We start from the raw sequence: 135949 nt of genomic DNA, 5'->3' as shown, positions 1-135949 counted from the left end.
TCACCAACTGGTGAAACCAAGGCAGGAAGCTGGGAATGATCAAAACTTGCTGGCAGAGCTGTTGTGCATCGGGAACAGAGAGACCCAGGTGTCATGTGGTTGGTACCTCAAGGTTGAACCCATCACCTCATGACCGAGCCACGCTAGCAGAGCCCCACTGCCGCAGGCAGGACGGGGCAGGAGGACACCCTGCTTGCCACTCTGCCTGCAGGGCAGTGCTGGCACGGCGGCTGGGTGCTGCCTGGGGCTGTGCACAGGGTCGACGGTAGCGTGCCCTAGAGGGAGCAGACCCCGGCAGGAGCAAGGGCTCGGCAGGGCAGGACGGGATGAGAACTACCCCGGCTCAGCATTTCTAGCAGAGTTGGTCACTGCCTGCGGTGCCCCCCACTCCTTGTGCGCTGCCGGGGAACAATGAGGAGCAGTGAGGGGGACAGGGAGGGAGGGAGCGAAGGGGGCCAGAAATGAAGCCGGAGGAGCCCATCCCGGGCTGCACAGGGAGCGCAGTGGAAAGGCGGGCGGCGGACATGGGGCGCGGGAGGCGATACTGCCGCCCTTCCGACTCCGGGGCACCGAGGAGCGCGGCGGGGGCGGGGGGAGGCACGGGAAAGTGCACCCCTGGCGCCCCGTGTTCAGCCCCGCTCCGGCGGCGTCTCGCCTGCCGGATCCCGCCGGGACAGCCGGGGCCGGGACCGGGACGACCGTGGCTCGGCGCTGGCCGCCGTGGGTCGCGGCGGGCCGCGGCAGGGAGGCGGTTAACGGCCAGGGAGCCGCCGAGGCAGGAGGAGTCCGCAGGCGGGCGAGCAGGAGGGGGCCGCCGGGCGAGCTGCCCGCAGGCTGCCCGCCCCCGCCGAGCCGCGCCGCGCTCTGCCCCGGGGCGCACGGGCCGGCGGGGCACGGCGGGGCCAGGCGGAGAGCGCGGCGACAGCGGCGACGGCGGGGGACAGGCTTCGTGCCCCGCCCGCCACGGCACGGCTCGGCATCGCACGGCGCGGCGCGGCGCGGCACGGCACGAACGACTCGGTATCGCTCGGCGCGGCACGGCTCGGTTCCGCTCGGCACGGCTCGGCTCCGGCAGCTCCCGAGCCATTCAAACAAGTGGCTCCGGCAGCACTTCGGGGCCGGAGCTGGGGAGCGGGCGCAGCGTGGCTCCCTGCCCCGGAGGCGCCGGGCCCTTCACACTGCCTCTTTTCTCTGACGCTTGCTCTTTATTTGACGATGAAATAATGTTGACATGTCTTGAATTATTAAGTATTCCCTGGATTTTATTAGCACATGATGCCTAAATGCTGCCTGTATCTGCTGGGGTCTTAACCAGAGAGGAGCGAAGGAGAGAGGCAGAGAGACAGAGCGAGGGAGAGGAGAGAGAGGGGTTTTTGACAGCTGTATTTGTGCTGATAAGCGAAGGCACAAGGAGACGATCGACTAGTGAGACAAGAGGGAAGCGGCGGCTCGGAGCTGCTGAGAGGGGCTGCGCTTCCCTCCCGAGACGGCTCGGCCCTCCCGGTGCCGTGCTGGGGCTTGGGGGGGACCCGAACCCCCTCCCAGCGCCTGGCCGGGCTCTCGGCCGGTGCCTGTGCCAGGGGGCAGCTCGCTGGCTGGGCACACCAGCTGCGCGGGGCAGATGCCGATTGAGATCGTGTGTAAAATCAAATTTGCTGAAGAGGATGAGAAGCAGAAGGAGAAAGAAGAAGGGGACAAGGAGAGCCTGATCGAGGAGCCTGCCCGGCCCCGCTCCCGGGATCTGGCCACCTTCGCCAGCACCAGCACGCTGCACGGCTTGGGACACATCTGCCGGTCGGGACGGCTGGGCGTGCGCCAGACCCTCTGGGCATTTGCCTTCCTGGCCTCGCTCGCCTTCTTCCTCTACCAGGCGGCCAAGTCAGCGCTGCTCTACCTGGAGCACCCCCACGTCATGGCCCTGGACGAGGAGGCCATCCGCGAGATGGTCTTCCCCGCCATCACCATCTGCAACATCAACCGCTACCGCCACTCGGCACTCACCGACGCCGACATCTTCCACCTGGCCAACATGACCGGGCTGCCCCCCAAGGACCGGGATGGTCACAAGGCCACGGACCTGCTCTACCCTGACCCCGACATGGCTGACATTGTCAACCGCACCGGCCACCAGCTCGACGACATGCTCAAGAGCTGCAACTTCAGCGGCGAGAACTGCTCATCCCGCGATTTCACTGTGGTGAGTGCACACCTGGCTCAGCTTCCCTAGGGGCCCCTACCGGCACGGGGGGCACCCACCTGTCCGCGTCGCACCGGAGCAGGGCTCCCTGGCTCACTCCGGCTGCTGAAGTTTGCATCTCTGTTTGAGTTTCCCTCCAAGTTTCACACGGAGAGAGGGAGAGGATCCTCCGTGGGAGCTCTCAGCAGGGCTCTGCGCCACAGGACTGGGATGTCGTCAGGTCTGTGCCTGAGGGGCTCACGGGCAGGAGCCGCGGTGGGTGAGCAGCAGGGTTCAGTGGTCCCCAGGGTGGGTGTGCAGCGGCCGGGGGAGAGCTGTGGCATGGAGTCCTGCTCCAGCCTGCTCTTCCGCCGGATCAAAGTGCCCTGACGCAGGGTGCTTTACTCAGGGAGAGGGGCTGGAGCAGGGGGGCAGGCAGAGACCTCTTTGCACATAGGGGAACCTTCCTGCCTTTGCGGGATTAGCACCGGGATGTGTGTAAATGTGGACACCGCCAGCATTGCACACGCACGTGTGCACATGCCGAGCACAAATGCCGAGCCGCTCCTCTCTGGAGGCACGGCTACAGCCGGCGAGCGGGGGGCTGCCCGCGGCTGCCCGCTCACTGTCCGGGACTGGCAGCAGGGCCTCTTCCAAGCCCAGCCTGCCCAGGCAGAGAGCCCCTGGCCGACCGCCGCCAGTGTACAGCTCTCACTAATATTGAGCCTGGAAATCACAAATCCCCGCTGTGGTTTGGGAAAATAAATGTGCTGAACGGGCGGAATACCTGATGGGACCCTTTTCAGACCTTAATGACTCTGGAAATGAGCCGCCTCTCTCCTACGGCTGCCAGGGGCTACTGCTCAGCTGGCTCCCGCGTTCTCAGGAGCTGTGCTGCCAGCCGGACCCCGCTCCGTGCCGGGGAGTGGTGTGTGATGCCATGGGCTGTGCAGGATCCTGGGGAAGAGGGGAGGCTCCGTGGGGCTGGAAATGGCTGATGCAGCATGTTCCGTTTCACTTCATGCCCATCGGTAAAACGCCTGCTCAATGTGCAGAGTGATGCTGTCCCTGGGAAGACACTTGGGGAGGGGGGGCTGCCGCGTGCGGGGTGGTGGTGGTGGCATGGGGCACTGCAGTGGAGTGGGAAGGAGCGGGTGACAGCGGGCGGGCAGCCCCACTCCTCCTGGGGATTTGCTGGGCTCTGTGCCTGCTCTACGCCAGCTGCTTGAGTTTGCCGGGGAGCAGTGTGGTTCAGCAGGGTTTGGAGCAGGAAGCTCTGGAGCTGGACAGTCCTGCACGTGGCTTGGCCATGCTGACTTCAGCCCTGGGATGTTCCTGTAGGATCCTGCACAGCTTTGGTTTGTGGGGGAGGCAGCGAGCCCAGCCTTGTTCTGGGCAGTGGCACAGCGTGGCAGTGGGATTTGGTGTGTGCTGAGCTGCACTGTGATGTTGGCAGGGCAGAGCTCAGGTGTGTGGGGTGGTACAGGCTTCCCACAGCATGGACAGAGCATGTGACATGCACTGTGCTGCTTGGCAGTGAAGGGTGACTACCAGGACAGTCACTGGGACCCAGTTTCTCAGCATGTGGCTGCGCAGGACTAGCTGGCCTGCCTACTTCATCTGCCTGGGAGCATGCCCTGGGAATGCCCGGGTAGTCAGTCGGACTCTGGTGTCCCCAGCATCCTGCACTGGAGCAGGTTTCAGGCATGAGAATGGCTAGTGCCAGCTGATCCGTGAGCTCATGGCCAAATAAGGGGAGTACAGGGCTCCCAAAGCCTCCACCCACTCTGTCCACAGCTCAACATTTCTGGCCTTTGAGGCATCAGGGGCTGTCACCTCTCACTTGCCTGGAGCAAAGGGGCAAACCTGGGGCAGGAGAGGCTGCAGAGATTGGTGTGGGGAGGGGATAGGTGGAGATGTGATACAACTCTCAGCCATACAACATGTCCCAAAGCCTTGCCAGGCAGCAGTGGGACCTGTCAAAGCATCACACCATTTGCAGCTGGAGCCTTCTACTCCTGTTCTCTGAGCCAAATAGGTCTCTTGTACCTCCTGGGAATGACTGAAACACAGCACAGGCTTCTTGGCAGGCGGGTTGAGTCCCAGCTGTGCTGTGTGGGCTTGGGCACTCCTGTGCCTCATAGCTATGGCCCCAGTGAAGGGGGACCCAGGCTGCTCACGTGGCAGGGAGTTCCAAGCTTGCCTGGTCCCATTTCTGGGTCCCCATATGAGCCTTCATGTTCAGAAAGCTTTTGTACCTGCTCTGCTGTGGGCGAGTGTGTGAGTCACAGCATGTCCTAGCAGTGACAGAGGGCTCCCAGACTGCAGCACATCCCAGTAGGGCAAATGGCTTGGGCTCCCAGGGCACCGAGCCCACAGCAGAGGCTGTCCCTCAGTGACACTGGAGAAGGGAAGGAGCTTCCCCTGCAGCCATGCTTGCAGGAGTGCTGGAGTCTTTCCTTCCCTCTAAGTATGAGGTGGACTTTGTCCAGAGGCTGGAAGTTTTTCAGCACGACAGTGGCCAAGCTGTGGGGCTGCCGCTGACTCTCCGTCCAGGAGCAGGAGCAGCGCCAGGGCTGGAGCATGTCCCCTCGCACTGCTGCTTGCAGCCTGTGCTCACACGATAAATAACTCGTGCGGATCCTTTAAGTAAGAGCCGTGAGTGCTAAATGATCTTCCCCAATTCAACGTCACAAATCCACATTCTTTATGGGACAGCAAATTAAGAAACTATCGGGAAAAAAAAAATCCCCAGCGTAAGCATCTTCCATGTAATAAAGCCCGGCTGGGCTGTAAATCTCCCCAGCGGCAGGGACAACCCTGCGCCGCAGCGAGGCTCCCTGCAGCCCCACTGACAAATGTGCCCCCGGTGCTGGCTGCTGGAGAGCCGTGCTGGAGCCCGGGCAGAGCCCTCCTGACCCCATGAGCTGGGCTGTGCCCTGCAGCCCCTCGCTCTGCTGTGCTCGGGGGCACTGCCCACCGCACAGTGTCCCATGGGTGCCTCGGTGAGGGTGCCGGGCACGGAGTGCTCCCGGCTGGGCCAGTGCAGCTGCAGAGCTGAGGGGGCCGTGCAGAATCAATGCTGCTCTTTACACGCCGTTAAGATGGGAAGTGTCCCCACGGGGATGGGGCTGAGCTGCCACGGGTGGTTTGGCTCACCCTAACCTCCCTGCCTGGCACCCCGGTACAGCCACAGCCAGGGCCAGTGCTGGCCGTGTCAGGTGGCACTGAGGGAAGAGGGAGCCTTCCCGACACTGCTTTGGAGATGGGGGTGCAGACAGATGGGGTGTGCAGGAGTTTGGGGGCTGTGGGAAGAAGGGCCTGGAGGGGCCCCCTCAGCTGGCAGCAGCATCCCGCCTGTTTGCCGGCAGTGGCTGCAGCGGGAGCTCCGCTCGTGGCCGGGCAGGAGCCCAGTGCCTTTCTCAAAACCTCATTCCTTGTCAAAAGCCTTTTGTTTGTGATGTGTGGCTGCCGAAGCCAGTTGTGCCGGGGCTGGAAGCTGGGGGGGAGCAGGGAGGTTGCTGAGAGCTGGCAGTGCCTCTCGGAGCTGGCACCAGCCCCAGCTCTCCATGCTAGGCCTCCTGCCTGCCTGGGATGTGGGAAGTGAGAGGGGTCCCCAGCACCCCATGCAGACCCCTGAGGGGAAAGCCCTATGCTGAGATGGGCAACATCCTCAGCTGTGTTCCACATGCACGCAAGAGATCCTGGCTCAGGGGATGGGCAGGGGCAGCAGGCTGTTGCCTCCTCCCAGCAAGGCTCTCACGCGGTTCCTGACATGGGGACTCTCTGACCTTTCCACCAGAATCGTACTTAATAAATGTCACATTTTCAGCCTATTTTTACTGGGTAAAAGAGATGGACTGATTGTTTTTCACCTGTTCTGCCCTGCCTGGTGCCTGCTCAGCCCCTGGCATTAAAGTACTCTATTTTTCCTGTACTCCTGTGCAGGGCTGGGGTCCCCCCAGCTGCTCAGTGGGCTCTCCAGTTACTGTGGAACCTGCCCTGGCTGGGATGCAGAGCACTCTTGGGCCATACGGGTCCCAGCACAGCATCATGTCCTTTGGAAGGTGGCATGGCTGTGACTGTGGTGGGTGTCCTGCCATGCCTGGCAGGGAATGACTGGGCTGGGCTAGTGGTGTCAGTGCCCAGGAGAGGTTGGAGCATCCCTCACTGGTCCCATGCCTGTGAGCTGCCCAGCTGAGCCCATCTGTGCCCATCTGGGTCGCAGCACTCCACTCACTGCATCCACATCCTGCAGTCCCAGCCCAGCGCCTGAGCCAGCTACTCAGGGGCTCACAGCCCATCTGGAACCCTCCATCCTCACAGTCTGGCCCCTGTGCTTGTGCATTTCCAGGCCTGTGTCCCGGGTAGAGCAGGCGTGTCGCAGGCTGGCCGTGCTCCTGCCCAGAGCAGCAGCAGCAGCGTCCCTGGTGCTGTCACACATGAGCCGCCTGGGCACGGCTCGAGGCGCTGTTTGTGCCAGAAACGGGGGACTTTAATGCAATTCGTTGCCATTTAATTTTACACAATTCCTGCTGCTTAATCCGCTGAGAAATGCTAATTTATACAATTCACGTCTAAAAATAAATGTCAGTCCAGCAGCTCCCAGCAGTGGGTAGCTGCTCCCACCAGCCCCCACCAAAGCCTTCTACAGGGACCCCAGTCTGGAGCCCACCTTGCTCCCTGCCAGCCATGCTGCTACTCCTTGTCCCAGGTGCTCAGGCATTGGCAGCATTGTCTGGATTTGGGGATAATGGGATTTTGGGACACTGTGGTGGGAGAACAAGGGATTGGCTGCATGTAAGGGTGTCACTGCAAAGTCCCTCATGACGGTGGGGCAGGGTGACAAGGGGACAAGCAGGTGTCTTGACAATCTGACTCAGATTTTTGGGGAGAAATTATTAGTGTGGGGGTGTATTTGGGACCACTGCTTCCTCATTATTCCCCCAATAAATCTGAGTGCAACCCCATGTGCAACTGCACCCTGGGCTGTGGCTGGGGGTGCATGGAGCAAGAGGGATGCCTGGTGCAAAGGTTTGGCATGTAGCCATCTGGACTGTACATGAGGGGTCCAGCCATAGGTCAGGGCAGGTATTGGCTGGCAGATATTAATTGGTCACAAAGTGCCATTATTGAATGTGGGATGGGAGGGAAACATGGGCCCCTCCTGCCTTGAGAATGGGGATGCATCATTAGGTCTCTGAGGGGGCTGGATCAAAGGGGACAAGAGGGATCCATGGGTGGGAAGAACCTATACTGGGCTCCCAGACCCCTGTCTCTTGTCCTTTAGCATCTCCATATCCTGCTGCCCTCCACCCCAATGCCACTGCCCTAATCATCTCACACCCATTGCCTCCCCTTCCCCACCCGCTTGCTGAGCTGACCTTCATCTGAGTGGGGTGCCACTGATACAAGCAGCAGCAGCGTGGAGAGGGTGCCAGGGTAGTGGGGTGGGCATCGAGGGCCATGGTGGTGGGTGCCAGCTCCCTGCAGGAGGAGGGTGAGGTGGGGGAGCAGGGGGGTGCGGAGGCGGCACAGCGGGGGAGCAGAGATGCTGGAGGAGCCGACGGCTTTCCCACCGTCTCCCTGATTGAGATCGGATCACCGTGAGCATAAAAAAGCTCTCTTCATAATTATATTTAATGAATTGACTTTAAAAGCTCTTATGCTCTTATCTGGGTAATTTAATATCACACACTTAATAAGCCTGTCTCCGATACGGGGGGAGCCAGCGGCCAGGACGCCCGCGCCTGGTGTGTCTCCCCAGGGATGTGGGACGTGCCATGAGGCTGAGCCCATGTGCCAGGCTGAGTGGAGGGGGATGCTGCTGTCCCTGGGGCCAGGGCACCCGTGGGGTGACTGTGGGGCAGTGCCCCTCCAGCACTGCTGGCTGCAGAGGGGGCTGGGCAGCTCGGGTGGATGTGAGAGGGATGGGTACAAGAGACACAGAGGGGATTGGCTCCAGGAGCTGGTGCTTGCTGGTGCCTGGGGCCATGGGGCAATGAGAGCACAGGGCAGTGGGGCTGACAGGGTGCAGGTGACAGATGGGGCAGGGGGTTTCCTGGGGTGCCACATGGCTGGCTGGGCACGGGGCAGGGTGGCTGGGTGTAGGTGCTGTGTGCCAGCAGCATGGTTGGATGCCATGTGGCCCCATAGCTGAAGGGCATTGCTGCGGCCATGTCCTTTATGCCAGCTGTGGTGGGGGCCCCATGGACAGCACTGGGGACAGCTATTTGTCAGAGTGCAGCACAGGTTCCAGTGCCATGAAGCTGTTAGATCCCTGTCTCCTTCAGGCTCCAGCACCCTGGAGTAGTCAGCTGGGATGTCATGGAGGTAAATGAAGGTTTGTCACGGTGGCCTTTGCAGCTCTGTCCCTTCCCCCCGCACCTCCCCAGCTCCTGGAGTCCCAGAAGGGGTGTGGGCTGCCTCCTGCAGGCCGGTATTGCTGTAGCCCCAGAAGGAGTCTCTGCGCCCCCACTCCCCCATGATCCGTCACTGCTTGCAGGCGGGCGCCTGCGGCGAGCTGGAGGGAAGGCTCTGCCATATGGAGCCAGGGGCCCTGGGGACTGCAGGAGCCTGCGGCTGGGACCTGTGGCCATGGGGGCAGCGCCCAGAATCCTCCACTCCAGACACTCACTGGGCAGTGGCGTGGAAAGCCACTGGCCAGGCCTGTGTTCCACTGTGAGCTGGTCTGTCCCCCCAGCCTGGCACCCTGTCCCCAGTCACCCTGCACCCTGATTCCCAAGTGATGGAGGACAGAGCAGCACCTCCCAGCATCCATGACTGTGCTGCCCCAGGACAGGTGGCAGGGACAGGGTCACAAGGGCAGGGTGAGTGATGGTGGCCCTTGGCCGGCCATCCCCAAGCTCTGGAGTGCCTGGCAGTGCCGGCTGCCATCCTGGCACTTGGTGCCAAGGCTGGGAGTGCTGGAGGAAGGCACGTGCCAAGGTTGTGGGGCAGGGGAACAAGGACACAGCTGCCACCTGGCCCTGCAGAGACACTGGGGAACAACCCCAGGCAGAGCGGGGATCCCTGCTCCCCACTGGGGCATGGGGCAGCCGTGCCGGGTCTCCCTCCATGGGGGAGTGTCTGGAGAAGGAGGTTTACGGAGCTGCACTAAGTGACGCAAATGGTTTGAAGCCCATAAAGAGAGACGGTTTTATGTAAGACGACTATATAAAGCTCTGCTGTTCTGCCATTGATGAGATATAGGCCTTTATTTATAGAAGGCAATGTTTGCGGTGTGAGTGCTGAAAGCCAGCCAGGGACCCGCAGATAGGGCGTAGAGTCATTTGACATGCAGCTGCCGTCGACACTGTTCACACATTAAAGAAAAAAATTAACAAGTTTGCAGCCAGTCAGGTGGAAAAAACAATAATTGTCGAAAAACGTATTTCCCCCTTTTTCCAATAACAAATAACTGGAACGCTGTTGGGAGGCTTCAGCTTGCTTTCCCTCTGGGAAAGGATGGGCTGAGGCTCCAGCCAGGCTAGTGGATGGAGTGGGCAGGGGGAGGTAGACAGGGTGGGATGAGAGCCCAGACAGGGGATGCTGCCACAGGGTGGATGTCCTTGCCTAGGCATTTTTATGTCTACGACTGGAATAACGGAGCCTGCAGGCAGGGAGGAAGGCACCAACAGCTCAACATGGCCATGTGTGTGCTGGGGGATGAGGAGGGGGAACAAACACCAGGAGCTGAAGGTGCTCACTACGTGAGGGGCTGTGGACCAAACCTCGCTGGATTTTCCTGCCTGGCCCAGCATTGTCTTTCTCCACCTGCACACACAGGGATGCTCTGAGGTTATTTCTTATCCAGATGTGGCTGGGTTTTTACTGGAGAGCATGCAGCCAGTCCCCGTGGCCAGAGCGCCCTGCCAAATTCTGTTTCATGCACGAAAGGAGGGAAAACTTCTCATGATTAATTGTGCAATAGGGGAAAACATGCATCTCTAACCTGTTCCTTGCTGGTCCCTGGCCTTTTCTCCCAGGCACTGCCCCGACATGCAGCCAAGGGAGGGTGCGAGGGCAAGAGGGTGCTGACACCTCTACCATGTCCTGCCCTGTCCTGACTCTGCCAGACCATGAAGGGTCCCAGCAGCAAGCAGTCAGGCTCAAGGTCAAGCAGTTTCCCTGCAGCTCCCTGCATATTCTGTGGATAGCTGTCCCCCGCTCATACTGCAAAGCCTTTCCTCATGCTCCAGTGTGCTGTGCCAGGCACAGGCAGGGCTCTGCCCACTCCATCACCCACCATGCCACAGCAGCAGGCAGGAGGTGAGGGTAGCAAATGGCACAAGCTGCTGGGCTTGGGTGAGGGGGCCTGGACCTGCACCCGGATGCACGGGGACTCAGGGCTTCTGCATGAGCCTGCTCTGTCCCCAGATGTCACTGGCTGCATGCCTGCTTCTCCCCTGCCACCCTCATGAAGCCCCTCTGCAAATGCCCTCCAGATGACTTGGCCCATCTCTGGGCTCTCAGACAGAAGCCTGAGCACACTCTGCACATGAGCTCAGCTGGGCTCAACAGGTTTTCTTCCCACAGAACAAAAGGTTTTCACCTGATGGCACCCTGGGGAAGGTGAATGCAGGAAGAGCTGGGGGGCAGGAAAGCCAGTGGCTGGAAGGATCTGTGGGCATTGTGTCCCAGTGGCACGGGGGTTGAGGATCCCTCTTGGTTGGAGAGCTGAGCCAGGCTGTCCCCTGCCCAACGGTGGCTGGGCAGCAAGGGAGAGGAGGCACAGCCTTGTCAGAGTAGAGCCTCTTATTAATCACTAACTGCCGGCCCTCCAGCCAGCAGCTCATTAGCAGTTTAATTCCCGGTGCCCGGCATGCAGGAGGGTTGTGCAGCTCTGATTGAGCTGGATGCACTCATCTGGGCAGCTGCAATCAGGTGGTGGCCCCCCCACTCTGGTCACAGTCACAATCAGTGGCCACATCCCCTGTGTCGGGTGGGCTGCATGGCAGGTGCCGCAGGTACTGCAGGTGATGCAGATGCTGTGGGTCTCTGCTCAGGCAGGGGTAAACACATGGGTGGCAGTGGCTACAGGGAGCTTGTGAGCAGGGCCAGGGGCTAGAGATGTGCCCATGTCTCCCCCTGCTCCATCGATATCAGGCTGCAGTGCCTGCAGTGTCAGTCCCTGCAGTGTCATGGGGCTGGGAGCAGCTGTCAGTGGTGTCAGCAGCCTGGAGAGGCATTGTGCTTGGCTGCACGAGGATATGTCACCAGCCTGTCATCTCTGGGGTCAATGACACCCTGCACATCCCTGTACTGCCCCGTCCCTCTACCACCTGCATGTGCACCCACAGGGCAGCAAGGTGAGGGCTGTGGTCCCTGGTGTTCCTGCCACCATCCCAGGTCCTTTTCTCCCCTGGCTCTTCTTCCTCTCAGACCCCTTAATTAATGAGAGGAAGGAATTCACCTGGGCCATGGGAGCAGGACAGGAGCAGGAGGCACTGAGTGTTCCAGGCCAGGAAAGAGGCACTGTCTGTGAATGCTGCCTTTCTCTCATGGACCTTAAACTCCATCTGGCCACGCAGAGGTGGGCACCACCGTGCCTCCCAGCTGCCTGGGGGTATTTGCAGCTCAGTCTTATCCCTTTGCCCTCCAAAACTTGCTGCGTCCTTCACTCCCAAGCTGCCATCTCCACAATTTTTTCACAGCGCAAGGAGTGAGGGAGAGACCACAGCAGAGAGAAGCATCTCCATCTATCTTCAATGCTCCAGTGGCTGGAGCAGGGCAGTGAAGGGGCCTGCAGATGTCCCCACGGCGGTGGGTGCACCTGGGGGTAAATCAGGGACCACGCTGGGGCTGTGACTCCTGCAGAGGGAGTAGGGCCAGCCCAGCATCTGGTGCTGCTGCCCCTGGGAAAGGCTTGGAGCAGCCTGCCTTCCCAAGCAGCATAGGACTGAGGGCACTATGCAAATCCAGCTGAGATTGATGCAAGTATTAATTATGTCCCATCAGCTCTGCTCTTGCCCAGCAAGACAGGGCACCAGGTCGTGCCGCAATTTGTGCAGGAGAGATGGATTTGCACTGGCAGTGTGTCCCCTGTGCCTGTCCCCCTGTCCACAGGCTGCTCCCACCATGCTGCTGTGACTGTGGTGTGCCCTGCCAGGTCAGCCTGGCTCTCCCAGACCCATGGCACTGCCTGGCTCAGGAGTGAAATCATCAGTGAGCAGGGAGGTGAACAGTCTGAGGCAGGAGCAATGCAAGCACTGTCAAGCAGTCTGGCATACCCAGTTCTGAGGTCCTGCTAATCAGAGACTGTCTGCAATTACATGTGCTAATTATGTGCAGGGGTTCACAGTAATTCCTACCCTGCTAGCATGACACTGGTCACACTAGGTGCATTGCTTCTTCATGAGGACAGGAGGAAATAACCATCACTGTTCAGCATCCAGGAAATGGCGTAACACCAGGCTTCCTGCCCATCCCATCCCCATTCCACCCCAACCCACTCCACCCCATCCTCATCCCCATCCCGTTTCACCCCATCTCAGTCTATTCTGTACTGGACATGGTACAGTATGTACAGTGCCATACATGGAGCCCTGTCTGTGTGGCCATGACAGCTGTTCTGTCCCTGAGCACCTGGCTGATCTCATCCCAGTGGAGCTGCTTTTCAGAGGGAGTTTTTCAAGCTCTGACCCCCCTGTGCTGCTGCTGCTGCTCTGACATCCTGTTTCCTTATCGCCTGACATGACCTTAATTAACTCCCTGTGCTGATAATGCTCTGGGCTTGTCCTCCAGGAGCTGTATCTCAGCATTGTGTCCTGCCTCATCCTCTTATGGACCACTGCAGAGACTGCACAGGCAGCCTGGAGCAAGGGGGAGAAAGGGACGTGTGGTGCAGGCAGAGCAGGGCAGTACTGGGGTCACTGGGATGAGATGGAGTGGATGGCACAGTGCCGGAGCCAGGGGATTGGTGCTGCATTGAGGACTTCAGGGAGATGCTGACCTGGTGGCTGTCATGGTACAGAGATGGGGGTTCTGGCAGGAGAGGGGCTGTGCTGATGCCCAGGGCAGGGTGACAGAGGCAGTGGTGTCCATGGCAGCAGCATTCATCCCAGGCTCCAGAGGTGCTGTGCACCAGCATGGAGGGATCCGGGCTCTCCTTGCACTGCTGCAGGGGAGCTTGGGGAGCTGAGCTGGCAGGACCCCCCACCACTGGGAGCTGCCTGACTACCTGACTGCCCCTCCACTGCCAGCCCTAGTGGATTGAAATGCCGGCACTGATGACTTGTAACCACTTTATCTCCCGTGCTTGGCAAATATTGGCAAAGAGGAGATGTTTCAATAGTGAGGTTTGTCGATAGGAATCTGTGTGTGATCCCACCAGCTCCGTGCCTTGCAGCAGCCCAGCTGCCTCTGAGGCAGCTGCTCACCAGGATTGAGCCTGGCATAGGCACAGTCTGGGGCCCATGGGGACGCTTCCAGCACCTTTTCCCCACAGACTGGTTCCCAGCAGGGTGCTGTTCTGAGCTTACCTGTGTTGCAGGTCATGTATCATCCCCCAGCACAGGGGCAGGGCTCTGGAGCAGGTCCCTGCTCAGGGCTCCTGTCACCTGCAGGTAGCTTTCACCTGGCAGCAGCTGGGCCAATGCCACGAGCCCTGCAAAAAGCAAAAGCTGCAAAATGCTCTCAGACAATTCCCTCCCAGCTTGCAGCCACGCAAACCTCATCTTCACTCCTATTCCCCACACCTCCTAGTCCCCAAAACTTTAGTCCTGCCTGTCTCAGGTGCTCAGTTCTTATTCCCAGACTCATAGCCCAGGAAGCAGTTAGGATGAAGGACCACCTGTTCCTGGGATGAATGGACAGGGTGCCTTTTGACCCCTCTGTTCGTGCTGCCTTCAGACACAATGGGAATTGTATTTTCCTGGAGCTGGCTATGCAACGGACACCTCAGGCATTATGGAAGGTGAGTACAGATACACCTGCTCACAGCATGTGATGTATGGAATGCTGGAAGCAGCATATAGTCCTGGGAATGAGACACTGGATCCAAGCAGGGGAAAGAGAAAATGGTCTGAAGAGAGGAAGTGGGAGCTGCCAGTGCTGCTTCCCTTTGTATGGGAGGCAAAGGTGTATGAGGAGGGGAGAAGGAGGTCCTCAGTTGCAGGGGCAGGTTGCCTTAGCCCATTCCTGCCAGAACAGGTCCCTGCTCCCATAGCAAACACTGGGAGCTGGGAGGAGCTGAAGAAGACAGCTGAGGAGCTCTTGTAGATGCCAGGGACCAGCACATGGGCAATGTGGCCCAAACACACAGGAGAAGCAGATGCCTTGGGAGTCCTGAGACACCCAGCCCATCACCTGCATGGAGAGCAGATAATGGGGATACAGGGATGGGGTTGTCCCTGCCTGCCAGTGCCCATACCTCTTCCCCTTCCTGGCAGCCCCAAGGAGGGAGCCCCTGTCAGTGCCAGGGTGCAGGGGCTCTCTTGATCAGCCCCTCTGCCCGGGAGCACCCAGGCTGGGGAAAGCCAACCCCTATCATGTTTGTTCCATTGATTTAGCGCCGCAGAGAGGGTTTAATCAGCCTTTAGCCTGCACGCTCCAGCATTAAGAACAAATCCATTAGCCACGAGATAACCACAAAGGGTTGTGCTGAGGCTGGATGAGGTCCCAGCGCCTTCAAGATGCAAATTGGCAATCAAAGATCAAAGCCATGCAGCTCCCTAATCTCTGCTAAAAGGGCTCAGCTATTAAGGAGCCCTTTCCCACTGAGCTGTGATCACCCCACTTCACTAGGAGTCCCTATGTGCTGTCGGGTTACACCGTCATCCCGAGTGGCCTCCTGGCCCCCAGGTCCCCTGAGCCAGCCCTGGGGAGGAGGGTGCATCCAGGGCTCAGGCTGTTTGCTTGCATGTTATTTCCTTCAGTTCTGACGTATTGGACTCAAATTCGTGTTGTCAGAGAGAGCGGAGCCCGCAGCAGTGTCGGGGGTCAGCAGCTGGAGGGGAGGAGAAAGGGAAGAGGTGTGAGTTTGGATGGGCCAGGGTGGTTGGAGAGCTGTGTGGGGCTCATGCAGTGCCTTTGGAGATGGAGAGGATGCTGGCAGGTGGCTACCCTTCCTACTGCTCAGGGATTTAGCCTGGTTCAGCCCCTGACTGGTTGCACCAGGTGGCTCAGGGCAATCCCTGCTGGCCCCAGGGAAATCAGTGGTGGGAGCATGGTGTGGGGGCAGGCAGCAGGGAGCAAGTGAGGGATCATGGCATAGCAGAGTGTTTTGGAGCCAAGTTTCCCTTTTGAGGGTATTCCTGCTCATCCCATGCCACCCTGGAGCACGGGGGTGCACAAAGCCCTGGTTCCCATAGCTGCCCTGCCAGCTTCTGCATGGTACTGAGCTCAGGCTGCCGGATGCAGTCTGCCCCCCTCTCCTCACCCAGGCCATATTGTCTGTGGTGGCTCCACACACGGCTGCCCCAGCAGCCCCACGAGTCCCAGTCACCCCACACTGCAGGAGCACCGCGAAGCTGCCAAACTGTGACAGGAGCTGCAGTGCCAGCACTGTCAGCAAATCCGCTGCAGCACAGATGTGTGCTCTGCTCAGCATAGTCCAGCTCAGGGACCAGTGTCCCCCTGCATCCTGTTGAAATGGTCAGAGAATGTGTGAGGCACCCTGCAACAGGTGGGCAGGGAGCCCATCAGCCCCAGCAGTGGGGAGCAGAGGGTCATGTCTGTCTGTCCTTTTGTGTGGGGATCCTCTCTACTGGCAGAGGATCTGCTCATTGAGGTTCTGCTCATGCCCCTCACAACACCCCCACTGCAGGCAGCACAGCCTTGTAAGAGCAGCAGGCAGTGAGGTGCTGGCACCTCAGCCAGGGTGACAATAAATCTTATCAGTGCGAACCCATCCGTGGGCAGGAGGATAACCCCCGTGACAACCTAGCAAGAGCAGAGGTTCATCTTCACGGTGTCGGTGCTGTGGATTTACAGATAAATGTCACGGCTGGAAGGAGCCCCCCAGCCCCTCCCCTCCCGCCTAACCCTGCCCTGAGGCTTTGGGAGCTGCCAGGTCCAGGCCGGTGTGTCCCAGGGACAATGGCCATGGCGTGCCTGTTGGGAAGAGTGAGCCTGATCTAGGACTCAGCAGGGGGACACCTGGATAGGTGAGGATGGAGGGAAGGGTACATGCGAGACAAAGTGGCATTGCCCTGCCTGCTGTCCTGACCCTATTGTGTTCTACACGCTCTGTCCCTTGGAGCCCTGCATCCTTCATAGACCCATGTGGGGGCTGGGGCATCGTGCAAGCTGGACCACCAGAGCTTAGTGATTGGGAAACGTGTGAATGAGTGTGTGGCACTAGCAGTGTGTCCCCGAGGCCGTGTGACAGCGCCTGGCGTGAGCCAGCATGCTTCGTGGGTGCAGGCTGTGTGCCCATCCCCGCGTGTCCCCCCCGCTCCGGCCGGGCAGCGAGGAGTGCGGTGTGCCAGGAGCGGGGGCTGCTGAGCGGGGCGGCAGGCGGCATCCCTGCCCCGGGCCCCGCTCCTCGGCTCAGCTCCCCCATCTCCCGGCAGCCGTGGGAGCAGTAATGAGATGGAGCAGCAGAAGGACGGCGAGATAAGGCTGCCTGCGCTGCCCCAGCAGATTAAACGCTGGGATTAAGCAGGCGGTGCCAGCTCTGCTGCCTTTTTATCTCGCTGCTTCTCCCCTCTTATTCTCCCGCAGTCGATAGAGAACGGTCTCCGAGCTGTCAGCAAAGGAAATTGCTTGTTAACCCTTTGGGGACGGGCGGCAGAGCTCCCTGTACGGCTGCTTTCAAAGAGAAGCGGTCCCCGGGGGATGCGCTGCCCGCGGAGCCAAGGAGGGATGCGGAGACACGTCTCCGCAGGGCCCCGCATGCAAAGGAGAGCAAGACAGAGCCGGGGGTGTCCAGGATCTGCAGCCAAAAGCACCAGCGCCCAACCGGCACCATGCAGAGGCGCTGATGTACTGGGGTTCCTGCGGGGTGACAGCAGTCGAAGAACGGAGGCTGCCTAAGCTCCACAAAGGAGCCTCAGGGATATTGCATACCAGGCTTTCGGGTATCCTTGGTGTTCCCTGCTTCCTCCAGCCTGCAAGATGTGCGGGCTCAGTGCTACATCTCTGTGAAACCACAGGGCTGGGGATCCTTCTCCGGTCCTGAGGACAAGTGGCACGGGCCAGCTGTGTCTGCTCAGTGCCGCGCGTGGTGCTGGATCTCCTCCAACTGCCAAGGGGAGCCTGCTACCCAAACCCATCATTATTGCTCTCTGTGTATGTGAGTGTTTTGTTGGGTTTGCAGCAGCGAGGCTGAGCGGCAGCCCATCCCAGTGCTTATCCGTAGCGTGCTGTGCTGTGTGCCCAGGAGCAGCGTGCCCGGCGCGGGGGTGTCTGAGGGTGGGAAGCCGGCTGGAGAGCGCCGGAGGGTGCACAGAGTGACAGCAGGATTGCTGCTCATCACAGTCCAAACCCAAGCTGGGGAGTGTGTTAGCAGCTCGACAAAGTCTCTCTGGCATTTTTGTGGGAGCAGCTTTGGTGCAGTCTTTCCCGTGGGGAGCCTGAGCACCTCCCGAAGCAGGAGGCAGAAACATGGGGCAGAATCCTCCTGCAGCTCCAGCACCACATTCGTACGAAGGGAGAGACCAGGGTAGGTAGGCAGCATGCTTAGCAACTCAGAGGGATTTTCCGGCTGCCAACAGGATGGAGAGGACTTCCCTAGCCCCTGCCCCTCGTCTCTGTGCTTCTGCCTGCCCTCCCCCTTGCATCCCTGCCCTGCACTGCAGCATGCATTTGCCACTGGTGCTTCATCTTCTGCAATTCCCTAGGTGTTGGCTCCTTCACCTGCCTAGGTGTCACTTCTGGTAGATGTTTGAAAACGAAAACAAACTATATGAAAGCACAAGGTGCTGGGAGATCTGCAGGGAGCAGGTTAGCCCTGGCTGGGGCAGCAGTCCCAACCGGCTTGGGATGCTGTCCGATGGCTGCTGTGGAATGAGGGGCAGAGCTGTGTGCAAGCTCTGGGCAGCCAGGGCTGAGGAGCTGGAGCTGATTCTGTGCTGGGCAGCCGGGCTGCGCAGGCAGGCAGAGGCTGAATCGGGAAAGGAAACCAGAAGTGATTGGCACGCGAAGGCTGGCACGCTGGAGGCTGCGAGGGGATAGGATTGCTGTTTATAAATACATCAAGGGAGTAAACACAAGGGAGGAAAGAGAGCTATTTAAGCTAAGGGACAATGCTGGCAGAAGAACAAATGATAAAAACTGGCCATGAATAAATTTAGGTTGGAAATGAGTGAGATTCTGGGACAAATTTCCCCCAGGAGCAGCAGGAGTAGAAAACACTACTATGTGATGGCACTTCCTCTGCTATCACAGGCTGTCATGTGTGTGCAGTGTGCTGCCATGCCTGTGCAGTGAAGTCGAGAGGTGAGGAGCTGGAGACTCCAGCTACTCCCCTCTCTGTCACAGCCACCCAAGCTCCATGTGGCATGGGACGCACAGCTCTGTCCAGCTTCTGTCTTGGCCGGTGCAGGACTCCTGGGGCAATAGTTTGCAGGGAAAGGTCCTTCCCTGGCACATGAGTTCGGGTATGCTGTCACAGATGCTGATCCTGAAAGCTGGATGGTGCCAATGTCCCCATGCTTTAACAGTCACTGGCAGCACTGGGACAAATATGCTGGGAGGGTGTCCTTGCCTATGTGCACAGTGCCTCCCTCTGCCTTGCATTGCATCCCTATGCTCCTGACCCACCAGCAGCAGGAAGCCCTGGTCTAGATCCTGCCTGTTCCTGGGGACATGGGTCACACACTGTCCCTGATGCAGCAGCCTGGTTGTGACCTGCTTGCCCTGCCCAGTGCTGGGGCTCAAGTGTCTCCCACTGCTGGCCAGCGGCACACCCTGCAGCACAGCTGAGCAATTGGTATTCCAGCAGCGAGCCTGCTTGGCATGAAAGGGGCTCTGCCAGCCCCACACGCCCACATCTCCATTGCTGGCTCAGGCCTAGACAAGGGAACTCAGCTGGCAAGGGCTGTCCTGTAGCATAGAGAGAGGCACAGCTGCAGTGGCAGGATGGGTCTTGGCCTTTCTGGGATATGCCTGCAGCAGCCCCTAGTCCCCTTGCCCCACATTGTTTTCCTTCTTCCTTTGGAGGCAGATCAGGGAGCCGCAGGAGATATTCCAGAGCTTAGCCCTTCACAGGATGGGGGAAACAACAGCCTAAATCTTCACTTGTGTGTGTTCTGCCCTGCTCTGTTTGGGCTGAGGATGCAGAATCTGGTGCCCCATGGAGGCAGTCCCAGACCCCATATGCAGGGGTGTATCCTGCAGGAAGCATCGCAGGAGCTCCATGTGGGGCAGGAGGGGCTGCCTGTGTGGGAGATGGTTGTGCTACTGCCAGAGCTGGGGTCAAGCCAAATTGGCACCGTTCCCCAAATCCTCCTGGGAGCGGGGAAAGGAAATGGTGCGACCATGCATGAGAAGGGACGTTTGCAGTGGCAAAAACATCCCACTGGCTCAGAAAATTGCTGCAGAATCGGGCTTGAAATGAGTTGAAATTGCTGAATCCAAGCGGATCTCATATCCCGGGCAGTTGTAATGCTGGCGTCAGCGCTGCAGCTTCCCTCCCGGGGCAGCCAGGCGGGGCTGGCTGTGCTGTGCAGGGGGAGCAGGCTGTTGGGGACGGGGGGGCTGCCCTGGGGGGCCTCTGGCATGGTGAGGGGCTCCAGCAGAGCTGGAAGCTGGGGCTGGGATTCCAAAGTGGGGGCAGGAGCACAGCAGGAGACAGGATGTGTGGATGCGCCATTGCCCCAACTCTACCATTGTAATCCAGATTTGACCCCAGCTCCTGTGCCCTGTCTCCTGTCCAGGAACATCCTTATGCTCCAGCTGCCCACATTCACTCAGGAAGCAGCATTTCCATTTTTGGAAGCTGCTTTCCTTTACGCCACAGCCTTGACCATGCTAATTTCCTCTCTGGTCTCGGGTACCTGGAGATGACCTTACCCCTGGGCTGGCATCCCCAGCAAACCCATGTGGGCAGCTCTCTGGTGCCCTCTCACTCCTGTCCCCATCCCCATTATGCCCCAGTGATGACTGTTCTCAGGGGTGCTTCTATGCTGAGGTGATCGCTCCTGTGTGGTGTGCCCATGCCCAGGGCCTGCCCGTCAGCTGCACGTCCCAGTGGGAGTGTGGGAGCAGGGCTCGATGTCCCAGCAGGTATGTAGGAACACAGCTGGCTGTCCCAGTGGGGATGTGGGAGCAGGGCTGGTGGCCCAGGCATGCAGCAGCAGGACCACTAGCACCACACGTTGCAGCTCATTCCCCTCACATGAAAACATTTGGCTGGAAGCTTAGTGCGGCCTCTTGTCTCCTCAGAGCAATCAGGATTTGTCACTGCCTGCAATGTTTAACGTTGTCTTCCAGAGGCTAAATACCGTGGGGAGCTGTGTAAGCCGCGGAAATACCTGTGTGAGCTGGGATCAGCCCGAGGCTGGCACAATGGGCTGGCAGCAGTGGGGATGGGGACTGGGAATGCATGATGTCCGTCCTCGTGCTCCCAGTGCACACAGGTGGGCTGGCGTGAGCCAGGGTAAGGATTCTGGGGATCAGCATCTTGCTCCCAAAAGGCTCCCCACAGCAGGGGGGTTGGGAGACAACTCTCGGGAGAATGGAGGACACTTGGGGGGCCCCAGAGCTGTAAGGAGCGGGGAAGAAGATGCCAGGGTCCCCAGCAATATCTGACTGGGATCTGCCTGCTGAGGCGCAGGCAGCTATTTCTGTCAAGGTCAGCGTGTCTCCATGGGAGAGAGAGGAAAATGAGGAATCATGTAAAGAAATTACCTCTCTAATGGGGTCTCCCTGGATGTGAGCATGGTGTGGGGATGCCGGCAGGCACTGGCTGAGCAAGGAGACCGGCATGGCAATACTGCCTCTGGCCCTAAGACTGCAACACTCATGGGTGGGGGCCCAGCAGGCAGAGCAGGGTGCCCAAGGGCCCATGCCCCAGTTGCTATCCTTGGCTGGACATGTGTGCTACAGTCCTGCAAGGTATTTTCCTGGGTCAGCTGTGGGGAGAAAGTCATGTTCCTGCTGCAGGCAGGCTCTCCTCTGCTCTTCTTCCTCCTTCTCCTCCTCGTGTGCTCCCTGTTATCTAATTGGATTTGTCATGCTGGAAAGGCAAAGCCCTTCAGGACTGTGCTGTGCTCTCACCAGTGTGATTTCACAGCTGGCCTCGGCACCCCAGTGGTCGACAAGTGAGTAACTCAGCTGGACGCCATGGGCACCCCTGCTTCCCATGTTCCCCCACAGCCGTGCCCACCTGCCTGGAACACGGCCACCACCACAGCTGGACCTTCTTCTCCAACCCTGCCCAACACACTGTCCCTAAGCCCTGTCCCCGTGTGCTCCAGCCTCTGCATCCCATCCCCATCCCTCACCCGCTCTGGGGTGATTGCCATGCCGCCCGGAGATGTCTGAACTGACACGAGATGGAAGCGTTCACAGAAATGACATTTTCTCCAGCCTGGGGAGCTTATCCTCCGTTTAAAGAAAACTAATATAGAAGCTGCCCTGGTGTGCCGGGGCTGATGGTATCAGGCTGGCAGCCGCCGGCGCTCGCAGCCGCGATAAATCTCAGAAAGGAGCCGAGCCGGCTGCAGCCGCCCCACAGAGAGGGGCTGGGCCGTGTCCTGGCCATGCTGCGGGGACACGGCGGGAGGGCACAGCTCAGGGCGGCTATGGCGGGGTGACCCACAGCGTCCCGAGGATGCGGGGAGCAGAGAGCCCGCGGCGGGGACGGCGCCAGCGCTGCACTCGGCGGCGGGGCTGCGGCAGGAGCCGGGGAGCTCAGCGGCGGCCCGGGCGGGCTGAGGGGCTGCCCTGGGGCCGGGCCGGGCGGGCTGAGGGGCCGGGCCGGGCCGGGCCGGGCCCGGGGGCGGCGGGGGCTCAGGAAGGCAGCGCGGGGCCCTGCTGCCCCCTGCCGGGCAGCGCCCGCCACGCACCCAGCGCCGCGGGCAGCGCCTGCCGGGGACGGGCAGCGCGGCCTGGCCGCCCTCCGGTGCTGCCGCTGCTTCCGCTCGCCCCCCTCGGTGCCTGCCCTGTTTCTGACCTGCCTGAAGTCCTCCTGCGCCTGTAACCAAGGTGCCAGATGGGATCCTGGCCCTCAGCGTGGCTCTAGGTGTTGCTCAGGCATCAAGGCCTGCGGCTGGGATGCTGCTGGAGAGTCACTGCTGAGGTGATCGGGAGCTCCCTTTGTTCCAGTCCCTCCGGCCACCACTGGCCCTTTCCTGTCCTGATGCAATGGAGTTCAAGGATTCTGCTCTTTACGGGGCTCAGTAGTCCTGACTTGTCCTGGCGCTGTGGAGGATGAGGGACACTCCCCTCACCATGCCAGCCCACGCTGGGTGGGTGCTGAAGGTGGGTGCTTGGAAGCAGCAGCAGCGGGAGATGAGAGGCTGAGCAGAGTGCGGTGCTGAGCTTTGAAGGCACCTGACAGGCTGTCGGGGCGCTGCCAGCCACGCTGACAGCCAGGTACAGACACCCCCCCACCGCTGCTGCTCTCTGATCACAGCCTCGCCGTCACTTCAAAGCGCCCGCTAGGCGCAGGTGGGTTCTCATGCAGCCTCCCACCCCATGGTTCCACTCCGCCTGACCCACAGCCTTGCTTCTCCCACCCCACCTGGCCCAGATGCTCAGAGGTCCCCAGCTCCAGAGTCAGGGATACCAAGGTACAAAGCAGACAAGGTCCCAAGCAGCCCTGGCAATAGGTGATGGCCCCCCTGTGCTATCACTGTCCCGCCTCTGTGGGGCACAGTCCCTAGCTGCAGAGCAGACTCGGTGACCCTGGTAGTCCAGGCAGTGTTTTGTGGTGACTGCAGTGAAATGCATGGCAAGGGACAAGGAGGAAGAGCTGGGGTGCAACATTCCTAGGAACAGGGCTCACACAGTGTGCCTGAGACAGGTCATCACTATCCAGACACATATATCCACCATGCCAGGACACTGGGAGCTGCCAGTTCAGCTTGCCTGGAGTAAGACAACACACGCCCCTGTCCCAAACCAGCTCGAGAAGGAATTTTCCATTCCCGAATGCAGGTTGGGGAAAGGCGTGTTTGTAGCAACCCCCTCCTCTCCCTCCCCTCACCCATCACCAGAGCAGCTCAGGAAGGCGCCTGCCTTATTCGTCTCCAGGAAGGTGCAGAGCAAAAGCCTGCCAGGAGGGAGAGATCCCCGGAGGGGATCAGGGACTCTGGGCAGCCCCAGGGGCAGCCTGCAGCCCACTTTCCAGAGGAGCCACCCTGAATGCAGCCATGCCACTGCCCCTTGCCTGCTGCCAGGACGGGGAAGTTCTGACACCAGCCCAGGACAGCAGCGCACCGCAGCTCGTTGTTGGCATCCTGCGAGCCACCCGGATCCCCGGGCTGCACTACATGTGTACTCGGCCACAGTCCCGCCTGCGCCGGCTGCTCTGGAGCCTGGCCTTCCTGGCCTCCGCCGGGCTGCTGGCCACCGGCGCCGCCGACCGCCTGCAGCACCTGCTCTCGCGGCCCGTGCACACCCGCGCTCGCCTCGCCTGGGCACCGCAGCTCCGCTTCCCGGCCGTCACCCTCTGCAACCCCAACCGGGCACGCTTCCTGCACCTCACCAAACCCGACCTCTACTCGGTGGGGGAGTGGCTGGGGCTAGCCCGGGAGAACCACTCACTGGTGCCCGAGATGCTGGCCGTGCTGGGGGAGGACCGGCGTGCCTGGCTGACACGTCTGGCCAACTACTCGCGCTTCTTGCCGCCCCGCCGCTCCGAGCGCACCATGCAGAGCTTCTTTCACCGCCTGGGCCACCAGATTGAGGACATGCTGGTGGAGTGTCGCTTTCAGGGAGAGCGCTGTGGCCCCCAGCACTTCGCTCCCGTGAGTTCCCTCCTGGAAGGCGCAGGACAGCTAGGCTGCCCCACGGGTACTGGGAATGATGCTTCACCCCCAACCCAGCAAGAATGAGGGGTGGCAGAGTGGGGAATCAGGCTGAGATTAGCCTTTCCAAAGGTCATGCAAGACTGTATCTTCCGTCCATCACCTTCATGGAATTGGAAAGGAGTTTCTGGACCTCATCCTGCTTGCTGAATACTCAACCAGATCCCTGCCTGCTCCCTTACTGCTGCTCTCTCCATCCCCAGGTCTACACACGCTATGGTAAGTGCTACACCTTCAACGGGGATCGGAGAAATCCACGTGTGACCCGCCAAGGTGGCATGGGCAACGGGCTGGAGATCATGCTGGACATCCAGCAGGAAGAGTACCTGCCCATCTGGAGAGAGACCAGTAAGTGGGGCTATGGCTCAGACAGGGCACAAGTGAGGGGTGCTAGGACGCAGGGTTGCTGGGCAAGCAGAGCGCTCTGTGAGGGGACTATAGATAAAGCAGGGCATCTGAGGGGTGCAGGGGCTGGGTTGGTGCAGGCATGCAGCACCTCTGTCCTTCTCCCACAGATGAGACATCATTTGAAGCTGGTATCCGAGTCCAGATCCACAGCCAGGACGAGCCACCCTATATCCATCAGCTGGGCTTTGGTGTCTCACCTGGCTTCCAGACCTTTGTGTCCTGCCAGGAGCAGCGGGTAAGGCAGGATGCCCCACAGCCCCAGGGAGGTGCCTGCAGGCACTCAACCCAGCACAGCCCTGCAGCAATGCCCTTCTCTCCCCAACAGCTCACCTACCTGCCACAGCCATGGGGGAACTGCCGGGCCAGCATGCAGGGGGAGCAGCTGCTGCCCGGCTATGACACCTACAGCATCGCTGCCTGCCGCCTCCAGTGTGAGAAGGAGGCTGTGGTGCAGAGCTGCCACTGCCGCATGGTCCATATGCCAGGTGAGGGGTGTGCATGATGGTGTGAGGGACACCCCACTGCCCAAACAGTCCTTCTGGGGTTGCCTCAACTCCCAGCAATCTGCACACAAAGATCACCTCTGCCCCAACACTCTGCACACAAGGATTCCCCTGGCCCCATCCCTTTCTACCCAGGAACCACCCCAAACTCTCCACATGCTAGGTCAGCCTCAGCCCCTGTCCTACCCTCCTTACACCACAGATCAGCCCCTTCCCTGTTTGCCTTGTACTTGGGCCACATATGCCTCAACCAGCCTGCAGCCAAGGGTCACTCATCCCCATTCCCTCTGCACCCTGCCCCACTTCCTCCAAGGGAATGAGTCAAGACTGGGGGGCAGAATCTGGCCAGACTCCCTGCTTCCCAACCTTCTGCTTCTCCACAGGCAATGAGTCCATCTGCTCCCCTAATGTGTACATCGAGTGTGCTGACCACACACTGGGTAGGTGTGGCAGTGGGTGGGCATCTAGGGACTGGCTGAGTGCCAGGGGGCTGGAGATTGTGGCTGTGCCAATGGGTGTCTGCCCCCAGATGCTGCAGTGGAGGACAGCCAGGAGCGCTGCAGCTGCCCCACACCGTGCAACCTGACACGCTACGGCAAGGAGATCTCCATGGTCCGCATCCCCAACAAGGGCTCAGCGCGCTACCTCGCCCGCAAGTACAACAAGAATGAGACCTACATTCGGTGAGTTGCCAGAACTGGGGTATTCCAGGGGGTGGGCAGAGGGCTGGGGACCTGGGGAACTTCCACTCCACTCCTGACAGCGTGCTGAGAGAGGGTCCTGGCATACTTGGTCTTTGTGCAAGGGTGTTTTCATTAGAGCTTCTTTGCAACTTGTCCAATCTTCCCAGACCTTTTGTCAGCGCCTGCCCACCCCACTGTCTCTCCTGGCCTGGGACATGCCTTATCCATGTCCTCACTGCACCAGCCTGAGTAATTCGCGAGGTCCATGGGAGCACCTGGGAGCTGGAGGGCTGGGGGACACAGAAGGCTTGTGGGAAGTGATGCATGACGATCGATGACCAGCCCTCTCTGCTAAGCACAGTGGTGTCCCCACAGGGAGAACTTCCTGGTGCTGGACATCTTCTTTGAGGCGCTCAACTACGAAGCCATTGAGCAGAAGAAAGCCTATGACCTTGCTGGGCTTCTCGGTGACTCCCCTTCCCTTCCTGTGGGGCCCTAAGGCGTGGAGCTCTGGGTCCCAACCCTGGGAAGACGAGGTTCTGGTGGGGGAGGGATGACACAGAGCAGCAGCCAGTCACAGGCTGAAGGGTGGAATGCTGCTGACTGTCCTCTATCTCGCATGTCCCCCATTCTCTCTGTCCTGCTGTCCCTGCCCCCATGACTGCTCTGTCCCCCACCATCTGGCAGTCCTGGCATTGCCCACTGCCCTGCTGGCCCACCAGGCTTCCAGTGGGCTGCACAGCATCTCCTGGTGACCATCTTCCCCTCCTCCTCAGGTGACATTGGGGGGCAGATGGGCCTGTTCATCGGTGCCAGCATCCTCACCATCTTGGAGATCCTGGACTACATCTATGAGGTGTGCTTAGACTTCAGGGATGTGTCTTGGCAGTGGGTGCAGAGACAGACTTTCTGAGGAGGGAGTAAAATGTTTGGCCACCCCAGAGGGCTATAACAGCACCCAAAAGAAAGGCAGTAGGAGGAGAATGGGTCCCCCAGCATTCCTCAGTGACCTGAGGACAGGGAGGGTGGTGGGCCAAGGTCTTGTCCCACTGTTCCTGGGTGAGAAGGGGAATAGGCAGCAGTTCTTTGTAGACTGGGTGTCCACACACCGGGTGCTACCTGTGTGCAGGCCTGGGTCTGACCCCCCATCTGCTCCCAGGTAATCCGAGATAAGATGAGCCGGGTCCTGCGCCGCTCCAAGCCACCTCTGAAGAAGCCCTCGGGCAGCATTGCCACCCTGGGATTGGAGGAGATGAAGGACCAGGTATCCCTGCAGGGCTGGGCTGCCTGGAGGCTGCAGGGACAGGGCCTGGCCATGTGCCTGCCCTGACTCCAGGAGGAAGGGACACCATCCCAAAATCGAGGGTCTATGTGGCTCTGCATTTGGTGCCTTCAGGCTGCAGAGTCCGGGCAGTCCCGGGGAAGCAGGGAGCTGGGTGTGCCCCAGGGAGCTCCTGTGGACAGGCTGTGATGGGTGGGAGAACTAGGGAGGGGGCAGGGTGCATGGAGTCTGTGCCCACCCCATTGCCTGCCATCCCCACAGAGCCCCTGTGAGACGCTGGGTCGACACGTGGAGGGCGCCTACAACGCGGGCATCCTGCCCAACCACCACCACCGCCACCACTACCCTCACCAGGGAGTCTTCGAGGACTTCGCCTGCTAGGCAAGACTGGGACTGGGGGGCAGCCCCCTGCCACCCCCTCCCCAGCGTTCTCATGGAGAGGGACCGCGGCACTGGGTGCGGTGGGCACAGGCACCTGCCTCCCCCACCCCACTGCCAGGACCATTCGCCCCCAGTGATGCCACTGGAGCTGCCTCAGCACCGGCACTGGAGCAGCCCCCCGGCCCCTTTGCCTGTCCCCTCTGCTTGCCCCTAGCACGTGGGCTCAGCCCAGTTTCAAGCACACAGCGTGGAGGGAGATGGGCATGCCAGGGGGGTTTGGGTGAGCAGCAGGTGTGGGCCAGAGAGGCCCTGGTGCTGCAGAGCTTGAAGGGGGTAAGCCGAGGTTCCTGTGAGCCCCTCCAAGCCCTCCCCTCCTGACCCCTCTTGGGTGGTGGTCTCTGTCCTGCATGGTTTTCCCCAGGAAAGAGACATACCTGGAACAGCTTCCCTCTGCCTGGGAACCACCTCCCTCCCTGCTGCAGGGCAGGGCAGGGTTGCAGGACACCCCTCTGAGCAGCATGGCCCCGTGGCCAGCCCAGAGACATCCCAGCTGCAGCCACACCTGCATGGCACCACCCTGACCCCTGGCACCACCACCACCACTGTGACACGCCCCTAAACATCTGCCCATCCTCATGCAGTCTCTCAGGGCTGCACCCCTCCATCACTGTTCCCAGCCAGACCCCTGCACTGTGACTCCCCCTGCCACTCCACTGTTGGCCCCAATAACCCCCAATCATTTCAGCACTGCAAACCTACTGCCTCCTCTGTCTCCTGCCCCAATCTGTTGTGAACCCACCCTTTCCTTGCCCAGGTATTGCCCAGAGTGGCTCATCCCTTGGTGTAGCTGCCCAGCACAGCCCAGGCAGCATGGCAGGTCCTGCCCTCACTGCCCTGCCTCCACTGCTCTTTTGCACCGTGCACGTAGCCCTTGCCATGCTCCCAGCCCCAGGTGCTGAGCACCCGCTGTGCCTCCCCAGACTGTATGTGGTTAGGAGGGTGCTCTGTGCCCAGCACCGCCCAGACAGCCACAGTCCAACCTGCTGGCCAAAGCCTTGGCCAAAACTGGCACCCACAGACCTCCTGCCTGCCCTGACATGGCGGGACCACAGCAGGACACGTGGCAGGACCCGCAGCACTCCCCCTGTCCTGTTGTACATTGCCTCCACCCCCTCCACTGTAGCAGCAGACACCAGCGCAGGGCAAACTGCCCCAAAATATCTCAGGAGGGGGGGCGAGCTGGCAAAGCTCCCCTCTACACACACACTTGGCAGAGGGGGACCCCAGGGCAGGAATTTGGGACTTGTAGGGAAGTTTGGGGTTGAGCCAGGCAGCCTCTGGCCCTGCTGGTTTGGTCCCCATCCCTGGTGCCCACAGGTGGAACATGGCCATGCTGTGCTGTGCCCAAAGCCATAGATGCAGGAGGAGCCATCATCCTTGCAGCCCTCAAGGCCCCACGCAGGGCACAGGGCAGGGACCAGGGCACCAGCAGCCCTGGCTCTGGGTATGCATGGTCCAACAGCTCCCCCAAAGTATGCACCCATGTGTAAGCACGTCCCCCGTGGGTACAAGCTGTGTGATGTTCCATGTCCCCTGTGTGGGATCCACAGCGAGCCTCCCAGCAGGCCAGCCACACTGGTGCTCCCCAGGGAGCCCTCCAGGGCACCCCGTGCTGACTCCCCATGGGGTTCCCATACACCAACCTGCAAGCAGGAGGGTTCCCAGAGGGGTGCCACGAACGTGCCACGGCCATGCCAGCCAGCCTTACACCAAGGTCTCCTGCGGCAAGTGGGGGATCTCCTGTGGCAGGACGTGTCCCCTTCTGGCCAGCCAGAGCAGCAGGCCCTGAGCAGGGTGGGCATGGGCACCACAGTGGGAAGACCAGCACGACCCGCCCTCGTGCTGGTGAATGTGAGAGATGTGCATCACTGTTTTATAAATGTACAAATGCTCCCTTAATAAAGAGGCACAAGTAGGTCCAGAGATGCCTGCAAGGGGTGATGGGGCAAAGAGATGGGTGAGACACCACCCTAGAGGAGGGGTGGTGGTGGGACCCAGGAACACTTTACAGCCCTGCACTCATGTATGAGGGGTGCAGTGTGAAACTGAAACAGGGGAGACAGAGGATGGGTGGAGGGGAAGGGGAGCTCTGCTGGGGCTTTCCCTGACAGAGGTGCTTGTCCAGTTCCTGCCTTCTCCAGAACTTTCACCATCTGTCCCAGCTACCCTGCAGCACAAAGGGGACACAGTAGGAAACAGAAGCTTGGTCAAGCCAGCACCAGACACCACCGGTTTCCCTCTAAACCAGTGAGGGCTGAAAAAGCCTGAGTTAACTGGGTGCAGCTGGGACACAGGACCACATCCCACAGCTCACACCATGACCTGTGAGAAGAGCACTGAGCTTGGGTGCTAAAGGGAAAAGTGGGGAAATAGCTACATGCTGCACATCTTGTTATCATCAAGTAAGAGGATTGGATCCCTTTGGGATGAGACTGTCGCTACTACCAGTCTCTGACCCATCTGCCCCTCCAGGGTGCCCCATCATTCCACACACACCAAGAGAGTAACTGAGCCTCCTGCTCTACAGTGGGGACATGTCACAGGAACCAAGCAAGGAGAACAAGATTGTCTGGTGAGCCAATGAGGTCCTTCCTCAGGATGTCCTCCAATTCCTCCAGCTCCTCCAGCACCATGCACAGGAGTGAAGCATGGCAGAAGGAAAGGTTGAGCTTCATGCATGACCCATCCCAGCTTCTATGCCAACAAAACAACCTCAGGATCATTCCCAGGAGCCCTGTAGTGATGACCTAATGAAGATTTGACACATATTTTTCTCTGTTGCTCTCAGCACTTCTCTTCTTTAATTTGACAACTTCCAGGTGCTATCTGAAGTGACAGCTTCTGTAGGGTCTCCCACTTCTCCAAACAGGACAGGCAGATGATGTGAACCCAAGCACCACCCCTCACCTGTGACATGCCTCATGTCCCAGCACAGATGGCACTGGGCTGAGGAGGGCCAGTGGGATAACCCAGGTTTAGTAGCCCAGGGTCAACCACAAACACCACTGCTGTGGCTCCTGGGTGTCCCCTCTCACGCTGTGCCTGTTCAAGGGCCACCAGGCGCTTGGTCCTCCCCAGAGATGGAGATGCTGCCACCTGGGGCTCACCCAGCATAGTGCTGCTTGAAACACCTGTAATGAACCACAGAAAATAGCTGGAGCTTAATTACAAGGGGATCCACTTCCCTAAAACAGGCCCTTAATTTTAATGAGCACAGTGCTCTGGACAAATGCCAAGTACCTGATCACAGCAGGGCTGGCTGTGCTGGTGACAGCTTCTGTCACGGTAGAGGTGACAATCCCAGAAGACACAGCAGGAGTGGCAGTAGGGAGTAGGCATCAGGACAAAGCAGGCAGCAAGAATCTTTTCTGTCTTATGGGACAGGCATCTCCCCATGGCACTTTCCAACATGGAAACTGTTCATGGCACTTTACCACCATGAACAGTTATTACAGCTATTCTCATAGAAAAGCTGTATTTCAAAGAAAAAAAAACCCATCCATCTCGGGAGCAGAGGGTTTGGAAATAAGCCCCAAAATGCAATGGGACATGGCCACACTGCTGTCACCTCCTCCCCAAGCATCTCCTGCCCAGAGATGCTGATGGTGACAGGCAATACCTGGAGAAAGGAGTGACTCTCAACATGTCTATATAACATGCAAATGCCAAGCTCACTGATTTTCTCTTTGATCATTTGCCTGTGACCCCTTTGCTGGAAAAATGGACTGGTGGTGCCAATCAGTCAGGCTAAGCAAGGGACACACAGCACTCAGCCTCTGACAGTGGGCAAGGAGGCTGGAAAAACTAAGGAGGCAATTAAAAGTCCAAGCAAGCTGCCTGCCTCTTCCCCCAGACAGAGCTTCAGGGTCTTGTATTCTGCCAGTGCTGAGGTGGTGTGGTGGCATGGGCCCAGAGGGGACATCCCTGGGCATAGCCAGATACGCTGACACCCCATGGAAGGATACCCCTGCAGGCAGGCACACACTGACAGCAGCTCTGCCTGCACCTACAGCTTTCCGTCTTCACTGAAATGCTCTGATTTCCCTGAGCTTGGCCAGAAAAAAACCCTAACCAAAGCCCCTCACACCCTCCAGAGGAGATAAGCAGCATGCTGGACACCCAAGGCATTGGATGCAGGCACAGCTTGGCAGGTCCCTGTCTGCTCCCCCTCAAGCAGACCAGCTTCCTCTGCCTTCACTTAGATACAGGAGGAAATGTTTGCTGGAGTTAATGTTCTGGTCTGTGGTCAGTAGAGCTGCTCCTGCAGGACAGGCACCACTGGCCCCTTCCCAAGGAAAGCACAGGGAAGAAAGGGCATTGCATTTCCCCTTGCCCTCCAGCCCTCTCCTGGCACAGCTGCAATTCCCATATCCTCCCAAAGGTCAGCCATCAAACTGATTAATATTGCTGGGGCTGAAGTAGCTTTGCCACAGAGTTTAGCACAGCCTGAAGTGACCCAAAGAGGGCTAGAAAAGTAGGTTTTGCCTTCCCTGCTCACAGGCTGGCTGATGTGTTTGCATACACAGGAAAACAAACCACAGTGGGGGAGAGAACAGCAGTAGTTTGGGTTTTCCCCACTTTGTGTCTATTTTCTGGCCACAGTTCAGAAATGAGAGAGAAGGCAGGAGGGAGGGCAGGTTCCAACCCAGGCCCAGTGTATTCAGACATTCCCTCTTGTGCTTCAGAGTGTTCTGAACCACCCCTTCACTGTCTCTTCTGAAAAACTTTCCAAGAGGAAATTGCTCCGTCTCTCTTGATTGCCGGTGAGCCAGTAACACTTAAAAAATTTCCTCAAGGGAAGCAGAAGTCTACAACCCAAGAGACAAGTTTTCTCCTGCCTCATTTGTAAAATTGACCTTTCACTGCCCTGCTTCCCCAACTGGACAAGTGCAAAAATCCACACATTGTATGAAAGTACTGGTCAAGCCTGAAGAGGGATCATAGAATGTCTGTTTTCTCAGCTACCCACATCAGCACCCAGGGCTGCTCCTCCCACCCTGCTAATCCTAGTAGGGCCCACAGAGTGCACCTGTGCCCATGTCCCTATCGTCACAGGTCTCTGCCACATCCCAGTGAGCACAGACAATGCTCACTTCACAGCCAGTGCTAACCTTGCTCATGTCAACCCCCTTCCCAAAGTTTTGCACATCCTTCTTTGAGGTTTCATCAGGTTTTGATGCTGCAAATAGCCTGGCAAACATTAAAACAGCTTCAAACCCTGCCAGCTCCCTTTAAAAGGGAGCAGTAACGATGCTGGGAGTGCCACAAGCACTGTCACTTGCTCATGCATATGTCAGAGCAGGGAGCCTCTGCTGGTATTGAGAGCGCAGAGCATTAAGTATGCAAATATCTTTAACTCAGTCTGGGCAAACAGCAGTGAGGCAAGAGCAACTTTATCTAGACAGTCTCATGATAATTAAATGACAATTCTGAGTTTCTTTTCACAGCCAACTTGATTTGAAGCCGCTTTATTACCATTTGGATACTCTTCTAATGCCTAATCACATCTTACTACTTGGTCTGCTTTTCAGAGGATAAATGTATCTGGAACACACCTGCATCTGCCTTGTTCCCTTTGCCCCAGATTTCCACTTGAAGGGAATTAAGGATGTGCTCAGGGAAGATCAAAAATAGAAATACTCAGAATGAGCTAAGTTACTGTCTGAAATATAATGAAATTATATTTAAACATATACACTCCTACACCATGGATACAGAGACTGGAGCAGGAAGAGATAAATGAGGTATCCTTGGAAAAGGCATACCACACAGCCCAGGGGCTCTCCATGAGTTTTGCTGAGCACTAGAAGCCTTGATAAGTAATAGCAAGTAGGTTCAGTTAATTTTCTTGGGGGTGTCTCTTTGATACATGTGTTTCATGAAGCAGTAAAACATGATGAGTAAAGGGCTGGTGGGAAAGGCACATGGAGTCATGAAAAAATGCCTGCAGCAGGCAGCATGGGCAAGGGACACAGTCCCCACACCTCATAATAAATACAGGAGCTGGAGATGATGAAACAGTCCAGGACAGGACAACAGTGCTCTACTAAACTAAGAACTGGAAAACACAAGTGCTGAGAAGCCCTGAGATGTAAGTAAGCCCGAAAAAGAGTGAGAGCCATGCAGAGAGCAGATTCAGCACCAGTGATCCAAAACAGTGCTCAGATCAGTTTCTGGGAGTTTCCTTCAGAGCTGATCCCAGATCCTGGAAGGCAGAGTTCACCTCACTTGAGAAGCCAACCTCTGCTCTGACATGGGCCAAGAGTCCCCAGTTATTCACATACATACCACAAAGGCTGTTACAGAGACAGCAGAGGAGGGAGGACACACAGCTGCACCAGCCCTTTATGGGTGCTTTTCCACCCATAGACAGGGCTGAGGACTGGCCAGTTGGACCACAAGTTTACAGCAACAGGAAAGACAGGGCAGTCAGCATGTTGCACTGGACTGGTGGCATCCTGCCACACCACCAGTGATGGCAGCAGGTAAAGCAGGACAGCCCCAGAGACCATGAACATCAGAGGAAGTTCAGGACTCCTGCAGGGGTTCAAGAAGGTATTTCCAAGTGCTTGGCACAACACCTGCCAGCCTGTCCATAAGGCAGTGGTCTCCCACAGCCTCATTAGGAAGAAGCAGACATCTCTCTGCTCATGTAAAGGATGCTGCAGGTGCTTGGGGAAGGAAGCATCTCTGTAAGAAATCTGTCCAGCCAGCTGCAGACAGAACTTACAGAAGCAGCCAGCACCTACCACCACAAAGACCCCCAGCAGAACAACCAGTTGTCTCATAAGAAAATCAGCCAGACCCACCAGTATATCTCTCAATTTTATTAGTGTAAATGCACCCCATCCCTCCTCCTTTCCCCCCTATTAAATACAAACCAGGAGCAGAGAGCGGCTCCTCAGTCGCTTTCTCCTTAGGAGATGCACAGCCAAACCCTCTGCTATGCCCATCAGTGTCAGGCACAGTGTCCCTCGGCCCTGAGGGCAGCCCCACGGTGGGGAGGGATCCCACCTCTGTCAGGAGGCTCTCGTCTGAGGCTGTGACCTCCGACGTCCTATCAATACTGCGAAGGCCGAAGCGGCCTGGGTCATGGTTCCCATGGGGAGCAGCTCACGGTACGTGAAATCAGCAGGATCCCCTCTGGCACCCCCGACACCCACCGGCCCCAGGGGCCCAACTTCCTCACACCACAACCAGCCAGGAGCACTCCAGCTCATTGCCAAGTGGCAAAACCCCCAAACCAACATCCTTATTGCTCTTTTGGGATGGGATGTGCCCCATTCCACTGCCCAAGCTTGTGGCAGGCACAGGGACGTGTTCCTCCCTGTACAACCAGGCCAATGCTCCAAAGGAGCATGGAGCACAGTCCCAGGACACTGGGGGAACTACGAGGGATTACTCCAAGCCCTGTAGCAGTCACGGCCCTGCAGAAGGAGAACTTTGGGCTCTACATTCCCCCAGTTAAGGGGGGACAGCAAGAGACAGGGCAGCCCATCTCCCCAGTGCTCAGCAGCAGGGCCAACACAGAGGGATGGGGCCAGCAGCCACCTCTGAATGAGGAGCCAGGCATTCCAACTTACACCTCAGTGACTCTGACTCCATCTTGCCCGGGGGTCTGCACAGCCATGGCTGCTTGAGAAAGACCCAGGCACCCTGGGCTGGCAGACCCCGGCCTGGGGAGCCCCAGTGGGGCAAGTCACGAGCTTGGACACCAGCAATCTCTGCAGCCGCTGCAGAAGGAAGACAGATTTGGGCAGAAGAAGAAGTGGAGCAGGCAGGCAGGCATAACACGGCAGCGCCAGCCCCTCCACCAACCAGGGCTCAGGTGCTGTTGCCCTGCTCCTGCTCAAAAAGGACCATGGCCAGCTGGGAGCGAGAGCCCACGCCCTCCAGGCTGCTCTGCACGCAGCGGTGGTAGATGTCCTCGCTGACCCGCGGGTTGCAGGCCTGGTGCCGGTAGCGCTGCAGCAGGGCAGGCTCCACAGCCCGGAAGACGTGCAGGTTGGAGTACTTGATGAACATGTCGTAGATGTCCAGGGTCTCCAGGATGTCCTCATTCTCCTGCACGTCCCCTGCCATGCGGGTGCGTGCTGCCATGTAGTCGGCGTTGTAGAAGCAGGCTTCATGGAAGACGTCACGGTCAAAGCGCCCCATGTCCCTCAGCAGGTCCAGCGTGGTGGGTGGCACCTGGTTGTGGTAAGCAATGGCTGGGTTGTAGCCCTGGAAGTGGATGGGGAAGAAGACCTGCCAGTTGTTTATGGTGTTCATCCGGCAGCGGTTAAGGAAGTCAATGGTGACCTCTGTCCCCACCCCAGCCACGAAGAAAAGCGTGTCCACAGGATGCTTCTTGGAGATAATGTCCATGACCTTGATTTGGGAGGGTGCATCTGTCTTAACACTGATCCAGGGGATCTTTACCTCTGCGTACTTGCGCTCATACTCGGTGATCTGGGACTTCACAGAGGCAAAGATGTCATTTTGGGTGACCTGCTGGGCCTCAAAGGGGTCATAGATGAAGAGGAAGGTGAGCACTGCATTCTCACTGCTCTCAAAAGCCGCTGCTGCGTAAGCCTCCAGAAAGCGGGCAGCGTAGTCGCGGTCGTGGGCCGTCAGCGGCAGGATGACATTGATGCGACTGGCCTCTGTCACATAGGGCATGGGGATGATCTCCACCTCGCTGAGGGGCCGCACCAGGTGCACTCGCTTCGTGACGGAGCGGCTGTGCCCCTTCTGGGTGACCACCTCCACCTGAAGGTCCAGCGTGTACTCCATGCCGCGCGTGGGGTCGAAGCGCCGGTAGCCGTTCACCAGCTGCTGCTTGCGCACGTGGAGCACGGGCTGGTACTTGCGGTTCAGCTCCTCCATGGCCGTGGCCACCACATCGGCCACGTCCGCCAGATCCGCCCCATGCAGCTCACACTTGGGGGAGCCATCCACACAGGCATAGACCTGCTCCTCTGTGAAGTAGTCCCAGCGCAGCACCTCAAAGCGCGTTTTAGGCTGGAATGGGGGCGGGATGCCAATGGGCCATGTGGCGACGTGGTCCCCATCCGCAGACAGGCTGCTGGCGTTCTGGATCTCCATCTGCAAGACAAGAGATGGAGGAGTGAGAGCCAAAGCAGGCACAAGCAGATCTTCCAGATCTGGCAGTACTCAAGCTGATTTCTGATACTCCGAGATTAGCCAGAGCTAGCTCAAAAAGCAGTGCCAGATAAACTCTGCCCTCAACCAGACCCCTGTCCAGCACCTCAGGTATTCTCCTCCACCCTATCCAGCCTTTGTGACAGAACTCTGCACCCTTCCAGTCTCATCACCCTGAACCACCACTGCACCTTCAGGACCCGTCTAAGTCCAAAACTGCTTTCCAGACAGCACTACTGCCTCTGTAGCCACATCAGCTCAGCTAACCCTGTCCAACAGCAGGATCAGGGGAGAAACCCAGAGAAACCAGAAAGCACACAGGGATGACAAACAGAACCAAGACCCTCCCAGACAAGCCAGGTCTCACCTGGAGCTGCTGTATCTCCTGATAGGTTCTCTCGAGCTCCACCTGTGCAAAGTACTTGTGCAGCCGGTACATCTGGAGGGGATCCAGCACAGGGTGCACAGTGAAGGCGCTCTGGAAGCGGAGGTCGGTCTCCCGTTCAGGGTCTGCGTTCTTCCCCAGCTCAAAATAGTGGTAATGCAGACCCTGTGCCAGCCAGGAGAGATAGGTCACAGCCAGCCCCAACCTGTACTCCCACACCACCAGATGCCAGCATAGCAACCTCAAAGGATGTCAGGGTGCAACAGCTCATCCTCCCAGGGTTGAGAGAGCCCACAGGGAGGAGGGAAAACACTGGGCCAGGATCCAGCCATCTCTTCCGCAGGACCTACCTCATGTTCCTCAGCACAGCTGACACCTGTGTAGTCAATGATGCAGCGGCCCAGCCATTCATCAGGCCGGGCACTGAGGATGTCATTGCGGCAGCTCTCCAGGTGCTGCTGCAGGAGCAGGAGGAGGCTGCGGGACAGCAAGTAGCCAAACCCTCCATAGCAATAACGTCCCTCAGTGTCTCCGCCGATGAACTCCTCGGGACGACCCAGGTAGAGGTGGGTGTCAATGCTGAGGTGGGCGACCAGGCGGCTGATGCGGTGCGCCTCCGTGTAGGTATCGTCCTGCACCAGGAAGAACCAGTCGAAATCGTTCACGTAGTGGTCCAGAAGGTACCGGACGGTCTGGTACATGTTCCAGATGGGCCGCTCGTCACTGTGTGTCACCACCGTCATGCCGTGGGGCACCTTGCGGCCCCGTGTGCCCGTGAAGTACACCAGGCGCTCCAGGCGGTGGGCCAGCGTGCGGTTCACAGCCACCCCCAGCGTGTTCAGCGTGCTCTTGGAGGTCAGCACGCCCACGAAGAGCCGCTGCCGCATCCCCAGCTCTGTGCTAATGTACCGGGTCCTGCAAGAAGAAAACAATGTATGGCCCCTAGGGCACTGCAACCCACCCCAGCCTGCGCCCTCCCTGCTGTAACCAATGGCACCGACCTCAGTTCCTCTGCAGGAACTGCTCCCAGGCTTCAGCCACGCACACAAGACATCACCCCAGTGTCAGCACCTGCCACTACACCTGTGTCAGAGGCACCGCAGAGCACTTTGCTGAGGTCCCCTGTCAACTAGCGATTAAAAGGGATACTACCTTCCCATAAGCTGGCCAGTCCTGCTCAAAACAGATGCTCTTAAAAGGCTGAGCACAGCTAAAAGTAGGAAACAGGGCTGCACGATCCAGCTCTAGCAGGGACATGACCCATCAGACACCCCAACCAGGTCCGAAGTGAGAAGCACCTTCCTGCCACCCCTGCCAGCCATACTAACCTAAATCAGGCAGGCAGGAGAGCCTGTGCTGCCCCCCTAGGGAAGCCAGCCCCCACACAGATTGCTGAAGCCAGCAAGGGGGCTGGTTGTGTCCCCCTCCCCACCACGGCCCCCAGCTGTCACACTCACAATGACTTTCAGGTTTAATTCTCCCAGTCTGGCGCAGGAGCAGGAAGCGACCCCCCCATCACGTCCCCCAACCGCTGCCTGGCACACAGTGGCCGCATTCAGCCCCCTTCATCCGCCCACCGCCTCGCCAGGACAAGGAGGCCCTTTCACTGCCTGCTCCCTGCCATCCAGGGGCTGCAGCCGACTCCGGAGTAGGCTGGCGTTCGCAGCGCTGGGTGGGGACGTGCCGCTACGGGAGGGGTCCCTGCTCAGACACGAGGGGACCGTCGCAGGGTGCCGGGCAGCATGTGCTGCAGCAGGCAGCCTCCCACAGCGGGCACCGGCATGGGCAGGCGGCTCCTCGCTGCGGGCTGGGGGTAAGGTGAAGTCGGGCACAGGGGAGGAAAGGAGGCAGCTGGGAAAGGCACTCTCAGTGAGAACAACCCATCTGCAGCCCTAGGCTGAAGAGAGGGCAAAGCCCCCCTGTAAAGTCCCCCAGCCCCAGCAAGGCAGGTACCTGAAGCTCGCCCGCAGCTACCCCAGACAAACCCCGGTGAGCGGCGGCTCGAGTCCCCCAGCCCGGCCCGGCCCCCCCGCACCTGACGGCCTTCTTGGCGGCCCTGCCGGGGCTGGGTGGGCGGTAGGGCACGACGCGGGGCTCCCAGTTGTCAGCGCCCAGCGCGGCGGGCACGGCGTTGGGCCTGCGCGCCGCGTTGCCGTTGGCGGGGCCGGGGGGCGGCGCGGGGCCGCCGTCGGGGTGCGGGCGGGTGGCGGGGCGCGGCGGCGGCCCGCAGGGCTCCTCCACCCAGGTGACGCTGAGCAGGCTGAGGGTGAAGCCCAGCGAGACACCGATGGCGACGGGCCCGGCGGGCCGCAGCACCGACAACACCAGCGACAGCCGCATGGCCGGGACGGGACCACGACCGGGGCCGGCTGCCGCTGCCGCTGGCGGCGCCGCCGTCCGACGTGTCACCCGCGAGCCCCGCCCTGCCGCGCGTCACCCGCCGCGGCCAATGGCCCACGCGGCCAGCGGCGCGTCACGGGGCGGGGCGGCCAACCGGGGCGGGGCACGCGTGGGGGCGGGGCCACGTTGCCGGGAAACCGCGGGGCAGCGGCCGGGCGGGGGGTGGCGCGGCGGGGCTGGGCCGTTCCCCGCGCCCCGCGCCCCGTGCCCCGCGCCGGCTGCGCCGCCGTGAGCGCCCCCGGCGCTGCGGGGCGGTAGGGCAGCGCCTCAGGCCCGGGCTGCCGGCTCACAGAGCGGAAGGCGCCTCCGACGGGAACCGCCACCTGAGAGGGCTTTAGGGTGTATTTCCCCCGCCTTTTGTGCCCGGGACACGGGGACCTCCGCGAGACCGTGTGTCTCCTGCCTGGGACAGCCCAAACCATGGCGTTGGTGAATTCTTGGTGGGTTCGAACCGCCATGTTCCCCAAATCATTGCCCGAGGGTCGTCGCCTCGGTGTAGCTGAGTCGTCGGGGGGAAGAGTGAGGGGCTGAGTGTTTGAGGTCAGAGCACACCAGGAGGGCAAACGGCGGCTGGAAGATCTTAGGATGCACAGAAGCAAACCATCCCGGGAAAGGAGGAGAACAGGCAGATATCAGGAGACGCCAGCAGCAGCGAGCTTTATCATGTGCTTCAAACGGGGCAAAGGGAGCTCCTCCAGCTGCGACCGGGTCGCCATCCCACTCTGAGCTGTCTTGCAGCATAGATCCACCATCGCATCCAGAAAGAGCCGCTGGGGCAGACAAAGCTGAAGGAACCGTATCTGGGCAGAGTTTGCTGCACAGACGGTGCTTCAAGCAATGGAATGATCCAAACCAGAAGCTGCAAGGCAAGCAGCCCTACATGTCTGCTCAGTGCCAGGCATTGCTGAATAAGGACAAGAAGGAGGACCGGGCCTTTCCACGCATTCCCAGCTCAAGACTTCACTTCCACAGCCTTGCAGCCATTGGGACTCTCAAGTGCCTCTGGATTTACTCTGGGTGGGGAGTCCATTCCACCCTCCCCGTGAAACACAGTCCACTTGCCCTAGGGAGCACCAGCAGCCACAGAGCGCTGCAGGTCACTGAGGGCACATGGGGGCCCACTCAGTTCCAGGATCTCTTTCATTTTCTAAAACAAAGCAGCCTGTTTTCATCGGAAAGCGGTTGGCAGCAGCCCACCCCCCTGAGATACTAGACCATCATCCAAGCCTGGCTGCTTTTCACAGGCCTTTTTACTCTTGAATAGACTAAAACAAGCAATAGGCAAAAGCGGTCACATGGATGGCAATTTAATGAAGAACATATAAAAACTAGAATCAGAGAGAACATGATAGGATGAGGAGATACCAGAAGGAAAAAGAGGTGCAGAGTTAAGAAACGAACAGAGATCTCCCATGCACAGACGTCAAAAAGCAGCCAGGATGATAAAAAATGCAAAGTATCATGTTTTCTGTACCTAGCAAAATGCATTAGAAATATATGTATTTGATTTCCTTTATGGGTTGGAATATTTAACTTTACCCACCTTATAGAAACCCTGATCATTTTATGTGAGTGATGAAAGGTTTCATTCTAAAATGACCCTGTTGATCTGATCTTACATTCAGACAGAGGTTAAGATCAGAGAAAGTAATGAAGTTTCCAGACTCTGAGCTCAGGAAACTTGCATGGGAAGCTGAGGGCAGAGCACACAGCTCCCCAGAGTTTGCCTGGCAGTGGCTGAGCCCAGGGCCCCCATGCCTGGCAGCCATAGAAGGTTCTGTAGGGAAGCAGCGGGAAGGCAGCAGTGCCGTTCCTCCAGCAGCCCCTTCTCAGCCCCCCGCCAGCTGCAGCTCCCGCCTTTGTCTCCCCAGTGTTGGCATGGGGCTGGGAAGGGGCTGCCAGGGGGAACGGCAGCTGCTGCCAAGAGTCTTCTGTGTGCCAGGATTTCCCGGGGGTCCCTAGGCGCTACAGCCAGGAGGTGCCAGCTCCAGAGAGCACTGCCTCTGCAGAGCACCATGTGCCCCCACCTGCTTGCCCTGCCTGTATCTCCCGTCTGCTCATGGGGGATGAGTGGGCAGCTGCTCTAGATGCCCCTGACATGTGCATTTGCCCCCTCTGGAATGCAGGCACTCCAGCCCCCATGGCCCTGGCACAGCTGCTTGCACTCTGCACTGTAAGGTCCCACCTGACACATTACCCTGCAGTTCCCACATCCACACCCCTGCATATCACTGCTCTGTCCCCCCAGAGCAGCTGCACGCCAAGCACATGGCACACATGGGCCAGTCTGGGGTCTGCGGTGCCACACTGCACACACAGCCCTGGGCTGAGTCCCCGGCACATGCCACGGCACAGGACACGGCACCCCGGTGCATACCCTGATGTACATTCCAGTGCACCCCTCAATATACACCCCACTTTAGATCCCAATATACACCTCACTTTACACCCCAATGTGCCCCCATTTTACACCCCAATGTACACCCCACTTTAATTTACATCCCACTTCACACCTCAAGGCGTACCCCAGTGCACCCCCAATTCATCCCACCTCAGCCCCGCCCCCTGCAGAGGCCCCGCCTCGGCCCCCGAGGCCCCGCCCCGGCGCGCGCTGACGGCGCGGTGACGTCAGCGGAGCTGTCCGCTCAGCACCGCGCGGCGGCCGCGCCGCCACCATGCGCGGGGTCCGCGGCCGGGAGCGCCGGGAGCGCCGGGAGCGCCGGGCGCCGCGGGGCCGCCGCCGCTGCCGCGCCGGGAGCGCAGGTGGGAGCGGGCGGAGCGGCAGAGGGGGGGCGGCACGAGGGGATCCGGCAGCCGGGTGACGCGCCGGACCCCTCGGGGGAAGGGCTGGGGCACCTGGCTCCCGATCCTCCCGTCGTCCGGCGGAGCGAGCGCGGAGCCGAGGATGGGCGTGCGGGGGGCCCGGCGGAGCGCCCCCGGGACCCCCGCCCCGAACAAAGAGAGGGGCGGAGCGGCCCCGCGCCCCGGCGGCCTTTGCGGCCGTCGCTCGGCAACGCCGCGCCCGCCCCGGCGGTCCGGGGCCCGGCAGCCCGGCGGGGGCAGCGGGGCCCGGCCGGGGGCGGCGGTGCGGGCCATGCGGGCGCCGCGGCGGGGCTGTGCCCCGGGCGCTGCCCCCGGCTCGCCGCGGCCCGCGGGGAGGGGAGGGGGTTCGGGGGGCCCGGGGCGGGCGGCAGCAGGTGGGTAAGTCCCGGCGCCAATGAGCAGGCGCTGGGCTCCCCTAGCAACAGTGCCCGCGCCAATGGGCGCCGCGAGCCGCCCGCACCGCTGCCCGCAGCCCTGCCCGCATCCCGTGCCATCCCATGGCGTCCCGTGCCATCGCGTGCCATCCCGTGCCATCCCCACACCGGTCGGCCAGCCGTGCCATGCCGCATCCCCGGTATTCCCGCCTGGCAGAGCCCTGCTCTCGCTCCACACACCATCGCCTGTCCCCACCAGGGCCAGAGCTTCTCTGCTGGGCTCTGCGGATAAAGTCCAATCCTGCTTAGCGTCCCCCCGGGGGCTCGAGCAGGGGCCCAGCGCTTGGCTGCCTGCTCCCTACCCGCCTGCTTCCTTGGGATTAGGCTCTGTGCTCGGCTTCCCCACGGGGATTTGCCCTGGCTAGTGTTGCCTTCTCCAGCCAAAGGGAGGAAGGAGGCTGTCGGCAAGGGATGAAGTGCCAGTGGAGCCCGCCTGGGCAGCAGCAAGATGCTGGGCAACAGAAAGCCATGACTGCAGCCTTTGCCCTCTTCCCAGCTCCTTCCCAGAGCGCTCTTTTTGTGAGCTGTCCTGAACTGGCCGCACAAACTTGGCACTTGGAAGGAGTGATGCTGGCCTGGGGACAATTTGTGACAATAAACCCATTCTAAACCAAATGAGCCTGTAAAGGGACTAAAGGGGGTAAAGGGGGTTAGAACTGGCTCCAGGTGGGAGCAGGCAGACGGATGCTGTAATTAGGTTTAAACTGAAGCTGGATCAGTCTTTGCAGGGGATTATGACCCCTCCGTCTGTGTAGGCACTGCAGGGGGCCGGTAACTGTTTGCTCAGCATCCCAGCACAGCCACCGCATTACGGGTGAGCCCTTGGGTTAGGGGCAGTGCCAGCTACAGCTGGTGCCCTTCCAGCCCCATGGATTCACATGGGAGGGCTGGATCTAGTGTGAAGGCCCAATTTGTTTTTACAAGGACAGTGGGAGCTGGAGCAGAGATGAAAAATAGCCAGAAATATGATTAGAGGATTGGAGAAAATGCCTTGGAGTACAAGCTTAAAGAGCTCAATCTGTTTAGCCTATAAAAATAGAAGACTGAGGGGTGACTTAATTACTGAGCATAATTACTTCACAGGCAGAAAATACCAAGTTGTGGAAGTCTCCTGTTAATCTAACAGGGGAATGGTGCAAGAGAGGCATGAGCAGGAAAATTGAAGCCACAAACAAATTATTAAGTGACACACAATTCCCAGGGTACAGACAGGCTCTCTGGGGACAGCACATCCCTTCAGCCACACATTGGGTGACAGTTTGCACCCCCACTGATGAGGCTGTTCCTCCATTCCCTCCCTTCCTACCCACGTAGTGGAGGGACTGAGCAGGATTTCTGGTGGCCGGGTGCTGAGAGGTGTGACCGCTGCCTGGCACATGCCACCAGTTCCTCCATTGTCCTTGTCTCTCTCCCACCAGGTGGGGCAGGTGCCGGGACACAGTTCTGCCGGCGAGCTATGAGGCAGGAGTGGAGATTTTGATGCCTCTCCCAGGAGTCCCCAGAGCCATGACTGCAACTGTGCAGACGCTGCGGTTCAAGCTGCTGCCGCACGAGCCAGGCCAGGAGTGGGGGCACAGCTGCCAGCAGGAAATTGAGCGTCGCTACCAGGTGGTGCCCTCAGTGGTGTGCGCTATGTGCTGCCTTTTTGGCATCATCTACTGCTTCTTTGGTGAGCCAGGCCAGCCCGACTGCTGGTGGGGCAAGTGGGAAGGAGGGCAGAGGGTGCTGGGCTGGGGGTGCTGGCCATCCACTCCCTGACTGTGGTGGTCTCTCCACAGGCTACCGCTGCTTCAAGGCTGTCATGTTCCTGACGGGGCTGATGTTCGGCTCTATCATCATCTTCATGCTGTGCTACAAGGAGAGGGTGCTGGACACACAGCTGAGCGTGGAGGCCTCAGTGGGAATTGGGTTGGGCATTGGAGTCTTGTGTGGGCTGGTCACCATGCTGGTGCGCAGCGTTGGCCTCTTCATGGTGGGGCTGCTCCTGGGGCTGCTGCTGGCGGTGGCCACGCTGGTGGTGATGGAGCAATTCTACCACCCACCAACGGTGTGGATCCCCATCGCGCTGCTCTTGGGTGTGGGGATGCTCTTTGCTGTCCTCACCCTGCAGTGGCAGCGCTTCTTCACCACCCTCTCCACCGCCGTCTTTGGCAGCGCCATCATGACCGTCACTGTCGACTACTTCATCGAGCTCTTCCTCCTGGTGCAGTACATCTATGAGCGCATCAAGGTGGCCCCTGCTCGCCCCGTGTGCTGGTACAGCTGGGTCATCCTGGGCATCTGGCCGCTCCTCACCACGCTGGGTGTCCTGGTCCAGTGGAAGGTCACAGGCGAAGGCTATTCCCATACAGAAGGTGTGTGGGGAGTGGGGCAGATGGGCATGGCACAGGGTGAGTGTAGGAGCTCGGAACCTGGGGACTGGGGTGGATGTTTCCAGCACCTGCTCCACAAGGACAGATACGAGGTTCAGGACTCAGTGGCGGCACACCACCCAAGGGAGGTCTGGTTGCACAAAGCTGGTGCTGGTTTGGCTGCGGGGGTCGTTTGGATGTGCTCCCCAGTGCTCACTGCCCGCTCTGCTCCACAGTGATCATCAGCCGGCAGCAGCGCCGCGTGCAGCTGATGCGCATCAAGCAGCGGGAAGACCGAAAGGAGAAGAAGAAGAAGCGGAGACCCCACCACCCACCACCCCACCAGCACAAAGCCCACCCGCCCGAGCCTGCTTACCGCCGCAAGCCCAACCCCGTGCGCCGCTTTGATGGGGACGTGCTTTCCCCCGTGAGTCCCGCAGCCAGGGTAGAGATCTCCCCCAGTCTCCACAGCCATTCGTTCTCCACGTGGGTGGGCTGGGGCATGGAGAGGTGCCCAGGCATCAGCTAACATCTGAGCTCTTTGAGGGATGGGACTGGACTGTCCTAAAGACTGAGCAACTCAAGGAGAGCTAAAGTGAGCCGTTACTGCCATGGAGCACTTCAGCCTTTGCAAGCAAATGAAAGCTGCTGGTCAAGAGCATTGTGGGCATAGTAGAAATAAGCAGTAGGTAGGGTGCAAAATGCCCAGGGGAGGGATAAAGCTGTGCTCCCTGCTGTGGCCAGCCAATGGAGGCCCTGTATGCTGGGGATTCCACTGGGCGATTTTTGAAGGGGGCCAGGGAGGGGCTGTGGCAGCATTCAAAGTGGGGTGGGGTAGAGTGTTCCAGGAGTAGAGCCCCCCTCACTTTCTGTTCCCCCTCTCTCACAGAGCTACATCCAGAGTTTCCGAGAGCGGCAGACAGGACCGTCGCTGAACAGCCTCATCGCCAGCTCCCATGCCGTGGTGGACCTGGACTATGACTGCAGCTCCACCGTGCCCCTCACCACGGGCTCTGGCCCTGCTGTGAGGGTATAAGCCAACCCAGTGACCTCGAGCAACACCAGCACCCCAGCCTGCTCTGACAGAACCTCTGGGACAGGCCGGACTTCGTCCTCTGCCCCAAGTGGCCACATGCAGCTTGGGGCTGCAGATGGAGAGACCCTTCTTGGAGACACTGGGACTTGTCTGAGGAAGCCCCAGCTGCCTGTGGGGCCCAAAGGTGCTGGGGAAGCCCTTTGGCAGGGACTCAGCCCAAGGACCAGAACCCATGGACGTGCAGTGCGAGTGGCTCTGCTGGGGTGGTGGGTCCCTGAGCCCCCACTGCTGTGCGTTACCTTATGGCCCGGGCACGCTCATCCTGCATCTTAACAATTCCCCATATTTGAGTCCCCCCTTTTCCCAAGAGCAGCTCCCCACTTCTGCCCCCACCCCACTGCACCCCCAGCAACTCCCCAAGTGCCTGCCCCCTATGTCCCTTCCTCAAAGAGCAGGTCCCATGGGCCTTTTCCCAGCAGGGAATCCCCTGAGCATGTGTGCCCTGTCCCATCCTGTCCCCAGGAGCAGCTCCCAGGCAGTGCTTCCCAAAACCTGCCTCCTCAGAAGATCCTCTTGCCCTAGCCACCCTCCCTACACCCCAGAGCGGCTCGCCACTCCTTTTTCCCAAGCTGGACTGGGGTGGTCCTGGGGCAGAGACTGCCACAGCCAGGTGGCTCCCAAGGTGATACTGGCAATTGTTGCCTGTCCAACAGGAGCTGCACTGGCAGGGTGCATCCCCCACAAAATGTTTTGATGGGAGACAGGACACTGGCTCCAGCCTTTGGGCAAAGGCTGGGCTGCCTCAGGGATGCGGGGACCCCTGCAGCATCAGAGACCGTCGCTATTTTGCTGGCGACTGGATTTTTATAGTGGCCGGGGGACCCTGGGGCAGGGCAGGGCAGGAGCCCCTGCCCAGAGCACTGCTGCGGGCAGAGGCTCACGCCTTGTATATATTTCTCTTGCTGTGATTTGTATTAACTTATTACGGAGTGAGCCAGGATTTCCCCACGGCCAGGCAGGCAGGATGGTGGTGAGACTGGACCGGGGAGCCCTCTGCTTTGGGAGCCCCCCCAGCCCAGCCCAGCTGGCCCCGCTGCCCCAGGAACTGCATGTTTCTGCCAGGCACCCCCTTCCCGCAGCATTGTGCTGCCATCCCCCTTTTCAGTCTCTTTTGTAAATGTGCCAAACGCTGCTGAGGCCTCGGCCACACAGTAAAGAGCCTTTCGGAGTCTGGTGTGCAAAGCCAAGGGCTGCGCAGGGGGCGGGCGTGAAGGGGGGCCCAGAGGGCCGGGCTTCCAGGGATGCTGAGCAGGATGTAGAGTGGTGCCACCACCTATTCTCTTAGCGGGACCCTGGCTTGCCTGTGTGGAAGAAGCCATGTCAGAAAAAAAGGCTGTTTATTGCAGATCCCTGAGGCTGGAGCAGGCTGGGGATGGTGTCCATGTGTCTGTCCATGCCAGGGGAGCATAACCACATCTTTCAGCAGTGGCATCCATCAGTCTGCATGCATGCCCTGAGAACTGCATCCTGGCTTCTAGCTCCCTATGGGAACAATGGGAGTCAGAGTGAGTTGGGGTATTGCCAGAGCTGGTGGGGCACCCAAAGGTGTATCCCAGACAAGGAGGAACAGATCCCTGGCCCTGTATCCAACCTGCTCCCTCCAGCCCAGCACTCAGACTCTTGCAGAAAGTGGGGGACGGGGACACGGGTTCTGGTGTCCCTTCACTGCAAGGCACAGCAGCACAGCTGCCAGTGCTGCCCCTCTAGGTGCCCACTCACCCTCCACAAGGAGCCGGGCGGTGGAGCGGTCGTCGAAGGCATCGCAGGTGTATGAGTCCTCGTCCTCAGGGCCCACGCGGTGAATGATGAGTGTGCGGTAGCAGTCCAGATTGCAGATCTCATACTTGTCACCAGCAAAGATCTCAGTGTCCCCACGGAGCCAGCGCACCCGGCCCCGGGCGTGGGACACGGTGCACTCCAGCGTCGCCTTGTGCCTCGCCAGCACCGTCTTGTCCCGCAGTGGCTTCACAATCCGGATTGGCAGTGCTGATAGGTGGGGGCAAGGTAACAGCATCATGGGGTGAGCGGGGCACCACAAGCTGACCTGTACACCCCAGCCCTACTGCTGGAGCCCAGCCAGACTGTGGCACTGGTACCTTCCACCTGCAGACTGGCCTCCGAGGTGACTGTCCTGGCTGAGAAGCGGACGAGTCCCTTGTCCTCAGGGCGCACACCACAGAACAGCAGGAAGTGCCGGGTCCCTGGGGAGGGAGGAGCTGGCTCAAGGTGACAGCAAGGCACACCCAGAGTAAGCAGGGGGCAGGGACCCTTCTTTGTTTACACAAACTCCCGTGGCTTGAATTTGCCCTTTCCCAGCCCCAAACCAGGTGTGGAACCACCTGCACCCCCACCTTCTTGCCGTATCTTCACTGTGCTGGAGACCTTGATTTTCTCCCCGTCCCGAAACCACTCGCCCTTCACATCCGCATGTGACACCTCGCAGGTGAAGACTGCGTTGTCACCCTCCCGCATCTGGACGTCCTGCAGCTCCTGCACAATGTGGACCTGGCGCTCTGCAGATAATGGACAGGGTGACAGGACAGCCAAGAATGAGGGGAGCAGGCAGTGTAGGGTTTGGGATGTGCCCACTGCTGGGAGCTGGGTGACCGTACCCTGGACGTGCAGCGTGGCAGAGGCCTGGCAGTCGCCTGCATCGCAGGTGTAGCTGCCAGTGTCGCTCAGCTCGCTGTGGCTCAGCTGCAGGATGCGGCGCCGTCCCGCTGAGTAGATGCGGCAGTTGGGCCCTGGCCGCAGCTCCTGTCCGTCCTGCACGGAGGCAAATGGAAGCCCCCCCCTGCTTTGGCTCCTCTGCTCTGTCTGCAGCCCTGGCAGGCACGGCAGAGGCCAGGGGACAAAGCAAGGAGGAAAACATGGCCAGGTGCTGCTGGAGGGGATTAGGGTGAACCCTCACCTTGAGCCATTTCACCTCTGCATTTGGGCGAGACAGCTCACATTCAAAGCTGGCAACCCCTGTCTCTGGGACCCCCAGGTCTCGTGGGACCCTCACCATAGTGACTGGAGGCTCTGAAGAGGCAGGACACAGGACAAGAGGCTTGGTAGAACAAAGGCATGGATTTGGAACTGCAGGGAAGAGTAGCTCTGAATGGGGCATTTTAGCATGGAATAAGAGTGGCACTACCCATGGGCAAACACTCGTCAGTGGTGTTCCAGCTGCCTCTGGACCCAGACCCTGGATGGGTGTCCCCAGTGCTCAGCACACTGCCACCGCAGTCCAGGACAGGGGGACACGTGCCCAGGGTGGCCCAGCTCAGCCTTGGTGTCTCCCAGTATGGAACAGCTGCAGGTCAGACAGCACCAGTGCCACGCACCCCCCAGCCTGCCCAGGGACCATACCCCGCACACGCAGGTGGGCGCTGCAGCGCAGAGTGTCAGCAGTGAAGGTGACAGTGCCCGAGTCTTCCAGTGCAAGCCTCTCCAGTGTCAGGCTGTGCCCGCAGCCCGTGGCACTGATCCGGCACGTACTGTTGGGCTTCACCCGGATGCCGTCCCGTGTCCAGACCCCAGCCACGCCAGGGTGAGACAGTTCCAGGTGAAAGGTGGCTGTCTCCTTCTCAAAGGTCTCCACATCTGCCAGTGGTGTCCGGATCGACACCTTCCGGGCTGTAAGGGACCCATGACTGTGAGTAGGTGTCTGTCCACCACAGAGCCCCTGAATTCCCAGTCTGTGCTTGCTGGAGTGATTGTTTAAATCCAGCTGTTTGCACCAGACTCCCACCCCTGCCCATGCACTCTGACCACCTCTTCCAGCCCAGTACCAGCTTTGCCCACATGCTCCCATTGCAGCAGTTGGGTGCCCTCCCTGTACCCATGCCCGTTTCCTTCCATCCCCATCCCCATCCCGGTACTCACGTTCCACGTGGAGCTTGGCCTGCGTGCGGTCGTGCAGGCTCTCGCAGCGGTAGGTGCCGCGGTCAGCAGGGCCGAGGCAGCAGATGGTGAGGGTGCGCCGGCACCCGGACTCCCGCAGCTGGTACTTGCTGCTCGGCTGAAGGAGGATGCCCTGCTTCAGCCACTGCACCTCGGCAGCCTCGTGGCTCACCTCCACCTCCAGGCACACGTCCCCCTGCTCCTCTGCCACCACATCCTGCAGCTTCCGCACGAACAGCACCTGCGCCTCTGCATGGCCCGTGTGCTGGGTCAGCAGCTGGCCCCAGGGCTGTGCCTTGGACTGAGCCCCAGCTTTCTCCATCCCCTCACCTTGTACACTCAGTCGAGCTGTGCTCACCAGCCCCTCGGCATTGGCTGTCACAGTGCCTGCATCACCTGTCTGGCACTGCCGGAGGGTGAGGCTGTGGCACAGGCCACTCCTTGTCACCAGCAGACGCTCACTGGGGACCACGGTCTGGCCATTCAGCTGCCATGTCACAGCTACATCTTCGGGGGACACGAGGCACTTGAAGGTGGCATCCTCCCCCTCCAGCACCGTGAGGCTCTGCAGCTCCATGATGATCTCCACCACCCTGGGGACTACAGCCAGGTTGTCAGGGCATAGCATGAGAGACTCCCTGTCATGTAGAGATGCTGAGCATTCCTGCAATCCTGCCATCACTGTGCCAGCATCCCACCACCCCATGGAATAGGAGTCCCCGAGTGGCGGGGAAGCCTCGTGCTCACCCTGCACCGTCAGCGTTGCCAAGGTCTGGTCGTCATTGGACTCGCAGCAGTACTCGCCGGCATCCCCGGGCTCCACACGGCTCAACACCAGCGACCGCTCCCGTCCGTGTGCCGTCATCTGCCGGCGGGGGCCGGGCGCCAGCACCCGCCCGTCCTTCCGCCACACCACATCGCCCCGCGCCTTGCACAGCTCGCACCACAGCACCACCCGCTCGCCCTGCCGCGCTCGCACGTCTGACAGCCCACGCAGGAACTTCACCCGCAGCTCTGCACATATCAGATATCCCCCACATCACATATCCCCCGTATCAGCACCCGCTGCAGGGGGATCCCCGGGCACCCCCACTGGCCTTCGCCGCCCACCTCGGACGCTCACGTCGAACTGCATCTGGTCGTGGGGTGAGATGCAGGTGTAGGTGCCTGCGTCCTCCATGGCCACGTTGTGGATGATGAGGCTGTGCACTCGGCCATCCCGCCGCAGCTCGCAGCGCTCGCTGGCCACCGCCGCCTGCTGCGGGCCCAGCCAGGTGACATCCGAGCGCTCGGTGGAGGTGATGGCAGAGAGCACGGCACTGCCTCCCTCCAGCACCAGCAGCTTCTCCTGCTCCTCTCGTTTGTTCACGAACAGCACGGGTGCCTCTGCCAGAGGAGCACTGCGCTCAGCTGTGGCACCAGCATGTGATGGAGGTGCAGAGCATCCCAGCGTGAGGCAGGATGAGACTCTGGTGTGGGCGAGGGACGCCTCCAGACTCACCTTTCACACGTAGTGTGAAATGCACCTCATCATCACCGGCGTCGCAGAGGAAGATGCCACCATCACCCAGCTCTGCTTGCTTGATGGTGAGGCTGCGTGTGGGACCCTCGCTGCACACCAGCAGCCGCCCACCTGAGCACAGCGTCTGTCCATCCTTCTGCCACTGCACTGCCGCTGTCTCTGGGGACAGCCGAGCCACCAGTGTCACACTGTCCCCCTCCTGCACCTCCAGCGGGCTCTGCGCCTCCTCCTTGTTGACAATGCACACAGGCCGGGCTGGGGGGAGCAAGGGGACAAGGCAGGGCTCAAGATTGTCCCCACAGTGTCAGGCAGGGCAGGGATAGGACTGTTGCAAGTGGAGAGGTGATCCCTCAATGAGTCACCGTGGGGCAGAAGGGCTGTGGGGCTGGCTGGGGGTCATGGTGGGACCAGACAGGAGTCCCAGAGGGGCAGGCATGCAGGCTTCAGGGGTCTGCAGCTCAAGGTTCACTCAGGGAAAGGATGGCAGCAGAGCCCATCACTCCCTGTACAGGCAACTCAGCTGCCATCTTGAGACCATTAATTTCATTGTACCCCCCCATCCAGAACACCTTGCTGGGGAGCCAGGCCACCCGCCTGCAACAGGCCCCCTCCCACCCTGCACAGCCCTCCATCTCCAGATGATAAGGGTCCAGGCTGAGCTCAGCCTTTGGCAGCCAAAGCAGGAGGAGCGGCGCCTGGGAGCCAGCCAAGGCTAAATTTAAACAGCCCCTGGCTGGGGGAGGCAGCAGGGACATGTCTCGCCACAACTCTGACATGTCTCTTTTTAACCAATGGCTCCTGTAAGGTTGGGGACAGGTCTCCCACCCTTCCCTGCAATGCTGCCACCCTGCGTCAGCAGGGTCACAGAGGTTTCCCCTCCCCTTGTCCAGGTCTGTGGCATGATCCCATCGTTCTGGGGATCCCTGGGGTTCTGAGCCAGCTCACCTGACACCTCCACGTTTGTCACCATGCGGTCGCTGGCAGCGTCACAGATGTAGCACCCTGTGTCACTGGGCTGTGCCCCATTGATGGTGAGCTGTCGCAGCACCCCACGAGCCTCAACCTGCACCCGTTCACCCGGCTGCACCTCCTGGCCATTCCGGAGCCAGCGCACCATGGCGTCGGGCCGCGAGAGCTCACAAGCCAGCACCAGGTCTTCCCCAGCCACCAGGCAGCGATGTACCACACTGCCTGTGCTGCCCACGATGGTCACCGGTGGCTCTGGGACTGGAGAGATGGGCTGTCACCACAAAAGCATCCTGTGCTGGGCATCTCAATGGCCTGACCCTGTCCACACTCCTCGGGCTGCAGCTGAGCAGCACAGGGGTTTCCATAGGAACACCATACAGGTGCAGCCCACTCCCCATGTGCCCCCCATGAGTCTCCCTGTGCTCACTGCCACCCAGCCCAGCCTCACACCAACTTGGCAGCAGCCACAGACGCACCTCAGTCCTCTCCCCTGGCCATCCCCACCAGGACCTCCTGCTGACCTTCTACAGTGATGAAGAAGACGATACTGTCATCACCGGTGTCACAAAGATACTCCCCAGCATCCTTGCCCGTGGCTCCCAGGATCATGAGGGATCGGCGCACCCCGTCCTCCTCCAGCCGCACACGTCCTGTGTCCTGCAGCTTCTCCCCGTCCTTGTACCACTTCACCTCCCCATGGGTGTGCGAAAGGTGCACCTCTAGCACCAGGTCCTCCATGGCCTGGCAGCGCCGGTGCGTGGGCAGAACATCCTTCTCTAGGATCCTGACCAGCGGATCTGCAGCATCCAGTACCAACACAGCTGAGGTCTGTGGGATTTGTGCACCCAGCACTTCACACCAGGCTCTTCCCTAGCCTCATGCTCACCCAACACTTGGATGGTGAAAGTCACTGTGTCATTGGTGGTGTCACAGGTGTATTTTCCAGAGTGCTCTGCTTGGGCAGCGGGGATGAGCAGCCGGCGATGGACACCCTCCTCCTCCAGAACCAGGCTGCCCCTAGCCTCGAGCCTGACACCCTCCTTTGCCCAGCACACGGGTGCATCTGCGCGGGACAGCTCACAGCACAGTGTCACCGTCTCCCCCGGGGACACCGTCATGACAGGGACAGGTCTGCAGGGCTGCAGGATCCTCACCGGAGGCTCTGCAGGTATGGCATGTCTGTGATACAAAGCAGTGCAGGGACAACGCAGCCCTGGGCACTCCTCTGCCACCAGCCCCAGGTGAGCACCTGTGCTGGGTGGCCCAGTGGGTGGCATCCACTGATGGCCAGAACCACATCAGCACCTCCACTGACCTGACACCTTGACATCAAAGGAGACGGCCTCATCCTTGGTCTCGCAGATGTACTCGCCTGCATCCTCTGCACTGCTCTTGGGGATGAAGAGACAGCGCCAGGCCCCCTCCACCAGCAGCAGCAGGTTATCAGTCTCATCCACCTCCAAGCCATCCTTGAACCAGTGCACCGGAGCATCCGGCACAGAGAGCTCGCACCGCAGTTCCACACACCCTGGTGCCTGAACCAGCAGCTCCAGTGAGCGCTGTGGAGGCTGCAGGATCCTCACTGGTGGCTCTGTGGGGGAAGGGTGTGAGACTTGCTCACAGATCTGCTCACAGCTCTGCTGTGTCTATTTACTGCCAACTATGTCCCTGTTCCCGTGGGGCTATATGGAAGCTACATCCTCTCACCCCAGCGCAAAGAGGTCAGAGCTGCTCAGGGGCAGGGGCAGCAGGCACAGAGATACAACAGCACACCCTCCTCCACAATGCTGAGGGCAGGGAGCAGGGCTGGGGACCCCAGAGCACAGGGTTGGGGCAGTGCTGCCCTTTCCAGGTGGTGCCACCAACCTGCCACCAAGATGGAGTAGGAGACAGATGCATCTCTGGCGTTGCAGACAAACTCCCCTGTGTCCTGCATCTGGGCACAGGGCAGCACCAGCCGGTACTGCAGGCCTTCCTGCTCCAGCACCAGGGTCTCGCCCACCTCCACTTCTTCACCATCCTTGTACCAGCACACTGGGGACACTGGGCAGGACAGCTGGCACCACAGCTCCACACGCTGCCCAACCATGTAGGAGTGAGGGGCCTCCTTGTTGGAACTGACAATCCTCACTGGTACCTCTGCTGGGAACATGCCAGTCCTCAGCTGTGGTGCTGGGTGAGTCCCATGTGAGGACAGGAATCCCCTGGGCAGCTCGCTGCTCATGGTCACCCTGAAGCTAGCAGCATTGCCCCCACTATGGCACGTGGGGTGTAGGGGGTAACTGTGACACAGGGCTCTGGGAGGAGACAGACCAGCTTGTATGCTCCTGCCCACGTCCCCTTCCAACCCAGGGGCATGGGCAAGGAACTGCTCACAAGGAGCTGAGAGGCAGCCAAGGTGCTGAAGCCACAGTGTGAGCAATGAACTGGGGCAGAGGGAGAAGGGGAGGAGGGATGTACGTGTCTGTTACACCCACCTGCCACGGTGACTGTGTAGAAGACAGAGTCCCCACCGGCGTCGCAGACGAATTCCCCTGTGTCCTGTGGCCGGGCGCAGGGCAGCACCAGCCGGCACTGCAGCCCCTCCTGCTCCAGCAGCAGGCTCTCACCTGCCTCCACCTCCTCCCCATCCTTGTACCAGTGCACTGGGGCTGCCAGGCGGGACAGCTGGCACCACAGCTCCACACGTTGTCCAGCCACATAGGCGTGGGAGTCCCCCTCGTTGGAGCTGACGATCCTCACTGGCTCCTCTGTCATGGAGAGACATGGGCTCAGCCAGGACATAGAGACCAGAGCCAGTGATGTGGCAGTCGCAGCCCTGTGTGGAACGATGGCTTCACTGCTTGCTGGCTTTAAGGCTGGAATGCACCACATCATCAACATCCTACATAGCACAAGCTTCTGGACCATTGTGCCTGGCTCTCCCTCTTCTCCTCACACATTACAACCCAGAGGAGCACTGGGCTTTGAACTGGCTGTACATTGCTGCCCTTGCTCCCATGGTGCCTGTCCTGCTTTGCCCTATGGTAGAGTTGAAGGCTGTGGAGGGAGGATACATATAGGCAAGTCCCAGCACTGATAAACACTCTGTGGTGCCAGCACCATCCCCTGCAGTTGCTCTTCCAGACGGTGCCCTCCCCTCTGCCTATGTCCCCATATCAGAGGCCACCAGGTGCCAGCCAGTGCTTCTGTCATGGTTCAGCCTTGGTATTTGTTTCTACTGTGGCACAGGCATGTGGTTTTCTTGCAGCCAGCAGCCTCATCCCTCCAGCTCACCAGGACCCAGGTCCCAATTCCAGATTGCAGTCATCACTAAAATTTGCTACATAATATGTGTACCACTGCTCACATTGCCCCTCTTAATTGAGTCAGAGCTTTAAAAACAGAGGGGCTACCAGTACAAATTTTAGGTGACCAGCCCTCCTCTCTCCTAGGAGAAGTCCAGTATGTCACAACCAGCATTGGCTACCTGGCCATGCACATTGCAACCAGCCACAGCTGACCTGGACTCTGCCATGGGTGCTCATCAAGCTGATGCAGGCACAAGGCACAGCCAGCTCTGGGGCACAATGGTAGATGAGCAGCAAGCTGCCCTTCTCACAGCCTCAGCTGCTCCATGCTGGGCATGGAAGCTTCCCAGACAGTTCCCAGCTGTGATGCCCAGGCCAGCAGCTCAGCGCTGCCCCGCAGGTGCGGCGCCAGTGTGCAGCGATTAACCTGCTGCACGCTGAGCCTGCATCCGCCCGCTCCCTCAGCAAACCGCAGGCGGCCGCCTCTCTCCCTGGACCTGCTAAAAGCAATCACATTGCTGAAGTGCAGCTGGGGGTGTTGAGCAGCACTGAAGTGAGTGGATAATGTGCCAGCCCTCAATGGACAGCATCGCTCTGGCCTCAGCCTCTCACTAGTTCTGAGGGAGCTCCAGTGCTCAACAGCTGCTGGAAAACTGAGAGATGTGTGGGGACGGCCAAGCTTGAGGCAGGCAGGCTCCATGCCACAACAGCCCTATGGGGGATAGCTGAGATGCCTCGGGGAAGCCCAAGTGTGCCACAGCAGTGCTTGACTGCAGCAGCCAGCCTGGCACTAGTGCCAGAGAGGCGTCAGCCTGTGCCTCCAGGCACCCGCTCCCAGCCCTGCTGGTGACATTGATGTCCAAATCCAGACTGAACCAAGACAGCCTCCCTAAGACCCTTCTGTCAAAGTGATGCAAAGCTGCTCAGCCAAAGGGCTGAGCTTCAGCAGATGGTGTTCCCTCTCCTGTCCTAGGGAAGCAGAGCTCCCCATGCCCCACACTCACACACAGCACCCGGCTCCTGCTTCTGACCAGAGCCCATGCTGCCTGTCCTTCTCACTGGCAATTTTGCCTTTATCTCACTAAAACCCCTCCCTTCCTCACCCTCCCAACAGTCACCGCTCCACCGACTCTTCAGTATCTCTTATCACTCATGCTATCTCCACTCCTACATCCTTAGCCATCGACTTTGGCCCTTTGCCATGTGTTAACACCACAGTGAGGCTTTACCACTGCGGTCACACCACCTTTCAAGGGCTTTACCTCTGCCCTTGGTTGCCTTCCTGTGGTTGAGGGATGTGGATTTTGGGGCCAGCAAGGGGAAGTCTTTCACTTGCTTTCAACTTTCATTATCCTCTGCCAGCCTGCAACGCTAACAACCGCTCCACAGCTGGGGCAGCCGCCACAGGATGCCGAGCCCTGCTCCCACCTAGCAAACACCACCCAGCCACCAGTCTCCAGGCAACTGCTAATTTTCAGGTCAGTAATTAACACTGTCCATCAGAGCAATGACCAACCATGAGTCACCCCATGCCAGGTGCCGGTCCCACTTGTAGGAGGGCTTGGTTACTAGCCATGGCAGAGGTCAGGCAAACACCTTGGTGTTCAGGTGTGGGTGCTCTTGTGTCTTCAAGTGTTTTGGACAGGCAGAGTGAGCTGTTCCCTCTGGCAGCTGGTCTGAGTGCCACAAGGACCCCAACCAAACAACCAACCAAACTGCTGATGAGTGCCTGGCAAGAGCATGTCTGACAAGTGTCCCACCACAGCAAGCGACAGCAATGCTGACACCCTGCACCAGCAAAGAAAGCCCCTGAGACCCTAGCAGCCTTCCTGCATCACACTCACCTGCCACAGTGACGGTGTAGAAGGCAGAGTCTCCACCAGCATCACAGACAAACTCCCCTGTGTCCTGTGTCTGAGCGCAGGGCAGCACCAGCTTGCACCGGGACCCCTCCTGCTCCAGCATCAGGCTCTCTCCCACTTCCACCTCCTCTCCATCCTTGTACCAGCGCACTGGAGCTGCTGGGCGGGACAGCTGGCACCACAGCTCCACACGCTGCCTGGCCAGGTAGGTGTGGGAGGCTTCCTCGTTGGAGCTGACGATCCTCACCGGCTCCTCTGCCAGGGATAACGTGGGTCTCAGCATGACTGGCTGCAGCTTTCGGCCACACGATGGGGACAAGAAGCAGGGCAGGAGCACTGTCAGGAGGTAGGGGCCAGGCTCCCACACACAGTCCCCAGCTCACCGGTCACGGTCACCACAAAGTTCACGGCGTCATCCCCAGCGTCACAGGTGTACACACCGGTGTCTGAGGGACACGCTGAGCGGAGCAGCAGCCTCCGCACGCAGCCTTCTGCCTGCACTGCGATAATGCCATCCAGGGGCACAGCTTTGCCATCCTTCAGCCAGCAGACAGGGGCATCCGGGGTGGACACCTGGCATTCCAGCAGCACAGGCATCCCTGCTGCCACTTTCCGGAGCCGGTCACCCTCAGACACTGGGGCAATGTGGACCTGTGGGGCTGAGAGACATTGAGGAGCGGTGAGAAGCATCCTCCAGCATGACAGCCCCTGCTGCTGGGGGTCTGGGAGGATCCCAGGGTGAGTTCCTGATCACCTTGTACATGCAGGGTAGCTGAGTCCTGCACACCACCAGACACGAAGGTGACCTGGGCCCCGCTGTCAGCCAGTCGTGCTCCCCGGATCAGCAGCGAGTGCTCCATCCCACGGCGCTGTACGCTGCACCGGCCGCCTGCATCCTCCTCCTCACCCAGCCTGGCACCGTTGAGGAACCAGGATCCATGCACCACGGCTGACAGCTCCAGGGAGAACTGTGCATCCTCACCATCCCTCACCCATGTGTCCTGCAGACCCCTCTCCAGACGAGCTGCTGGGGCTGGAGCAGAGTCGGACTGAGCCCCAGCAGCACCCCCAGCACACTGTGCCACGACACCCCAGTTTTGCCTGTCTCCTCACCAAGGTGCACAGATCCAGGGAACGGCACAGGAATGCTCCTGCCGTGCTTGTTGGTGGCAGAGATGCGGAAGCAGTAGTCGGCCTCGCGAGGCACGCTATCACCCAGCACCCGCACGCAGCTGGGCAGGTCGGTGGCCAGGCACTGCACCCACTCCCCTCCCGCTGCCTCCCGGCGCTCCAGCACGTAGTGGCTGGCGGGGCGGAGGTGGGCGTCAGGCGCAGGACACCAAGTCAGCAGAGCCGTGTTGCTCTCCACCACGCTCATCTCAGCTGCCACTGGTGCACTCGGAGGGTCGTGCTTCACACCTGCAAGTCACAGCCCAGGTTGCCTGCTTGAGGGAGGCAGCGAGGCTCTGGGCGGGGGGGTGGGTGGCAGAAGGGCTGAGTGGGGATACACAGCCCGTTTGTTTGGGGATTCTCTCTCTGATAGAGAGGATCCCGTGTAGCATGCTGCTGGCTACAGTGTTTTGCGAGTGCCTGTGAGGCTGTGATCCTGCTCAAAGCCCCCTTCCCAGAAAACACATCACAGCATCACACTCCCAGCATATTGCGTGCCTATTCCATCTCCCCTTCTGTATCACTCCCATGAAGAAGCAGGAGAGAGGACACGGGACCCCTTCAAGCCTGGAGCTTACACTTGACTCGGAGCTGGGAGGATGTCTGCGACTCGCCGACAGTGAAGGAGATGATGCCCGCGTCCTGGCGGGTGACGTGCACCAGCACCAGGAGATGTGTCCTGCCGAAGCTCTTCAGCACAGTACGGGGTGACTCCCGCAGCTGTACCCCATCCCTGCTCCAACAGCTCCCCTCTACCACATCCCGTGTCTCCACACAGAAAACTGCATTCTCCCCCTCCATCACATCCAGCTTCCGTGGCAGCCGCTTCACAATCACCCCTATGGGAAGAGATATATGAGGACAAGCAAGGAATGCTGGGGAACAGGGTGGACTCTTTGAGGTGGGCGAGGAGGAGGAGGAGGTTGAGGAGGGGCAGCAGCAGGCACCAGCCAAATGGAGGGAAGGTAAATGCAGGGGGCAGTGAGGAGGGCACAGAGGGCAAGGAGGGGAATAGGAAGGCAAATCTGTGCCATCAGAGACCTGACCCCACCTCGGACAGAGACCTCGGCGATGCTGCGCCCTTTGTCCTTCATCTGGCAGAGGTAGATGCCATCGTCATCGGTGCGCGCATCGCGGATGGTCAGGCGCCGCACCAGCCCTTGCTCCTCCATCACGTACTTGTTACTGGGCTGCAGCTCCCTGTCCTCCAGGTACCAGGAGGTGGGGATGGTTTCCAATGGCACCTGGCATTCCAACACTGCATCTTCCCGCTCTGCTACTTCCACGTCTGCCAGCTGCACCTGGAACCGCAGCCGGTGCTCTGCCACAGGAGGAGACAGGAGCTTAGGGCGTGTGGGGTACAGCACCCACTGTCAGCCCTTGGCTCAAGGGGTTCCCAACTCACTAAGAGCACCAAACCCTTGGCCCTTCTTTGACCTCTCCATTGGCTTGTGTGAGACAGACACTGCCTTGGCAAGCACATTCCTCAGAGCAGGGAGAATCAGGGCCAGGGTGGGAAAACACAGTGATGCCCCCAGTATCTCAGCAGAGAGTTTTAGGGGATGCAGGAGCATGAAAGCCAGCATGCTGCAGCAGGCATCTCAGTGGAAGGGAGCAGTACAGTGTAGTCAGGGGCTCCACCAATTACTGGGTAACCCCAGCCACGGGCTGTCCCCAGCTGGCTGGATGGCTTGGGGGGAATTGGGCTCCTGCCAGTCCAGACTGTTGGAGCCATGCCCTGCAGGGCTGCCTGCCAAAATCACTCAGCACTTCCAGGGGAATTTGTCACCAAGGCACTGTCCCCTTTCCCTGTTTGTGACTGGACATCCGGAGCTATCCGAAGAAGCCACCCTCTGTTTGCAAGGAGAGAGAGACATGAAGCAGGACACAGCTCCTGGAGGAACCCAGCACCCCCTGCTTCCAGCCCACAGCTCTGTCCTGAGGAGCCTGGGGTGACCTTGGCTGCACAGGGCAGGAAGGAGCCCAGAGATGCTGTGCTCCCACACAGACACACCCCTGACAGACAAAATTCCTTGAGCTCCCCAGAGCCCGGCCATGTCTGACATTCCTTGGACATGTTCCTACCTTTCACCTGGAGCTGCACTGCACTGAGGGTCTGGCCAGCGGTGTTGGAAGCAGTGCACACGTACAGCCCCTGGTCCTGGGGTTTGCAGTACAGCACCTTGAGGATGAAGTAGCCCTCCCGGTCCTCGTAGATGAGATGCCTGCGGCCAGGGGCGAGGGGCTCACCATCTTTCTGCCAGATAATCTCTGGCTTGGGCTTGCCAGTAACGTAGCAGCGAAACTTGGCGTGCTTCCCTGCGCTCACGGCAAATGCCTTGGCCCCCGGCACCCTGGCCGGCACCACGCCGTTGGGCACCCAGGTCTCTGGTCCCGCTCGCCGTCCCGCCGCGTGCCGCCGCCACCGCTCCGCCAGGACCGCGGCACCATCAGCGGGGGAGCCATTGGGGAGCCCGTCCCGCAGCGCCTGGGGCTCCACCAGGAGCACGGCAGCAGCCAGAGCCTCCTGGGAGCCACTGCGAGCCCGGCAGACGTACACTCCCCCGTCCTGGGGCCGGGCACCGAACAACTTCAGGAAGTGCCAGTCCTCTGGTTTCTGCCCCACTGCAAAGTGGCTGCTCTCAAAGAGGTCGGAGAGCTTGTGCCCGTCCTTCTCCCACTCCAGCACCGGGCAGGGCTGCCCAGACACCCTGCAGGTGAACATCACGTCCTCCCCCCGGCACACCCGCATGGACGAGGGGGCGATGAGGAAGGCAGGCGCCACGCTGCCTGAGCATCCTTCCTCCTCTCGGGGCTTCGCTGGCTCCACCCTGAGCGCGGTGGCAGCATAAGTCTCGCCAACACTATTCTTGGCCCTGCAGACGTAGAGTCCGCTGTCCTTGGGGGTGGCACAGGACACCAGCAGGCTGTACAGGTCCCCTTTGGACTCCATATGGAAACGGCCTGAGGGCTCGATGGTATTCTTGTCCTTTTCCCAGAGGATGCTTGGCTGGGGATCACCCATGATCTGGCAGCTCAGGACCACATTGGTGCCACTTTGGACAGTGAAGGCGCGTGGATAGGCCAGGAACCTGGGGGCTCCCCCAAACCCCTCCATCACCAGCTCCCCAGGGTCACAGCAGGCAGCTGGTTGGAGCAGCAGAAGGAAACATCAGCCTGGGGGAGATGTACAGACAGACTAGAGTGGGGGCTCAGGCTTCATCAAAGAGATGGGCCAGTGTGAAGACCCCAACCAGGAGGGACCCTGGAGCAAAATCCCCAGCATGGATCTCCTGCTTCAGAGGCATCACCCTCATATGGAGCAGCACAATCCCATGGGATTTGCCCCTGTGTCACTCAAATAATCCGTTTCCCAGCCCAAAGCAATAGGAGAGGTGACAGAAGATGACTCTCTGCACCCCGGGGGGCTGAGACACTTGCAGCCTATCCCAGGTTGTAGAGGGGACTCCAGTTCCAGAGGTGGGGGACCCCTGCCTCCACAGGGAGCATGGGAAGCTGCTTGCTGGGTGCTAGGGCTGGGGGACAGCGGAGGCAAAAGGGCCCCCGCCCGCCCCTTCCCCACCCGCCGGGCATTCACATTCCTGCAGTATCGGGTGGTGGCAGAGCCGCATTCCTGCAGCATCTGGGCCGGCTCAGCGGGCAGGTGCTGACACGGGGCTGTCAGGGGCGCGAGGCCCGGGCTCGACCCAAAATGGGATTTCCTCCCAAACTCGGGTGGGCAGGGGACCCCTGTGCCGGGCGGCTGCCCAACAGGGCCGTGCCCTGGGGCAAAGTGGGGCTCTGGGAAAGGGATCCCCCTTTCCAGAGAGCAGTCCCACAGGCAGGTTCCTACCCTTGTGCAGTCAAAACCCCAACTGGAAATCATCAGCCTCAGGGGCAAAATGAAAGCCGGGGACGTGTGTCCTGCTTTTGGAGGACACTGCCTCCATCCCCGGCTTTGTGGGTAACCGTGCCCACCATCGGGGCAGGAGTGGGGCAGGGTGCTCTGTGTTTCCCCCCGGTGAGTGCACCCCAGCCTCTATCTGCACCATGGCTGGGACTGGGGCAGGGTCGTCTCTGACTTGCTCAGGCAGGGGGAGGGGAAACAAAAATACTTCTTGAATGAGCCAAAGGGTAGGAGAGGGCTGGTTCCCAAGGAGCGACAGGGACAGCAGCTCTTTGGGAGCTTCTCCTGCCAGAGCCCTACCCCTGGGACAGTGCACCCATTCAGAGCCATCTCCTCATCCACACACGCCCCTGACCCTTGGGCCACCCCACAGCAGCTCCTTTGGACACAAACGGACGGCTCTGATGGCTTGGCCGCACCATGGCACACTTCAACCACTCCCTTCCCCAGCCACCGTGCCCCAGGCAGCCCCCCAGCCCCGTCCCCTGCCCCACTCTTGTACCTCACTCTGCCACCTCTCCCCTGTGTCTCTCGGTGCCGGCACCCAGCTCCTGCTGCTTCCCCCAGCTCTCCTCCTGGGTGTCAGTGCGCAGGGACCAAATGTTACAAATGCCTGCAGCTGCTGTCCCCAAAAATACCCTCTGATGACACGCGGGGTTGATAAGAGTGAGCCTGCTCCATTCAGCGCCTCGCCGAGGCTGGGCTGGCCTACCTATGTATAGCAGCCCAGCAGGAGCCACCCCGGAGAGCTGGGGTGCTGCAGGCTGGCTGTGCCTCTGTGCTGGCTCAGCAGCAGCGAGACACAGCGTGCCCTGTGGAGAGCAGGGGGTGCAGGATGCAGGGTGCAGGGTGTGTGGTACACTGAGCTGGACACCAGACTGCAGAGAGACAGGACGTGTCACACAGGATATGCTGCATGGGGAGGGGATGTACTGCACTGGATGCTGCATGAGATGCCAGGCTGTATTGGATGAGATGTGCAGGGCACTGAGCTGCCAGAGGCACAGGCTGCCTGCCCTCCACAGGGCAGGCAGAGTTAATGGATAGGGAACACTTGGCACTGTCCTCTCAGGCAGTGAGAGGAAGGGCACTGGGTCTCCTTACAGCCTATGCCTTTCCTGCAACTCCCAGCCTGTGAGCCAGCTCATGCCCAGACAACCTGAACAGCAACCCAGAATCCTTCCCTGGACCTGCTGCAGGGTTTCCAGCTGGCCTGGCTCTGTCTCATCTGTTCGTCTCCCCCTGAAGCTGGGCCAGCCTTCCCCCACTCCTCAGCCTGCCCTTTCCAGGGCCCCATCCTCACATTTTGGCTGCCCAGGGGACTGCCACCTGCAAAGTGCCTCCCCCATGCCAGAGCCTCACAGGGCTCTTATCTCCACCGGGTCCTTGCCCAGATTTCCCTGCTGTGCACAACTGCTGTCACTTCCCACTAGCTCCCCAGAAGCCCTAGACCTTCAACTCCTCCGCCATGGGGGGCACCCAGCCCCAGCAGCTGCAAAGCTGACCCAAGGCACCCCTCCATCCCTGCCAGGCTCCTGGCACCACCCTGCCCACCCTCCCCAGCCCCACACACCGAGTTCTCCCGGCAGCATCCCCCACACACACCCCCTTGCCGGGGCGCCGGCCCCCCCAGACCACACTGTCCTTGCAGTCCTCGCATTCCAGACGTCTCAGCGCTTTCACAGCTCAGAGATAATATTCACGGCGAGCAGACGTTTGCGTCAGTGTCAGATAGATCTCAATGCCACCCTGCCCCGGGGGGAGCGCGGCGGGCAGAAGGGCTGGGCGGGCAGGCAGAAGCCCGTGGCAGAGCCCCCCGAGCCACCAGCCTGCTGCGTGCCCCACGGTCATGCTGCTGCTCCTGCACCTGCTGCCTGCCATGCTGCCCACCGCCGCCCTGGCCAGCTGCACCGGGGCCAGTGCCGACCGGCAGCTCGTCCTGGCCAAGGTGCGGGCTCGGGTGCTGGAACATCTGAGTCCCCCCCTGCTCCAGGAGGAGCCACAGATGGAAGCAAGGAGGGTGCACCGGAGAGACGTCCTTGAAAACACCGAAGTGGAGCCAGAGGAGCTGGAGGACACCTCTCAGGTGATCTTATTCCCTGCCACAGGTGAGAACATCCTGATGAAGTGGAGAGGGCAGAAGGGTGAAGCAGGGTGGGGGTTTTGGAGCAATACAGATGCTGAAGGATGGAGAGGCTGATGTGGTGGTCTGTGGGAGAAGGGAAAGAAGGTATGCCAGGCTGAGACATGGGCGTGGGTGAGATTCAGTGGAGAGCCAAGAGATGGAAAGGTATGGCAGGCAGGGACAGGCAAAACAGCTCAGGATAGACTGCACAAGAGGGTGCTGAGAGGCTGGGAAACAGCTGGCCAGGCAGGAGCAGAGACATGGGGAGAGCTGAGGAGCAGGGTGGAATAGGGTGGGATACTAGGGAATGGGGCAGGATACTGGATGGTGGGTTGGGATACTAAGAGACGGGGCAGGATGCTGAAGGATGAGGCAGGATGACCAGCTATAAAGCATGACAGCAGGAGATGGGGCAGAATGCTGGGGGATAGGATAGGGTGTGCATGTTGATGGGAAGGGGGCAGGGTGACCAGCTATGGGACAGGACCGGGAGATGGTCAGGATGCAGAGGATGGGAGAAGGGGACAGGATGACCAGCTTTGGGACTGAATGCTGGGGGACCGGGCATGATATAGACTCTGGGGGAAAGGGGCAAGATAACCAGCTATGGGGTTAAATGCTGGGGGACAGGGGTGACAATAATGGACCAGTCTAGGGCGTAGTAGGGATCAGCTGTGGGGCACATCACAGAATCTGCTGCACAGCACTAGACAGCTTCCCTGCACCCTGCAGCCAGGTGCCCTGCCAGCACTCCAGGGACCTCTGCAACATCACACTTGCCATCTGGTATTCGGGATTCTCCCCATGTTTGGGTGCACACCCTGATCATATTTTCCTCCCCACAGATGTTCCCTGTGAGCCCACACAGCCAGACAAGCTGCTGGAGGAAGAAGGGATTTTCACCTACCTCTTCCAGCCCTCAGCACACACCCTGAGCCGTGTGGTGACTTCTGCCCAGCTCTGGTTTTACACTGGCCCCTCGGCTGCCCCCAACCACTCAAGCCCTGACGTGCTGGCCCTGTCGCCTCAGGGCCGGGTGCCGGTGACGGCCATGGCGGAGCGGACACCCGAGCACTGGACAGTGTTCCACCTGGCCCCGGCGCTGCTGCCCCAGCTCTCACAGCCGCTCTTCGTGCTCCTGGTGCGCTGCCCTGGCTGCCCCTGCCTGGCCGAGGGGGACAAGATGCCCTTCCTGGTGGCCACCACCCGGGCCAAGGGCAGCGAGAGGGCTCGTCGCTCCGCCATGCCCTGGTCCCCAGCCGCCCTGAGCCTGCTGCAGCGCCCGTCCGAGGAGCTGGCTGCCCACACCAACTGCCGCCGGGCTTCCCTCAACATCTCCTTCGAGGAGCTGGGCTGGGACAAGTGGATCGTGCATCCCAGCAGCTTTGTTTTCCACTACTGCCACGGCAGCTGTGCTGCAGGCCACGGGCTGAGCCACCGGCTGGGTGTGCAGCTCTGCTGCGCTGCCCTGCCCGGCACCATGCGCTCCCTGCGCGTCCGCACCACCTCTGACGGCGGCTACTCCTTCAAGTATGAGACCGTGCCCAACATCCTGGCCCAGGACTGCACCTGTGTCTAGGGCACCCTGCAGCCCAGCCCCAGACCATGATCCCACCCAGGAGGAGTTGCTTTCCCAGTGGAACCCTGGCCACTGGGATGGGGCAGTTTGGCTGTACCACCCTTCCCTGCATAAGCCAGATTTTTGGGCTGGCCCAGGTACCATCACACTGCGAGACTTGTCTGATTTGCATGGCTCATAGCAAATCAGGGCATGGTGGGGCAGGGATAGGCACAGCCTATGGCAAAGGCATCACTGTCCTGCCAAAGCCAGGCTGCTGTCTGCAACCAGATTAGCTCTCATCTCTCCCCACCTGCTTCCCTCCTGCAGTTCTGTGCCCACACAAAGATTGGTGTCTTGCTCCTGCTGCAGAATTCAACAGCTCCCCCTGTGCTCCAGGCAGAGCCAGGCTACTGCAACAGGATCAGGATGTGCCTGGGTGAGCCCATGCCAGGACCTCACACTGGTGGCAGGGCAGGGAGCACACGTGGCACCACAAGTGAGCCCTCTCCCAGCAGCACAGCTTGTTGGAGAGGTTAATGGGATGAGTGAAATAAACCTGTTCCCTTTACTAAAGCAGCCTGGAAATGTCAGCTTCCATCCGAGGCAGCCACAGAGGTGGCATGCAGTTGTGCAATGGGATATTACCTCCCCAGGGGCTTCTAGATGGAGAAATGAGGGGATGGGCAAATACTGTTAGAGGCATACAGCTTTGATTTGGGGTACCAGAAAGGGGACTGGAGTATATGCTGGTCAAAATGGGCATGGTGTGGCTGGGTTTGATCCTGGACCAGGTAGGGGAGTGCAGAGCATAGCACTGTCTGGGCAACAGGTTGTGCAGGAACAGGAGAAGCAGAGGGCTGGGGAATGTGGGGATGGTGGGAGGACGGGGAGGCAGAGGAAAACCCCTCACCTGGCCCCTTGATGGTGATAGGGCCAAATAGGAATGTGGCCAGTGCAATCCCTCTCCAGCAGGATGATGAAGGCCGCCCCAGCTGCAGCCGCCTCCGCACGGCAGGAACAACTGAGTCACCCTGGGCAGCAGGGAGGTCCCAGGCACGCCAGACCAGACGCACAGGATTCCCTTCCCACCCCTTCCTCCCGAACGAGCGGATGCAGCATTCAGTACAAAACGTCTTCAGCCTTTACTAATATAGATATTAAAAAAAAAAAAAAAACAACAAAAAAAACCAGAGTGACAATCATTTCCGAGTAAAAAACAACGCTACAAAAGTCCCCATGTGACCCAGGCTGAGATGATGAGGAATGCTCCACTGGCTCCTGGCCGAGCCCAGCTCGGGGCACCACGTTCCCCACACTGTGAGGCCAGGGTCTGGCTCCGTGCAGGGGGTCCCAGCCCTGCGACCAGAGTGGGAGGAGACAAGTTTTGGTCCAAGGGCAGCCTGCCAGGACAGGGCGGAGGCAGTGGGAACGACAGCCCCTGACCTCTGCACAGACATTTCCGAGCAGGCCGGCCCTGTAACTCATAGCCCCGTGCAGGATGCTGCGCAGCATGGCCCCCCCAGCCCACAGAGTCACTTTCTGGCAGTACAGTGCCACCAGGACCCCTCTCACCCCCTCCAAGAGTAATGCCAGCCCAGCACTTAGTCCCACAGCTTGGCCTGGCCAGCCAGACTCTCAGTCTGCTCCCTTAAGCCCCCCACACCTCAGAGGGCAGTACCAAAATCACCAGCACATGCATAGCACCAGCTGGTGCTGCTGTGGTGGCAGAGAGCATGGGGGGCACAGGGAAGGGTGAGGACAACATGCTGGGGAAAATGGGTGTGGGAAAAGGAAAAGCGGGTGAAACAGGAGCGGGGGGGGGGAGATGGGGGACACAGGCCCAGAGTGGAGATTGGGATGGAATATAAAAATGCCAGGGTGCACATGTTGATGAGTTTATAAAAACGTATAAAAATAAGATATTCCCTTTTCTGAAAATTAAGTAGGAATGAACCAAACAGCCCCTGATCCCTTCACTGCCCACTGAGACAGTGCTGCCCAGACTGCCCCGCTGGGCAGGTGTGTGGCATCCTTGGCCCTGTGCTCCTGGCAGGATGCCTATCCCACGGTGGTGGTGGCAGCCACTCCAGCAGACACCGCTGTTGTCCCTGGCAGCACTCACAGCCCTGCGGGGAGCAAAAAGCAGGTTAGCACCCAACGCAGGGGGAACAGCATCCTCTCCCCAGGGGAGCCTCGGGGCAGCCCCCCACGTCCCCACCCCAGCGGGCCGGACCCATCCCCGCTCCCGGCTCACCCGTGGTCCTGTCGCAGGCGGCGGTCCCCTTCTCGTGGGCGAGGTTGAGGCGGTTCTGCTCGGCGGCGATGCCGTTGGCCTCGGGGCTGCTGCTGCGGGCAGGGCTGGGGGGCCGCGGCGGGGGCTGCAGGTGGAAGGCCACCTCCAGGTGCTCCTGGGCCAGGCGCAGGTGCTCACGCAGCCGGTCCAGCTCGTGCACCGGGGGAGCTCCAGCCAGGGCGAAGCGCCCCTGGGCCAGGCTCTCCCGGTAGTCCAGCTTGCCGTTGGTCAGTGGGGCTTGGGGCAGCTCCTTCTTCAGTGAGTGATAGGTGGGGGGGGCGCTGGGGGCTTTCTTGGGGTACTGTGGTGCAGGGCTGTCGCCAGACGGGAGCGGGGGGCCATCAGACTGACTCAGGGCATCACGGATGCGCCCCACACCAAGGTGCAAGAGCTCGCAGAGGTTGAGGAAGAGGCAGAGCCCGCTGACGGCATACATGATGAGGAGGAAGATGGTCTTCTCAGTGGGGCGGGACACAAAGCAGTCGACAGTGTGCGGGCAGGGGCTGCGGCTGCAGACGTAGGAGGGGCTCACCTCGAAGCCGTACAGCAGGTACTGCCCGAAGAGGAAAACCATCTCCAGCACCGAGCGGCACAGCAAGTGCAGGACATAGGCCCGCATCAGCCCGTCCTGCTTGATGCGGCGCCGGCCATCGTGCTTCTCTCCGCCCTCTGGGCTCTTCTCCTTCTCCACTTCGATCTCCTCAAAGATCATGGGGTCTTCTTCGTTGTCATCCTCTGCCTCCTCGTAGTCGCGCCCGGCTCCCCGGCGCACCACCGGCATGCGTGCCCGCCTGGCTGCCGGCGCCCGGCGCCGCGAGGACTCGGGCATGCGAGCGATGCGGTGCATGGCAAAGCCCAGGTACAGCACCGACGGCATCGCCACCATGATGATCTGGAAGATCCAGAAGCGGACGTGGGACAGGGGCGCAAAGGCGTCGTAGCAGACGTTCTCACAGCCCGGCTGCTGCGTGTTGCAGACAAACTTGCTCTGCTCGTCGTAGTAGATGGACTCTCCCCCCACGGCCGTCAGCACGATGCGGAAGACAATGAGGACAGTCAGCCAAATCTTGCCCACGAAGGTCGAGTGGTTGTTGATCTCCTCCAGGAGCCGCGTCAGGAAACTCCAGCTCATCCTGACCAGGCAGTTGATTCAAATCCTGCAAAGAAGGGGCCGGCAAAGAGGCACTGAGCAAACACGCAGGCATCTCACCAGGACCTTGAAATCTGCCAGCTGTGTCCCACTCCCTCTTCCAGCATCAGTGTCCCTCTCCTTACCCACAGATCCATAATCACAGCCCTGCACAGAAAGCTGCCTCCCCAAAACTTTACTCCCTGCTCAGCACCGCCTCCATCTGCTCCTGCCTACATCCTGCTCCTGCCCTGCTGCCAGCCAGGTGGGTGGAGGTGATGGGGAAAGGCTGGAACATCCTGGTTGCCTGCAGGGACACATCTAGGGGAAAAGTGAGTACAGTCACAACCAGAGCAAACATGCCAGAGAAGGGCAGCACCAGCTGGGGACTGTGAGGGAACAGGCAGGAGCAGAACTACTTCCTTCTCCCCTGCTGCCATGCACCCATTTATCACCTGGCACTGGACAGGTCCCTAACCAGCATCGCACCTGGTGAAAGCACTCACACCCTCCCACGGGGGTCCACAGGTCACTGGAGGAAGGCAACACATGGCAGCTTCCCTGAACCACTGCAGCTGCCACCCTGAGCCCTGGCTGAGGGGGTCTCCAGAGCAGCATCCCCCACCACATGCTCATCAGCCACGTCCTCTTCACAGAGCTCTCCTCTGAGGGCCAGTAGAGATGCATAATCCCTCTCTCACCAAAGCTCAGTGCTGTGCCTTCTCTCCTGCAGGACCCCAGCCTCCAAAGCCTGCAGTGGCTAGTGCTCACACCACCCTGCAGCTCCACAAGGGCTGGTGGGGAGATGGAACAGGGGGCAGGACAGTGATAGCAAGGGGCAGAGTGGGGCAGCCAAGGAATTGCACAAAGCTTGGGCAAAACAGCTGACATCAGAGATTGGGGAGGAAATTACAAGGGCCATGTCACATTTCCCGGCAAAAGAAGATACAAGACACAACACCACCCATTGCCACCCCTGGTTTCAGCAGCTTGTGCATGAGATGATGCAAGTCAGGGCAGCAGGTGCAGGGATGGCCCAGGGCGAGCAAAGCATATCTGTCTGCACAGAGCCCCCTGGGGCCCCTGCCAGCCCCATCCCATCACCCCTGGCCAGGGCATGTCCCTGCAGATGATGATTGATGCTGCACTGATTCCACTATTGTCCAGAATAAGAGATCTTTTACACTAAGCTCAGCCAGCCTCCTAACCAACAGCACCTAGGAGTCCCTCCAGCACAAGAATCCATGCTGGAGACATGCCCTTGCTGCAGGAAGTGGCACGGACTGGCAACAGGGACCCAAATTCAGCCCATCAGGGCCACCATTCTCCTATGGTCATATGCCCTGCAAGGTTTCACTGCTGCCCTATCTCCCAGGTGTGAGCCCTGCTCCTCCACCACCACCCTGGAAGGTGGATGCTTTGTGTCTGCCTTTATCCCAGTCTCTAGCAGCACACTACCCTGGCACCAGGCTGAAGAACAAGGTGAGAGGACCAGGCAGGAGGGCAGTTCCAGGACCTAAAGCCCAAGCTATGTCAAACCACACCAGATACCAAGCCCAAGAAAAGCAAAAACACAGGGTGGCACTGCCGTGGTGACCATGGAAGTGTGGCACGGGAATGGCTGAACACGTAGGATGGCAGCAGCAGTGGGCATGGCCAGGGCAGCACAGAGTACCAGCAGCCTGTCCCCTGCCCGGGACAGGTGACCAGAGGCCAGTTTTCCAAGCAGCACAGCCACCCAGGGCCTTCTGGCCACGCTGGGCATCAGGACGAGCGCCATTTACCTTGGCTGGGCCCTACACTTACCCCTCAGTCCTACTGACCCCAGTCCCCCCGCGTGGGGCTCCCAGTCTCTGCCCTGCCAGAGACGCCCAGTTTCCCCTGCCCAGGGGCACGGCAGCAGGCATCCCACCCTGGGCTCACCGGCCCCCGCCCATTCGGGACCGCTGTCCCACTGACCCCCGCCACCCTGGGCACCCAGCCCTTAACCCCGGCCCCGTCACGGCCCCCGGTCCCACCGACTCCAGCGCCCCGAGGGCCGCCAGCCCAGCTGCCCCCGCCTGTCCGACACTTCCAGCGGCTGATGCCATCCGCCCGCGGCCTCAGCCCCCGCCTGGGGCTCCCTCCGCACGGGGCACCCTCCCCTGCCCACCTGCCTGCCCCTGTCCCGCCGCCCCGCTTGTCCCGCAGCACCCCCGCCCCACTCACGGCACGGCGGTTCGAGCGGCTCCCGCCGGCAGGGCGGACAAAGCCGTGGGGCGGCGCGCCGCCGCCTCCCGCCGAACAAAGGGGCCCGGGGCCGCCCCGCCCCGCTCCGCCCGCCCGCCCGCCGCCGGTGCGCACCGACCGCCCCGCATCTCCGCCCCGCCGGCCCCGCTCAGCACCGGGCACGGCCACGCCAGCCCCGCTCCGCCAGCCCCGCTCCGCACCGGGCACGGCCGCGCCACGCGGCGGGAGCTGCGGACCGGCCCTTCCCGCTCCGGCCCGTCCCGAGCCCGTCGGGCGCTGCCGCCCTCGGTGCTCCCGCCCGCGGCTTCGGAGGCCGCGCACAGCTACGGGCGGGGACCGGCGCCGGCCGAAACTGGACTCCCGCCCCAGCAGCTCAATCCAGCCCCGTGTGACCGGCCCTGTCTCTCCGCCCCGCGCCATCGCAGGCTCCCTGCCCGCTCCAGAGGGACGCTCCGAACCGCGGGCGCGACTCAGCCCGCAGGGCTTGAGGAGGGAACCCCCACCCCGGCCTGAGAGCCGTCTGCACAATAACCTCCTGTTCCTCACAGCGTTCTTCCCCGCCCAGTGGAGAGCGAGGATGGAAGAAAGGAGAGATCTGGTGGCAGAGGAGAGGTGGCCTCACACATGGTGGGAACGCAGAACAAGACGTGCCTGTGTGATGGTAATGTGCCTCGAGCCTTTTGAAGCCCGTGCTGCTTCTCGTGTCCCACGCCAAGTTCCTGCATGCAGGACCTCGAGATGTGCTCTTAGAGTCACCTACTGCACCGCCAAGGCCAGCACAATGACAGCAGCGGGTTTGAGTCACCACTCTGGAGCCGTGCCCTGTCCTTTCACCCAAGCACCCTGGCCACTCACTTTCTGCACTGCTAAAATTGGCTCTGTGGGAATTTTGCTGGGGCCTAGTGTCCACGCTGGGCTAACCACACCCTTGACGTCCTGGGCCCTGTTGTGTGGGGATGAGGAGGGACACGGAGCAGTCTTGCACAACCCAAATAGTCATGCTGGAGCTGGTGTCTGCGTAGGCTCATGAAGCACTGCTTCTCCTTACTGAAACATGTGCTCCTTCTAGAAAATGGAAGGGTTTCTATGAACTGGCACTCTTGTGCAGTACCAGGGCTGGCTGGGGGAGAGCTGAGGCCATGGGGTTGAGGTAAGGAGAGCTATGGGGACTGTGGCCATCCTATCCAGTATGGGGTTTTGGTTATTCTGGAGCAGCCCTGCTGCTTCCCTAAATCAGCTATGCCACCATGGCATTGTACCAGCACCCACTCAGCCTGGACACAGGATTGGTGCTCTTACATGGGAGGGCAACTAGAACCTGCCAGAGCAGCGTTCTGTACCCTGACAGAGATGCAGGTGTGTGCACAACAGGCTGGGGAAAATGGCCCTGCTTTGGGCTCTTGGTCACTCCTTCCTTCTCCCCAGCTCATGGATGGGTCAGTCCCAGGTAACACATTAAGATCTAAGGAGGGAGAGCTGCAGCAAATGGAGGGGAATTTGACCAGGACCTGAAGAAATCGTTTCCAGTGAATCCCATTATTATGCACACAACTGTGGCATTAACATTTCTGGAAGGGAGAAGTGCATTCCAGATCCAGCACAGATACTCTGGTCACAATCTCCATCCCACGCCAGGAGAAACAGGAAGAGGTGCATGCAAGGAGACAGCAAGTCGAACATAGAAACTCAAGCTTTTGGAAGAATGTAGGGAAGCTTTCAGCTCCAGAAATGAAATCCAGAGCTGTAGGGAGGTGGCACCTGCAGAGCAGTGTGGAGAGGTGGGAACAGAGCAGTGGGCTGCTAGTGTGCTGGGGAGGTCAAGCAGCACATGTTCAACCTTCTGCTTTTGCCTGGCAGTTAAAGTGACTTGTGGCTTTCCCCACAGTAACCACTTGTTTTCAAGTATTTCCAGCCTGGAAAGCTTGCCTCCAGCCTGGCTTCAACCCCAGGCAGCCGAGCAGTTTGCCAGGGGTAAGGGACCTATGTGACCCTTTGACTCTGGTGCTCAGCGCATTAAGAACAAGCCTCTATTTCACCAGCCTCACATTTAACTGGGGAGTGTAACCTCTGAGGCACTGCAAACTGAAGCCCTCGAGCCCAGAATGAAGGTGCTTGTTGGGCTGGGGTCAGGCACCACTGCTGCAGCCGTTTTACACAGAACAGCTCAGCCCTGGGCTGCAGGACAGGGATTGCTTTGGAAGGCAGCCCTGGGGCTGGTGTCTCACACCCATGGACAAGCATTACTGTGCTTGTCAGCATCCGGCCATAGGCGTCAGAGCCCTCCAGCTTCCCCTGTGATGTTGCTCTGGGTGTTCATGCACTCTACCCTTTTCTTGGGCTTGCAAAATCCAAATGCTTGCAAAGCATTGTCCTTTCAGCCTGGGGCAGAGGGAAAACCCACATCATCCAGGAAAGGAAAGCAGTGGGCAAAGGGTGTTGCCCACCCTCATCCCTTTCCACATCAGCTGAGGCTGACAGGGCACAGTGGGCAGGAAGGATGTACAGACTAGCAGTCTTGTGGGGTCTGGCTCAAAGATCAGCTTTGCAGAGGAAACAGGGGCACTGTCACCAACCGCAAAAACCCCAGGATCAGCCCCAAACCACCGAGTCTGTGGGACAGAGCCACGGAAGGGCAGCTGCACAGCCCAGCAAGAGCAAGGGGAGCTGGTAAAAGAGGAGGTAGTGGCTGAGGGGGAGTGTGAGCAGAGGGATAAGAACATTCACTTCTTGGACAAGTGCTGCAGCTCAGGAGGGACATGGCAAGAGCTTGTGCAAGCACTCCTTCCTCCCTGTTCAGGCAGAGTGCTGCAAGAGAGGCACCCTCTGAGACACCAGTGCCAGACCCTGCCTTGGCTACCAGACACAGTGCAGAGAGGTGCAGGGCCCAGTCTGGCTCTCAATAACAGCCTCAGTTTCTGCTCTGATCAATACAGCAGGATGGGCTGGGCCCTGCTGTGAGTTCCTCTGCTTCTGGGCAGTGGCAGTAAGGCAGGTGGTGGGGCTGGCTGCCCTGGGTGTGTTTGCTGCAGGGTGACATGAACAATACCTGGCTGGTGCTTGGCAGTGAGGTGAGGAAGGCAGCTCCACCCTCTCCAGCAGGGGTGAGCAGGCAGCACTGCAGGTGGGCAGCACTGCAGGTAGGCAGCACACATCCCCAGCAGCAAACATGCTCTTCCCAGATTAAACAACTTGTCTGGCACTGGGACAGGGAGCAGATAACTCTATTAGGGACTGTTTGTCCTGATACAGGACAGCTCCATAACTAGATTAATACCCTTATTCTGATAACAGGCAGAGGCACACTCCATTGCAAGAGCACAAAGGGCAATGCCCTCCAATGCCAACTGAGCAAAGGCTGAGATGGCTTTAAAATAGTTCCCTTCCCTTTTGTCCCACTTGATTAGGCAGCACAGTGGTGGTAGGGGGTCTTACACAGCACAGCCCCTGCTCACCTCTCTCATGCTATGGTGTCCTTCACAGTTCCTGGGTGCTGACTTCTGCCAGCACCACACATGGCACTTGAGCCCAGCCTGCACTGGCTGCTCTTCCCCTGCCTGCCAAACTGGAGGGCAGCCCACAGGGAAGGGCTTTACACAGCCCCGGACACTGCTCTGTATGCTGGGTAAGGATCACTGGCACCTTGGAGGAATGAAGCTGGCCAGACAGATCCATGACCCATGAGGAACATGTGTCCTTTGCTGCTACATCTCACATCCCTTGGAGATGAGGCCAGCAGGGATATTCTGCTAGAAGTAAATGACCAGTCACTCCAGTCACCCAGTCACCAGACTTTACTAGTTCCACATACTGCAAAGGGGCTGACAACCCACAGGCTATGTATGCTCAAGACAGTACTGCTTTAGAGGGCAGAGATGCAGCAGAAAGCACTGAAATAACCAAACCCATGACTGAAGACATATTTTCATTGATAACAGCAGAGTAAAGCAGGACTGGTTTGTGCCCAGGAAAAGTGGTGGTAGCTTCAGGTTTATGGCAATGGCCCGCCTGAGCCCACGGCTGCCTGCAGCCTGTCTCTAGAGCCCTATGGCCACCCCAGCCTGGGAATCCTTTCAGCTACATAAACCTTGAGAAGAGACTGCTACAGGCAAGCACAGGCAGTGAAACAGAAGTTCAGACCAGCCCTGCTCTGTGTTAGCAGCTGAGTGCTAGAGCCAAGTGCACCTGAAAAGGAGAAGGGGCAAAATCCAGATTGTTTAAGAGCACAGCTGGGGACTACATAATCAAAACTGAGACAGGCAGAAGATATCTGAAACTGGTTCAATATATATTCCACCTTTCTGCAAACTCCAGCTGTACTATACAGCCCCAGCTCCCACACAGCCATCAGTGGGATGCTCACAGTGCTGGATGGTGGAGTGTGCCAGGGGAGCCCTTGCACACACCCAGCTGATGCAAGGAGACCAGTAATGTAATCACTGCACCAGGTACAAGAGGCCCTACAGCAAAGTATTTGTGATCATGGAGTAACCAAAAAGGGGTTAATCTGTAATAACCAGGAGAGAATGCTAAGAGAATATAAAGCATTTCATGAAGAGGCAAGGGACAGGTTGTGGTGGTGCAGGTGAGTTTTCCTGTCAGCACAGCAGCCAAAGGAATGCAGAAAAGCAGGGAGCTGCTTAGGGTATCAGGTCCCACCTATCAGCACCCTAATGTCCATTTCTGCCCACCCCCACAGGGAGCTCCAACTGCATCAAAACTCCACACACAGTATCTATCTTTGCTATTCACCGGGCAGAGGAAGAAACTATGACATAGGAAAACCCTGGCCAGGCAGCAACATTTTTTGAGCTACATTTAACTCTGTACAGGAGAGGCTGAGAGAAGGTAAAGCCTTGTACAGGGAAGAACCTAGAGGCAGGCACTCCCACCTCCACAGCCACACCAACCACAGCTCCTGAGAGAGACAAGCCTCTGAGGGTCTGTGCAGCCAGTGAGCAGTGTGCTGGGGCTGGAAGGCCACAGGATGCCCACCTAAGGGAACTGTCAAAGGAGAACACCCCAACCTGCACCTGGTGTCAGTCTAATCCTGTTTCATCCTTGTTCCTTTGTTGCTGCTTGGAAGCCAGGAAGGTGGAGAAGATTAGCCTAGCAGCCCATTCGCACCCACCCTGAACAGGAAGGGGAGAACGGCCTGAACCCCATGAGATGTTAGGGAACCCCTAGGGCAGCAGCAAAGCTAGCATGGAAGCCCTTAGAATGACATTCCAGCACTGCAAAAGGATGAAACAAGGAAAACATGACAATTCAATAAATATAAGCTTTTATTACAATAGAAAATAGTAAAACTCATGTTAAAATAGACTCTTGCTTTTGGACTGCTCAGAAAAAGCCTAAGCCTCGCTTATACCTGCTGGCCCATAAAGGTCCTGACTCCTAAGCAGTGAGCAACACATTTCTGTGCTGAGAACCTCGAGGCTTCTTCCTCCCAGTGACAGTGAAAGACTACAGCAGCAGACTGAGCCATGCCCCACCAGGCAGACAGGTAAGGGCTCTCTGTGGGGTTGTGTACAACATGCTTCATCCCCTTGTGCAATCACGCTCCTGTTAAGAAACAGGTAGCTTGAGGGAAACCATGGACGAGGAGGGAGAGGAAAAAAAATTATCAGCATATAATGATAGCTGTCCTGAGACAGCTAAGAAGGCAGCAAATGCATCTGCCAGAAATGGCACCTGACTGCCTTTGGGTAGCTTACATACTATTACAAGGAACACTCTCCACTTTCTCCTTCAGTGGCCAGTCCAGTGCAAATAAATGACTGTGCAGCCTGAACCATCATGTGCTCCCCTCTTACTCACCAGAAATGGCCAGGGGCAAGAGTAGAGTGGAAAGCAGAGGCCACAGAACAGCAAGGTCAGATAGGAGTGGGAGACACTTGTGCACCATTGCTGGCACAGCAGCACTTGACTCCAAGTCCTGCCTGCTCCAGTCACCAGGCTCACTCCAGTGCCTCATGCACGGCCTTCCGGAGCTCGATTGAGAACATCTCCTCCCAGGGCCCACGGATCCACTCCACCAGCTCTACCAGGAGCTCAGGGCACTCTGTGCGGATGTGCCAAGTGCTCTCCAGCTTCAGTACCTGGCAGGGAGGAAAGGGAGGGAGGCAAATGAGCAGAGTGGCCTGACAGGCACTGATCAGCCCTGAGCCACCATCCCCCAGCACAGCTGCCAGCTCCTCCTAATTCCTCTGTGACCTCCTCCTCCCTCTCTGCTGCCAGCAGTCCAGTGTCCCTTGCATGACTTGCCACTGTGCTCCCCTGGCTCTGTGGTACAAGGCCCTAGGTTAGAATGGGAGATGACAGCCCCAAGACACTCTTACAGGAACAAGATCTGAGCACAGTCAGCCCCCAGCATTTTGATCCCATGACCATCTCCTGGTTACCTCATCATACAGCATCAGCTTGATGTCACAAGGACAGAGGCGATAGGTTATGATATTGCTAATACTGGTGATTGGCTGCTTCTCCTTCAACTGGATGTTGCTCCTAGGAAGCATTTCTGCCTCATGGTCTTCATCCAAGGAGGGCTGCACCTGCCACTGGTGATTTTCCTCCAGCAGAAATAGCATGCTTCGGGTACTCAGCAGGGTCACAGGGAAAGCAGATGCCCCTAAAAGGATATGAGGGAATAAGAAAGGCTTTGCTGAGAGCCTGAGTCACCACAGAACCAGCTTTGCTCTCCATTCCTCCCCTAGGGAAATCCTGTATAGTAGCAGTGACTTGGGTGAAAACCTTATCCAGCTTCCCAACTGAAGAGACCAGGCTACTGAAATGTGGCTGGGCTTGACCAGCTTATCCAAGCTTGTTGCAGGAACATGCATATGAAAGACCACTGCCCAACAAGACTTGTCCAGCCCTCATATGAGTCACCTGAGTCCTTTGACCTCTTAAACAACATTTTACTACTCCTTGGTTAAAATTTGGCAGCTGCAGCTCAAAGGCTGCCTTTTTTGGCCTGAATTTGTCTGGCTGCAGATATCTGATGGGTGTAACAGAGAGCACGGACATAAAGTTGAATACCAAGCTGGGATGCATCATAAATATGACAGGAAGGAAAGTAGTTTTGATAATCATTAGGGAACATAAATATAATCCAGCTATTTCAGTGGGTGCAAATTAAAAGCACTAGAATTTGGGAATAAGTTAGATGCACAGTAATAGGGAACCATTAGCAAAACTGGCTGAGGTCACAGAGGATCACAAGCTGATGCAACAGTATGTTGCTTTTCTCATCACATCTAACTCTTGGGAATTAGGAGACTAAGAGAAAGGAGATGTTTAATTAATCTTGTCTACTTGGTAAAGAGGTCTCAGCTGGAACTGTATCCAGTTTTGGGCATCATACTCTAAAAGACGAAAAAACTGTAGAATAAGAAAACTACCCTGTAAGTTCTCCCTCCCACATACTATTTGTTCAGCTTGAGGATACCAAAAATTGTACTTCCCACAGATTCCTTCTGATCCTCACTCTCATACCTCCCCAATGGTCAATGGTGATCAGGGGTGCAAAAACTTAGCAAGTTGGTCAGAATGTGATTAAGAGCTAGATTGTTTTTTTCAGTGCCCCAAGCTATGACAATTGTTCACTGAAGACTCAAACCTCAAGTTTAATGCATCTGTCCCTCAGCAAGGCCTGGAGCAAAACCTGAAGGGCTCCAGCAGGCTCCTCCTGTACTATTATCTCAGGTTCTGGACACCTACTACTGTTTTCCCAAATGAAGAAGCCTTTCAGCAACTCACACAAACCAGCTGGTTTTATGACTCCTCATCTTTCCCTCATATCATGGCCATGATCCAACCCTCAGATAATCTCTAGCTTCTCAAGTTGTCACCAAAACTGGTGTGCAAGACCAGCTGCTCCCTAGAGCCCAGACTTCCACGCAGAAAGGACTGGGGGATTTGCTGGATGTACAGAAGTATGCTGCTATCCTACACAGCCCAACACTAGAAAAGAGCCCCCACCCCATTTCACTGCTGGACAAAGGATGCAGCTCTTTTGCCCCAGGCTGTGCACTAGAATCACAAGCATGTAAGCAGACAGCACAACATGTGGGACATCTGGCTACTGAGATCTCCTGTACCTTGGATCAGGTAGGCCAGCAGGTAAAAGAAACAAGTTTCACCTGCAGCTGCAGAATCTGTGGTCTTGGAGTCCAGCAGAGGCCTGGAAGAGACACAATAGTGGCCTGATAAGGAAGAGCTCTGTTTCCAGTCTAGTTCTGCCATGAACTAGCTACTGTTCCCAGTCCTCTTGGAGAATGGAAGGACCCACATCTCTTACAGATAATGCAGTCTTCCCTCTCCTGGTCCTCTGACTACCACCTTGTAAGCAGGAGCCAAATACTTCTTGCTAGTAGGAAAGCTGCCCTTTGCCTCCTGCTTTTTTTCCCTCTGTTATATCCTTCTCAGGCTCCTCCAGAAGAGCTGAAGTTGCCCTGTCTGGCTCAGCCCATGACATCCCTTTGCCTGTTCACCCTCTGTGCAGCAGGCACTGTTTCCAGCACCCTGCCTCCCAGGGTCTGCTGGATAAGCAGACATCCCTTCCCACCTGAAATCCCAACTTCTTACAGGCTCTTACCATAGCCAGTGTTGGGGATTCATTTCCACAGTGGGGATTTCCTTCACCTTACTCCTGTGCTTAGCAGGCAGTTCTTGCATGAGGTCTAAAGAGGGGGAGAAGGCAGGTGTCTTTTACTGCAAACACAAGGGCAGGACATAATAGTTCAGGACGCTTCTCTACTGTTCAGAGAGGTGTTGCAAGTTATGATTTCAGTGAGATTCTCTCCCAGCTTTTTTTCTGAACTGTCAAGAAGGTAATTTCCAACATATATCCAACAACAGCTGTCCTGATAGTTCCCCAAGAACAAATCATTCAAATCCTCTCCCCCACCCTCCTACACCTCTACTCTTACCTGTCAGGGTCTGCAGGAACTGGTCACAGCAGCTTTGGTTCCGGATCAGCAGATTGTAGGAAGTTTTTGGGTTCTGAAACTCCATTCGCAAGCTCTGGTGGCAGAGCCCCACTTCCAGATGAGAAATATCAGACAGGTAGTGAGAGTCATTCTTCTTCAGCCAGTCTGCAGGTTGTCCCCTAATCACAGAGCACAGCCCTCAGCTGCAGCAGGCTGCCCCATCTCCTCTCCCATGTCAAACTGAGCAGGGGGTTTGCCAGAAGAGCCTGTGCATGTCACCACCCCCCAGAGTAAGGGCAGCAAGGCTAGCACAGGCTGGCACTACCCAGCACTCACAGACTTGCTGCAGTGTCCTCACCTGATAGCTCTGGTGACTTCCAGCACATAAATCTTGACATCAGAAGCAACCAGGATTGAGAGGAACTCTCCTTGCCGGCCAAACTTCACCATGACCACCTAGAGCACACAGAGGGTGGGTCACAGCCTTGGCCTGCCCTTGACAGCTCATCCACAGACAGGCCAGCCTCAAAGACTCTTCAGCTCCCTTCACACCCCACAGCCTCTGAGACGCCACCTCAGTGCAGAACTCACAGGGTAGCAAGAGGGACAGTCGAAGAGCTGTAGGGGTGGTGCTGTGGGAGCTCACCTTGAGGAAGCACTGGAACTCCTCAGCATTCTCCTCAAAAACTTCCATGTCCAGGTAGAGCTTCAGGCGATGATCCACTGCCCGGAAGTCCCTGGTGTTCAGGATGCTGTTTACAGCTGAGGAGAGCAAAGGGCAGCAGTGACACTCTGCCCACTGAGCAGGGGCTGCCCAGGCATGCAGACAGGCACCAGGGCAGCAGTGTCACTCCCTCTGCACACCTGCTTCCATCAGCTCTCTCCTCAAGATAAAGAGCCAAATACAGGGCTTTACAGGCCACAGGTCTCCATATGGAAATAAAAAAGAGGACTTCATTCCTCCAACACTTGCTTTTTTTCTTCAGATATAGAAAGCTTTGGTCTAAGCCAGCTTCAAAGTGTGCTTGGCTGTTTAGTCACAGAAGGACACTGCTTTGCTGCTGGATTTGGCAGGAGGGCAATTCTTTATCACAAAGCCAGAAAGATATTTTTTATTTCAGCTTAGGTCAATGTTTTAACTCTGACTTTGATCATGGCAAGGTTAAAGGGGCCAGAGGAAGACACAAATAAAACTGCTAAAGAGTATAATTAGGGTTGTCATGAAATTGTATAAACAAATAATTTATACAACAGCCACAGTACCACCCAAGAGTTTGCATTTCCCAGCAGAGCCTGTTCTCCACCAGAAATACTATACTAATCAACCACTTCTCAGCAGGAATTTTCCACAGCAGTTTTAAACTGGGATCTTGCAATTTGACCCCAGAAGAGATTGCTTTATTTCTCATACTTCAACTGTACGAGACTGAACACAGCAAACTTAAAACTGTGATTCTATACTGACTCCTCTTCTGAAGCATGGCAGTCCTGAAGGACTGGGGGAGACCTCTATAGATCAAGAAACAAATAGGTCTGCAAATCAGAACTACATTCAGCTGCAGTAGAGTCACTTGCTGGGCTAGACCAGGTAACCTCCACAGCTCCTTTCCAGCTTGTTATTCTGTAAATCACAAGCTGATACCCAGGCAAAGACAGTCTGCTACATCAGAAATCCAAGGTCCTTCAGAAAAATGATTTGTGGACCTCCTATCTTGCATGACAGCCCTCACACAGCCAGCATGCAGTCTCTTGGACAAATTTTGTCATCTGAAGCTCACAAAAAAGTGAGGAAAGCACAAGCAACTGTAGATCCACAAACCAGAACCTCCTGCTAGCACACTAGCCTCACACTGCACTAAGCCCAAGAATAAACACAGAGAAATTGTGCATACGCTTCTCCAAAGGTAATGCTCCAGCTGGCAGCTCATGGATGCCACAGGAACCCAGTGTGTCTGGGCAATGCATCTTCCAGAGCAAGACACTATTACTCAGATCTAAGCAATAACAGGTATTAGGAACTGACTCACTTTCCCTAGCTTCAGGCATGAGGATTTAACAGAGAGGGGAATGAAAATCTCTGGTCATAAGAACCATATGTTTATGGCTGCTCATACTTCATGTCCCCCATCCCCACTAAACAGGAGGAAGTGTACCCTCCCAGCACCAGTGATAAAACCAACAGCAAGCTCTCAACACTCCTAAGCCCTGCACAGCTTCCTCATACTCACAAGGACTGAGATTCCATGTTTCCTCGGACTCAGAGTTCAAAGACAGCGAGGAAGGAGTGGGTCCCCGAGAAACATTGTAATGGTAGCTTCCCATCAGGCTGCCCCCATTGGTGTCCGGGTGGCTGAGGGACAAGTACTGGCTCTTCACACCCTGCTCCTTCCCAGAGGCACCATCTGATCCATGGGAGCTGGGATGAAGAGTGCTGTCAGGCTCAGTGCTCAGCTCTGGGGTCCTGGTGCTGTTGCTGGTGTCTATCTCCGAGCTGTCCTCCCCACCAATGTAGAACTTCCCGCTCTCACTGGCCAGGACAGATGTTTCCTCTGGGCCCTCCTGCTGGCTGCCTCCCTCCAGCACAGAGTCTGACAGGTCCTCGCTCGTGCTGTCAGCACCAGGTGGCAGAGGTGTGCTGGAGCACTCCTCTGAAGGCAGAATGACCACATGGTCACTGGAACAACTGGGACAGGCTATGGGCTCGCCAGCTGCTGCAGGACCTGTGGAAGATTTTGTCAGGTATAAAGAAAAGCCAGAACAGCTCTCCCCAGCAAGATTTTACTTCCCCCCACCTCCTCTGCAAACCACAAACCCTCCCTTTTCAAGGAAGAGAATAGTTACAGTCTGACTTGAGCAGCTTGTTGAGCAATTTGTTCAGAAGCAAATCCTAAACACTTCCCCTCACAAATGAACCAGAAATTCTGGATCAGTGCCACACTGAACAGTTCTGCTCAGATTTAGAGTGCCCAGTGTGTACTGTGGTTGCAACTGAAACTGTATCAGGGCTTCGCTCATGACTTTCCTCCACTTCACATCTGCAAGTGCTCACACAACCTCTGAAGCCCAAGCTCATGACCAGTCAATCCAATGTCCCTTAGCCACCTCTATTCCCAGCATGCTGTGTCCCTTCCCCAGCTGTCCTCATCCCTCTAGACTCTGATTCCTGTTGCTCCCTTCACCCACACCAGAACAGACTCCAGCAGGATCATGGAACTCCCATTACTCTGGTAGGGAGAAGAAAGTGTCCTGGGGTGGAGAAAAGTGCTGCAGCCAGGACAGCACTTCTGTATCTACTGCAGTACTTCAGTCCCAGGATACTTAGTCAAACAGCATCTTTTCAGCTAAGGCACTCCCCACTTCAAATACAAACTAAGCTTCGAAAAACACAGCAATCCGAAGATGTCTACTCAGGACTAGCCACATCTCAGCTGAAATACCACATCAAGTTTAAAACAGCCAAAGAAAAATGTGGACAAAATGGAAAAAAGTACAAAGACCAGCGAGAAACTGAATGTATGAGATATGACTGACAAGTAAATTATCTAGAGACTTGAGCTTATTTAGTTTAGAGGACAGAAACCAGGAAAAGTTACTGGGGTAGAACAATGGCCCTCAAGTACAAAGAAAGGGATAAATTGTTCCTCCAAAGTGGCAGCAGGAGTGGGCTTAAGACCACAGACAGGAGGACTTAGATAAGGGTTCTGATTGTTTTTCTCAAGTCTAACAGCCAAAGTTTTACCTGAAATACTGGAGACTCCCTGGAAGCTTCTGTTAGCAAAAGCTCTTTAGAAAATAAAGTCTCTGTGGCAGAACTGACTACATGACCTTTAGGTCCTCTCCCAGACTTCAGTTTCCAGCACCCCTGTGTTCCCCCAGGCAACCCAGAACTGAAGTGCTGTTTGCTTAACCTTAAACCAGTGCCTTATTCCTGCTAGGAAACAAGGCAGGCTCTTCCCAGTCCAAGCAGGCCAAGTGAGAGTTCATGCCACAATAAGTTTTAAATTCCAATAGAGACAAGACATCTCCTATTATTCCATGCACTGCACCACAGCTACCACTCTGGAAATCTGCCTGAGCATTAATTAGCAAACATCCTTCTCCTGGGCACTACAGCCTACCTTGATCTGAGGCAACTAGAGTCTCCAGGATTTTGGTGTCTCCAAGCTCTGAAGGATAGGAACCTTGATGCCAGGGGGCCAGGGACTGTGAAAACTCCTGCTTGCATTTCAGGCACTGGAGTTTCATGGATCCTTTTTCTTGGTCCTGATTTCGTCGATTCTCCTCAACAGCAGGGGACAACACTTCAAGGATACACTAAAAGTAGCAGCACAGGGAAAATGATGCTATCAGGTAGCTATGATTGTCCTAATAAAATCAAGCTTCTGACACCAGCATGTCATTTCGCATGCCTCACTATAGCCTTTCAGAAAGTAAGGGGTGCAAGAACATTTTCCAGCTGTGCAAGACTTGTCAGGGGCATGGAGCTTCACTGGAGAAGACCAAGACAACCTGTCTTTGCAGGTCTGTGCCTGATAGCTACATACTGTTAGGCTTTCTCTGGAACTCTGATCTCAAAGGTCCCATGTACTTGTGTCTTCCCTCTAATAACTTGTTTAAATATATTAAGTAATACCTTGAGAAAAATGATTGGATTAGAGACCAGAGTTCCTACAGCAGCTGTGTGGACATAGCACTGACATTCACTGTCCAGAGGACCAAGCACAGGCCAGCCCATCACTCAGCACCCACAAAACATTACATTGCACACGCACACGTAATGATCACTGGCTTGACAACTTTTCATCCCAAGAGGGAGAAAACTGCAAGACCCTCTCCTTGAGAGCACCGTTTATGCTACAGGAGCTCCACTGCCCATGGCCATGCTCACAGGGCCCTCCGCAGGTCATCTTTGCAGAAGAAATCCCAACAAGCCAGACACAGGCAGCAGGTGCTCATGTGCTCTGAGAACAGCAGCCCTACGCTGGCTGGAAGAATTCAGTGTCTTGCAACAACACTGTCCCCTCCCCAAGGCTCCCCCACCTGCAGACACTGCTCCGGGCAGTCGTCAAGCACCACGTATTTGCGCTTCTGCCGGTCCTTGCGAATGTAGCTGAAGTGCAACGTGAGGACAGGGAAAACCCGCTCCAGGTCCTGCAGGAGACACAAACACCCGTTCTACAATGAGGGAGAAGCTCTCACAGACTACATTTGTTTGAAAACAGTTGAAACATGGCCATAAAAGCACTTTTAGTGCGTCCTAAGCATCCCTCCACAGCTGATAACATTTGGGAGTCTGGTAAAATGAGAAATAAATGAACAAATATAAAGCTAATGAGTGCTGACAACACTTGCGCTGAGTGCTTGAAAAATTGCATGAGCCTTTGAAACTTACAACAGTAACTTTCAAGGCCTAAAACAAAGCATTTCAAACAAGAGACCTTTTCATGAAGGTATTTCAGAAGAATATCAAGCCACAAACATTCAAAAACGCACAAGTTTAAAAATGAGTTGCAACTTTTACCAAAAACAGTATTAGAGAAACCTGTGAACATGTCCACATTCAGATTAAATGTAAAAATCCTACCACAAGGAAAAAGAGATTTCCAAACTCCCTTTCTAAAGAACCGCAAAAGCCAAAAAGGGCTGGTAATGCTAAAGTGTGCACCTAGCAAAGATGGCAAACAGCCCACTGAGCTGCCAGAAGCTTTTTAAACATCACACAAGGCTCTGTGCTGCTCTAGAAACAATAAAGAGTCCTCCAAGGCCAGGAATGGATGGGAAGGAGATCTCCATTTCATTTAAGACCCTCTTGAGAACTCTCTCATTCCTCCACACTGGAACAAGTCCAGCCATTGTTTACAAATTCCAGCTCTGGAATAGATTTGATGCTGGCTTTTGCTGCATTGCTGCAGGTAGTCTTAAGCAATACAGATGCATTAGATACATGCATTGAGTTGAAGAGATGCTCAATCAGGCTTTGCAGGAGCTAGGAAAAGACCTGCAGGATTCTCAAAAGGAGCCCAAATCTAGAATGCTGCCATACACAGAGAAGTATAACTCACCATCCTCTTCCAGGTCAACTCAGAGGTCTCCACATTTTTCAGGCATTTCAGCTCCAGCTTGTGGAGGACTCTGGCAGCCTTCAGTTCCACCTCAATCACATGCTTAGCTGTGACTCGCAGGAAGATCCAGTCTGGCTCTGGGTCCCCTTCACCTTCTATTTGGCTCACCAGCACTGGCTGGCACAGGTCCACTGCCAAACAAGAGACAATACAGCTCAGTACATGCAGCAGGCCTTCAGTCCTGCTGGATCTTAGCATTCCCACAATACTGGACATCACAATACAGCTTCAGAGATAAATCACATCTGATTAATCTATTTTATTGTCCTTAAACACAGCAGTGAAAGGACCTGTTTACCTTCTACCTTCTCCTCTTCTTCCTCTCCAAGCATTAGCTCATCTGCCTCCTCTTCTTCTCTCTGTTCTCCTTCCACAGGCTCATCCAGCTGTACTTCAGGTTCTTTCTCCTTAACAGTGTCATCCAAAGGAGGAGAGGATCCTTCCTGGGATATTTGGGGCTTTTCTTGCTCTGGGTCAGAGCTGTCATTCTGCAAGTCCACAACAGCAGGTCTGTCTGTGATCTCATCTGCAGAACGGCTGCGGGACATGACGGGTCCTTGCTCCTGCTCCTCCAGGTGTCTCTTGTACTGCAGCCAGTCAGCACCAAAGCGATCTCTGAAGCTGGCCAAGCGCTTCATCTCCTCCTGATGCTCCAGCACCAGACCTGCAGAGAGAAAGCTTGGGAAGCATGAAAGTAGTCACCAGGCCAGAGCACCACTCTTACTGTGGGCAGTTTAGCTGCTATGTTATTAAGGAAGATGACAAGCCTCACCAGCAGAGAGAGGTAATGCCTGGGGCTCGTGTTCTGTGTCACTTGGCTCCGAAATACTTGCCCTGCGCACTTTGACTTTTCCCTGGAAAAAAAACAGGATAAAAGTAATTGTAAGGAACTAGAACAATGAAAACTGCACCTGATGAGGGGCTCTGCCAAGCTGAAGGGTTTATAGCTATTACAGTGTAGACACACACCATGAAACACTTGTCAGGGTACATAAAGACTGATATTAAAGGCCCTTCCTAACACACAGCAGTGCAGAGGCTCACTAACCACGCAGAGAGTACCAGACCACATCTCACTGCAGGAGGCTTCCACATCAAGGCATCCCTTTCACCCAACATGCCAGCTGTACAGCTAGGAAGGTATGTCAGTCCCAGACCTTGTTTTTCTTTCGAGGGATCCTGATGGCCACATTCTCTGATGGGGACTGACTGTCGCTGAAGTCTGCAGCACAGGAGCTCTCCAGTGCACTGCGGTCCAGTGCAGTCTTCTCTGAGGTAGAGGTGTGGATGGACTGGGACACACTTTGCACAAGTCTTGGGAGATGCTAAAGCAAGAAGAGAGTATTGACAGCTGAATTCAAAGGGTAGACAAAATAACCAAGCCATAGCTCAGGCTGACAGCTTTCCTGCTCCTCACTCCAAGCTTCTACCGCCTCAGTCAATGTACTGTCAACAGATCCTGCCTGGTTGATTGGACTGTTTATCACAACCACTCTGATTTAACTCAAATCTCTGCCTTTCTTAAAAACAGCAGATGGGAAACTGATAACTATTTTGCTGATATGTAGTTCAAGAGTCAAGTACCATGCAGTACCTGAAGAAGAAACAGGCAAGGCTTCAAGTCCTGCAGGGCTACATAAGCCAGAATAAATTACACTGGCCAGTTCCAACAATTATTAGGAATCAGCACGAACTGAGACAAAATGATCTGTGTCAAAGTAGCCCATGAAGATTTAATAGGACACATGACAATGCAAAAACCTGCCAGAGTTCCCAGTCCCAAAGCCAGTAAGATCAGTTTTTAACAATTATACTTACCATCAGGTCTGAGGAAGAGAGTGGCTCCCCATCCAAGAAGAACTGTAATTAGAGACCCATTTGCAGTCAGATTCCATTTGGCTGGCACATACTCAGGACAACTTCTGCTGACTCTTACTTCCCTTCAGGCCACCCTAGGGTTGGGATCCCTGGCAAAAAAACTGCAAAGAAACAACCCTGTTCCTGCCTATCCACCACTCCTTTAGCTGTAGCTACCTGATTTAATAGCATATAAGGCCAGAAGGGACTGTTGTGGTTTTCCTGTTTACAGACTTTATAACTTCCAGAAATGTTTCCAAGACAGTTCACGGAAGAGGTACAATAGATTATTTTACAACAACTCAAATTGTTTTGAAAGGTACTCCCTTTCACCTCAAAGCATGTATCCTACTTCTAGCCTGATTCCACATAGCTTCCAGTAACTTGAGCTTAGTGAAAGCTTTTTCCAAGATGCAGTTTGAAGACAATAGATCCAGCCATTTGCCACTAATATGAAGGGCAGACCAGCTCTGGCACACCTTTGACCCTTAGCAAGTAAGTTTATTTTGCTAAATTGCCAGAACACTGGCTTTGCTGGCTTCTTTATTTGAAATTGGATTACCAAGAACTGACCTAAGCACTGGAGTGTAAGGGAACAGTGATGACACCTGGCTGAGAGCAGAGAGATGGAGACAGAGGTGGTCGTGGCTGCCAGTACATACTTAGGTAAGGTGGGCCAAGACTGTGAGCTCCTTCTTTGCACAGTCCAGCTACATCATTACTATCTAGCAGGAACAGAGTTAACTTACATCAGTGAGCAAAATTGAAAAAGTAGACAGTGAAGATATATTAAAATCTGAGGTGGTGGAAACCGAAATCAGTATTCAAATCTGTGCTGACCAGCACATCATGTAAAAATTTAAGGTTAAATTACTCTACTGCAGGTAAAAAAGAAAAAAACCAGAAGCAACCACAAAACAATCACCACTGTAACATAGCTGAAATAAATCTCCAAGTTTCTTTTCTCCCATTTGACCCTGAGTGTTAGAACACCCTATGCCTTCAACAGGAGGGGCAGTAGGTAGGTGGTTAATACTCACATTGGAGAAGGCTGCCCTGGGAGACACATGGACAAGGGCTGCAGATCGGTGATTTTGATGGAACCATATTGGGTTTCCCTCCAAATGCAGCTGGGTGAGAAAAAAGACAAGTTGTTACTAGAAGCAACATTCTCTACCCAGTCTATCCTGTATGCAGGCCCCAGTCTTTATTCTCTGCTTCAAGAAATATCCTTGCAGTAGAACAGTTATCAAGCCAGGAAAGGACTAGGATTTTACAATGCTTTCTGAAATTAGTTCAGCAAATAGAGACGAAGATTAAAGTACCTCCTATTCATGACCTAAATCATTATAAGCTTTTTCAGTACTGACTCTGAGAAGTGTTGAAAGAACAGTCCTTTGCAGGCCCAGAGAAGATGTGGATGCCCCATCCCTGGATGTGTTCAAAGCCAGATTGGATGTGGCTTTGAGCAGCCTGGTCTAGTGGGAGGCATGGCAGGAGGGTTGGAACTACACCTTTAACATCCCTACCAACTGAAACCACTCTCTGATTTTGTGATCTTCTTTCACAAGCAGTATAGTGACTGCCATGCTCCTTCAGACTTCTCTGAACACACAAATCCACAACAGGATTATGGGAGGATCTTCAATGAACTTGACAGTGTTAAAATCAGAAAGGACGAGCAAGGAAGTGGGGATGAATATATGAGAAAAGGCTAGCTTGAGGAAGGGTCACTGAAAATGAAGGCTGAAACACAGGTGTCTAAGGCTCTCCCATCAGTTTCCTGCACTAAAATTAAATGCTCAAGAGTTGAACTTATCTGTCAAAAATCTCTGGTTACCACAAAGTCTCCATCTTGCACACCCTGACCATGAAATCCCTACTCTACCAACCCATCAGGCTTTATGCTTACTTTTTTTAAATAGTGCAGATTGGACAATGGTGCCAGCTGGGCATGGTCCAGCAGCAGGTTATAGGCCACATCCAGGTGCTGCAGATTCACAAGCTGTTCCACCCCTGTGAACAAAGTGAGAAGCCATCAGCATGCTAAAAGACATAATTTAGGAACTTCCCTCAAAACTGAACCCTAGCAAAAATAGTTATGCCCAAGATTTCAAGTCCTGTTTGTTCTCAAGGATGACAGGAAGGCTTCAAACTCAGCAATGCTCCTCCCTTGTGGGCTCACCATTAATGCTGTCGAGCTCATTGCTGCGCAGGACCAGAGTCACCAGCTTGGATCGGCTGAAGACGCCCAGGTTTGGCACCTTGGACAGGAAGTTGTATGCCAGATTGAGGTATTCTAGCTCTGTAAGGGTCTGTTCAGAGACAAGAGCAGCACTGGATCAATTGGGACCTTAACTCAAAACCTGGCCCTGAACTCAAGACAGGGCACTAGCTTCTACCATTTTTTTCATCCCAACAAGGTCAACCAACAAGAGAGTTTTTTAAGACTGTTTCTGCAGGAAGAGTTCAATGTTCACATTGAGAGTGTTTTGTTTAGGGGTGCTCAGCATCATCTAACTGCTTTACATAATTGGCCAGGAGTACCTTTCTCTTTCCTTGCCAATTTCAATGAAGCATAATGGAAAGGACTGGACATCCTGCCTCACTCAGCAAAAGCAGTGAACTACCAAAAGAAACCCTTTCTTACCTTTGTAAAGATGAGGGGAAATGATAAATTGGGAGCCTCACCAACTCCATGAAAAGCTGTTTCATTGCTTTGCTTCAAAGAAGCAGATCTAGCCCAGCAAAACATGGATTTAATTGCCATTTCCCAGAAAAACATGTGCCTTTATGATGGACTGCCCCTCTTCTAGAGTGACAGGTTTCTGAGAGCAGGAAGTAAATGCTACTGGCAGTTTGAACAAACAGTAAGCTTCTACAGCTACATGCCTGGCTACATAACTCTCACCTGCACAGATTACAGCAGTCTTGGCCACAGTGGAGTGCCCACCCTGTGAGGGGCTGTAGACACAGAGTACCCTGTGTGTTTCAGTGCATCTACCACTCAGCCATGTTGGACTGCCAAGCGACAACCAGAGCTAACTCTCTGTCTCAGAGGTGAGGAACACTGCCTTCTCTAACTCAGTGGCACTCAGACTGTACATCCAGGACAAGAGTTTTCAGGCTGCAAGCACTAGCTCTAAGCCACACCACATTTGTGATTTCTTTCATTATACCTCATCTAGTAGGAACACGATGTCAACCATTACAGAATTTTAGCAGTATCCTCTGCACAGGAGGAAACTCTGCTGGTCAGTCCAAAATACTCACCGTTAAATAGTGCTCACAATCCTGGATCTTGTTGTGACTCAAATCCAAGACCCTCAGAGCATTCAGTAATTGCTGAGGGACAAAAAGACATTAGATCAGATCCTACAGCTGTCTCTGTTATAGCATGAAAAGCCTCTCCTGCTGGGAGAGCAAAATTGACACTGCCTGTTTCCTCCCACCCAGACCTAGCAGCATCAGCAACAGAGGGCCTGGCTCTTGGCTGTGATCATCTACTTTTCTCCTCAGCCATGCAGGAATGATGCACCACTCACCAGTGAGTCATCCAAGGTAGTAATTGAATTATAGCTGAAGTTCATAGTCTGCAGTTCCAACCATGGGAGAGCACAGCTCAGATCTCCACCACATGCTGAAATTATTTCCTAGGAAGGAGAGGAGAAATTCCTCAGTGAGTACTAGCTGTTACAGTAAAAGCAGATGAACATAAGAGAACAGTCTAGAAGGTGGCTGACATATTGTGCTTTACAGACCCTGTCTTGCTTAGAGAGGCAGTAATTTTTATGTCCCCATTTCAAGTATTTGGAGGTGGTGGGAATCTCGCAGCCAGATATTTAGAAAGAAGGGGGAGATGCTTTTGTTTCCTATGCTGAAGTGGCAAAGGTTAACCTAATCTGTTAGATTTCTTAGAACACTGAGCACAAAGACTCATGTTAATGAAGTCATTTTCAGACCTCCCTCAAACAAAAACAAGATACACAGTTGCATCCTGACCTGCTTCTACCTTCCAGAGAGAAGCCCAGAGCCCCATGGCCAGCACAGCCCATGCTACTCAGTTCTCCATGGCTGGAGCTTGCCTTCATGTCTCAGAAATGTCCTGGGCAGCAGTGCAGGTAAGACATTGGGGCACAGCATTTCCTCTGTCAATAAGCTCTCAAAAGGCTGCTGAGGTACAGTGAAATAAACCTTGACAACCTGCAGGCCTTGAATGTGGAAACAGCCAGATACACAGAGTTGTCCTAGCTGACACAAATGTTGTCTAGAGCCAGAAATTCTCAAGAAGCTAAAAGAAGACTACAGAGCACATGTGCTTGCAAGAAGGAAATACTTCAACTGTGCTTGAGACAGTAGTAGGAGCCCAGAACAGGGAAGGGACATGAAGCCATACACAACATGAATGAATAAAAGAGCTAACACCATCTCCTACACCTTCCCTGTGTAAAGAGCTGTGGGATCAAGACAGCCTTTCTCTTGCAATTTACTCCAGGAGCTGTGTAGCAACACTTACCTCCAGTGTACTGATACATTTGCAACAGGTGAGAGATTCCAGCTGAGAATAGACAAATCGCAGTCCCCGGAGGCAGTGTGGAGGGACAGACCTCAACTGTGGCAGTGATGAGAAAGTAAGAACAACATACATCAAATATTACAGTGAAGGAGCAGATCCAAATTTTACCCCAAGCAAGTGTTAGCCTTCTAGGGAAGCCACAAAAGCCTACCCAGTTTTTAGGAGTAGAGGCATTCTGCAACCACAAAACTAGTCAAGAAAACCCAAACAGCAAGACTCAAAACCACTCTTGCCATCTATACTTACTTCCAGATGCCGGAGGGACTTGAAAGGGAAGATCTTCACAGCAGATTGCAAAACACAGTTTGGAACATGAACGAGCTAGAGAAATGAGAAAAGAAGTCTCATGTCAAGCTTGATTTGTGCTGCATTGCCATCTTCCTGATGCACCAACTGTAGCTCCTGGAACAGGCTGTTCCTGCAGCTCAGGTGATCCCTTAAAAGCTCTCTGCCAGTGCTGGTAGTGGCATTGTCTCCCCAGATTCACAGTACAGTAGAGATCACAGAGAATAGCATGTCAGCAAGTGTGGTCTGCCAGCCCAGGGAGCTCCTCTTCATCTCTCCTGCTCACATGGCTTCACCACTTCCAGCACCACTGGGAGATCTGACAGCTGGATTGCTCATCAGACACAACCAGCAAATCTACTAAAGACAAAACTAACTGCTGGAGATATGTTTATCAAGCAACTGGGTGGAACTAGCATGCTGGTGGGAGGTGTGCATGTACATTTCACCACAAGAGGCCAAAAAAGGTCCTGTTAGTGTTAGACTGAGGTGCCTGCAAACCTTCTCTTTGTATTGTGTAGCACAGCTACAGGCCCTTTCAGCACAGGGAAGTTAGGCTGTGCTCCTGTAACATAAAGCAGCTTATTAAAACCACATTCTTATGCTTTCTACGGACAGTGCATGAACAGTATTTCTGGCTGCTATTGAAAGTGAGTGATGAAGTAGTTACCACTTCCACTGCAGACACAAAGTATAACAGAAAGGTCACCTCTGCCAGTTACATATACATTCACACAGAAGTGACTCATCAGGTGCAGAACAGACATCCCAAGACCTCATCACCACTACTGCTTCCAAAGCTACAGCCCTGCCAGGAATGAATCACTGCCCACTGCCTGCCAGCACTAATGCTGCATGTTGAACAAGAGCATTTGTAAGGGGAGCTTCCACTGACAAGCTCTAATGATCAGTTCTAACAAAGTTTATTTCAGATGCCATTCTTGCTGGATGTCTTGATCATCTCCTCTCCCTCCACTGTTAAAAATCTGCCAAATAGCTTCTCCAAGTAAACCAGTTACCAGACATCAATGGACAGCTTCCCCTTCTTTACAGATTTATTGAAGAGCACATTTTCTAGTGAACAGAAGCACTCACCATAACATCCTCCTGATTGCAGTGTTCCTCCCTGCCTGGAGACCCATCTTTCTCCACAGATTCTGAGCCCCACTCCAATCTCCCCACTCACTACACTGTTACAAAATCCTCCCAACAACATTCTCATACCACTTCACTCTCACAGGGAAACATGTTTTTGAAGACATCATAGATTTTAGTGCTCAGCCACAGTACCTTCTGAGTCCCGCTCTGGACTCTAATGCTAATGCCTCTTCCCCTTTCAGGCTCCTTTCACCTCTACTACCCTCCCAGCATGTCCTAGTGCCGAGTAGAATCATATACAGCATCGTAACACATGCCACCTTTCAAAAACCTCTCTGAAGAATTTCTTGATCTGTAGTTTTATCTTTATTACAGCCTCTTTACTACAGCTTTTATTGTTAAAATTAATGAGGACGAGTAACTAGAAATAGCTCATGTTGTGAAACTGATCAAGCAGAACCACTGCCCAGGCTGCTGAAGTAAGCAGCAGCCTCAGAGTGTGTACAACATCTGACCCCTCTGCTCGAGCTCCCCGGCTCTGCTGCCTTGGGCACATCAATCATCACTCCAGGAGCACTCAGCAGTGCTCAGGTGGCAGATACCGCCTGAATTGCTCAAGCACTTCAGGAAATAATAATCTGCCCAACAATGACAACACCTTACCAAGGTCAGAACATAATTAACTCCTGCTACCCCCGTTTTTAACCCCGAGAAACTTTCCGCCGAGTCGCAGGGCTGATCCTAGGTAAGCAGCTATAGACTATCGTACTGAGCGACGACTTTAGGCAAGAGCCCTGTGAGAGCCACCGGACCCGCGGAGCCTGGACGGGGCAATGGGCAGAGGAGGCTGCTCTGAAGCTGTGCCTGCACCTCCGCCGGCCGGCCCTGCAGCTCCCCGGCCCCGGTACGCACGGACCTTCAGAGAGTGAGTCTTCTGCAGAACGTCGAAGAGGAACTGCGCCTGGAGGATGGCGGCCGTCTCGGCGGGGTGCGAGGGCAGCGCCACGAAGCCCCGGTTCTGGTTGCGGGAGCCCAGGTGCTGCTCGAAGACCTGCGTGAGGTGCTGCAGGGTGGAGGTGAGCAGCGTCAGCGTGCTGGAGCCGTCCAGGACGAGGTCGCCTGCAGGAACGGGGAAGGACGGGCCGGGCCGTGAGTGTCCGCACACCGCGGGCACTGCCACGACCCGGCCCGGCGAGGCCCGCGGCGGCCGCCACTCACCGGCGTCCTGCAGCAGCCGCGCCAGGCCGCGTACCAGCGTCTCCGCCGCCGCCATCTGCAGCGGGGAGGCCGAGGCGGCCCCGGCCCGGCCCGGTTCGGCCCGGTTCGGCACGGCCCGGCGCGGCCGGTCCCGCCGCCGCTCCGCCGCTCTTCCGCGTTGCCGCCGAGGCGCGCCCTTCCGCCGCACGGGCGAGGCGGCCGCCGCTCACATCCGGTTGCCATGGAGCCCGCCCCGGCGTCCCCCTCCCGCCCGGCGGGCCCGCGCCCCCCGGCCCCCGCCCCGCCGCCGCCCCGCGCCGCCGCCCCGCAGCCCCCCCGGTAAGCGGCGGCGGCCCGGCGGCGGCGGCGGGCGGCGCGGAGCGGAGCGGGCCGGGCCGGCGGGAGGCCGGGTAGCAGCGCCGCCCGCCGCCAGCGCGGCGCGGCACGTGTCGGGCGGAGCGCGGCGGCGGGGCCGGGGCGCGGCGGCGGCGGCGGGCGGCTCTCCTGCTCCGGCGGTGCGAGGTACGGGCCGGAGGGGAGGGGTGGGTTGTCCCTGCTCTGCCCTGGCTGCAGCAGCTCCGCCTGGCTGCCCTGCCCCAGCCCGGCTGCGGGGCGCTCCGGTGCTGCACGGTGCGTGGCGCGGTGCGGGTGGCTGCCGGTGCGGGGCACGGTGCATGGCACGGCACGGCACGGCACGGTGCGGGGCGGTGCATGGCGCGGGGCACGGCACGGCACGCAGCGCGGCGCTCGGGGCTGGATGCGGCGCGGAGCAGTCCCGCGCTCCGCACCGTACGGGCTTGCACGGCACGGCACGGACATGGTGCAGTGACCCCCGTGCCTGTCCGTGTCCCTTTCCTTCCCTTCCCCGGCTGTACGTGTGTCTGTCAGAGCCGTCCGTACGTCCAGTGGAGCGGTGGCTCATTGTTACTGTCTGGTGTTGGCACTTCGCTCTGGAGTGAATTTTGTTCCGTGTGTTCCTTTATGTGTCTGTGGACCGTGCAGGCTCCGTCCCGTCTGGCACCCTGTGAAGGGCCTGTTGTGAGCGAGAGTCACGGAACAGACGAGGCTTCAGGAGTGAATGGCTGTGATGGTTCATACAGGGTAGTTCCGTGGAGTATAGGGTTCGTTGAAATATTTAAGCCTTCTGAAATGATTGTGTAATAATACAAATTTCAATGTAGCCATGTGGCAGGGAGATCCACAGGTTAAAACCTTCGTGCTGGAAAACTTTGTGTGTTTACTGTCTTATGTGTTGCCGTTTCATTCTGGTGCGTGTCTGTTCCTCGGCCATGACAGAGGAGATGTAGGGGCTACGCAGCCCACTCCTGTTTTGTTTGGCTTTGAGGCTGTGTCACAGTAGCATCCAAATGCTTTGATGTATGCAACAGCACCCCTCCTGCTCCTTCCCTCCGTGGACATGCACATCAGTATTTCTTCCCAGGAAAATCTTCCAAGGCCTCTAATCCTTCTCCTTTGTGAGCTCTTCCCGTCTGTGTCTATCAGCCAGAGTCCCTTCTCCTCCCCTATCCTCAAACCAGCTTTGCCCCTGTAGCTTTATCCCTATCTTAACATCCACTCCTAGTCTAGACACTCCACAGCTAAATTATTCTCAGCCGATGGCCAAGGGATTAAGGAGGAGTTGTAGAGATGGACGTGGGACCTGATGGCTGTCTCCATGCAGCCCCTTGCCCACGGAGCTGGGGCAGCCTGCCTGTAGTGTTACCAACTCATCTTTATTGCAAAGGGACAGCGTGAACTGCTCACCTCGGCCCTCAAAGGTGTGCCAGATTGCGTTTTCCTCAGCAAAGCTGGGAAGCTCTGGCCCTGTGGAGCAGTCTTTGGGGATGAGGGGGAGCTCCTTGGAGTCCCTGTGTGCAACATGTGGGAGATGCTGTAGCATTGCAGGGACATGCCTGGTCGCTTTCGTTCAGAATCTGTTAAGCTTAGATGGAGAGTACTGTGGTCAGTAGAAGATATGGTGATTCCTGTGAGCCAGTTCTGTTTACTGATGTGCTTGTGGAGGGAGAGAGCGGGGATGTGTGAGTGCGCACAGGTTGGCAGGCTGTGGGTTTTCCTGGCCTCCCTTCGAATCTGGCCTGCTGGCATGATGCTTCTATTACTGAAAATTACTTCTAGCGGGAATGCTGAATCACGTACTCCCCATAACCAGGAGATACAGTAGGATGAAGGTATCAGTCATTTGCTTTTATTTAGTGGTTTGTTTTTTTAGTTTCCCATTTTGTCTTGTGCTCTTCTTATGGCAACCAAGGCAGTTGATGCCAGCAGGCTGAGCACTTCAGCATCGTGCTTATTAGGAGAATTCTTCCTGATATTCCTTTTTAGTTTCTGTTTTAAATTTTAACCCATTCCTAAGTCTCTTTATGAAGGGCTGGCTGACCAAAAAAAAAAAAAAAAAAAAAAAATCTTTAGTTGTGTTTTACACCCTTGAGATCTTTCCAGACTGCTGGCTTGTCCCCTCCCCATCTTAGTCATCCCATATTGTGCTAGACAAAATTAGCTCCTAACCTTTCCTTATAAATCAATCCCTCTGGCCCACTGGCAAAATTTTGCTCTTCTCTGAGCTCCATCTGTTGAGGGTGGTAGGAACGCCAGGCAGGATCCTGGTAGGTGTCCATCCTGCCTTCCTCCAGAGGTGGCACAGAGTAAGGGGCAAGTGGCCTCTAGTGGCCATGGCCAGCCGTGAATGTGCAGAAGGGGAGCACCAGTGCTTTCAGGCTGTGGGCTCTCCCTTCTTCAGGAACAGGGGAGCTGGTAGGGTTAGAATCTGAGAACACACCTCTCATCCTCACCTGTCTGTCCTCCCCAAAGTGTGAGAGCCTTCCAACAGCTGGGCCCCAAGTCCTGCCTGCCTGGAATGCCCACACATTGCATCCTGCTTTCACAGGCTGCTGAGTGGGGCATCGATGGAAACCCCGTGGGTATCTCCCAGTCCCTCTGAAATTTTAAAAGCAAGTCCCCAGGGCTCTCTTACTGCTACTATAACTGTCTGGCTTTCAGCTGTTCAGCCTGTTGGAGTGATGTCTTCAGCATAATTCTGAATGTGCTGCTTTGATGGGTAAAGAAAGACTAAGTGCTGGATTTTCCCTCCCTTTTAACTTTGTTTAAGCAGTGGGGCTGTAGTTTTATACTCAGTATAACACCTTGCAAAGCTGGTGTCAGCAGAATATGTTACACCCAGCAGTTCTCCAAAATGTGGGTTTCTTCCCTCCCAGAGCACAAACTGCCCCTGGAGCCTCTGCCTTGATTCAGACATACCTAAGGTTGACCTGAAACAAGACACATAGCTTCACAGCCCTGCTGATAGTTTTTAGTTTACTTTAAGGGCCCCACAAAGCATGTTAGTGGCACAGAGGTGAAGCTGAGCATTAGCATTTCTTTTGTTAAATTGGTTTTACCATTTTGCTGGGTCTTAATGATTCTGGCTCTACAGGAGCTGCTGTCCAAAGCCCCATTATCTTTTTACTCCCTAAGTTATAGTGCTTGCAACACGTTTCGCAATCATTCTGTAGTTGTGAATGTTCTGTTCCTTAAAAATGTCCAATCCTTTCTTTAACAGTGATGATGCCATGGCCGTGCAAAATGAGGTTCCCCTGCCAGCTCTTCCCACTGGAATAAAATGTTCCCTGCCTTCAGTTTCAAATTTAATGCTGTTTGCTTTCATGGAATTATACCCTCTTCTTGAATTATATGCAAAAAAAAAAAAAAAAAAAAAAAAAAAAGAAAAAACCCCCCATGTATTAACCTTTTCTCTATCATGTCTCCTACTAAAAGGATTACCTGGATGCTGCATTTGCTGTTTGTCTGTCTTGGCAGCCTATTTCTCTTGAGCTGTTGAGGTCTTACTGAGGATGAAATTAGTGATGAGTCCAATGAGATGTGTTTCAAGGGTTTCTTCCATTATGTTTTACCTTGTTCCTGATAATTAGGAAGGTGAGCAAAGGAGCACTCTTCATCAGTGGTCAGATTAGCTCCTCAAAAACTTACCTTGCACATGGGATTTTTGGTTTGGGCCCTGGGATTTTTGGTTTGAATAAGCTCTTCGTGTAGGCAGAGTAAGCAGACTGAGACCTTCTGGAGATTTTCAAAGATGGGATGATGAAGTGGCCTTACTGGTTTCGTCCTTAGACAGTCTTTACTGTTTTAGTCAGCTGTCTTGAACAGTGTGCCAGTTAGGTACTTCAGATGAGATAGTAAGAAACCCCTCAGAGACAGCCAGGACACATACTCCCTCCAAAGCTTTCATAGCTGGAGAATAGCTTGTTCTGAAAGATGAGTTTAACTTCTGTTAATTTTCTTTGTCATAGATACAACTCATTACCAGAGACATGGCTAAGCTGTCCTCTGACTTTGCAGTTTTTTGCTCCTTCATGACATCGCTGAAAAAAAATGTTTTGCCAATTTTGAATTCATTTGTATTCTACCCTTGTAGTTTTAACGAATGTCCCTTTTGTTGTGCTGGGAGCTGAGGACACTTTGCTTCTCCCTGTGCCCAAATCACTGTGTATGTGCTTACATCTTCTCTGTTTCAGATGGGTTTTTGGAGATCAGTATCTTCCCAGTGCCAGTCTCTGTACCATCTCCAGTTCTTCCTGGGATGTAGCCCGTGCTGCTTAGACTGTGCTGCTGCTGTAGATGGTTTGACCAGAGATGTTTCTGTATTAGTCTGTAGCCCAGTATCCCAATCCTTGTCAAGCGTGGCACCTCTTTGCCTTCCTTACCTGTAGCTGGATATGGAACAGATTGGTCCTTTGTGTTGTCCTTAGGGACCTGTGTGTCCTTTAGCCCTGCTAGGGCTGACAGGACACAGATGTGCAGCCTGAAGGTTGTTCTCTTTGCCTGTAACATGTGTTGTTTTGTGTGTGGCGTTTGAATGATGAAATGTTTGTCCTTGTGCTGTCTCTGTGGTCTGCACAGCTCTCTGTGGTTCCTTCTGGCCATTTTTGGGATCTGTCCAGTTAAAGCTAGGTGCCACAGGACCACTCTGCTGCCTGCTCCTGGCATGTACTCCCAGCACCTGATCTCTCCAGCTTTTTCTTTCCCTGGTGGTCAATTCTACCCCAGCTTTGCACAGATGTGCTGCTGTAGAGGTGTCTGAGCAGGAAGCTTCTCTTTCTTTTGCACAGCCCATGCAGGAGTTATGTATAGCTGCTGTCTCCAGTGGTCCCTCTGACCTTTCAGAGGACAGGATCCCATCTATCCCTGATCAGCTGGAGCTGGTGGCCAAAGCAGCATGAGCTGGGCCACTTGCCCCTGCACACTGGCAGGGGACAGGCCTGTCCTAGTGATGCCAGGGAGGTTCTCCAAGGGCTGGTGAGGTGACCTCTGGATCAGGAGCCAGGGGCTTGAGGGCGCTGGCCAGCAGTCTTCCACGACATTCCCTTGTCCTGCCCTCTCTCCACAGGTTATGCCACTCTCCAGGTTTGCTGGGTGCCTGCCGGTGAAAGAGAAGGGTTGATATTTTGCCCAGGTCCTTAGGTCCTGAACCAAAATGGCAGCTGGAGAGTCCCCTCCCGTAGGAGATGTCTTCATCGCCTTGCAGCAGGTGAGCTGGGAGTCCAGCAGCAGCGGGGCCGTGCTCCTGCTGAGAGCGGGACTGCTGTCCTGGCAGCGTGCTGCAGGAGGAGACGCCGTGCTACCGGGACACGTCTGCACCAGGCGTGCCCCGAGGCTGCCCTGACCCCGGATCCTCCCCACACACAGCTGACTGTGCCCCAGAAAAGGCCACAGATTGCTCTGTGACGCCTCTGTGCCTTCACATGCCGCTGGGTAGGGTATGCAGGAGGAGCTGAGCAGCTTGAAAATAGACTGTCCCCATTGAGGCTGGGCTTGGGACAGCTGTGCTAAGGTGAGAGGAGAAGCAGTCTCACCCAGAGGTACAAAGCTGCTCCTAGGAACAGGGATGTGAGGAGAGGGATCTCTTGGCTAAAGCTGGCTTGCTCCCTCTTTCTGCCTAGCAGATTTGTCACAGTTGGGCCTCCTCCTGTTTCCATGGAAACACGGGAGTCCACAACAGCTCCGCGCTGGCATTTCGGCTGTATTGATGGAAAATTTTACCAGCTGCAGCTGCTCAGGAGAAAGAAAGAAAGAAAGAAAGAAGGAAAGAATGGCCAAGGGACACCTGGTGATGCTCATCTCAGGGCACTTCCACCAGCAGAAGGCAGAGAAGTTCCCATTGCCTGAAATAGGAAAATGGGCAGAAAAGCCTGAAGAAGGCATCCAAGAGTCCCTAGGTGTGTGCAGGGGAGGTGGGAAGACACACTGACCCAAGGACAGCTCACCAGAGCAGGGATGCTGTTTCCCAAGGGGGAATACAGAGGAGGTCTAAGAATGAGACATGGCCAACTGGGCAAAGGGAAGAGCAGAGGGCAGGAGAGAGAATTTCCAGCCAAACAAAAGCTATGCATTTCCTCTGATGGGAAAAACAGTCACTGGCAAAATCTTGTGATACCTGCCACTCAAGAGCGGTGTGGAGGACCACTAAGGTATCCCAGCAGAGTGTGCCTTGGAGCTTGCTGGTCTGTTCTGGCACTTGGTTTTGAGCAGAGCTGTGCCTCTATGTTACGCCCCAGGCCTGTTGTAGGGAGCTGCTGCTCCTTAGCAGTGTTGGAAGGGCAGGAAGATCCGAGGGCTTTAGGGGTCTGCCGTGTTTGATTCTTACCTGGCGGTTTCTGTGCAGGGCAGAGATGACGCAGAGAAAGCCTCTCCTGGTGCCGAGGACGATGAGGACTTGGATAAGACTTTGTCAATCGAGAGATTTGGGGACCTGATAAGCAAGTCAGCATCAAGCAATCTGGAGAAGCAAAGTCGCAGCTACAGTGAGAGAGATTTTGAATGTATGTAGGTTTTGAAACATTGTACCCCCTTGCACCCTTACCAGCAGCCCTTACTCAGCCCCACCTGCTCTGCAGCCTTGTGCCGGGACTGCAGATTGTATTAGCCTGCCATTCACTTCCTTCCTGCAGAGTGTTCCCAAGGTGCTGTGTACACACAGTTTAGCACCAGTGCCCACGGCCTGTTTCCAGTCTGTTCCTGTCTCCTGTGTCTCCATAGGCATAGCTACTGCACAGCCACCCAGCGGCGTCGCTCAGCCCGGGGTGCTCGCTCCCTCCTAGACCAGTCTCTGAGACCTCTGCAGCTGCTTCCCCAAGCTGAAATTTCCACTTTAACACAATTTTTTCTTCCATGTGGCTGCAAAGAAACATCCAAATATGACCAGAAGCCAGGCTGTCCTCCCCAGTCTGAAAGCAGATGGCTCCAGTCTGACATGCCTGTGTATTTCTAAATAGTACTCAAGAATCCATTGGGCTTATCTGATCAAAGAAAGGAACTGCAAAATAAAAATGGAGTGTGAATTTAAAGTGCTGTAGTTATTTCACCTGAATTCATCTGAGCATCATATCTGTTGCTCTAACTGCACTTTCATGATGAAGGCAACTGGTCTGCCCAAAGTTACTTTGGGTGTTAAATGGGAATGTACCAACAAGAGTGACCATATGCTATTGCCTGGTGTAGGTGGGTTGTTACTCTGTAGTAACATCAGTGAAAGGCAGGAAGAGGCCCCTGTCCAGCAGCCTGTTTGTGTGGCAGGCACGTAGCAATGGTTGGGAGATTTTCCCAGTGTGTGGCTCTCCACAGTCACATAGTGCTTCTTTTCCAGCTTGACTTTGATGGGATACAACCTTGGGAACATTATGTCCCAAGTATATCACCAGGCTGTTTTCTGCTTGGCCACTCATTTCCAATGGCTGTTACAAAAGCTTGCTGGTAAAAGTCTGTTACTGTAGTGCACCTCAGCTGCTGTTTTTTTGCCTGTGTCATTTCTCTACAAAGGCTCCATTCAAATAACACTTCCCATTTGGGCTCACAGTCACTCATGCACATGGCTGCAAGGTGCTGATAGCTTTGCTGTGGGTTGAATTCCTGTCCTGTGCCCATAGGACCTACCTGCTCAGGAGCTCTGCCTGTGTGCACAGATGTGCGGGTTGGCTTGGAGGACATGGATGATCTGCTTGAGCATGCATGGCAGAAGCTTTTCAAAATTTGACTAGAGATTTGTACTGTTTGGGGTTGGGATTTTTTTCCTTATTAATAGGAGAATAATTTTTCTTTTGTCAGAATCAAGCTCGTTTTCCTCTGAACTCCTTATTTATTTCTGTTGTCTAGGACTACATCAACCCTGGTTATCAAAAGTTTTATTCAGTTCATATCCATAAAGCTGGAAGATCTGGTTAGGTCATTAGACTTTTAAAGATAACATACCAGCCCATAGAGGTGAATGCTCTCTAGGCTTAGAAATGTTTCCTGCTCTAGTCGAAGCCAGGAATTCCTGATATGTAGGCTCTTCCTTCTGGGCTCCCTATCCAAATTACTTTTTCATATCTCTTGTATCAAGTTCACCCAGAAATGTAATCAAACATCTGGGACACTAGTTTGGCAGTAACTTTCCATACAGGCAGGCAGTGCAAGGAAGGAGTGAAGGAGGGAGGGCAGGGACTGGATGCACAGGAGGACAAGGAGGAAGAAGAGGGAGGTATGAATCCTTTTGTGTTTGGGAAAGGTGTGTTTTTCCCACCTCCAGACCACCTCTGTGGAGATGTGATCAGCTGAGACAAGGAGGGCTGAATGCAGGGGTGAAGAGAGGAGCAGTGCTCCCCTCTTCTGTGCCAGATCATACCCATCACTGCCCTTCCCTGCAGCCCAAGGGAAGTTTCCTTCTGATCCAAAACATAAATGTTTCTGTCTTGGCCTGAAGTGAACAAGCCAGAAAGGAAAGATGGGCTGTGTCCTCACCAGCAGTTATGTGCTGTTGAAAGAGCAACGTGTGTATAGTTTCTTGCTTGTATTAGAGATTCGTGCCTGGCCTATCTGTGGCATGCTATAGGAGCACAGCAGCAGGACAGGAGAGTCCTTCTGCCATATCTTGTGAGTGAAATAGGGTACACCCAGTTAAGTCAAAGAAAAAAAACACTTTTGAGAGAAAAGTGTTTATAAAGAGCCCAAACTCTTTCCAATTTGCAGACATCTGATCATTCTAAATCTCCTCTAATCTTGCCACAAGCTGCTTCTGAAACAGGGGGATGTGTGAAATATCCCTGCTGTTCCCAAGGGGGGAAACAAGGGAGAAAAGACTTGAGAAACCAAAGGAAAGGAAACATGACAGCAGAACAATGAACCTGCCTGGCTCTCCCAGGGAGAAGGTTAAAGCCTACATTGAAAATGTCCTTTGAAGGTAGTTTTCACTATAAACAGATTTTGCTGCCATGTCACAGGAAAGCTGGGAAGGAACCAAATCAAAACAGACTGGAAACAATTCCTCAGGAAGAGCTGCTGAGCAACACCCCCTTGCCAAGTGGCAGGTGCCCCCCTGATCTCAGCCGCTCCGGGTGCAGCCCCAGGACCTGTGCATCCTGCAGACTGTCCCTGGGAGGCTTTGTGCCTGCAGCCTACCCTGGCAGCAATGGCTTCTCTTTCTCTCACAGTGGGATGCTGAGCTTACCCTGTTCCCTGCCTGGAGCATTGCCTTTGTTTTGGAGTGAAGGCTCAGATATGCCCTTAATTTCTTCTCATGCTGTAATTCCCATGACACCCAGGTCAAGCCTGTATGAATTTCTCTTTGTAGATTAGTTTAAAGAAAAGTCCTTCTGCCCTGTTTCTTTACCCTGGTTTTTAAAAGACAGCCTCCTAACTGAACCTGAATTTCAGAGGCTGGTAGACACATGCCATCAAAGTACCTGGGATGTGGACTTCAGTTGCATCTGCACTGTTGTTCCTGTGGCTAGAAGGAACTTTCTGTCAAAGCCTTTGGGATAAATAAGATACATGTATTCAACTCAAAGAAACATTATGCAGAAAAGAAATCACTATCACTTAGGATGGAAAAGACCTTTAATATCATCAAGTCCAACTGTAAACCTAACACCAAGTCAACCACTAAGACATGGCCTAACCACTAAGTAATGTTTCTAGAAAGTTTGTGAATTGCCCAATTCTTGCTTGTTTGAGGATGCAAGAAACATTTCCCCATGTTTAGGAAGGGGTTGTTGCCTGTGGCAAGTCACTGCAGCTCTGCACAGCCATGCAAATGGCTTTTGGCAACACAAGGAGAGGGGTGCTGCTTTCCCCAGGCCAGTGGAGCTGTGTTGGGGTGGTTTGGCACTGCACAGGGGCTCTTATCCCCACCTACCCCAGGCTGGACACAGCCTTCTGCATCACTGAAAGAGCTTTGCTATGTCCCTGCGGGCTGGTGGCTCTCCTTGCCCTTCCTGGCCCTTGATCTTCAGACCATGCTGTTTCCTGGAGGGGCGCCTGGCAGGTTCCTCCCAGCCTCTTCCTGCCCCTGACTCTCTTTTTCTCTCTCAGTCCACCGCCAAACCTCGCACCACATCCATCATCCCCTTTCCACTCACCTCCCTTCTGCCCTCAAGTTCCAAAAGAGGCCACCCCGTGCCAGCAGGAGGAAAAAAAGGAGGAGGAAAAAGAAGAAAACCTCAATACCTCCCTCAGAAGTCACCCCTACCATCCAGGAAGAGGACGAGGAGGGAGAAGAAGAGGAGGAAGAAGAGGAAGAAGAAGAAGAAGGAGAATCTGAGGCAGAGGAGGTCCAGGAGAAAGAAATCTCTGCAGAGTCTGAAGCTCGTGGGAAGGACACATCCCCTAAGCTGGAGTCCCCAAGCAAACCAAAGGCAAGGCCAGGGCATGCCTATCTGGATAGGGCTTGGAGTCTGGGGGGAGGTTGTAGGAGGGTGCCAGCAAGTGTGCTGCTCAGGGATAAGAAGTTGTAGCTGTGCAATATTGTGGGAAGAGTGTTTTTGTCCTTGCCTAGCAGAGATGGCCACCAAAGGACAATGACAGGTAAGTCATTGCTTGGTGTGGATGCAGGGGCGGGTGTGCATGGATGTTTTGGGGCTGTAAGACCCATGGGGGAAGATCAATGTATCTGTTCTTAATGTATATAGTATAGTGGAGGGCTCAATATGACCAGTCCCAGGGTATGGGGGATGTGGGGAAAGTCAGTGTGGCCCATTCTGGGTCGGATCTGTGTGCCAAGGGTTGGGGTGAAGGTTGTGTGCCCCGCTCCTGCTGTCAGGGCTGTTGTCTCTGCAGTTCACCGTCGGCAGCGATGAGGAGGAGCCCAGCAGCGCTCTGGCTCCCGCCCAGTTCCACGTGGAGGAGGAGTGTGGCATCCTGTCCCCCATGCCTCGCTTTGCTGACCTGCTGCAGGACAAGGGCCCTGCCTCTCTCCACAGGTAGGTGAGCAGTGCCAAGCTGCCTGCTGCTCTCCCCAACTGAAGGTCACTGCACAGAGTCTGTCCCCAGGGGTAGTGGCTGTCCTTAGCCTGAACCTGCCTGCTGAGTCAGAAGGGACATGGGCCCCATAGGAAGAACATCTGTGAGCAAGAGGGCTGCTGTCTGGTGATTCAATGATTCCATGGGACTCCTGCAACCTCCCTGGGTCCATGGGATCCCCATTGTCCAGGGTTGGAGGCACTGGGTTGCACACCTGGATTACCCTTCCTCCCAGCTAACTTGTGCTATCATGCTGAGCTGCAAGTTGGGAAGCCCCAGGAGGGGACCATGAGGCCATCAACTCAGGGATAGGTCCCCAACACTGGGCACAAGCTGATCCCACTCTGTGGTGGGGAAGGAGGAGGAGCAGAAGGGGTATCCTTCAAGTTTTGCAGGAGATGACTCCTGTCACTGCTCCTTCTTAGGGACTTGCTGGTCAGGGCTGGGCCATGGGACCCCAACCCTTGAGGGCCACCACCCATTCTCATTCACCCTGCTTACTACTGTCAGTGTCTTTGGTTCCTGCAGCCCCCCCGGGCCTCGCGAGCGCCTGTCGCGTGGGTGGGAGAAGCGCAAGGCCTGGGGCCAGGTGGCGAGCGGGCAGCGGGTCACCTATGACCTGAAGGAGAGGATGTGCATCGGCAGCATGACCACCCTGGAGAGCGCAGCCTACCAGCGCGTCCCCACCGACGAGGCCGAGGCACAGATGCTGGCATCTGCTGACTTGGATGGCATGAAAAGTGAGGCTTTGTAGCACTGCTGTGTTACCAGTGTGTGTGTCCCTTTGTCCCGTACTTCTCTTGCTCTCCCCTAACAGCCTTTGGTCCTGTTCCCCAGATCCTTCTTTTCCAGCAGTGTCTCATCTCTGTCAGCTTTGCATTGTCCACAGCACTGATCCTTATGTTTTCATCATCTCTATCCCAGCTACCCCATGGATGCTCTTCCATGCACCCCCCTGCCCTCTCCAGTTCAGGGTTCCCAGAATTTCCCTGAGACCCAGCTCTCTACTCTCCTGACACACTTTCCTAGCAATCAGCCCTCTGTGTGACGCCGCCAGCTCTGGTATTGCAGAAAACCTGAAGTGAGGAGCCTCCCCTCTCCTTTGCTCCTGGCAGAGGCAGCTGCCTCCTCTAGAGTGCCTCAGAGGGGGACTGCCCCTGTGTGTGGCACGAGGACTGGGAGAAGAGACGTCATGGAAATGCACGCTCCGGGCCCGAGGACATGGAGAATTCAATAGGTTGCTCTGCAGGCTGGAGAGGGAGGGAGACTCCAGAGGGGAGTGAGGGAGAGAAGCAGTGCTGCACACACAGCCTAGCTGTCCCCGGGCCACAGCTGCTGCGTCCCCAGGCATCTGGCACAAGACCCCGTGGAACAGCAAGGACCCTGCTCTGGAGGAGCTGGTGGGGCAACTCCCCACAGAAGCATCCCTGGGTGGAGCCAGTCTTCCTGGAAGCTCCTCAGTCCTCGGGGCTGCTGCAGCCGGCACCTTCATGCCCCGTGAGCAGAGGAGCGAGGCGCCGGCGCTGGCCCCAGGGCTGTGGTGAAGCCCCCCAGGGGGGCGGCTCGCCTTCCACACATCAGCCTGGCTATCCTGGCTCCTCACCTGAAGGTGTGTTGCTCATGACACCTGACCCCTGACCTTCACAAGGACAAAATGACAGCCCTTCAAGAGAGAGAGGAGCCAGCGAAGGAATCGGAAGGGGGCAGCAGCCCAGAGGTAGTGATAAGCACCTGTATTCGCAACTCACTCGGCTATGAAGACTTTGATGAATTTGCCTTCAATTTTGAAGACTATGATTTATGGGAGGCCATCAGAAACCATCTGGGCTACCCAGACGGGGAGCCCACCTGTAAGTACTGGAGCAGTGACCCCATGTTGCAGCTGTAGATCAGAGCCCCCAGCTACAGTGCATAACCCCCTCCTGTGTTTGTTGTCTGTACCCTCTATGTGTCAGGTTGGTCTTCTAGTTTAGGGGAAGTAGTCTGCCCCACTATGTTTCTGGGGACACCAGAGGAGCTGCCTGATGCCTGTGTGTCTGTGTGAGGTCTTAGTACTGATTTGTGTTGTAGTGCTGAGGTGCTTTCCTGCGTGTCTCTTACTCGAGCAGCTCCAGAGGCAGCTGCATCTTGCTGTTTGTGCTTATCAGGATGTGCCCTGTGTTGTGGGCAGAGAAAAAGCAGAGGCTCTGAGGACAAAGAAATTTCCCCTTCCATTTGTAGCACAAGGTGACAGTGTACTGCTGCTCTGTATGCTGGAATTTCAGTTGAGGTGTGGATCTGACAGTGGAGGTGGGTATCAGGTTCTCAGCTCTGCACCGTAGCCTAATTGCCCAGAGGGAAAAAAAAATAACCTGGTCTTTGTATCTCTGTAATGCTTGAGCATTGCTGTGAAACTCCCTGATGGCAGGCTCACTGGGATGCCTGGAAGGGGGGGAAAGGAGGAAGGAAGGAGGTAAGAGTAGGAAAAGCAGAGAAAGAGACAATAGGATTCATGAGAGTCAAGAATGTCTTCCTGTTTCTGCATCTGTGTCTATACCTTCACATCCCTTGCAGAGTGATCTCTGAACCATCTCAGACTGTGCAGAAACCAGAGCCTCTCTCCCATCTCTCACAGGAGTTCTTCCTTGGTTCATCATGCTAAAAGTGGCCCACCTTGGGAGGGATACTGTTTGTAGCCATGGCTCATGGTTGTCCAGATATCCTCATCTGGATCATGTGTTAATTTTTCAAGGGATTTTAGGAGTGCACATGGGAGGATGATGTCCCAGAACTAGCCCACTAAACAGCTTTACACTGAAGAGTGGGTAAGCAGAGTGATTTTAACAGGAGCTCAGGATGCCTTGGTTCAACGTCTTCCTCTGCCACAGACTGTTTGATCTTGGGCAAAAGACTTAATTTGCCCTGCCTTCCAGTCCCAGCATCATGTTCTCTTTGTCATCTGTTCCATCTTTACAAGCCTTCAGGGAAAAAATGTCTGCGTGTGTGCTTCTGCAGGGACCAGCAAGTGGGGATTAGCTTCTGGCTGTTACAGTAACAAGTCTGCTACTTGTTACTGTAAATTGATAGAGCATATAATAGTAGCAAAGTTCAAAATAGAAACCTGGACCAAATTGGTCTCATCAGCTGTCCCAGGCTGAATGAACTGTAAATAAAAAGTGTGAATAAATTGTTCCAGGTTCACCTTGGAAAGCATGACTGCTCTTGGGAAGGTAGAAGGGGCAGATCACTCTGCAAAGTGTGATAATGCATCACTTACAAAGTGGGGAAATTGGGCTTTCTAGTAGTTAACACATTCACTGATTGCTATAGCTAATACTGCAGGTGCACTGTACAGTCAACTCTTAATTATTTCAGTGTCATGAATCCACATTGTGGATTAATCCTGCAGAGGGGTATGGCAGAGTCAGACATGGCTGAGACACCAGAGTCTGTTTTGTGCAGTGCCAGTTCACTTCCAGCCTATTCACTTCCTGGAATGCCTCTTCCAGGACCAGCTCAGATTCAGGAGGAATCCATTTGCTTTTGACCAGAATGGAGTCTTTGGTCTCCTTGCATTCTTTTAAGCATGGGGTTTGGAGCATGGGGAGTGCTGGACAGCTGGTTGGCAGCAGGGATGAGCCATCCCTATCACACTGAACTTAGGATCAGCTGGGAGAGACTTGGGCTCAGTGCAGGACAGGGCAGTTGCTTTGGCCAGAAGCCAGCATAGGGCTGAGTCTTACAGGATGTTGATTAGCATTTCATTTAGTCTAGTTTTAAATATTTCAAGAATCTGAGTTTTAAATCTCTTTTTATATATTTCAAGAGTCCGAGTTTTAAATCTCTTTTTTCTTGCTATATCTTAACCATTGGGGTATATGGGTAGTGTGCATTATCCCTGTGATGCCAGGATAGCAAGTTGCTTTCTAGTACTGATACAAGTTTTCTGATGCCTCTTTCTGGTCTTGTTATGAATTGAGGGAAATGAAAGGAGAAGAGCAGAAGCTGTGGTGTAAATTGAAGGCAATTGCCTGCTAGCAAAGGCATTCTTATGAAAGACTTTAACCAGTGCAGTCATATTTGTCATATTAATATTTAAGCTGGTGAAAAAGGATCTACTGTGGAAGCTAACATGATGAGATCATCCTCTGTAAGAGCCTGTAAGAGATGCTGTGTGGGATGGTGACATACCAATTCATTGTAGTGGAGCTACCATAGGAATTGCTCTCTGTCTTCTGATGTTGCTGTCTTCACACTCAGGTCCTGGGGAGCCCTGAAGAGGAGCTACAGCAAGAGCAGTACTCCCTGGGGAGTTTGGCTTCAAGCAAGGACAGACCTATGCCCTGATCATATCACCCTTTGGTTTCAGTCTAAGATCCTGTCATGAATAAGGACCTCACATTTGGGTGCTCTCTTGAGCTTGACTTTCATTGGGGAGAGCACAATCTGATAGGACACAGAAAGGGTCTCTTAGAGCAGCCTGGAGCATTTCAGCTCTGTTCTGCATGGGACTCCCAAAGCCAGTGGTTCTCCTAAATTAAGACCAGGTGCCCACCTTGCCCCTGTGAGTTGTATCCCCCAGCTGGCATCTCAATGGCCATGAACACTGCCAAGGAAGAGCAGCAAAGCAGATCTCTCCTCAGTCTGCTGTAGGTAGGGTTCTGGAGATGTGCCTTCACTGATGCTGTCTGACCCTGCAGCACTCTGATTCCTGTCTCTGTCAGTGAGTGTGGGAGTCACTGGAGGTGCTGTCAGGAAATGTGTCTCCTTGCTTTTTATCTGTCCTCTAGCTGTTTCTGGCTAAGGCTAGATGCCTATGGATGCTTTCTAGGACTGTTGTTGAAGAGCACTGTGTACTGAGTTGTCATTGCTGTGAGGAAAGCTTGCTGTGTTCTGTCTTGCTGGGCAGAGTGTACTCTGCCCCCAGTTTTCCAGTGAGAACGAGTCCCAGGGTGCATAGGAGAATCAGAAGCTGCAGGGATTGGAGCAGGGTGCCAGATACCAAGATCATCTGCCTGGTGGACTGCTTGTTTCATGCATGAGCTCCTACTGTGCACGCAGGAACTGAGAAATGCATGTGAAACTCCACGGAAGCCCCACACGTGCCCGGTTCCAGAAACGTTCATGGTGGTTATTGGGCAGTTATTGGCTCCTATCGACATTGCAGTGCAGTAAGTGGAGCAGGGAGGAGTCCCACCATCAGCAGGACGTGCATCAGCAGGGCAGCCAATGGGGGAAAATGCCCTGAGGTTCAGTATTGATCCATTTTATATTTAATTTAGCGACCCAGATTTCCAAGGTGCAAGGCCATGGTGTGCCTGGCTTCATGCTGGGTGTGTCTTTCCATGCCAGAGGTGTACAGATATTTTTCTGCAACATCAAAGAGACCACTCAGACTTAAAACCCTGTGCTTTTTACTGTCTCTCATACTCTGAAAGCTGCAGGAATTGAAGCTAGGTGCAGAAATATATGTGCAAACAGAACATTCATCCCAGCCAGTGGAGAGCTGCCCTTGCTCTGCCAGGGAGGAGTCTTGGCATTGTCTTACAAACATGGCCAGCAAACCTCAATGGACCAAAGCTGAGCAAAAGCCCTGACTGAATAATCTAGTTGGGTGATCCTGCCCGTCCTCTGAGGCTGTGGAGCTTTCCACATTCCTATGAGTTGTCCATGCTGAGAAAGATACACTTGCTGTCTCTGGATAGTGTCCAGGGAAATTCTCCCTGGCAGGCTGTTGCCCAGGTGCTGTTTCTCTGGCATTGCAGAAATGCAATGTTCTGGCTGCATTTTGGTGGGCACTGGCTAGCCAGCAGCACGGTGATGGGTCTGTAGAGCAGCCTTGGCAGGCTTTGTTAAGGCTTTAAGGGAGGCTTTGTCCCAGCCAGCCAGTCTCTAACACAGACCTTTCCCAGCTCTGCGGATTGTCTAGAAGCAGCGATAGCTCTGCTTCACTGCCAGCCTCCGAGCCAGCCCCAGGCTGCAGTGTTATCCTACAGTCTCATCACACAATTAAATAAAACAGACATTGATATTTCCTTATGTCTCCCAGACCAGCAGCTAAATATCCTTCCCTTTCACTGCCCTTTGTGCTTGCTGAGCCCCAGGCCTTTGCCTGGTGCAAGAGGTGAAGCCCAGCCAGGTGCCTGTCTTTGCTGTGTGGGTGCAGAACTGTGCAGGCAAGGCTGCAGCTTGCTTTTTGTTGGGGGAATAGGGGGAGGATTCCCACACCACTTTGTTTGAGTAAAAGCTTTTGTGATGAAGCCCCAAGTGTATGCCCAACCTAGGACAAAGCCTTCTTTATGAAAAGGTTAGCTCACAGACATCTGGAAGAGATGAAAGGATCTTCAGAGTTCTGGAGGGTGATGGTGAGTTCTCCAGCTGCCAGGGCTTTGGTAGCCTAAGTCAATGAGAGAAGGATGTGCTTGGCTGTGTTTCCCTGACAGACAGTGTATATCCACTAGACAAATGGGTGGCCTTGTTTTCCTTTCCTATGTCTTCAGGCCACCGCTTTGAAGACAACCCAGGTGTGAGGAGGCATCTGATGAAAAAACCATCTCGGAGTCAGATCACCAGGACAAGCAAAAAATTAGCATCAACTCCATCTGTCAAGAAAAAGAAGAAAAAGAAGAAGTTGGATAGAAAGCCCCACGAGGTATCCATGTGCTGTCCTCCCACACTTGTTCAGAAGCCATAAATCAGGACTAGAAACATGCAATTTGTAAAGTGATAAATATGTTCAAATATAAATAATTCTCTAGATGACCTTGAGGGTGATATTTCAAGCTATTATCCATTATCAGGAGAGCTGAAAATACACGTTTTTCAATATAAGTGGAGATTTCCCTGAAACCACAAAGCTTTGACCTTAGGAGAGATATTAAAAGTCACAGAAATGGTGATGTGGAATTTGGCAGCACAGTAACATCACTATCTCTGGTAAGTGTGGGAAATTTAGGGGGAAACCAAGACTGAGGCAGAAGACAAAGCTGCCATAGTTTGGTAGAAAGGGATGCAGCATTGCATCATTCTCTCCTTTCTGCCCACACCATGTGGCTTGGAGCTTTGTGATGGAAGTTCCTGCCATGCTCTCAGTGATATTTATCCTGGCTGCTTCTGTGCAGTAAACCTCTGGTTAAGCTATGGCAGGCTTGTTCCAGTATGCATCTCATATCCTCACTGTAATCCACACTAGGTATTTGTGGAGCTGAATGAGCTGGTGGTGGACAAGAACCAGGAGATGCACTGGAGGGAGACAGCCCGCTGGATCAAGTTTGAGGAGAATGTGGAGGAGGATACAGCGAGGTGGGGGAAGCCCCATGTGGCTTCACTGTCCTTCCGCAGTCTTCTGGAGCTCAGGAAGACTATTGCCCACGGTGAGTGAGGAAGAGCAGTCCAAGGTTTGTCTCTTGCTCTAGGACAAGTTTTGTTGGATAGCTTCTGTTAGGTCCCTCACTGGAGGCATGAAACAATGTCTGTGTCCAGGCTTCATGTGGGGTCTGTGGAGACAGACATCCTGCTGCCTGTTCAGCAGGGTTTGCATTAGCCAAGGGTGCCTGTGTTGGTTCCACGCTCTGCTTCACTGGTCTCAGGCACGTGGAAGCTGCAACTCCCAGCTGTGCCTTGGCCAGCAGGTCTTGGACCCATCTTTGGTGTGGAAAGGCAAGTTTGATCAGAGTGGGAAACTGATATGAAAGGAGATAATAGAACTACCACTGCATTTTGGAGCTTTTGTGGTCTCTTGGTGAAAGGGTTTCCAGAAAAGACATGGGGCACTTGGACTTGGGCATTTCTCAGCTGAATCTGTATCCCAGACAAAGGCTGGCTCCTGGTGGAACAGCTGTGTCCTCGGGGTGTGAATGCACTCTAGGAGCAGGGCTCTTCCCCTCATTGCTGGCAGGTGCCGTCCTCCTCGACTTGGAGCAGACCACTCTGCCTGGCATTGCTCACCTCATGGTGGAGACCATGATCATCTCTGACCAGATCAGGGCAGAAGATCGAGCCAACGTGCTGCGTGCCCTGCTGCTGAAGCACAGGTGGGTGGATGTGGGCTCCAGGGCCAGGGGGTATCTGTGAGCCCCAGGGGCACAGGAGGCAGGTCCCCTCATGGCCACCACTCTCCCCTCAGCCATCCCAATGATGAGAAAGAGGGCTTCTTCCCAAGGAACCATTCCAGCTCCAGCATGAACTCCATCGTGGGGAACCACCATCACAACCACACCACAGACACGTGCGTGCCCCTCATGGGGGAGGAGCGCATTGAGATGGCTGACCCCAAGGCCAACGAGACCGAGTGCAAGGAGGTGAGGGTCACCTGGGGGGTTACTGTGTCTTTTGCACACTCTGGGGACAGCTGTTGGCCAACATTGGGCCATGGCACCCACCTCTGAGCCCCTTCATGGGGAAACCTTGTAATGTGAGCACTGAGCTCCCTGTTCACCTGGAGTGCTGGAAATTGGTCATTGTGTTATGATTTTGGTAGCTGATTTTGGCTATGCACTGTATTCAGATGTCTGCTTGAGCACGTAATGGCAGCAGCAGCCCTGGCACTTGCAGAGTTGCCTTTGCTGTGGGGATGCCTTGCTATGAAGCAGGCAGTGGGTGTGCAGCCAAGGCAAGCCCAGCTGCATTTGTGCCAGTGGGGTGCAAGGTTGTGTAGGAGACCAAGCATGGGAGCTTCACCCTTACTTAATTATATTCTTCCCTGGCAGAAAAATCCACATCTGCATAACTCTGAGGGCCATCGTAAATACTTGAAGCTGATGGAGAAAATTCCTGAAGATGCAGAGGCCACAGTGGTCCTTGTGGGTAAGAGGTGGCATGTAGAGTCCCCCAGTGACTAGTGCAGATGCTGGTGTGGCCCCAGCTGTCTGTGCCCTCACTCCTGAGGGATGTTTGGTTGTCTCATACATGTTCAGCTGGGGACTGAGCCTGGTACACTCCCTCCTTTGGTGATGGTTCATGTTCTGCTTGTGTATAGCAAATATATGACCTGCCAGGGTAGTTCTTTTCCTAAATTAAAAAAGAGGTTGATGGGCACTGCTGCTGGGAACTAGGGCCCAACTTAGTGGTGGAAGTCCTGCCAAGCTCACAGAATGTCTGCTTTTGCAACTGCTAGTAGTGCCTGAAGGACTGGTGGCCAAGCCATCACCCTGCCCTTTGACCATTGCTGCTCTCTGTGTGGCCTCTTTAACACCTTGCCAGCAGCTGGGCCCTGTCCCTGGCCAGTGTTGGCTGCTTGCTGTGTGTGCCAGCAAGCTTTGAGTTGGCAGAAGTAGGGCCTGGCTGGTGGCAAGGTCTCAAGTATTGACTGTACCACTACCAGGACATATTTCTCTGCACAGGAGTGCTGTGAGCAGCCAGGTTTGAGCATCAGTGGGCTTGGTACCTTCTGACTGCAAGAGTATTCATTCTTGGCACTTTGCTAACATTAACTTCTCAGCAAACCCTGCTATACTATAAGCAAAGTAAATGCCGTTGTCTACCCAGTAGATTAAAAGCTCAGGCAAAGAGGCTTGGCAGCTCAACCAAACTGATGCTTAATCACAATGAGGCCAAATCAGGTTAATAAATGCACTTCTGAGGACTCAAATAACTAAACATTGGCTTGTTTTTGAGCTAAGGCTATGCCTTGGGATTCACTTTGACTCTCAGAAGGCCCGTATTTGCCAGCCTGACACAGAACACAGCCCTTTGCTGGACACAGATGGCAGAAGGATCAGTAATAGTGCCAGAGAAATACCAGTATTCAATAAACATTTGTGTTTGGTACGTGCAGGAAGCGGCTGGTGTGCTGGAGAATGCGGGACTACTTCCCAATCTGTTAGGAACCAAGGAGACTGCCAAGCACTGATGAGATGCAGGCATTGTAAAACAAAATGTGCAGTTTGCACCTATGAGTCTTTAGAGCACTGACTTAGTTTTCTCTGGAAAAAAAAAGTTTAGGAATACAAGGAACATGCAAGGTAGCAGAAGAAGCTCATATCATCAGTGCTCAAGGAAGGAAGAACAGTGAGCCACTACCTATAGGCTCTTTAACCTGACATCCTTCTCAGCCAGCATAGTGGCAGAGCTAATATGGGATTCAATTAATAAGGAGCTAAAGAATGTGAATGTAATTATTGCCAAGCAGTAATGTTTATGGGAAATAGGTCATGTCAAGCAAACCTGATTTCATTATTTGATGAGATTAGAAGTTTGTTTGATAAAAGTAACATGTAAGAGATTTCCTTCTATAAGTGGGAAACAACCTTATGATTTAAACTTAGCCCCTTACAGTGTAAGTGGAGCCCATCTGTAAGGGATTGGGAATGGGCTAACTGGGAGACTAAAGAAAGTAGCACTGCTTGTGAATGATCAGTGAAGCACCTGGAGCAGTCCTCAGCATGGAATTCAGTGCTGTGTCCATGGTCTGGAGAAAGTGTATGACTGCAGGACTTGTAGGAATCTCCAGAAGCCCTGTCTGCTGTTCGAGGCAGCCAGGTACAGCTCACTCCAATCACTAACTCTGCTCCAAACATTGCCCCTGGTAGGTTGTGTGCAGTTTCTGGAGCAGCCAACCATGGCCTTCGTCCGACTAAATGAGGCCGTCTTCCTGGAATCTGTCTTGGAGGTCCCAATCCCTGTCAGATTCATCTTTGTGCTGCTGGGACCTAGCCAGGCCAACATGGACTACCACGAAATTGGCCGCTCAATCTCCACCCTCATGTCAGACAAGGTGAGGAGCTGATGGGCAGTGATGCTGTGAGGGAGCTGTGCTGGCTCCTCAGAAGACAGTCCTGGGATGAGAGCTGTGCAAAGGCTCAGGTGGGGTAAGCAGGTGTGAGCACCTGGGATTTTTAAGATCAGCCTGGCTTGGCCAAGAGTGTTCCAGTGCAGAGGAAAGAGTAGGACAGACACTTACTTGGCTGGGACAGAGTGTGCTAGGCTGGGCAAGAAAGGGGACCATGTGTAAAAGCAGAAGAAAAGGATGATCCAGGATTAGAGGAGCAATGACAGTTGACATTTTACAGAGAGGTGGGGGGTCTGAGTGGTGCCTGTGACCATGGCACCTGGCCCAGACCATACTGACAAAAAAAAACGAGCAGTTCCTGGGGAGTGTTTTCAGGTGTTTGGATGAAGTTTTCTAGCTAAGTCCCATGGCTGGAGCATCCATGCAGAGGAGGACATCCATATGGGAGAGATGAGGAGGCAGAAAGGTTTTTCTGCTGAGCAAGTGCACTGCTAGAAGTCCTCCATCTGTCTAGATGGCAGTGAAATTGATTATCCTTGTAAGAAATTAAATGCAAAGAAAAGACAATCTGAGCATCTGCTGCACACATTCAGCACTAGAGCATCAGAGGTTCACAGGTTCTTTCTGCTGGTGCCATGTAACTATGAACAAGTATAACAAACCTTCCTGTACTGCCACTATTGCACAACTTCCACTGAACTGGAGACTAAAAGGCTCAATCAGAAAAAGCGCATTAGAGGAGCAAGATTGAAAGATTCCTTCCCTGAGGTTATGCAGGGCTCAGCTGAGAATGTGTTTTTAGCCAGAAGAGGTGAGGTGCTATTCCAGCTTCCGTGCTGTGTTTGTGGGCTGACCTCATTCGTTTGAGTCTCTGCTCCCCTTGCTGGAAGAGCAGAGCCAGCTGCTGCAGCCGAGGCTGGCCACAGCAAGGTTACACAGTCCTGGCGCCGTGGAGAGAGTACAGTATCATTTACATTGAAGCTGTGGCTCCAGGGAGTCTGTGTGCTGCAGGGACCTTAGCTGTCCCCTACCTCCTTTACAGGCTGTTCACTCATTCATCATCCTCCAGCCTTTTCTCTGGAGGCATGTTCCAGAGGCAGTGCAGCACTTCCACCTGTTTGCCAGCACCTCCCTGCCTAGTCTCTTTAGTCCTTCCTTGTTAACCTGCTCTTGGTGTCAGAAATATCTCCCCTTTTCTGCCTGGTTTCCTTTGCATGGCTTCCCTTGTCCTGTAGATTCCTATTTTCTCGTTGTCTCTGTCTCCCATGTGGAGACTCCCAGGAGTCTCTTATACTCCCTGCTCAGGTCACGGTTCTTGTGCTTTCTAACTGTGGTGCTTTAGGACTCTACCAGCTTCTTCATCAAAACAGGAGGTGGGATTCAGGAGTGTGGGTCACAGAGTGGCAGTGGTGAGACAACTAGTGGATGGAGGGGCACAATGTTACTCTAAAGGTCACAGCAAGCATTGTCTTTCCAGGCTGTAGGTAGCTGGTTCTAGTCTTGGTCTGAGCCTTCTCCCTCTCTCTTTTTCCCCTGCTTCTTTTCCAGCACTTCCATGAGGCTGCATACATGGCAGACGATCGCCAAGACCTCCTCAATGCAATCAACGAATTCTTGGATTGTAGCATTGTTATCCCCCCATCAGAGGTGGAGGGGAAAGACTTGCTCAAATCCATTGCCACCTTCCAGAAGTTGCTGCTGAAGAAGAGGAAGGAGAGGGAGCAGAAGTCCATGAAGGAGGGGACTGCTCAGGAAGCCAAAGGTCTCTCGTTTCACATTTGGGCAAGTTTGTGCCTAGTGCTCTGTGTGTCCCAGTGAGTCCTCCCTTCCCAGAGCCCAGCAGAAGGGTGAGCAGGGTCTGGCTCCTGCAGTGGGAAGTGGGGAGTGAGGCAAGGGGAGCAGGACAGTGACTGTGGGCAGCTCTGGTGTCTGGGGCAGCTGAGGCAGTGGGATGTGCTGTCACAGGGGCCCACCTGGCAAGTCCTGCTCTGTGAGGTACTGGGGAGAGGGACAGCCCAAGGGCCCAGCTGTGTTCCTTGCTGAAGCCCTGCCCTCCATGCACCTCCAGAGCTGTGTGAAGTGAAAGCTGAGGAAGAAGAGGAGGAAGCTGAGGACGACCCTTTGAAGCGAACCGGGATATTTTTTGGAGGTCTGGTTCGGGACATAAAGCGCAGGTACCCCAAATACCTCAGTGACATCAGAGACGCCTTGCACAGCCAGTGTCTCGCAGCCGTTCTCTTCATCTACTTTGCTGCTCTCTCTCCTGCCATCACCTTCGGGGGACTCCTAGGTAATGGGCCTGCTTTCTGGTCTGCTCTTTGCACTCTGGGACACTGGCTGTGTCTGTGTGATGCTGTTCTGGGGTGGGCTTTGATGCTGTTTGCTCAGGGAGAGTGGTAGTGCTGTGCCTCAGCTACTGTCTTGTTCCCTCCCTGCCATTTGGCCTCTCCAGCCTCGGCTGCCTGGGCTCCCTCCATGCTCCCTGCCTAACACAGGGCATCTCTGACTGATGGGATGGGGACCTGCATCCTCTGCCTAGAGCTGTGCAACCTGCCTGTCTGTGGTGATGGTGCCTGTGTCCAGGCTATAACACTCATACATTGTTCTCTTTCCCAGGAGAGAAGACTGAGGGTCTCATGGGGGTCTCCGAGCTGATAATTTCCACCTCGGTTTTAGGGATCCTCTTCTCCCTGCTTGGAGCCCAGCCACTCCTTGTCGTTGGCTTCTCAGGGCCTCTGCTGGTGTTTGAAGAAGCTTTTTACAAGGTACATGTGGGGCAGTGTCTGTGCTTGGCACCTGCTCACTCTGTCCTTGCTCTGGAGAGGGCGGCTGGCATTTCTCAGCTCTACAAAGGGTCTTTGTTAGTGTGAACTCTTAGATTCCTTCCAAGCTGCTCTCAGCTCAGCCAGGACTGCCCTTGGCTCTGCTGACCCTTTGCAGGTCCCACTACAGGGACTTATACCTCCCGTTGCTGTATCCATTGTTCCTTGGTGTGACACTGATAACAGCACTCCTCTATGTGCTGACTGTGAGGAGAGCACTGTCCCCCAGCCCTGTGCTGTGGCTCATTGGCATAATGAGCACTTGTAGCTGCATCCTAAAATTTTGTTGTCCTTTAAAGACCATTTCACCACTTTTGCCTGTGTCCAGATTTCCTTGTATGGAAGCCAATAACGTTCAGTGTACCACCTGTTTGGGACGTGTCACATACATTACTCCCACCTCTGAGGATGAGCCCAAGGATATGTGCAGAGGTATCCTGGCCAGCCAGGATGGATATATTTCTTTCTCAAGTAGCATGACCTCTTTGCTCTTGAAAGCATCCCTGTATTACTGTACCTTCAAGTAGTAGATCTAATTCTTCTCCTTTTCTCTGACTCCCAGCCTGTCTGTATCTTTGTAAAAGCATGGGTTTTTTCTACAGCTGGATTTTCACCTTGTCAAGAGTTCAGAGCTGGTGATGTTATTGCAGTGTGGCAATTTCTCTGCTCTCCTGTGACTGCACCTCTCACTGCTTTTGCTTTGTCCAGTCACTGTACAGAGGAGTACCTCTGCCTGTGGTGGTACTGAGGAGGGCTGCAAAGGGAGGGATGTGATTTGTCCCAGAAATAGTTGGTGTGTGTGGATGAGCAGAGGCAGTGGGATGGTGTCCTCTGTGGCGACAGCGTGGGAGCCTTTCTCTACACACATACAAGTGTCCCAACACAAGGTGCTGTCTGAGATTGTGGCAGGATGCTCAGGATCTCCTTTGTAGGGAACGGACTTGTGCTGTTGAGTGCATGGAGCAATGGAGAGCTGTGTTTGAGCAACAGCACTTCCCTGTGGGTGGGATGGGAATCATTATGCATGGGCTGGCTTCAGCTGAGCATGAAGGAGGTACTGTTACAAAGACTGGAGCAATAAAGACCTGCTTGGTGTGAGCTGTCAGGTGCTAATGCAAAGTCTGCAAATTCACCTGTGATTCTAGCCATGAATTCACTGATTCTGTGCTGGATGCCCGAGCAGATGTAGAAGCTTTTTTCCAGGACAGTCTTTGATCTTAATGAGGAGTGAATGCAGGAAGAAGCCTGGGGAGCCATGAGTAACTCCTTCCCCTTTCCTTTTCAGTTCTGCCAGACACAGGGCATTGAGTATCTGACAGGCAGAGTGTGGATTGGTTTGTGGCTCATCGTCTTCATCTTCATTATCGTGGCAGCAGAAGGAAGCTTCTTGGTGCGCTACATCTCGCCCTTCACCCAGGAGATTTTTGCTTTCCTCATCTCCCTCATCTTTATCTATGAGACCTTCTACAAACTGTACAAGGTGAACCTTCCCTGGGGAGATGGGCTGCTGCATCTCTTAATCCCTCAGGAAACTGCTGCTTTAGCACACAGGAGGCGAGGGAACAGGGCCAGTTCAGCCACAACTTTCCTAGACGTTCTACAGAGCAGTTCTTTGCTGGTCTCATGCCTCAGCCCAGCTGGCTCCTGTGCTACCACAGAGGGTGGCAGGAAGAGCCCTAATGTCTCTCTCCCCTTCTCTTCCTGCAGGAGACATTAAAGAGGGGCCACTTTTCTCCCCCCAACCCTCTCCAGCTGGGTAGGTTGCGAGGCGAGGTGACGGATGCTGGGATTGTCCGTGCCCACCATCTACTGCCCTCCCCTCTCCACAGAGCAGGACAGCTCCGCTTCCCCCTGCCCCAGTAGTGACAGTGCCCCCTGCCCCTCCTTGCAGTAACTTGTCTGCTGCTTCTCTCACCTGCTCAGGTGTTTGCAGAACATCCTTTGCTGAAGTTCTACCCACCAAACGTGCAGAGCAGCCTGAATGCCAGCGTGCTCCCCACGGATGCCGTGTCTCTGGGAACCAGGATGCAGCCCAACACTGCCCTGCTCTCCCTCATCCTCATGCTCGGCACTTTCTTCATTGCCTTCTTTATGCGCAAGTTCAAGAACAGCCGCTTCTTGGGAGGAAAGGTGAGCCCTTCCTGGGATTCACATGCTAAGGACAGGGGACATGCCAAACAAATAATGCTTCTGGCTACAGACCTTTGTTCTCCAGAACACTTGTGCATCCTCCAGAGAAACACCAGAAATCCTTTAAATACCTTGCAGGAGGGATGGTAGCCCACCCTAGAGTGCAGACAAAAGCTGACTGTTAATGATGGTATCTGCACTGTCCTTCTCCAGTGAGGCGTACAGGAAAGTCCTTTGGACCTTGGGAAAGCTCCTTGGGCTGGGTACAAGTCTGTTAACCTAGAATATAAGAAGAAGAGCTTACAGCTTTTTCTCTTTGGGCATTTCTCTACTTGCAGGATATTTGTGTAATACCTGGAGCATTGTCCAAATAGGCCAACAGGAGCAAATAGCCAGTCATTTGAGAGCATGTTTTGTGGGCAGTGGGATGCACAGCCCCATGGGTCAAGGTTGGGTTTCCTTGCCCTGCCCATCAGCAGTGCTCAGGTTTGGAGTGGTGCTTGGCCCCATCTGGGGCTTCTCTTTGCCATAGCAGGATGCATGCATCCTGGCCTGTTCCTTTTGCTAGTGACAGGGCTGTGTTCTGCAGGCACGGCGGATCATCGGAGACTTTGGGATCCCCATCTCCATCCTGGTCATGGTGCTGGTGGATTACACCATCACTGACACATACACACAGGTAGGTGCCAGCACTGCCCTTGGAACCTCTCCTGCAGCTCAGCAATAACCCCTGTGGCACTGGGTTCTCTTGTGCAATGGGAATTTGTATTTCCTGCCTCTTTAGTCTTAACAGCACAAAGCAAACAGAAACATTCTCCTCAACCTCACTCCCACGCTGAAGGGAAGCTCCAAGGGTCTTGGTGAGGCTGAGGCCAGAGCTACAGGGACTGGCATGTCCTGGTATCCCTCTGGTCTTCCAGCTGTCAGTAGGGGAGGGCTTGGGGGCTTTATGGAGATTCAGTGCAGTTCATTCCTTGTTTGTATCTCTAAACACTTTCAGTCAATCAACAAGACATAAATTGTTTATGCACAATGTAGAAGGTGACATGTAGAATGGTTTTAGTGTCATGAGTTTTGTACTCAACATACTTATTCTTAACTGTAGGATACTGATATTTTGATCACTTTATCTCAAACACAATTTTTTTCCCCAGTTTATGCACAAACTCACGTTTGGTAACTTCATGTTATTGAACAAACGTATCTCACAGGTTTCATTTTTTCTCCTTTTTCAGTAGATATGGAGTTATATATTTTTGTTTTGTTTGGTTGGTTTTTTGTTGTTTTTTTCTTTGCTAAGATTGGGAAGAGGGTGAAAAGTATTTCCTGTTCATCATGCAAGCTTTTTATCAAAACAGCCCAAGGCTTGGTGGAATCCAAATGCATTTTTATTCATTTGAATTTCAATGAAAAATTTCAGTCTATCAGACGTTAGTAAAATCATGCACTTTGTTACATTCTTTTCATACCCTTCTACACTTCTGCAGTTAATATCAAAAGCATTATCATTTTAGTAATAACTCAGCATATGTACAAAGCTTTCTGAGAAAATGGTGCTTAGTTACACAGCTTAACTCAAGGACAAACATTCCAGAAATATTATTCATACTTAGGCTGATTAACATAAATGCAAATCATAAACTCTGCCTGCAGTGCAGATAGCAGAAATTGCTGTAGAGAGCACAGAGCCAAGGGTTCAAATGCTGATGAACGCAGGGTCAGGATGATGTACAGCTAGGGGTCTGTGTGTCAGATGGGAGCACAAACATGATATTCCCTCTGAACATGGTCAGGGTGAGGTCATTTCCACAGAATGTGGCCACTTCTGGGGTTTGCACTGCAAAAACAGTGCTGTAAAAGGTCTCAGAAACGCCTTGGAAAGTCTGGAAAGCCACCTCTGAAAATGGTAGATAGTTCAGAATACTTAATTGGTCCAAACAGAGATCAAGGAGCATTTTAACCATGATCTGCAAGGACTGACATGGGGGCGAGGTTCCTGAGGGAAGATACTTCCTTGGTCTCTTGGAAAAAATGAAGGGAATTTAAGTAGCAGAAAGGAAATGACACAGGCTCATGTTAAGGAACATGGTTTTTTTTGCACTGAAGGGGATTATCCATGAGAAAGTCCTGCTCGGTTCAGGGTGGCTTATCCCATCATCTGAGGCATTCAGACCAGGGAGAGCAGGAGGATCAAAGCTGTGTGAGGCTGTGGGCTTGTTTGTATTAATGAGTAACTGCTGGGTTTTGCAACTGCACCACCAGAAGCTGAATGTCCCCTCTGGCCTGTCGGTCACATCCCCTCACAAGCGTGGCTGGTTCATCCACCCCATGGGCAGTAGTGGGACCTTTCCGCTGTGGATGATGTTTGCCTCTGCCATCCCTGCCCTCCTGGTCTTCATTCTTATCTTCATGGAGACACAGATCACTACGTGAGTACTTCCCCCTCTGACCTCTGCTAACCCCTAGACAGGCAAGGCCAGGATGGGTGCTGGTTCACTTGGAGATGCAACAGACATCCCAGAGGAACAGCAAGAGCAGGATCCTGGCCATTTCAGACTGTACCTTGGTTTCTCCCATCATCTTTTGGCTCCCCTCTTGGCATATGGTGTGGTGGAGACCTGGCTCAGCCAAGCACAGGAGGAAACTCTTAACCTGAGGCTGACAGCCAGGATCCCCCTCCTCAGCCATCTTCTCATTATTCCCTTGTGTGCTGTGTCCAGAGAGCGATTGCTGTCCCCAGCTGCAGTGGTGTCCCTGGGCCTTGCACTGAGCCAGGTTCTATTTTCTTTCAGGCTGATTGTTAGCAAGAAGGAGAGGAAGTTGCTGAAAGGCTCTGGCTTCCACCTGGACCTGCTGCTGATTGGCACCATGGGGGGGCTTTGCGCTCTGTTCGGGCTGCCCTGGCTGACGGCAGCGACGGTGCGCTCCGTCACGCACGTCAACGCCCTGACTGTCATGAGCAAGGCCATCGCGCCCGGGGAGAAGCCCAGGATCGAGGAGGTGAAGGAGCAGCGTGTCACCGGAGTGCTTATTGCTGCTCTCGTCGGTGAGCCTCTGCTCAGGGAGCAAGGGAGGGGAGGGGCAGCACCAAGCACTGGAATCTGTGTCCCTGCCCCATGTGCTCTGCCTGCTCACTGCAGGGCTGCCCAACCCGCCCGTTTTGAGCTTCCTTTGCCTTGCACCCCAGGGCACAGAGGAGGTGGGAGAGGGACGGAGGCTGAGGTGCCTTGTGGAGGGGCTGGTGTGGGACACACGTACCCTGAGCTGTGTCTGTGCAGGTCTGTCCATTGTGATGGGGAACATGCTGCGGCAGATCCCCCTGGCCGTGCTCTTCGGCATCTTCCTCTACATGGGGGTTACATCGCTCACTGGCATCCAGCTCTACGAGCGCCTGCTCCTGATCTTCATGCCATCCAAGCACCACCCTGACCACATCTACGTTGTCAAGGTGAGCAAAGGCAGGTTGCACAGAACCAGGTAATGAGAAGATTAAGAAGAGGCGGAAGAGGGGAGGATGGTATTTTGCTGGAGTGATACATGGCTTGGTGACCCTGCTTGGCTACAAGTTTGTGCTGAGAAGTAAGTGCAAGGCGTGCACAGAGGTGGTAAAATGCTGGTAGGCTGCTCCCAGGAGTGTATTGCCAGGATGGTGTATGGATGGACAGACAGTTTGTAGTAGCGATGTGCTGCTTGAGGAGGTGGAGGGACACTGCAGTACCAGGTGAGTATGCTGCCAGGTAGCACAAAGGATGATGTGTCATGGAGTTCTGCCTGGCTGTAGACTAAGGCAGGTAGACTCTGCAGCAGCAGTGTTCTGCTGTACTATGCTATTGCAGAAGAGTTTTGTTTTGCCAGTTGGGTCTTTGTTAATCTGTGTAGAAAGATAATGTGTTCTTAGACTGGATTTACCTACTAGGTGAAGACCTGGAGAATGAATCTCTTCACCTGCATTCAACTGGCCTGCATTGTGCTGCTCTGGGTGGTGAAATCTACAGTGGCATCGCTGGCCTTCCCCTTTGTCCTGATCATGACAGTGCCATTGCGACGCTTCGTGCTGCCCCGCTTCTTCCACGACAGGGAGCTCAAAGCGGTGAGCAGACAGCTGTCCTCAGCCTAGCTTGCAACACTGGAGTGAGATTGAGTAGATTTGGCAGCCTGAAAGGCTGGGGGATCATGGGCCAGCAAAGCCTTGGGGATTCTTGCTCAACGGCAGTAAGTGGGTGGAGGGCTTCCTTGGATCTTGTAGCCCTGGGAGTGCAGTATGAGATGGATGGGCAGCCTGGGGCAAAGAAAGAGGTTCTTACCAGGCAGAGGCCTGGAATAAGGATTTCCCCTTCCATCTTGTGGCTCATTCATCAAGAAACACACCAATTCCCCACTGAATCAGCAGCAAGAACAGCCCAGAAGCACATCAGAGCCTATGGCTGCTGGCGCTTCAGCATGTAACCACAATGCCAGGGTGCTGGCAGCTCTTCAGGAGCTGGCAGCGCCTCTGCTGCTGTCAACATCCTGAGCTTTTGTTGGAGAGCCTGGAGCAGCACCCAGAAGTGAGTGCTGCCAGCAGGGGGAGAGGAAGTTGCTGCAGTGCTGGACTAAAGCCCCAGGCATTAGAATAGAAAGGGCATCAGGCTGGGGACGCATGGATGGGCGTGAGGGTTTAAAGAAGGAGTCTGCTTGGAAGAGGGGAAGGAAAAAGAGTTTTGCTTTTCCCATCACAGCCCAGCTGACTGGGTTGCTGTGTGTTGATCCCTCTGTGCCAGACTTGACCCCACATTGGGGGCAGCTGTGGCCTTCATAGCCTGGTCTCTGCCTCTTCCCAGCTGGATTCGGAGGATGCGGAGCCCAATTTCGATGAGGATGGCCGGGACGAGTACAACGAGCTGCACATGCCTGTGTGAGCTGGGAGCTGCCCTCCCTGCTCCGAGACAGGTGGCTCACACCTGCTCACCCCTCCCAAGAACTAACTGGAGACTTGCTGTGAGTCACACTGTCTCCTACCTGGACCAATGAATGGCTGTTCCATAGCCCTGCAGGATGCAGCCCCGGCTCTGGCTGCCCCATCGCTCCCTCAGCAGAGGCTGTGAGTCTCTCTCCTCTTGGACCGGTGGGCTGAGAGATGCCTCTCACATCCCAAAGCTGTGTGGGTCCTGAGTGCTTATGGGTCAGGGGTCTGTCCCCTCCCTGCTGGAGGCAGCCTGTGCCTGGTCTCCAGGTGATGAAGGGGAACCATGCCAGCTGGTGCCACTCCATTCCCCTCCACTACCATGATGCTTGGGTAGCTCAGTACGTGACACTGAGCCCTCACAGGAATGGGCTAGAAGCTGCCTCTTCTCCCAGGCCAGTAATCTTATTCAGCTGGCAGATGCCTTGCTCCTGCTCCCTCTGCCCCCTTCTAGGAGTGCTCACACAAGGCCTCTGCCACAGCTGCTGGCCTAAGGGGCTGCTGCAGCCTGGCAGAGAGGCAAACAGGGACTGGGACCCTGGCCCAATCCTCCAGACCATCTTCTGTCCAGTCACCTTCCCACATGACTGTTTTCAGCTCTTGCTTGACATGCTTGTTTGGCTCCAATCCCTCTTCAGTTTTCCCAGCCTTATTTCCAAAGCCAAACTGCACAGGGAGGGAAGGCTGGAGACAGGCAGTTGTCCTGAAACCTTCAATGCTTGCCCTCTTGCAGGAACTAAGAGGAGTCCTCTGACATTCTGCACCTCCACAGAGGCTGCAGGAGTAAACGCTCATCACAGGACTGTATCCCAGTTCCTGATCCCCAATTCCTGTCTGAGAACAAACCTTATTTAAGAAGCTATACAAAAAATGTAGTGCTGGGGCACAAAACAGTCCTTTGGATCCCCTCCCTTTTCTTGTGCAGTGATCCACTGAGTCTGGCTCCCTGCAAGCCTACAAGAAGGTCCCTGAAACCCCAGTTTAGCTGCCATACTGAGATCACCTTTCACACCCAGCAGTGCCCTCCAGGTGGGAAGGAGCAGCACTCAGAGTGCCTAGCACTCAGCCCCCATTGCCTCTGGGCAGCTCCACAGAATCTTAGAATGGGTCAGGTTGGAAGAGACCACAGTGGATCATCTGGTTCAACCTCTCTGCCCAAGCAGTCATCCCAGAGCACATGGCACAGGATTGTATCCAGACAGTTCTGCAATATCTCCAGTGAGGGAGACTCCATAACCTCTCTGGGCAACCTGTTCCAGTACTCAGTCACTGTTCAGTAAAGTTCTTCCTTGGGTTCAGGTGAGACTTGCTGTGCATCACACTTTTCCACCTGACAGAGCTCTTTGCTGGGGTGTCCCTGAGCCTGCAGCCTTTGTTCAAAACTGGCCCAGAAACTGTTTGATGGTGCCCTCGCTGTCCCTGGAAACTCCAAGAGTAGTGCCAGAAGAGAAAGGCAGCCCAGCCTCTTCCTAATGGTCAGAGCTGGACTGCTCTTCCAGGGAAAGATGGGATGCTCACTTCATCGTTGGATTTGGGTGACGACGCTGCCCCATTCCCACTTCCCAGCCTGGCTCCTGCGAGAGATGGTGGGTGCTTCATTACCAGGAGGGTCCAATGCCTTCCTCGGGAGGCTGCAGAAATATCCCTTCACAGAAAGGAGCCTCCCCTGCAGCAGGTCCTGCCCACAGCCTGGCCCCCTACAGGGCCCGGGGCGGAGAGACGAGTGTCTCTGTGTGTCTGTGGCCGTGTGTGTCCTGTCCTCCCTGTGTAGTGTAGGAGGCCTGTTGTTTCTGTGCGTTGTGACTCCTCTGACTGTAGTGGAAACAGCTACACCAATAAACTCTTCACAGGAGCTGTCTCTGGCTCTACGCTTTCGCTTTTATCACCAATGGCAATAAATTAAATGGATTGAAACTCCCCAGCACAGAACTTCCTTTCCCACCATAGCCAGCAAGGTGACAAGCCCAGCTGGAGCAAGGACTGTCACCATGTTACCCACTATCAGCAGGGAGGTGGGCTTTCTATCATCGTCATCATCAAGCAGAGTGGTTACTGTGGACTCAGCCTCCACACTGATTGCTGGAAACAGGATTCTGAGCCCCACATTTAACCAGAAACACATTTTCCTGCCTGCTTGCATCCATATATATGTGCGTGCTTGTGCCAGTGTGCTCAGCAGCACTCGGTGCCCATCTCCTTGTGCAGTCTAGCCACATGCTGAATGGGCTGAGCACACAAGAAAATCTCATTAAACACGTTCTTTCCATACTTTCTTCCCAGACAAGAGCTGAGCCATGTCCCTGTGAGCTACTGGCTGCTTGCAGCCCATGCTGATGGGTTGGGTGACCTTCAGTCCTGCTCTCCAGGTGCTGCTGTTGGGAGAAGGTGGAAGTCCCACCTCCCATGGTTAGTCTCCAGGGGCCGGCTGCTCAGGCAGAGGGCTGAGCCTGCCCAGGTACACAGGGCCCTGCTGGATCACAAAATACTGTGCAGTGCAGAGAGGGAGTAGCTAAGGGGCTGCCCACAGATTCAGGGGGTGCTCCTGTGTCAGGGCTGGAGAGAATACCCTGGGTATTTTGGGCGTCTGAAGGCCCCCGGTTCTCCAGGGCGTGCTCTGGGATGGGGCAAGTGTTCATTTGTTCTGTGATAGGGGACTCACACTAGACCAGGACTGCACTCCTACCAGAAGTTTCTACCTCTTTGCTATATGAGAAGAGGTTTATCTTTACAAAAGTAAGCCTGTCCAGAGACTTAGAAATAGAAGGTCCATTCCCAAAATAATCAGCCTTATTATTTTAAACAACTGTATTGTTTAAGCAAACTGTTTGGGTTTCTATTTCTGCCACCTGGGTTCAAGTACACTCAAGTTATCTTCTCCAGTTATTTTTGTTCTCTGCAGGCAGGAAGGGCTGGCACACCTCTGTTTCCAGACACCACTGGCACCCATTCACACTGCCCTATGACTGAGAAGTTAAGGAAGCTGCTAGCTAAAACCATTTCTACAACAAAACTGTGGAGAAGAGCCAGTGGCAAAGTTTCCCCTTTTCCCTGTGTGTCTGAAAGTTCTTGCAGGGGCTTTCATGTCTGCTTTTCAGACACTCAAACTTCATTGAAATAAAATGTGAAAACCTTTTTTCCTCTTCTGCATGAGGAGGGGTTTGGGGGATGTGGGGCAGATAATGGCAGGAGGTGGCAGCACAGTGCATTTCTCACATTGACAGGAGTGAGAGTGGCTCGGGTTTGCAATCCCTGACACAAGTTCAGATGAGAATTGCACCATTTTGGGGAGAGTGGAGCTGATGCTGAGCAGGACAATGGTTGTGTGTGAAGGCCCAAGAGCAGCCCCAGCTCAGGTGTTCTGGAGTCCTGCTCACTGCTGTAGATGCTGAGGACCACACTCAGCAAGTGCTGAACGTCGGTGACCTTGCACATCCCTGCCATGGCCCCAGCCCAGTGCTCTCTATCTCCCACCCTCCATCCACCTCCCCCTTATGTCACTCCAAAGGAGGGACTTGCCAGCCAAAGCTTCTTCCCTGCAGGGTGCAGCAGGGAAGTGGGCTGGTGCTCTTGTGTGTCCTGTGTGGCTCAGAGAGGGCCACAGGAGTCAGAACCTGTGACCCCCTGGGCTGCCAGATGTGATCTTGTCATTGAGCAGGATGGGAGGGTAATCCTCACGTGATTCCTGCAGAGAAGGGAGGACCTTGTGATCTCTGCTGCAGGAGCCCAGCTGGATCTTTTCCTTCATCCATCAGCCTAGTGTCCCTGGAGGATGTCCCCCCCTCCAGCACACAGAGTACAGCAATCTCGCTGGGGCTGGGAGAGGCTGGGGCGTGGCTGCCTCCTGCTGTGCCAGGCTCTCTTCCTCAGCAGGGACAGATGGCCAGATGCTGGGGCCAGCTACTGGTGCTCTGAACTGGGGCTGCACTCTTTTCAGGCCTGGAGATGTTAGCACAGCCTTGCCTGCTTTATTCCTTTGCTAGTCCAGGAGCACAGCATTTCAGGTTGCCTCTAGGAACTTATAAGGGGCAAGCACAACAAAAGAGGGCAAGAATTGCCATCAATTTGGCTGCAGGTGCACAGCAAGAAGAGCTCTCTCCTTCAGCATAAAAATGATTTTGCAGGCTGAAAGTGTGCAGGCAAGATCAGGAAGAGGAAATGTGCATGGCTCAGGCTACCAGCACCCATCAGCAGAATTCAGCCACAGCCAGGGGTAGCGATATGACACCATTTAACCTCCTTGCTCGCTTGGGTTGCTGGTTGTGAAGGAGACAAAGAGCTCCCCTGGCAAAACAGCCCAGTCTGGGCATTGCCTACACCACAGCTGCCTGACATACTTTCTACAGCATGAATCACATAGTAATGGTATCTGCAAGCCAAGCCCTGCTTATGCATTTAGTCAAGCAGAATCCACAAAGCTGCTTGTAGCAGAATCATCTGCGACCTCCACAGCATTGTGCCATTAATAGCAAGGTTTGGTCTGGGTCAAACAAAAGCAGGGCAGACTTAATAGGAGAGGAAATGAGTTGGATGCACTTGGCTGGCCTCTCCCCACATGCTCCTACTGTTATTATAGCCTGGTGCAGTTCAGCTCCCTCATTCAGAAATCTCATCACTGGGACTGCATTTCTCATGACCAAGGTGTAAAAGCCACACACAGATATGTTGTGGCCCCAAGAAAACCAGCAGCAGCACAAAGGGAGCAGCAGCAGGGAACCTCAGCTTGTCACTGCCAGGAGCTGGATATGTGGCCTGGGATTTAGAAGGGAAAGGAAGGAAGGGTTGGGCTGAAGGAACAAGGACCACTATCTGCAGAGAAAGCTGGAGATACCTGATTATGGGTTTGGTTTGTCAGCATGACCAAGTGCAGATGGCCTGGTAGAAAGTGGTTGGCTCCAGTGATGCAGCTCAGGAGGGTGCTTCAGAGGCCAAAGGGTGGCACATGTTCAAAGTGGGGTGGATGTGCCCAGCATCCACCCTCTGGATCCATCTGCTCCAGTGATCTGCTTTTGTGCTCAGGCTGGAAATAAAGACAACATCCTGTTTTCCTGACCTACAGAGAAAGGGCAGCCCTGGAGGGCATTCCTGTGCCTGGATGGGATAAGAAGCTTTTCCCACTGCAGTCAGACTAAGCAAGGGTGTAGCTGCCCTTGGCCTGAGTTCTGTAATGTGCAGAGGCAGCACTGTCCATTGCAGTGAGACAGGCTCATTGCTGGTGGCTGATGTGATACAGGAGCCAGCAGGGTGCCCAAGACAAATAAACCCTCCCCAGCCCACACCATCCTCCCTCAGAAGGAGGACTCCCCCTCATGCTCCTGCTCTCTGGGGAGGCAGGTGCCGCAGTGCTTGGTGTGACCCTGTGAAAACCTCTCCAGACATCCTTAATCACATTCCTCTGAAACAGGGACACATCTGGTACAAGCATGATCCTGTCCCCTAGGAGCTTGGGCTGATTCCTGTCATAGAGCCTCAGAGCAGCCCCGGGCAGGGAGAGCTTTGATCATCACCATCATCGCTTTGCAGCAGATGGGGCTGGAGGAGAGGTCCACAGTTTCATGAGCTGACTTCAAGCAGCCCAAGCCTGAGATGGCCTGGCCAGACTGACCAAGTCTGAGGTGCAGTCTGGGAATGGCAAAACGGTGGACCTGCCCTTTTCAAGTGTTGATTTCAAGGAATTGTTAAACTAGAACAAGGAGAGGGCCAGAACTGTGGGATCAGTTTGTAGCCTAGTGCATGTTCTGTGTGTCCCCTTCCTCATGCATGCATGCAGCCTGAGTTAGGAGAGTGCCTCAGCATCTGGTGGTCTACCAGGGTCTGGCAATGGGTGGCATGTTTGATTTTTGGCTGCTGTTGTCAGTAGTTCTCTGTCTGGTGAACACATTCCTGGCTGTCCTGTGCTCTGGGCAAGGGGGGATTTGGTTGCCTCAGCAAAGCAGCAGGGCCTGGCAGTGGGGCTGTGATGGTGGCAATGCACAGCAGAGCACAGGTTCCCTCCTTCTCCACCTGTGCCTCCCTGTGCCTTTGTTTGGTTCAAGGTATCCGTCCTCTGCTGCTGACTCTCCCAAATGAGACCATTCCAGGGATGACAGTGGAGGAAATCAGTCCTCCACCCTATGAGCACAGTTCTGATGAGCCATTGAGGAAGTGGGAGCTGCAGCCAAGGTGGCACAGCTCGACCCCTCGCAGGAGAAGGAAGAGAAGTCTGTCAGATGCTTCCCACCCACAGCAGGGCATGCAGGCTGCCTGCCTCCCAGCAATGTGCCAGACCCGTGGCAGAAGAGGAAATTAAGATATTGTCTGGAGTCCAGGAGGAATTCCTGCCTCAGCTTGTTCCTGCCAGTCCTCTGCCGACCTTCCCTCGGTGTGGAAAGCCCAGCAGGAAGCTGACTCACTGTCTGCCCCTGCCATGGCTGGGTGCGGGGCCCTGCTGCCTGCAGCACCAGAGGTTGCTCCTTTCATGGATGCAGGGATAGCTCACTGCTCAGACACTCCAGCACTGCTCTGGCTGTCCTCTCCCAGAGCCCAGCACTCTGCTGATGAGCAGAGAACAGCCATGGCATCCTGGTTCTTGTGCTAGCAGCTGGGCTGAAAGGAGGGTTAAGAGCTTGTTGGGCTTCTGACATTGCTGCCAAACTCACAGTCAGCACTGCTGTGCCAGGTTTGGGGAAGGAGGCAGCCCCAAGGTTGGGAGAGGAGGAGCGGGGGACTGATGAGCTGGAGAGGTCCCAGACTTTTACTGCACAGTGGGGCTCATGTGATAGCGAGGCAGCAATCACCTGCTTATCCTTCTTCTGTGAAGAAGCAGGTGGGCACAGTCACCCCTTTTCAGGAGCAGCACCTAAAGCCAGCTAGGAAACAATTCCAATATTGCAGTTTCCAAGTGGGCTGTACAAATGCAAGACCACTGCTTTAATTAAATGAAAGGAATAAATTTCAGGTGTAAGTTTTTTGTCAGGATTCTTGCCACCTTTTCTGCTAGGCTGATAGAGTACAGGGCTTACAATGTCAGTCACTGATGCTCCATTTGGGGAATCCAATGTTTATTGATTGAGAGTTGGGAAGTTACTTTGTTCTAACGACTTGGTCAAGGCATCTTCTACTTCCCTCTTGGAAAGTGTCAGTCAACAATAGTGTTAATCCTAAAACCGTCGCCCTTTTGAAAGGTAGTATCCTCCCCTTCTACCCTGGATGACAGGAACCATGGCCAAAGTTTCTCTGGAGAAATCTGGGAGAGGATGTCTGCTGGTGGAGGCTGCTGGCCAGCAGGCAGGTAGAGGAGAAAGAAGTGTGCTCCTCAGCTTTCCCCTGGTTGTGAGGAGCTCCATGGCCCCCTGGTGACCAGCCAAAACTGAGAATCTTAACAGCCAAAATTGTCTGCAGAAACAGTATCAGCAGGAACCCCCTCTCCTTTAGTGAGGAGAAAGAGGGCTGCAGCAGAAACAGCCTGGCAACAAATACGTGGCTGTAAGGAGGGCTGTCAAGGACACTGTGAGTAGATTTAATCCCTTCTCTGACACAGTGATTGGCCTTGCAGATAGAAGTATTAGATAGGAGATAAGAAGTGCAGTTAGGCTTCTGGCACTGTCTTGCACGATGTTTTCGTAAAACAGGGAAAGTGGTGTAGATTAAACTAATCCAGCATAAATACAAAAGAGCCTGGATAGTCACGCTCAGGATAGCTCTCAGTAACTTGGTATCAAAATGGAAGGACACACGGACAGTGACTCATATATCAGTAAACTACCAAAAGACCCAGATAGTGAAGGTGGGAGAGTGGTGGGGTGGTCATCACAGGTTAGACAGTGGCCTCGGTGTGACTCTGTCCAGTGGCAGATGTCGAACAAGATACTGGCATCTACATCCTTTCTATGTTTTAAGTAGTTAAAAACCCTCCCATTATTGACCAAAATAATAATAATAATAAAAATAAAATAATAATAATAATAAAAATAATAATAATAATAATAATAATAATGATAAGTTAAGA

At 55.5% G+C, this 135949-nt stretch overlaps 8 protein-coding genes across 16 annotated transcripts; 4 read left to right on the top strand and 4 right to left on the bottom strand.

Annotated features, from left to right (window-relative positions):
- Positions 1-970: 970 nt before the first annotated feature.
- Positions 971-29334, top strand: ASIC4 (acid sensing ion channel subunit family member 4). Of its 2 annotated transcripts, XM_079310998.1 has the most exons (11): positions 22684-22735; positions 23321-24036; positions 24300-24444; positions 24612-24739; positions 24830-24989; positions 25391-25447; positions 25537-25690; positions 26066-26157; positions 26467-26546; positions 26850-26954; positions 27234-29334. In XM_079310998.1, exons 2-11 carry the CDS (start codon positions 23440-23442, stop codon positions 27351-27353), a joined length of 1638 nt encoding a protein of 545 aa, XP_079167124.1. In that variant the 5' UTR covers positions 22684-22735; positions 23321-23439; the 3' UTR covers positions 27354-29334. The 2 variants fall into 2 exon arrangements, with proteins under 2 accessions (XP_079167123.1, XP_079167124.1); XM_079310997.1 differs by lacking the exons at positions 22684-22735; positions 23321-24036 and adding an exon at positions 971-2197.
- Positions 29335-33894: 4560 nt separating this feature from the next.
- Positions 33895-39369, bottom strand: CHPF (chondroitin polymerizing factor). Its single transcript, XM_079310415.1, has 4 exons — positions 38978-39369; positions 37293-37857; positions 36925-37107; positions 33895-36500 (listed from the first exon to the last, which is right to left on the bottom strand). The coding sequence occupies exons 1-4, from the start codon at positions 39280-39282 to the stop codon at positions 35238-35240; spliced, it is 2316 nt and encodes a 771-aa protein (XP_079166541.1). The 5' UTR covers positions 39283-39369; the 3' UTR covers positions 33895-35237.
- A 2608-nt stretch (positions 39370-41977) lies between these two features.
- TMEM198 (transmembrane protein 198) lies at positions 41978-47214 on the top strand. 2 transcript variants are annotated; one of them, XM_079311220.1, is made up of 5 exons: positions 41978-42105; positions 44018-44268; positions 44378-44953; positions 45187-45377; positions 45840-47214. In XM_079311220.1, the coding sequence occupies exons 2-5, from the start codon at positions 44079-44081 to the stop codon at positions 45984-45986; spliced, it is 1104 nt and encodes a 367-aa protein (XP_079167346.1). In that variant the 5' UTR covers positions 41978-42105; positions 44018-44078; the 3' UTR covers positions 45987-47214. The 2 variants fall into 2 exon arrangements, with proteins under 2 accessions (XP_079167346.1, XP_079167347.1); XM_079311221.1 differs by lacking the exon at positions 41978-42105 and adding an exon at positions 42525-42539.
- A 150-nt stretch (positions 47215-47364) lies between these two features.
- On the bottom strand, positions 47365-63477 carry OBSL1 (obscurin like cytoskeletal adaptor 1). 2 transcript variants are annotated; one of them, XM_079311214.1, is made up of 26 exons: positions 63157-63477; positions 60833-61924; positions 59799-60068; positions 59326-59586; positions 58691-58996; positions 58332-58610; positions 57961-58236; positions 57560-57832; positions 54903-55175; positions 54292-54567; positions 53741-54016; positions 53312-53587; positions 52947-53222; positions 52402-52683; positions 51436-51711; positions 51045-51320; positions 50682-50948; positions 50265-50534; positions 49917-50183; positions 49401-49667; positions 48958-49070; positions 48659-48812; positions 48398-48559; positions 48143-48247; positions 47766-48032; positions 47365-47528 (listed from the first exon to the last, which is right to left on the bottom strand). In XM_079311214.1, exons 2-26 carry the CDS (start codon positions 61863-61865, stop codon positions 47521-47523), a joined length of 6789 nt encoding a protein of 2262 aa, XP_079167340.1. In that variant the 5' UTR covers positions 61866-61924; positions 63157-63477; the 3' UTR covers positions 47365-47520. The 2 variants fall into 2 exon arrangements, with proteins under 2 accessions (XP_079167340.1, XP_079167341.1); XM_079311215.1 differs by having other exon boundaries at positions 54292-54564; positions 63157-63475.
- An 845-nt stretch (positions 63478-64322) lies between these two features.
- On the top strand, positions 64323-66913 carry INHA (inhibin subunit alpha). Its single transcript, XM_079311222.1, has 2 exons — positions 64323-64762; positions 65625-66913. The coding sequence occupies exons 1-2, from the start codon at positions 64396-64398 to the stop codon at positions 66356-66358; spliced, it is 1101 nt and encodes a 366-aa protein (XP_079167348.1). The 5' UTR covers positions 64323-64395; the 3' UTR covers positions 66359-66913.
- Positions 66914-67458: 545 nt separating this feature from the next.
- LOC306804506 (gap junction gamma-1 protein-like) lies at positions 67459-72513 on the bottom strand. Of its 4 annotated transcripts, none has more exons than XM_079311219.1 (3): positions 72495-72513; positions 68595-69790; positions 67459-68466 (listed from the first exon to the last, which is right to left on the bottom strand). In XM_079311219.1, exons 2-3 carry the CDS (start codon positions 69763-69765, stop codon positions 68459-68461), a joined length of 1179 nt encoding a protein of 392 aa, XP_079167345.1. In that variant the 5' UTR covers positions 69766-69790; positions 72495-72513; the 3' UTR covers positions 67459-68458. The 4 variants fall into 4 exon arrangements, with proteins under 4 accessions (XP_079167345.1, XP_079167344.1, XP_079167343.1 ...); XM_079311218.1 differs by lacking the exon at positions 72495-72513 and adding an exon at positions 72385-72485; XM_079311217.1 differs by lacking the exon at positions 72495-72513 and adding an exon at positions 72192-72357.
- Positions 72514-77255: 4742 nt separating this feature from the next.
- Positions 77256-96272, bottom strand: STK11IP (serine/threonine kinase 11 interacting protein). Of its 2 annotated transcripts, XM_079310954.1 has the most exons (24): positions 96078-96271; positions 95776-95978; positions 93723-93797; positions 93417-93512; positions 92446-92553; positions 92174-92245; positions 91086-91215; positions 90813-90916; positions 89941-90030; positions 88862-88903; positions 88201-88368; positions 87816-87897; positions 87342-87707; positions 86984-87174; positions 85962-86072; positions 85040-85235; positions 83150-83641; positions 81568-81683; positions 81280-81377; positions 80922-81100; positions 80588-80672; positions 80091-80173; positions 78393-78619; positions 77256-78089 (listed from the first exon to the last, which is right to left on the bottom strand). In XM_079310954.1, the coding sequence occupies exons 1-24, from the start codon at positions 96130-96132 to the stop codon at positions 77949-77951; spliced, it is 3510 nt and encodes a 1169-aa protein (XP_079167080.1). In that variant the 5' UTR covers positions 96133-96271; the 3' UTR covers positions 77256-77948. The 2 variants fall into 2 exon arrangements, 1 of the variants encoding a protein (XP_079167080.1); XR_013774878.1 differs by lacking the exons at positions 77256-78089; positions 78393-78619 and having other exon boundaries at positions 80124-80173; positions 80922-81032; positions 96078-96272.
- A 176-nt stretch (positions 96273-96448) lies between these two features.
- Positions 96449-129822, top strand: SLC4A3 (solute carrier family 4 member 3). Of its 2 annotated transcripts, XM_079310952.1 has the most exons (23): positions 96449-96578; positions 101479-101619; positions 102754-102910; positions 106437-106759; positions 107181-107323; positions 107892-108103; positions 113843-113994; positions 114535-114715; positions 115240-115375; positions 115468-115642; positions 116051-116147; positions 117872-118056; positions 119620-119833; positions 120140-120361; positions 120688-120836; positions 122179-122373; positions 122817-123023; positions 123613-123702; positions 125286-125452; positions 125816-126069; positions 126302-126471; positions 126940-127113; positions 127844-129822. In XM_079310952.1, exons 2-23 carry the CDS (start codon positions 101566-101568, stop codon positions 127919-127921), a joined length of 3735 nt encoding a protein of 1244 aa, XP_079167078.1. In that variant the 5' UTR covers positions 96449-96578; positions 101479-101565; the 3' UTR covers positions 127922-129822. The 2 variants fall into 2 exon arrangements, with proteins under 2 accessions (XP_079167078.1, XP_079167079.1); XM_079310953.1 differs by lacking the exons at positions 96449-96578; positions 101479-101619; positions 102754-102910; ... (1 more) ...; positions 107181-107323; positions 107892-108103 and adding an exon at positions 108474-109213.
- The last annotated feature ends 6127 nt before the right edge of the window (positions 129823-135949 follow it).

Source organism: Erithacus rubecula (genome assembly GCF_903797595.1).
Source record: "Erithacus rubecula genome assembly, chromosome: 8".
NCBI lineage: Eukaryota > Metazoa > Chordata > Aves > Passeriformes > Muscicapidae > Erithacus > Erithacus rubecula.
Note: the sequence above shows the minus strand (reverse complement) of the source record. Positions and strands in the feature narration are given on the sequence as shown.

Excerpts from the sequence above, each read along its gene's own strand:
- ASIC4 (XM_079310998.1), top strand. The coding sequence starts at position 23,440 with ATGCCACTGCCCCTTGCCTGCTGCCAGGACGGGGAAGTTCTGACACCA. Across the intron at positions 24,740-24,829 it reads TGTCCTGCCAGGAGCAGCGG|CTCACCTACCTGCCACAGCC; the intron begins GTAAGGCAGGAT and ends TCTCCCCAACAG. Across the intron at positions 24,990-25,390 it reads CCGCATGGTCCATATGCCAG|GCAATGAGTCCATCTGCTCC; the intron begins GTGAGGGGTGTG and ends GCTTCTCCACAG.
- OBSL1 (XM_079311214.1), bottom strand. The coding sequence starts at position 61,865 with ATGGAGGGGTTTGGGGGAGCCCCCAGGTTCCTGGCCTATCCACGCGCC. Across the intron at positions 48,813-48,957 it reads CAGAGGTGAAATGGCTCAAG|GACGGACAGGAGCTGCGGCC; the intron begins GTGAGGGTTCAC and ends GCCTCCGTGCAG. Across the intron at positions 48,560-48,658 it reads TGCCACGCTGCACGTCCAGG|AGCGCCAGGTCCACATTGTG; the intron begins GTACGGTCACCC and ends CATTATCTGCAG.
- SLC4A3 (XM_079310952.1), top strand. The coding sequence starts at position 101,566 with ATGGCAGCTGGAGAGTCCCCTCCCGTAGGAGATGTCTTCATCGCCTTG. Across the intron at positions 101,620-102,753 it reads TCTTCATCGCCTTGCAGCAG|GGCAGAGATGACGCAGAGAA; the intron begins GTGAGCTGGGAG and ends GTTTCTGTGCAG. Across the intron at positions 118,057-119,619 it reads CCACCCTCATGTCAGACAAG|CACTTCCATGAGGCTGCATA; the intron begins GTGAGGAGCTGA and ends CTTCTTTTCCAG.
- STK11IP (XM_079310954.1), bottom strand. The coding sequence starts at position 96,132 with ATGGCGGCGGCGGAGACGCTGGTACGCGGCCTGGCGCGGCTGCTGCAG. Across the intron at positions 87,175-87,341 it reads AGAAGAGGAGAAGGTAGAAG|TGGACCTGTGCCAGCCAGTG; the intron begins GTAAACAGGTCC and ends CTTGTTTGGCAG. Across the intron at positions 81,684-83,149 it reads AACATGGAATCTCAGTCCTT|CTGTAAACAGCATCCTGAAC; the intron begins GTGAGTATGAGG and ends TGCTCTCCTCAG.
- TMEM198 (XM_079311220.1), top strand. The coding sequence starts at position 44,079 with ATGCCTCTCCCAGGAGTCCCCAGAGCCATGACTGCAACTGTGCAGACG. Across the intron at positions 44,269-44,377 it reads CATCATCTACTGCTTCTTTG|GCTACCGCTGCTTCAAGGCT; the intron begins GTGAGCCAGGCC and ends GTCTCTCCACAG. Across the intron at positions 45,378-45,839 it reads ATGGGGACGTGCTTTCCCCC|AGCTACATCCAGAGTTTCCG; the intron begins GTGAGTCCCGCA and ends CCTCTCTCACAG.
- INHA (XM_079311222.1), top strand. The coding sequence starts at position 64,396 with ATGCCACCCTGCCCCGGGGGGAGCGCGGCGGGCAGAAGGGCTGGGCGG. Across the intron at positions 64,763-65,624 it reads GATCTTATTCCCTGCCACAG|ATGTTCCCTGTGAGCCCACA; the intron begins GTGAGAACATCC and ends TCCTCCCCACAG.
- CHPF (XM_079310415.1), bottom strand. The coding sequence starts at position 39,282 with ATGCGGCTGTCGCTGGTGTTGTCGGTGCTGCGGCCCGCCGGGCCCGTC. Across the intron at positions 37,858-38,977 it reads GCCGCCAAGAAGGCCGTCAG|GACCCGGTACATTAGCACAG; the intron begins GTGCGGGGGGGC and ends TTCTTCTTGCAG. Across the intron at positions 37,108-37,292 it reads GCTGTGCTGAGGAACATGAG|GGTCTGCATTACCACTATTT; the intron begins GTAGGTCCTGCG and ends TGGCTGGCACAG.
- LOC306804506 (XM_079311219.1), bottom strand. The coding sequence starts at position 69,765 with ATGAGCTGGAGTTTCCTGACGCGGCTCCTGGAGGAGATCAACAACCAC.